The 144,179-nt window shown below is 36.5% G+C and overlaps 6 protein-coding genes and 1 long non-coding RNA gene across 17 annotated transcripts in view; 4 read left to right on the forward strand and 3 right to left on the reverse strand.

The window, feature by feature from the left end:
- LOC113095026 (uncharacterized) overlaps nt 1-2,726 on the forward strand; it is a 3,290-nt gene extending 564 nt beyond the window's left edge. Inside the window, exons 2-4 of the long non-coding RNA XR_003288256.1 lie at nt 818-858; nt 951-1,065; nt 2,423-2,726. This is a non-coding gene — a long non-coding RNA (uncharacterized LOC113095026). The remainder of the gene's footprint in view (nt 1-817; nt 859-950; nt 1,066-2,422) is intronic.
- Nucleotides 2,727-14,564: 11,838 nt separating this feature from the next.
- Nucleotides 14,565-36,906, reverse strand: sparcl1 (SPARC-like 1). Its single transcript, XM_026260578.1, has 12 exons — nt 36,562-36,906; nt 21,186-21,353; nt 20,294-20,349; nt 19,305-19,367; nt 17,939-18,856; nt 17,277-17,379; nt 16,847-16,968; nt 16,397-16,517; nt 15,936-16,072; nt 15,579-15,727; nt 14,794-14,942; nt 14,565-14,660 (listed from the first exon to the last, which is right to left on the reverse strand). The coding sequence occupies exons 3-12, from the start codon at nt 20,345-20,347 to the stop codon at nt 14,632-14,634; spliced, it is 1,845 nt and encodes a 614-aa protein (XP_026116363.1). The 5' UTR covers nt 20,348-20,349; nt 21,186-21,353; nt 36,562-36,906; the 3' UTR covers nt 14,565-14,631.
- On the forward strand, nt 23,693-27,172 carry scpp1 (secretory calcium-binding phosphoprotein 1). Of its 2 annotated transcripts, none has more exons than XM_026260581.1 (9): nt 23,693-24,117; nt 24,212-24,266; nt 24,370-24,417; nt 24,509-24,571; nt 24,832-24,858; nt 24,968-25,003; nt 25,122-25,154; nt 25,267-25,332; nt 25,415-27,172. In XM_026260581.1, the coding sequence occupies exons 2-9, from the start codon at nt 24,213-24,215 to the stop codon at nt 25,868-25,870; spliced, it is 783 nt and encodes a 260-aa protein (XP_026116366.1). In that variant the 5' UTR covers nt 23,693-24,117; nt 24,212; the 3' UTR covers nt 25,871-27,172. The 2 variants fall into 2 exon arrangements, with proteins under 2 accessions (XP_026116366.1, XP_026116365.1); XM_026260580.1 differs by having other exon boundaries at nt 23,695-24,117; nt 24,829-24,858; nt 25,415-27,171.
- On the forward strand, nt 27,712-32,226 carry tnip2 (TNFAIP3 interacting protein 2). The gene is made up of 6 exons (XM_026260579.1): nt 27,712-28,458; nt 28,927-29,220; nt 29,313-29,411; nt 29,600-29,878; nt 30,002-30,118; nt 31,161-32,226. The coding sequence occupies exons 1-6, from the start codon at nt 28,138-28,140 to the stop codon at nt 31,401-31,403; spliced, it is 1,353 nt and encodes a 450-aa protein (XP_026116364.1). The 5' UTR covers nt 27,712-28,137; the 3' UTR covers nt 31,404-32,226.
- Nucleotides 36,907-37,087: 181 nt separating the features above from the next.
- fam193a (family with sequence similarity 193 member A) lies at nt 37,088-61,254 on the reverse strand. Its single transcript, XM_026260577.1, has 23 exons — nt 60,931-61,254; nt 58,537-58,605; nt 58,001-58,240; nt 55,774-55,943; nt 54,616-54,783; nt 53,927-54,158; nt 53,618-53,742; nt 53,387-53,534; nt 53,236-53,310; nt 53,041-53,118; nt 52,819-52,937; nt 52,413-52,655; nt 51,177-51,309; nt 50,900-51,043; nt 49,928-50,188; nt 49,423-49,636; nt 47,901-48,113; nt 47,522-47,804; nt 47,168-47,354; nt 45,679-45,909; nt 38,305-39,145; nt 38,122-38,203; nt 37,088-38,036 (listed from the first exon to the last, which is right to left on the reverse strand). The coding sequence occupies exons 1-23, from the start codon at nt 61,072-61,074 to the stop codon at nt 37,943-37,945; spliced, it is 4,494 nt and encodes a 1,497-aa protein (XP_026116362.1). The 5' UTR covers nt 61,075-61,254; the 3' UTR covers nt 37,088-37,942.
- An 819-nt stretch (nt 61,255-62,073) lies between these two features.
- On the reverse strand, nt 62,074-114,650 carry dclk2a (doublecortin-like kinase 2a). Of its 10 annotated transcripts, none has more exons than XM_026260626.1 (19): nt 113,738-114,650; nt 108,520-108,860; nt 85,236-85,365; nt 81,219-81,326; nt 80,994-81,050; nt 78,084-78,178; nt 76,727-76,774; nt 74,926-75,010; nt 74,376-74,481; nt 74,063-74,120; nt 73,209-73,328; nt 72,073-72,219; nt 71,676-71,809; nt 71,481-71,558; nt 71,237-71,333; nt 69,969-70,055; nt 69,573-69,686; nt 65,278-65,290; nt 64,223-64,379 (listed from the first exon to the last, which is right to left on the reverse strand). In XM_026260626.1, the coding sequence occupies exons 1-19, from the start codon at nt 114,132-114,134 to the stop codon at nt 64,363-64,365; spliced, it is 2,232 nt and encodes a 743-aa protein (XP_026116411.1). In that variant the 5' UTR covers nt 114,135-114,650; the 3' UTR covers nt 64,223-64,362. The 10 variants fall into 10 exon arrangements, 8 of the variants coding, with proteins under 8 accessions (XP_026116406.1, XP_026116405.1, XP_026116404.1 ...); XR_003288254.1 differs by lacking the exon at nt 65,278-65,290 and adding an exon at nt 68,129-68,211 and having other exon boundaries at nt 64,243-64,379; nt 69,975-70,055; XR_003288253.1 differs by lacking the exon at nt 65,278-65,290 and adding an exon at nt 68,129-68,211 and having other exon boundaries at nt 64,243-64,379.
- On the forward strand, nt 92,616-96,474 carry LOC113095016 (uncharacterized). Its single transcript, XM_026260628.1, has 10 exons — nt 92,616-93,123; nt 93,355-93,589; nt 93,690-93,966; nt 94,094-94,271; nt 94,387-94,463; nt 94,558-94,738; nt 95,016-95,264; nt 95,380-95,551; nt 95,634-95,782; nt 95,916-96,474. Exons 1-10 carry the CDS (start codon nt 92,952-92,954, stop codon nt 96,083-96,085), a joined length of 1,860 nt encoding a protein of 619 aa, XP_026116413.1. The 5' UTR covers nt 92,616-92,951; the 3' UTR covers nt 96,086-96,474.
- Nucleotides 114,651-144,179: the final 29,529 nt, after the last annotated feature.

The following is a 144,179-nucleotide window of genomic DNA, read 5'->3' on the forward strand; positions in this document are numbered from 1 at the left end:
TAAGAACTCATAAATTTAACAGTTAGCTCAGTTAATGTTAAGTTCGAATATGTAGATGTTGCCAACTTTACCGAACTTCGACGCATAATGCAGTGTTTTTAATCAGTTTTGATATACATAATAGTAGGCGTCGTCTAAAAGCAAAAAAAAAAAAAAAAATCATATTTTTCGAGGCGAGATTGGATGAAAATTCTGAATTTAGAAACAGACTCATTAGGACCAGCGCTTAAAGTGACGCGCGATTTGAAACGTTATGTTCGTCTGCATTTCTCCCTCTTCAAGCACTGGTTATTACGCTTGTATAATGAAATTCACTTAACTACTTTAATTTGTCTGCATGTTTTACTCTTTTACTTCCAGATATAGTCTTATTGAGGGTCTGAAATATCGTTACAGTCAGTATTTAATCACTTTTTAATAAATTATTTCTGTTGGTTACCCTTTATATCTGTCTATCGGTTAAGCAAATATTTAAAATATTAAAAGTGTTTCAAAAAGCTGGTGAAACCATTGACCAGTTAAAATTGTGAATGAAAAAACAATGTCTGCAGTGTGTCATCTGAGAATTCATATAACCTTGTAATCTTGTAATCTACGCCTAGGGAAAAAAGTTTCACAACTTCTGTTTTAATCACCCTTCTATAATTAAAGACTGTTATAGCTTATAGGGATTATTGATAGACTCACTGATAGGGATGAACAGGTGGCGCAGATAAGGTTCAGAACCATAGATATAAAACATTTATCAATATATTTCTTTGTATTTTTGTAGATTTCCTTAAAATTTCACATTTACATGCTTTTTTTCTCCTTACAGATAAGTTCAGTGAGTGCTAAAACCATGGTCAACATGAAAGGGTGAGTTGCAAAATGCAAAGATGTTCACATATTACACTTGTAATAGTTGTGGTGTTTATGGTTTATGAACTTTATGTTTTCTGTTCACCCAGTCATAGTTAACGACCACATCACCATCTTCTGCAACGCTCTGATGTTTGCTTCATACAACTGCTTGAACATTTCATACCCAGGAAACCAAGGAGAAACGCAAGAGATTGTGCAAAGGTAAAAACACACACTCATACACTCACTCTCACACATATCACACTCACACGTGTGTTCTCACACACACTCACACTTTTTCAACACACACTGAATTACGCATCCTTACATACACTCACTCTAACACACACACTCTCACACACAGTCACACACGCACCCACACACAGTCACACATGCCTACTCACACACACAGACACTCACATACACGCAGTCACACACACACATCCTCACACTCACATACACATTCTCTCACATGCATTCTCACACACACACTCAATGTCACATATGCATCCTCACACTCTCACATATACACACGGTCACACACACATCCTCAAACTGACACACTCTCACATACACACACTCACAAATGCATCTTCACACTCGCACACTCACGTCCACATTTGCACACATGCATCCTCACACACACACACACACACACACACACTCACTCTCTCAAATGCATCCTCACACTTACATACTCTCAGATACACACACTCTCAGAAACGTTTCCTCACTCATACACACACTCTCACACGCATCATCACACACACAGTTACACAGTTTCACATACTCTAACAAATGCATCCTTACACTCACACACTCTCACACACGCATCCTCACACACACTCTCACACACATTCTAATACAAACATCCACACACTCTAACATAGACAGTTACACATGCAACCTCACACACATTCTCTCTCTCACACACACACACTCTCACACGCATCTTCACACACAGTTATACACTTTCACATATTCTTACAAATGCATCCTTACACTCACACACTCTCACACACGCATCCTCTCACACACACTTCCTTATACAAACATCCAAACATTCTCACATAGACAGTCACACACACTCTCACACACACTAACATACTCTCACACGCATCCCCACACAACCTTCTAGGGCTGCATAATTAATCACATGCGTTTTTCAGGCGTGTCTCGTCATTAAAGTCGGTCCTGTGATTAGTAGTAAATATCCATCACCTGTTTTCAAATTAAGCAACATTTAATAAACAGAGCTGTAGTTCACTGACAAGCTATGCAGTATCCTGTTCATAATCTAATGCGATTCATCTGCAAATGCATCTGACAACTGCATGTGGTTAATTGTGCAGCCCTACATGCATCCTCACACTCTCATCCTCACACAACACACTCCCTTACATTGTCACAACCTTCTTAGTCTGCCTCACACACAACTACCTCTCACATACTTCTTCACAACATCCACCACAAGCATGCCCTTTACAAGTTCTTATTGTTCTGCTTTTATTTTAAATATATTCACAGCATATGGTACAGTCCATGTTTTATTACTAAATATGTTTTTTTTACTCAACAGATTCCTTTTTAAGATGAACCCCGAGAAGGGATCGAAAGTGGAGAAGACCACATCGAGAAAGAAATCAGCAGTCAGTCCAAAGGTTCTTTCACTGATTAACAAGATTGCGGACTTTGAAAGGATGGAGTAAAACTTGGAGTGTCAGATCTTCCTACATTGCCTAGCAGAAATTCTTGACAGTGTCAAAGACTTAAAATACTTGCTGATTATTTGCTTTCATGGTTGATTTTTTTTTTTTTTAATGCATCATCTGTTGTCAAGATGAATTAATCTGTTCACAGGTGGTTCAGTTTTAAGGACAAATTAATTCTTATTTTTTATTTGTTTACCAATTTGCTATATTGTTGCAGTTTTGAACAATTCTTTTGTGTGTTGTTGCAGTTATTAAATATATATATATATATATACATATATATATATATATATATATATATATATATATATATATATATATATATATATATATATATATATATATTATATACTGTTGCAGTTATGAAAAAAAACTGAATTGTATGTGGTTGCAGTTGTGATCTAATTTAAACTTTTGGGCTTATTTTTTTATTGGAATATTGTTGCAGTTTAGCTATAATCTCTATACTGGTATATTGTTGCAGTTTTGTACAAAGAATATTAGTAAATTGCAGTCCTGAACAAACTATTTGTATATTCTTGCAGATTGGTCAATAAATTATTAAAACACATTTTTGCACTTACGGCTGATTATTTGAATTAAAGCAGTGTTCAAACTTTATGATAATTTAATGGTTTTTTTCTTATTAACTTTCCACAATATTTATGTAAAACATCTTATCAAACATTAAAAGCTGAAGAAAATACAGAAAATATGTAAAATTACAGCAAAAAACTGTATTTTTGAATTACGGAAAATTACTGTTACTTAATGTGCACGTTATTTAACGGTAATTTTCCGGCACCCCAGCTGCCGGAATTTTACCGTTTTTTTACGGGATTTTTTTTTACAGTGTATATGGCAAGCGTCCGTAGAGATCTTAGTGAGCACTGCTATTGTGCAAGATTGATAGGAACGAATTTCCTGCGAATTAAAAACATGTTGCTTTCAAATACACCTATGGTCCTGCTCCATGTTGTGCGATGCATTCAGCTTGTGGTTTGTAGCCAAATCAAGTGGCATCAGAGAGATAGAGAGAGAACATCAGACTCTAGAGACTCAATTAGATTCTGCATGTCAGATAGATTTCTCTGTGTCTCATCAAAGCACCATCACTAAATTGTGGCTATTTGTTTCCACGCCTACATGCACCACAAGTCTCCACATAATAAAGGCTACAGAAAGCTGCTGGTTTTCTGCTCGAGGTGTTTCAGGGGTTAGAAATAGGATTTTGCTTGGGGAATAAGTTATTGATTTCTCCTACTGGTCCAGAGAGGTTGGGCTGAGGGCAAGCAGCGATAAGGGTGAAAGTTAACAAGCACCCGAAAGTCTGCTGGAATGCTATAGCGCCTCTCAGCATTGGCTAGTTTCATCTAATGCACCATTACCGTTATGGATATCAAGATAAAGCTCAATGTTTGGCGCATTTATAATGTGCAAGCACAGAGCGTGAAAGAGAGGATGAGCTAAATGTACAGTGGGTTAGCGAGTTTGAAATTTCATGACCTGCACATCAGGGACATGAAGAAAACATACGATTTATATGTAAATTAACTATTTGAGCTTGAATACAAAATCATTTGCAAGATCTTAAGGAAAACGCATTTGGTCAGTGATCAATTATCTACAAACAGTGACTATTTTCGGACTAAAATGTGAGGCGTATGAGATCTTGCAGTATAATAGAACTAAAGGCTGCCCCAACTGACACTGAAGAGCACCTTATGACATGATTGCTTTTTAAACACTTGATGCAAGTGGTCTTAACGGCCCTCTTACACACTTCCTGTGTGCATGAATTTGCATTCTAATTATATATTAGTGTGTCAGGCTAATTACCTGAAGGATGATTAACTATATGGAGACAGCTGTCAAAGAATTTCCTGCTAATTTAATCACCCCATGTCACACGAGAGGTTCAAGTCTTTATTTCTTTAGTTGAGAACAAGAACCAGGGTCAAATCTAGCGCAAGGATTGTTTTCTTTAAAAAATACTTTTAATACTTTTTAACCTCAAATGCTTGTCTTGTGCCCAATGCGCATGCATGTCACACATAGTTAATTCTTCATCTGTGTATTTCGTCTGTGTAAACTACATCTCATTTCACCTCCTCCAACTTCAAAATCATCCGACATCGTTGTTCTACTTTTACTTTTTTAAAGAGCGTTTGACTTTCTTAGCACGGTCACTCTGTAAACACTAACGTGACTTTATAAGATGGGCATTTGTGGTTAAAACATATATAATTATTTTGCTTTTTTCAGAAAATGGCCAATCGGTTCACTAGATAAGGCCCTTATTCCTCAAATCACGTAGAGACCTTTGAAGCTAACTTCAGTTTGGTCCTTCGACCCGTTGGCCGCCACTGAAATCCACTATTTGGAGAATAATCCTGGAACGTTTTCTTCAAAAAACATAATTTCTTTTCAACTGAAGAAAGAAAGCCATGAACATGTTGGATGACAATTGGATGAGTAAATTACGAGGATTTTTTATTTTATTTTTAATCTGGAAGTGAACTATTCCTTTAAAATTCAGAATCAAACAATCTGCACAATCTAAAAACAATAACATTACAGGTTACTTTTTTCATTTACTCTAAGAAATGTGAACATTTTATGTCTTAACAACACATTTTATTTTTTGCAGACTGAATAAAAGAGGGTTTTTTCTAATGGGCACCCATGTTTCCTCCACCACACAACATCGAGTGTCAGACCAACTCTTCTGTTATCGAGGTCATCACAGTTACTCATTAAGAATGGAAGAGAGGGGACAGATTAAACGACTGCCTCAGACATGAAAGAAATGTTAATGTGCAAATCATTGTGAAGCCTGCTAAAACAAATAAAAAAGGAGAACCACATGAACATAAACTATTGCAATAAGCGGAGTAACTTTACCCTGTGGTTGTGTCTTTGTCCCTCCGGGGCTTGCTGTAAAAAGTGTGCAGCTTCAGGGAGAAAAACAAATTGCATTCAATATACACAGACTGTTTTGTTGACTGAACCGAACCCCATAAAAATCTCCATGGATAACAATCAGCATTTGCAATATGTTGTTTTGCATTTGCTGAAAAAAAAAAAAAAAAAAAAGCTGTATCAGATCTAAGCAAGACAACTGCTGGTCAGTGAGATACAGTCAGCTGGCTGGTTGCAATACCAGAATTGAGAACAAAACAACTGAACAAAAGAGAAAGGATGTACATCAGCAACTTGTTTTTGACGCATTGTCTCCTCATTATCCACAGAGTCACCACTGGCTACAAATCTCATTACAATCTAGTGACAATGTCAGAGACAAACTGTTTCCCACATCTGCCGTAGCACTGTTAACCAGGCATTAAATAAACGAAACACCAAAACACTCTATAAAAGCATGTTGGGAAATAAATTATTCTCGTCAAGACGCAACCTTTACGACACTCTGTGCTTCTAAAGTCGTGTCTATGCGTTTAGTATTGATTTTGCCACTGTGACATGGATCACTCATCGATCTCACCAAGCTGGCAAGAGGGACAGAGAGGAGTCTGTGTTAATAAAGACTCTGGTGTGACTCTCTTTAGAAAATTTACAGCAAACTAGAGGTTCCCAAGTCCACCTCAGTGGCTCTGCATTGGGCTCCTTGCAACAGCTATTAATTAGAGTTGCATGACACCATCTGAGCAGATGATAACAGGGAAATAACACAAAGGTATGCACATACTTTGTAAGTTTGCCACGTATTGTGATGCAAAACTACCCAGTACTGTGTTAACCTATCACAGAGTAATTGAATGTTTTTATAAATCGCCTCATTAGGATTATGAACAAGCTTTCTACGATCCACAGAAATCATTAAGGCCTCTGAACAGGCTATAAGTTATCCTCCTGCTAAATGAAATCCAATTAACATCTGTTTATCAGGCTGAATCAACAGCCATAAGTTTAGCTGCAATGACTGTGACAAACAATTAGCTCTAATTGCGATATATGCGGCAGGGAAGTACAGATTGTGTGAGCATCAGACAAAAAGCAATGATAACTCCATTACACTGATACCTAACTTAGTATGTAGCCTAAAGAGGAGTCTTTCAAAATGTTATCGAACATTTATAATCCACTTTTTGTAATAGAGAATTAACAACAATAGAGGTTTTCAAAGACATTCTTTGTTATTCTTTAGGGGAACATGTAAACATTATCCATGTGATCAATGAACCAGAAACTGGCTCTCCGGTGTGTCTAAGTAGCATTATTTCCACATCTGTGAAAAACCAAAATTCTGACTCCGGTGAGACGTTTGTAATCTTTTACTATCCTGAACCTTGGCTGATCCACAGTCTGATCGCAGGCAAGTAAACTTTCTCTAGATGTTATCCAGTTTTTATCCAAATCAAATACTGCTGTGAGGCTTCCATGCTTCCTTATTGCATACAGTAATTGGAGATATTGGATGTATGTTAGATGTGTAATGTATAATCTCCATTAGTTCTGAAATTAGAGACACATGATTTGACTGCATTAGCAATAAAAAGACTAAAATTAAAAGACAGATTATCATCAAATTGTCTCTTTGGCTTGACTTGGTTACAGTGTAGTTCCACATTACCTCAGTTTTCACAAGTTCAACTAACTAACAATTATACACACACACACACACACACACATATATATATATATAGTTTATATTATTTATATTTATATTTTAAATTAGCATTTACATTTTTTGTTTTATTTTAATTTTAGTATTTTTTTCACTCATTATATTAATTTACTTATACTTATTTGTATTTTAGTTTTATTTTATTTTGAGCCCAGGAAACATTTCTAATTTTCATTTAATGTTTTTCCATCTTCTAATATTTATATTGCACTATTTTACCTTCATTTCAATTAACAATTAGTTTTTAATAGGATTATTTACAAAAACAACACTGGATGTGATGACATTGTGAAACAAAAAGGGAAAAAAAAAATGCCCAAGTAAAAAAAAACAAAAAAAGAGCACATTAATACTTAGCATATTAAGATTATGTAACAGTTGTACATTAATTACACAGCATTTACTTATAGACACAGCACCTATCTTATCAGCCATGCTAACCTACAAAACGACTGTTTAATTTGAGATTAAGATGCACCTAAAGTAAGGTGAAGGTAAATTGGATGAACAGCTTTTAGTACAACGGCATTTGATTGAATTGAAATTTAATTCCATTAGAAGGACATTTCATCCCAACCTTGAACCTTGTGTGATGCAAAAAAAAAAAAAAAAAAAAAAAAAGAACAAAAAAAAAAAAAAATCAATTTACAAGCTGCGTGTAAGCCAGTTACATAGACCAACTGCAGTAGCCTTAGAAGTACAGCAAATCATATTCTCTTCCTTGGTAAAATTAAATGATGCTTCAAAAGGGTAGTAAGAATCAAGATGGTTTTGTTGAATGGTATTTTAGAGGAAAAATAAATACGCTCTTTGATTGCACTGATATAGTTACATGAATATTTATAAGTAATTTATTAATTTATAAGTCTTCTTTGCGGAGTAAAATTCATCTAAATATTCAGAGCTAGAAAGGGCAGGAAGGTTGTGAGCCTAATGTGAAATCAATAAACTTACAATCTCTGCCAAAACTAGGTATTGACCTGAGACGGGACTTCTAGTACTGGGGCTTTTCATCTTGGCTATAAATAATTCATAAAAAAAAAGAAAAGAAAAAAAGATACAAAGAAAGAAAAAAAGTATCAAGATTATATAAACGACCAACACAGACACGAAAAAAATAAATAAATAGATCAAAAGCACATTTACAATGTTTCACAAAATAACTATGATAATATGCAATAATGACACACAATTTTCCAAATGCATGCCGTGGTTTCCCATGACCTCTTGCCTCTGTAATTTAGAGCAGCGATCGCTAAATGGACAAGATGATACCAGGAAACTCTCACAAAGAGCCGCATGGGGGATCAAAGGGGATGGATGTTCAAGTCAGATGCTACTCCAGTCACATACACACTCATATGATTTCTAACTGCATTCCCTAGCAGCACATCTCACATGCACCTTCTTCCTATTCCATTAAAGTGTCAGAGAGCCACTGAAGTGTCACCTGTATACCATTAGCTGTTTCATCTAATTCCTACAATGCTCTGGGGCCACGGCCAAACAATTATGCCAGCACTAACATTGGTTTTTATAAGTCAGCGAGGATCATGTTTGAACATCCTCTCCTAAGAGAGTCATTTTTGTATTCGGATTCAAACATGCTTTCAAGAACCGGAGAAAGACCTGATAAAACCCCAGAGGGCCTCCAAACAGGCTTTCAAATCCATATTCAGAAATACTTGATAAAAGCACACACCGGCCCTTTGAAATGAATTCTTGCAGGATAAATAAATATATGGTATTTAACTAAACGTTAAATGTTTGAATATCCGTTATAAAGTCTCATCCTCCGAAAGATTCGAGGGAGAGTAGGCACTAAAACTAAATTGTGCTGATGTAATGCTGCCCTCTACTGGGGGAAACTAAAAACAAATCCAATAATAGTTCCTATGAAAGATGCTTCCATTTAATTTGTGTCTTTAATTCAATATTTCCAGTGCTTTATTTATATCTGTTCTCGTGGGGCTGTAAGCCAGCACAGTTTACAGTAACGCATCCAAGCCATAAATAAGCCTTCAAACTTCAAAGCACTCCTCAAATGATGTTCTATTTGAAGCCAAAACTTGAATACTTCATGTGCTCCATGAATCAATAAATATTTGCATTATCATTGCATATTTATTGAGACATGAATGTTTTGGACTGTCAAATACTCAGTGGATGTTTACTGTTGTACTAAATGTACTTAAAGATTTGAGTGTTTATATAGGCTATATACAGTATTGTTCAAAATAATAGCAGTACAATGTGACTAACCAGAATAATCAAGGTTTTTCGTATATTTTTTTATTGCTACGTGGCAAACAAGTTACCAGTAGGTTCAGTAGATTCTCAGAAAACAAATGAGACCCAGCATTCATGATATGCACGCTCTTAAGGCTGTGCAATTGGGCAATTAGTTGAATTAGTTGAAAGGGGTGTGTTCAAAAAAATAGCAGTGTGGCATTCAATCACTGAGTTCATCAATTTTGTGAAGAAACAGGTGTGAATCAGGTGGCCCCTTTTTAAGGATGAAGCCAACACTTGTTGAACATGCATTTGAAAGCTGAGGAAAATGGGTCGTTCAAGACATTGTTCAGAAGAACAGCGTACTTTGATTAAAAAGTTGATTAGAGAGGGGAAAACCTATAAAGAGGTGCAAAAAATGATAGGCTGTTCAGCTAAAATGATCTCCAATGCCTTAAAATGGAGAGCAAAACCAGAGAGACGTGGAAGAAAACGGAAGACAACCATCAAAATGGATAGAAGAATAACCAGAATGGCAAAGGCTCAGCCAATGATCACCTCCAGGATAATCAAAGACAGTCTGGAGTTACCTGTAAGTACTGTGACAGTTAGAAGACGTCTGTGTGAAGCTAATCTATTTTCAAGAATCCCCCGCAAAGTCCCTCTGTTAAAAAAAAGGCATGTGCAGAAGAGGTTACAATTTGCCAAAGAACACATCAACTGGCCTAAAGAGAAATGGAGGAACATTTTGTGGACTGATGAGAGTAAAATTGTTCTTTTTGGGTCCAAGGGCCACAAGCAGTTTGTGAGACGACCCCCAAACTCTGAATTCAAGCCACAGTACACAGTGAAGACAGTGAAGCATGGAGGTGCAAGCATCATGATATGGGCATGTTTCTCCTACTATGGTGTTGGGCCTATTTATCGCATACCAGGGATCATGGATCAGTTTGCATATGTTAAAATACTTGAAGAGGTCATGTTGCCCTATGCTGAAGAGGACATGCCCTTGAAATGGTTGTTTCAACAAGACAATGACCCAAAACACACTAGTAAACAGACAAAGTCTTGGTTCCAAACCAACAAAATTAATGTTATGGAGTGGCCAGCCCAATCTCCAGACCTTAATCCAATTGAGAACTTGTGGGGTGATATCAAAAATGCTGTTTCTGAAGCAAAACCAAGAAATGTGAATGAATTGTGGAATGTTGTTAAAGAATCATGGAGTGGAATAACAGCTGAGAGGTGCCACAAGTTGGTTGACTCCATGCCACACAGATGTCAAGCAGGTTTAAAAAAACTGTGGTCATACAGCTAAATATTAGTTTAGTGATTCACAGGATTGCTAAATCCCAGAAAAAAAAAATGTTTGTACAAAATAGTTTTGAGTTTGTACAGTCAAAGGTAGACACTGCTATTTTTTTGAACACACCCCTTTCAACTAATTGCCCAATTGCACAGCCTTAAGAGCGTGCATATCATGAATGCTGGGTCTTGTTTGTTTTCTGACTGAACCTACTGGTAACTTGTTTGCCACGTAGCAATAAAAAATATACTAAAAACCTTGATTATTCTGGTTAGTCACATTGTACTGCTATTATTTTGAACAATACTGTATAAACAGGAAATGAACAATGCATGGAAAAACAAACACTTTCTTGTTTAACATTAATAAAAAAAAATGGTAATTGTGAAGCGTGTGTTTACATCAAATGAAGGCATTCAGCTCATTCAGCAGTGTCTGAGTCAACTAGTTCTTTACTGAGATATAGTTTAGCTGCCTGTTTATCCACTGCAAACAAATAAAACATCACTCCTATATATATATATATATATATATATATATATATATATATATATATATATATAAAACAAACACCCAGTCACTGTGAACACACAAACTTTGAACTGACGTACGTATTTTGTAGATCAGTTAACGTTCTGACTATTTGTAACGTGTTAAAATAAACGTATAACCTGTAGTTAGTGTTATACATTAGTGAGGACTAATTTGACATTATAGCCAATCATTGATTCTTAAGAAGTAAGAAGGGGGGGGGGGGTGAAATCCTCGTTTTCACTCAATATCCTGTTAATCTTAGGTACCTATAGAGTAGTACTGCATCCTTCATAACTCCAAAAAGTCTTTATTTTTATTATATTTATAAGAGAAAGATAGTCTGTACCGATTTTTCCCGGAAAAACACGAGCGCCTAGAGGCGTGACGTGTGGGCGGAGCTAAAGAATCACGAGCGCCAGTAGTCTTTTGCGTTGAGAGTGTTTGGAAGCTGTGACACAGATCCAGAGGCTGAAATTTAACAAGAGCAGCATCAGCAAAGGCGGTATGCTATGTGGTATGTACTGAAACTGTATATATTTGTTAGGGGTTTTGGAAAATGACTAAGTTTTTTTTTTTTTTAAGCTGTACATGTGGAAAGTGCAGTTTGATGGCAACATCGCATGTTGTTTACTTGATGTGCTTACGCGCTGATAGCTAAGTTAACAACACAGAGATATTTGAAGCAGTTTTACTCACCGCATGTGGTTCCAACACACAATCGTGACCCTTTTCCGTTGGGACTGCATTATCCTTAAGAAATAAACGATGTGCAATCCGAAATGCAGGGAACAAACAAAAACACTTGCACAACTCCGTTGATGCTCTGTAAAAATAAACTCCATCCACTGGTCCCTTAATGCTGTTTCTCTTTTGGTAATCTGTGCAGGGTTGTCTTGCCCTGGCAACCAAAAACACACTCCTTTTGTGACATTTCGGGACGCTCTCGCTCTGATCAGGCTGTGCTCAGCCTCTCTCTGCTCTGCTATATAGAAGAGCACGCACTTAGGACCCATATAAGGAAATTCCGCTCCATCTAACGTCACACAGAGCCATACTCGAAAAAAACTTTCAGAAACTTGTGACAAACCGGAAGAGGTTTTTTTGGAACAGAAATACTCCTTCAAACGTACAACTTAATTTTTGAAACTTTGTCCATGTTTAGCATGGGAATCCAACTCTTTAACAGTGTAAAAAACTAAGTATGCATGAAATAGCATTTCACCCCCCCCCCCCCCTTTAAGAAATCATATTGATAAAACAGTGCTGTCAGTACCATGTAAAAATATGAATATAAGAGTTTAAATATTTGTTTCCATTATTTATAATTATTTTGTATTTTTGTTGTACAGAGGGACTAACATAAAAACAAACCTGCATACAAACAATATTCCTTCTTAAAAGTAGGACTATAAATGTGAAATGCTTAAATTAATTTGCCAGTATAACAATGGGTTATGTATATGCCTTACATTAGGATTACACATCAGTTTCTTCTAATTGGAAGAGTAGGTAGGCTACTTTAAAGACTGATGAAAAATCGATTTGAAGACTAAATGAAATGTATTGACCACTTTATGTCTCCAATCCTATGACTCATTAGTAAAACACAGTGTTCTCTTTCATCTATGCCTTTCCATAGCTTCCCTGTAAGCTTTTCACTCAATGTAAAATTTTATGATCTGCACAATACAACTTTTGACTGCACGCTTGCAGGATGCTCACAAACAGAAACGTCTAGGCTTATTTGTTCTGGAGAGATACAAGTCAACAGTATCGCTTGTGAAGTTTGTTGTTTGACTCCAGAATCCTTCTTGCACTTTATTTGTTCATCTATTTTTTTACTCTTTTACTGAAATCTTAGCACCAGGTGGTCTTATCTTATCAAACCTGACAGAGACCCAGAGTGTGCATGCTAAATCTGTAATCAAACTAAAATTATTCAGCTCTCTGAATCTGCCTGGTGTGGCATCCAGTGAAAAGCTGTTTTTGGGAGATACTGACACAGTATCAATACACAGAATATGGTAAGGAGAAAAGAAAATTGTTCACTGTTTTTTTTTTTTTTTTTTTTTGTAAATCAACAGGTTCTTGCACATATTTCCACTCGTCGTATGTGGGGTTGCAAGAGTCTCATTCAGCTTTAGATGCAAATTTCCAAATGTAGTACTTCTGGCACATGCAACTGATGATATAAGGTTATTTGAGGTCATTGTCCTCAAATGATAAACTGTTCAGTGCATGTGAGGCAGTCAGTCGAATCAGAGAAGATGACTGTGTGCAATGCCCCAACTACTCACACAAGTCACTTGGTCATTGAATTACACTGCACACTCAAGGAACACAGTTCTGACAGCAGTAAATTTAATTTAATTTAAAACCCTTCCTAAGGGTTTTTTTTTTTTTTTTAGACACATTTTTCCTTTGTTTTAATTACAGTGTCATGCCCCACACAGTTCTTTTTCAAACCCAGCAACTGTTGTCAGTGTGTGTAACAGCTTGCAAAGCTTATGACATAGGACATAAAACACGTCTTTGGAATAGATTCACACTGCACATTACATCATGTGACTCATGTTAGACGGTTTTAAATCAATATTTGAAAACACTTCTCTGTGGTTGCCCATAACTTTTGGGACATTGATCATTGAATGTTATTGTGTTTGTTTGAGTATTTTTTTAGACATGTAAAGCACTTTGGTCAACTGGTGTTGTTTTAAATGTGCTATATAAATAAATGTTGATTGATTGATTGATGTGATGCAAATCGAACTGGTACTTTAATAGAGGTGTTAGACATTTTCAGTCTTAAATTACATTATGATTTTTTTTTTAAGGTAGCCATCTTTAACATGGGCATATAAAATGGTTGGTGGATTTAATAATAATAATAAGAATAAATTCCTACTTCATTCAAGTCATTAATATAATTTGTAATAAATACGTTGGCTAATTATATGACAACAAGCACATAAGAATGCCTTTTTTCATAATCTGAAAACATTTTCAACATCTTTATAAAATGTATTTTATTTAGTTTACATCCACTATGTAAACCTTTCCCCTGGAATGCATACAATGCAACTGAATCTACATTTTTTTGTTGTTCATTTTTCAACTAAATTGGTAACTATAGTTCATTAGATTTTTTTTTTTTTTTTTTTTTTTATCCAATATGCTACACACATATGCTACACATCAAAAAAGGTTTTTAGACATACTTGTCCATCAAGATCTACACATACAAAACAGTACCATTTTACTGAACAGACCTCTAATGTTATACCTGTCATAGTTAATTAAAAAAAGACAACCTTTGCTTCTATTAGCTGAGAGATACTCGTTTAGGCATTTGCTCTTGCTCAGAACAGCAGATTGTCATCCATATCCTCTGTAGGGAAACATGAAGAAAAGGTTTGTTTTTAAAGTTTTTGATTTATTTAAAAACGTGCATAAATAATTCATTTAAAGTGAATGAATAATAAATTAAAATCACTATGAGCTGGCCTTCAAAATAGTCTTACCTTCCTTAATGCCAAAGCAGCTGCACCACTCTTTGAATGAGACCAATTTGTCCTTGTCAGCATCACACTTTTGGAAAAAGACTGAGGTGCAATGCTCCATTGGAACTAGGGGAACGCGCAGTGGAGCCAGCTCAGAGTGAGAAAGAAACCTGCAACGGCACAACGTCGGAAACACACACACACACACGAAATTTGTTTAAAAATGAATTAACATAAGGAAGAAAATCTTATGAGCATATTTCACATCCACTTCATTTGAAAGACCAACATTAGATTCTTTATAAATAAATCTAGAGTATTTATAAGTAAATCGTTCGTAGGCGGATTTCCCCCACACTGCAGCTTTAAAGCCTCTGTCTGACCACTGACGTTGTGGAGGATATTGGCACCAAGTGTCTTTTTCTGGAAATGTCCCTCAACCACATCCTCACGCCGGCTAAAAATATTACTGAACCTCCTGTATGAGTAAGTCAGAGTTAGAATAGTTTCTGCCTCAGACGTCTTGCCCACGAATTGCCCTTTCGTGACCAATCATACAGTATGCACATACTGTAGAGCTCTAAGCTGCAGAGAATTTCCCAAAATCGCATGTTCTCGTCTAATTGGGCAGCTTTAAGCACATTTCAGGAATCAGGGATCAGAGATATTTTTATCAGTCTTTTGGCTGGAAGACAAACATTAGAAGGACATCTGACTTCATTTACAGAGATATTTGGGATTTTTCTCCTTTCTGATAAACTAAAGAATATTGCAAGCAGGAGTTTGTTCAAACACACAGCCCTCACTTGTCTGAAGGATGCTGGTCCATCTGTGCAAACTGCCAGTGCACTGGATAGATGTACATGATGTAGTTCTTCTCAAAGTCCTGCTGAAGAATCTCAACGGGGTGATCGTCTGCATGAAGACGTCTCTCGCTCTCATAGATCTTCTGAACCTGTTAAGCAGAGCATTCGTCGATTCATTCAAGGGCTATTTTTTAAAGTAGTACATCAGCATTGTGTATTTTACTGTCAAAAGTTGCAGATCTGAATAGAATTTGTCTCCCGTTTATTGTTTTAAACATTCTAATTGCCTCTTTGGGAGACATGTGATATCTATATGAAAAACTGTCCCGATCTGTCCCGTATCTTTGATAGACGTACCCTGATACTTTGTTTAGCTGTGAGAAAGCCAGGAGACATGGATTCATGCTCATATAACTGCAAAAGCACGTTCTTCAGCCAATCTCGCATACGCAGAGGGAACTGCACCAGCTCCGACTCTGGACATGGAGGAATGACTACCAGACAAAACATGCAAAAGAAACATTAGGAGAAATAAAAACAGAGAAAAATTAAAGCATTTTAGATATACATAAAAAGTATGGAACTATGAAATATGTCATTTAATTGAAGAGGTAATATTGAATTTATTTAGAAGTGTCTGAATTGTTATTGAAGAATCCATCTGGGTAAATCTGAGAGCAGTTTCTGAGACATTGTTAAGAAATCTCCAGATACTCTACATACCAGTAAATCTTCGCATCTATATTTACACCAAAACTTTCACCAAATTTGGCCTCTCTTGTGCTAACAATTAAAATGAGCATATCAGTGTTTCTTACATTTGCAGGATCCAGTGTAATCCAGGTGAAGTCTGTGGCCTGTTTTGGTCCCCTCAAGGACACACTTGGTGGCAAAAAGCTGACAGGATGTGTCATACGTCGTATTGTCAGTTCCGCATACCTACAATGAAAATGTCCCAATGACAACAGCATATTACTAGCAAATGGTATTATTATACTTAGTTTTTTCAATCAGTATCTGTTAACTATATGTTTAATCTGTAATTTGTAACTATTCACTCTCAAAAGGTACAAAACTGTCACTGGGGCAGTTCCCTTTCAAAAGGTACCAATATGCAACTTTGAGGTACTATTATGTACAATTTAGGGGTAAACGGGTATGTACTTTCTAGCTTTTGTAACCTTTTTTTCTGAGAGTGTACGTTTGGAAGTTAAAGCAGTTTTACTATAATCAGCTGAATGCAATTTAAACATATTACTTATACGTACATGCTCAAAATCATTTTCACTGGGAGGACATTCTGACGGCTCCTGACACACACAGACTGGTTTGTTCTCATCATTCACTTTGCAAGTCTTTCCTCTTTTACAGCGAAAGTTCTCGCAGGGGTCTGGATAAAAAAAGACAGAATGTGTAAATATCTTGTCAAATACTGTATCCTCAAATTAAGCATCCACTGCTGCTTTAAAAGGCTCTCACAGAGACATCTAATAAAGGTTATATATAACAACTCGGTAAAAAAAAATGCCAGCATTCCTTTGCCTCTATTGGTTTGGATAGAGTGTAAAGCAGGGGCTAAGGCTCTCATTGACTTCTTAAGCCAGGGCGGTTTAACGGTCTATGTTAAAGAAAAACTCTGCTCAGCAGATTCCTAATAAGAAATCGGGGCTATGTAGACAATGTTGAAACAACAATCACCATCTGGCAACCCTTGTCCGCTGGGCCGATGGGTGGGTCGAATGTCAGGGTAAAGCTCCATAGCGGCCCTGATCTGTACAGGATTCATCCCGACCAAGCGAGACTGCAAAGAGGCACAACCAACACATTTCAACATTTCAAAGACTTTGCAGGGTATATACTAAAAATATGGGCCCTAATTCAAATACTTTAAACTAGCGCACCTGCTTAAACGATCCATGATCCAAGTATCTATTAACTACTAAGAATAAACTTAAATGAGATTCTTCTCATTTATTTGCTTTTGCTCACACTAACGGTTAGGTTTCGGGTTTTGTTTCATAATCATTTTACTTCAGAATTGCTGACTTTTGTTTTGAGCCACAATTAGCATAAAAAAGAGCAATAATATAGTTTGCACTGTGTGTAAATAGCCTACATATGGTGTTATAAGCAAGTAGTTAAACTGTTTGTGGTGGTTAGTGAATTTAGCCTCTACTTCTTGAACTAAGTACTAATAATCAATTTAAAATTCATTTAAAGTATTAATCTACTAAAAGCACATGCGTAGGCTATATACTGTACTAGCATGTATTGTGAAAAGCTTAGAGTCTGGTTGTGTGTTCATCTAGAAAATTCTCATCTCCTTCAAGATAACAATGTATGTGTGATGCATTTTGTACCCATTTCCCATTCTTCTTTCTGGTTTTAGGCTCTGTATTTTCAGTGGGCTCCTCCAGTTGTTCTGGGTCTTTCCTATGATTATGTTCTTCAGTTGCTTCCACTGCACTGGCTTGGTCACTCTGCATCTTCTCCAGCTGCTGGTTGCTTCGCTGCTTCTTGGGTTTGCTCTTCCCATGGCTGCTGCCTTTATTCTTCTGCTTTGTCTTCTTGCCACTAGACAGACTAGCATCCTCAGATTCAGTGCTGTGCTTCTCATCCTGTTGATCGCTCTTCTCTTGTTCATTGTCATTCTCGGAGTCTTGTAAAGGCTCATCTTGGGTTTGTTCTGCTGGCACGTCCTGTTCTTCTGCAATGTCCTCAGAGTCAGTGTTGGATTGCTGAGAATCATAGTCCACTGTGACTGTGGGAATCACATCTTCAGCTGTTTCCTTCGTCTCTTTGACCTCCTCCAGCTTGGTGGGTAGTGGCTCTGAAGCATCACGGTCAGCTGTATAGTCCAAATCAACTGGTATCTCTGACTCTGTACTGCTGTCGGTCTCATTTGCATCCTCTACCTTGTTCTCACCTTCTCTTTTTTCAGTTCCATCTTCATTCATCGTAGATTGTCCATCTTTCTTTCCCTCCTCCTCCGCCATCTCCTTCAGTTCTTTGTCTTTTTTTGAACGATCCTCATCTTCATCCTCCTCCTCAGGGACCTGTAGGAGCTGAGACAGTGCCTCCTCACTCAGGAGCAGAGGTGTATTCTTCTCACCTTCCTCTGAAACTTCAAGCTCTTCTGCCCCTGCTTGCTTCATCTCCACACGGCTCTCATTCTCCTCACTCTTGTCCTCATCCTCTGGGTCCTGTGTGCTGGACTCAAAAGGCAGAAATGTGGGCAGAACGGCATCGTTTCTGTCATGAAGCTTCACTGGCTTTTGCTTCAAAAAAGGAAAAAAGGAAAATAATAATTATTATTATTATTATTTTATGAATCATTTTTTGTTTTGTTTTTCAAAAGCCTACATTTAAGCAACATATAACTGACTGACAATTAAAGTAAAGTTTATATCCTGTATTAATTTATATATATATAAAAAAGAAAAGAAATATTTTGATTGAATTAGAGTTCTTTAACAAATCAATTGAGTGAATAATTCAATGACTCTCTCATATAGATGTCAGTTGCTTGTTTTTGAATGAATCAAAGTTTCTGAACAATCTTTTTAATATTCGCTGTATAACATAATAATAATATTTTTTTTCCATGTAAAATGTATAATTGTATATAATTTATACATAAAGTATAAAAGTATACGTAATTTTTTTATTTATTTTTTTTTTTTTTTTCAGAGGTCTACGAGTAAATGTAATCTTTTTAAGGATTACCTGCTCTTTTGGAGTTGGGTTGTGTTTGACATGCTGATTTTTCCCATGAGGTTTACTTTGTACCTGAAAAAAAGATGATATATAGATAGGTTGATGACAGACGGTCAGATGATAGAAAGATATTTCACCAGCTAGCAATAAGGACAGTTTACTACAGCGCTGACATTTTTTTCAGCATAGACTTTGCGCAGATATGGCACACATGCACACGTTATTCCACACCATGTTCACTGCTTTAATTACAGAACAAACTGTATTTACCCAGAAACAATCTTGTTTCAGCTGCACGACTCATATAAATTCATACCAACAAGAAATTACATTGCTGTTTATGTAATCCTTCCAACTCAATTATTTGAGATTATGTATGGCTAACCACTCTGTTGTCATTTCCTGGAGAAATGCTAATATTTTGCCAGTGAAGTATTGTCCTTCTATGTCCTGATAAGTAACCGGTGTTGAGAGTCCATTTGCATTACATTCTCCAAGCTGAACTGAAAAACATGCCTCGGTCTTATGATTTAAGCGAGGCATTTTGTCATTTTAAATCTACACAATTATCCTTTCATCATCCACTGTGGACTGTGGGATTGATTTACCGCCCAGCAGAACTCCATTTAAGAGTTAGTCTACTCCCATTCCGATCCCAAGAGTAAGGCAATGGGATAATATATAGCCGTGTTTGTGATTAGCTGTGTCAAACCCTCTCTGTTGGCCTGGATCATATATTACAACAGATTTCATTACAGCTTACAGGCTCCTGCTGATTTATCTGCACACTTGATAACATTTGATTGACTCTCTAAAAGCTCCTCGTCTCAAATTCGCAGCGTGCATATTCCTCATTGCGTGCGTTTTGAATGTTGTTCTTTCAAATATGTTCTTGGAAACTTCTTTTGGGTGGTGTCTGATTCCATTTGGTTCTTTGACCTTTGAAAATGACTGTGGGCTTATAGAAATATTGCAGAATATTTGTAGATTTGACTTACATAGGTAGCCAGTGCTGAGACCAACAGGCAGAAGAGAAACAGGTCTTTCTTCATCTCTAGATTAAAAGACAGAATCAATAATGATTTGTATGGATGTCAGCAGAGTCTTGTGTCCTATTTTAAAACTTCCTAAAAAACTGGAAAAAAGTTTTTCTTAAAAAAAAAATAAAAAAAAGTGACATGATGTCCCCATTCTCTATTCTTTCTATCTAAGAATTCGGCTGTTCTGCCCTCTGGGCCGTTCTCACACAGGGTTCAGAGTTTCTCCATCTGTATGCTGGACGTAGTCCTGCCATGACACCCCAGCATAAATCAGCCGCCTCAGTTGTCGTGGTAACAGGGCCCAGGAGATGAGCCCCACTCAAAAGTCACATTCAAAGTCCGGAGGGGCAAAGCAAACATCAGAAGCTACTAGACTGGAAAAAGAGTCGACTAAGTACACAAGCTTTTTGCTTCCTGCACAGAGACAATGTGCCTATTACTGGCCATGTTAATGTGGACAATGACTGGGGTGCAATGGCATGAAGATACTGCATGCCAAAAGATGATATAGAATCGTTCGTTATTAAATTTTTTGTTTTAAAAATCTTTTTTTGTTTTAAAAATGCAGTAAATTTATAACAATGACTTATATTTCACAGTGCATATTTTAATTCCTGAGGATTTATCATATAAAACTTTGTACTTTCAGAAAACAAACATAGAATAAACAAATTCAACTTGTGCTAGAAGAATCTCCAGCAATTAAAAACTGCAAATAAATGAAAATATACATTGCTATTAATACGCCAACATGATATGCATTTTTTTTTTTTTTTTTTTGCATTATCTTTTCTTTCATTTTATCTTAATTATTAACTATTATCACTATAAATTGAATTTTGGGACTTACCTGGGCTGCGATGTCGCTGATAAAAGGGGAGGAATTTCGAGTCACCGAGAGTCAGCGAGAGGCAGTCAGTCAAAGCACCTCTAACTCCTTTCTGCCTCCCCTTCAGCACTGTACATCAGATGCCCTTCATCTGCACCCGGACATTCACAGAGACACAACTAACGGAAGCTTCGGTGGGGGGGTGCATGGGGAGAAGAACAGAGCAATAGAGAGTCACTCCAAAGCACACCGTTACAATTTAACCTTACTCAAACATTACAAATCTATCTAATGTTTCCACTGTATTAGCATATTTAGATTCAAATTATTTAACAAACTAGTTAGGTTTTAAAATAAATAAATGAACTTTAATTAATTTACAGTATGTGGAAAACAAAGAGGTGATTTATTTTCTGGTGATTGGCAGATTTTCAGATCTTGAAGCTATACGAGTGGCCCAGTGTCAGGGAATTTTGACATTCAAAGCTAAAAAGGATATTAAATGCCACCTGTAGATGGCGCCCAGTGCTTTTGCAGACCTTCTAAAATATTTGCCAAACTGGCGGCCACCAGAGTATTTTATTAACTGTGCACCTATTTTAGTATCAGAATATCAATTTGTTTGGGTTTATTTAAATAAAACTTTAAACTCTAAGACTCTCTCTCTCTCTCATATATATATATATATATATATATATATATATATATATATATATATATATATATATATATATATATATATATATATATATATATATATACACATACATACACACACACACACACACACACACACACACACACGCTGCGATTCAAAAGTCTGGGATCATTACGTTTTTTTTTTTTTTTTTTTAAGTGGAGCTTCTTGGGCTCATCAAGGCTTTATTTATTTGATCAAAAATACAGGTGAAAAAACTTTAACATTGTGATATATTATTTACATTTATATTATTGATTTTCTGTTTTAATATACTTAAAATTTTAATTTATTATTATTATTATTATTTATTTATTTTAATTTTTTGGGGGGAAACTGAGATATATTTTTTTCTATATTCTTTAAAAAGTAAAAAAAAAAAAAAAAAAAAAAAAAAAATTAAAAACAGCCTTTAATTAAATTACAATATTTGATAATGAGTCTTTACTAGGGCATTTTATCGATTTAACACATTTGTGCTGAATAAAAGTATTCATAACATTCCAAAAAAAAAAAAAAAAAAAAAAAAAAAAAAAAAAAAAAAAAAAAAAAAAACAATATACTGACTTTTGAATGGTAGTGTATATTGTATATCAAGATTTCCATTTTGAACAAATGCTGTTTAAATATATCTCTGTGTGTGTGTGTGTGTGTGTGTGTGTGTGTATTCATAAAAGTATCCTGAAAAAAAGTATCACAGGTTCCAAAAAAAATGAAGCAACTGTTTCCAACACTGATAATAAATAGCATAATAGAATGATTTCTGAAGGATCATGTGACTCTGAAGATTGTAGAAATGATGCTGAAAATTTAGCTTCGATCACAGGAATGAATGACAATTTAAAGTATATTAAAATAGAAAATGTTATGTTAAAATCAAAAAATAAGATTTTTTTTTCTTTTTTGGATCAAATAAACACAGCCTTCACAAATCTTATCTAAAGTGTATATCTTTAGAATTTGCAACAAATAAACATCTTAAAACATTTAAAAGATAGGAGAACAACACTGTACCTTAGAAAACACCTTGGGATTTTTTACATTAGCAATATCAACATTAACTACTATTTAATGTTGTTATTATTATTATTATTATTATTATTATTTCTATTTCTTTATTTTGAGCGCTTGAATATTAGAGCTCTAGAATATTTGAATAATAATAATAATAACTACTGTCACTACTAGTAATAAAATATGTGTCTGTTTCTTTATTTTGAGCTTTTAAATATTAGAATATAATACAATAATAACAATTACTACTACTATTACTATATCAATGATGATAATAATATTATTTCTTTATTTCGAGCTCTTGAATATTAGACTCTTTAAAACTCATCTGTCTCACAGCCACCTTGTCGATATCCACCTTTTATCAAGAAATCTAATTATAACAGCAAGCAAATTCCACTCAAATTGCAAGAGATGAATATTCATTAGAGAACCACTATGCATTGTTTTACATTTCCTCAAAGCTATTATCAGTAAATATCTTGGTGCGCTGCTACATGTGGTTTTCGGGTACACTGCAATGATTAGGAGTATGATTGTGAGGAATGATTGTAAAATGGAAATATTCCACTCTTCACCAACACACACAGACTCAAAAGGAAAAAAAAGTAGCACTCCATATATGGAGCTCCAGGAAGTGGTGACCAAAAAAAAAAAAAAAACAGTGCAGGGACAAGTTTATATAGGAATATTTATAGGTTATAAGCAAGCTATCATAAAAGAAATAAGCCATTTGTGATTTTCAGCATTTTGTATCCATAATAAACACATAGAATTTAAGTAAGGTATATACAGTGATTGTCTATGGAACATAATAAAAAAAGGCCCGTTTTGGAATGCTCTCATTATGGACTTCCTGTCCCAGTGTGGGATTAGACAGTACTCTTACTCAGTATTTAGAGGCCACACACCCTATAGTTTAGCATCTTAAAATAGACACGTACAGGAGAGGAAGTTTTGTAGTGTGTGTCATTGCATTATGTAAACATTCTTACTGTGGCACTCTCATTTTCTTGTATATTCTAGCTCCAGTTATTGTGCCCCCACAGTAATCTGAGTGTTGGCGAGCAGGAAGTGATGCTGTTACCTTAATGGAGAGTCAGCCTGTTAAATAGCACTTTCTCTAGACATACCATTAAATTCAGTCTTTAGCTTTAGCTATAAACACTCTCTGGAAAGTACTCTCGTTCATTTACTCTTCTGCTTTCTTGGACTTTGCATTCGGACTACTAGAAGAGAAAGGTAAGATTTTCTTATTTTTAAGCAGAAATGTTTCAAGAAATGTTAAAACAATAAATTATTTATGGATGTTTATTCTTCGGATTTTATATTCCAGAATGAAACCTGTCATACTGATTCTCTGTCTGCTTGGAGCAGCCTCTGCTAATCCAGTGAGTGCTACTGTGAATAAACTTTTCATGTCCCTTTGTCTTGCCATACATTTCGAAGAGTGACAAGTTTTTTTTTTTTTTTTTTTTTTGCATTATCACACAGATCTTGCATAAAATGGCTATGGAGATGATTCAGCATGCATCCAACTCTGTAAGTGACGCTCAGTATATTTTAAAGAAACTTTGTGTTAATTTTTAAAAAATGTTTTAGGTAATGTCCTTTAATCTGTTATATTCCACAGTCGGAAAGCTCTTCAATATCTGAATCCTCCGACCAGAGTAATACCTCAGAAGCTTCAGATGAGGTGTGCTTCCAGTCAAATTCCACATCATATTATATATAATCCATGTCAAATTTCTACCAGAAAAAAAAAAAAAAAAAAAAAAAAATATATATATATATATATATATATATATATATATATATATATATATATATATATATATATATATATATATATATATATATAATTCATATATAGTACAGTATTAAGTATTTTTAAGTCTTTTTTTATAATTTACAAATAAAACATACATGCATTATTTATTTATTTATTTGCAGAAGTCTATGGAAACGGTCTCCGACAGCAATGTAAGTGTCAAAACTATTATGTCAACAAATCTAATGAGAAAATATTTCAATATATTTTGATGATGTTAAGAAAATGGGCTCACTTCACTTTCTCGGTTTTTCTTGACAGAGCTCAGAATCATCTGAATCAGACTCTAATGAACCGGTATAACTACTATTTTTTTACAAATGTAGAAAAATCACTAAACAGATCAATATTATTGCAAATGTCTTACCATGTTTGTTTACACACACACATATATTTTTTTTTGTTTTGTTTCAAGATCTCTAGTGAAAGCCATTCTGTGGAAAGTCTGGTAAGTTGCTTTGCCTTAATACAACCTGAAACTCATGCTCTAAAGCGCATTGACTGCAGAGAAACTGATATCCTGTTTACTTTCCCACGTTCTGTCATCTGTGCTTATCTAGATTGGAAAAAGTGAGACCGCACTGACATCAGATAACACTCAAAGCAGTAGAGAGAATACTCGTAGGGTAAGGAACATCCAATTTCACGCATCGTACAACAAACGTGTGGTTACACAGGAATAATGACCATCATAATGCATTCATACAGGGCTGGATCTACACCCTCAAATGGGTCAATAAGAACAACAATGCCATTGTGCAAGAGACCAGCCAGTCAGAAGAGAATGACATCAAATCCACCAGTGATGCACCAAAAACAAGTGACAGCAGTGAATCGAGTGAAAGCCAGGAAATGGTTGCTCTAAACAAAAAGGAAGAGGATAAAAGTGCAGACACAAGTGAAAGCACTGAAAACCGTTATACTGTTGATGGTACAGAGTATAGTACCAGCAACAGCAGCAGCAGTAGCAGCAGCAGCAGCAGTAGCAGTGAAAGCACTGAGTCCAAAAACAGTGCAGCCGACAGCGAAAGTCGCTCAACTGAGTGCCAGCCAGGAGCTAACACACAAGAATGTGACAGTGAGGAAGACTTTCTGGATATCGGTGATGATGGTGCAACTGACCCTTTTAATGGCATCCTAATGCCTGATGTCACTGAGCCCTAGCAGCAGTTTAAGACAACTATTATGACTCAATGCTCTGATATCTTACAAGTGGAAATCCCAGGAATATATCAAAATGGGAATGTTCTATTAAGAAAAATATTTAAAGGAGGTTGTGTAAGGAAATTTATATAATATTAAAATAAAGCATTAAACAAATGTTAATAATACTGTATTATACAGTCTGTTTTTAATTTAAGATTACACATTGTAGGCATAGTTTGATATTTTTATTCTTTTTTTTTTATATTTGCTTTTTATCACTGGATATCTCTGGAGCTGAAGTTGTGACAGTATTTTTATATAGATTTTGTAGCTGTTTATTTATACTGTTGGTATTAACCCTTTTCAAATAAATAAAGTAAAGAAAAAGTCAAGCATTGCATGAGTCCTGTATTTCCCAGGAATTCTTTAAGCTAAAAAGTTGCATATGCAAACACCATACATTCCTAAAATGAAAGGGTTGCCCTAATGCAATCCAAGAGTAATTACCAACTTCATTACCTGTAATTTTACAGGTTTACTTCATACCTTTGCACAAGCATGCCTCAACAATAAATGAGTTGTGTAACATCAAGATATGAAAGAGCACTTTGGAATATTGCAACTATTGTGTGTGTGTTTGATTGACTTATTCACAAGTTATATATCTATCTGTCAAATGCATGTCATTGCTGTTTTAATACCACAAGATGGTGGCAAACTTGTGGGGTTTCCCTTAGGCAGAACATCATGAACTCAAACAAACATTACATGCTGAGCGGGACTTTCTACCGTTTCATCTGTGCTGCTTTTGGCAGAGGGATAAAGATTCCTTACTCTAAGAATGGGGGTTTAGACATTGTAAGTTTGTTAATTGCTGTATAATTAAAATGACTGTTTTATGGTTCAGTCTTCAGATAACAGACTAAGCACCACTGGTTTTCATTGTCTAGACAACTGAAGTGTGATCCAAGATAATGGCAGGTATCATCCATTTGGACATGAAGGGGTAAAAACTTAAATAATGGGTATTTTAGAGACTGCAATATATTGTGTGTAAGAATTTGCCAGATTTCCCAGTTTAAAAAGACAAAATAAAATTGGCAGATGCTATTTTTCTCAGAGTTTACGGTTAGCTGCTCAGCTGCCAATGTATTATACGTTACCATCAAATTAAACAATTTTGTATAATCTCAATATGAATGCAGCACTCATTTCACACCACATCATTGTCAAATTGTTTTGGGGTGACCAAGCAATACTTAGGCTAAAATAGTATAATCTCTCTCTCTCCGAGTGTGTGTGTGTGTTTACATCGTAGGCCAAGAAATGTTCATAAATTGTAGGCTAAATAAAAGGACAGAAAAGATTCATCATTTACACCCATTCCAAACCTGACATTTTTAAGAATGTCGGTAACCAAGCTGTTTCAGTTCAATTTACTTTCATTGTAGGACAAAACATTCAATGGAAGTCAAAGGGAACTGAAAGTGTTTGGTAGGCAGCACATTCTTCCAAATATCTTCTTTTGTGTTCTGCAGAAGGAAGAAGGCAAAGTTTGGAAAGAAAAACATTCTTCATATGTTGGTGGACTATCCCTTTAAAAAAAAACGTCAAAAAATGTTTTACTTCCCCTACTTTCATCAGATTCATACCTTAGCTTCGTAACTTCATTAAAAATCTGTATTTCTGAAAGCCACCTTTACCAGAGAGCCAATTTCAACGCACTCTTCGTAGGGGACTTTATGTGTTGAAGTCCCGTTTTACTCAGTCCGTGAGCGACCCGACAAACTAGAACGTTATAATGAGAGAAACAGCGTAACGTTACTCTTAACCGCGTCGCGTAGGCTGCTAAATACAGGTCGCGCGCAATGTTCGTGCACACGCAGCAGGCGGCGTCAAGCTGAACTGTGATCTTCCTAAACCTGATAACAAACCGAGGAGCGCGGCAATTGTCTCTAAAATGTGTAAAATCTAAATTAAACCACACACGTCTCGACCATTAACTCTTTTGATGACAAAAAGGGGGCTGTAACCGAACTATTTTTTGACGTTTAATGTGAAGTACGAGAAAAAAATATACCCAATTTGAGATGGGGAAGTCCCCGCAAGGAAATCCCCTCTTCATAAGATAATTTCGAAATTGAGTGAGGCTCTCACAGGCTGAAGCTTTCTGCCTTTGGTCTACAGCAGACGCATGTAGTAAGCCTATGACACTCAAACCTGTGCAATATATGGGAAAATCGAACTTTATGTATTGGTTTTAACGCGCGAGCGGATTGTTCAGAATGGATGAGATAAAGAGAGAGAACGACGCACTGAGGGCGAAGTTGCGCAGCTGCTCTACACTCAACACATTTTACCACGAAACACAACAAGAAATTGCTCGTTTAAATCAATTGGTCACCTCCAAAGACGGAATAATTGCCGATTTGAAGGCAAGACTGGGGAAGTATGATAAAACAGTGGTCATAGAGGGAGAGGAGCCCTATATTGTAGGGCCGTCGAAATCTCTCATCGAGAGTTTGTGTAAGGAAATTTGCAAATTAAAGCAAAACCTCAAGGAGTCAGAGGCAGACGCCGCCCAGAGATTGGAAACCAGTAAAACAGTAAGTTAAAACACTTTTTTTTTTCATTTGTCTTCCTGCTCTCCTATGTAATCATCTACAATATGTCAAGTTGATTATTTTTCCCTGTACATCTCGCCATCTAAAGCACTGTAAAGTAAACACCTTAGTAAAATCCTAGAATTCCTTAATCAAGAAAGAAATAAGATAAGAATAATAATGATAAAAGAGCTTTTTCCAGCCTACAATGATTTGGTGGTCCTAACTGATGGTCTGCCAGTCTTACAAATTTAAAAAAGTACCCGAAACCCTTTTAAAATGTACCAGCCTGATTTAAGTGAAGTCATTTAAGTGGTATTTTTCAGTTTATGATTATACATTTGTTCAGTAACACATGAATACTATCTATGCATCTATGCATTAGATATGGTGAGACAAGTGAATTTCTTGTTCCGTTCACCTGTCAGGAAATGGGCTTGAAAAAGTCTTCTGACTGTTTGCATGTTCCAGGAGATCCGGAGGTTGCAAGAAAAGTTGAAGGAGAAGGACCAAGAGCTGGAGACCATCAGGGAAAGGCCTGACCAGGAGAAAGAAAGGGAGATCCAGCGACTGCGCTCCAACTTGGCCGAAAGCGATCGGACACAGGCCACCAGGGCCGTCCTTTGCAACTCTCTAGCTGAAGAAGCCGAGCAGTTGAGGGCACAGCTTGGGGCCACCGTGCATGTGTGCCAGGAGCTTTTGGGACGGCTGGAGAAAGAGAAGAGCAAGACAGCCATGACGGATCAGAGAACTCAAGCAAATGAGGTGTGTTCGGGGAAACTATCAGCATTCTACAACATCTGGACCACCTTTAAAACACTTTATTCAATAACTATATTTGACTTTGCTTTTTGTAGCTTCATCAGCCGAAAGAATCCCCTGAAGTTCCCCATCTGAATGTCATCATCAGCAAGTTAGAAGAGGAGAACGACCAGCTTAAAAAGAGAGTTGCATATGTAAGGCTCACATGATGGAACTGTTATTTGATCATCACCCACTGACATTTGTTTTTACCAGTTTCATTTGCAGAAAATGTCACTCACTACCTTTTATGGAAAGACATAACAACGTAAAATATTCTTGGAAAATGTCGTGTCATTTTTGTCTGTTCACATCATAAATACATGCCTTTGTTCCATCTCAGGTGGAAAGTTTAAACTCAAAGTGGCAGAAGTATGACTCCAGTAGAGAGGAGTACGTGAGGGGTTTGTGTCAGAAGTTGAAAGAGTCAAACGGTCTGGCATCCGCAGGTCCGACCCTGACCCAAACTCCGGCGGCGGGCAGCGTGGCTTTGTTCCAGCAGGAGATTGCGCGGCTCAATGGCCTCCTGCAGGACAAGATGATGGAGTGCGAGAGACTCGGCAGAGAGAGGGATGACAGTAAAAGAAGAGACCAGGAGCGCATTCAGATGCTTGAGCAGCAGGTCTTTATTATTCTTTTGAATTCCTCTTAAACAGGAAGTCATGGTATTTTTGTTACAACAAAGGTGAGAAGTAGTTTTGTTTGGCGTGCTGCCCATAAACTAAAAGACTTTGTTCTCCTGTAGGTTTTGGCCTATATTGAAGACTTCAAATCAGAGCGGGCAGATAGAGAAAGGGCTCAGGGTAAAATCCTGGACCTTCAAGATGAAGTTGGGCGACTTCAACTGCAAATACGCACACAGGCAAGTCTAAAAAAAAAATAATAATAAATAAATAAAAGCCTTATTTAAAGAATGAAAATCTTGAAAAGATAATTTGCTTTTTTTTATGGCAAGGTTAGATTAGGTTGTAAAATGCCATGTGGTGGAACTCCCCAAAAACGTAATATTTACCAAAAAAAAAAAAAAAAAAAAAAAGTATATATTATATTACGTAATTTTTTTAACAATTACAAATTATTTTATTATTGTCATTTACTACAAATTAACCAACATGATAGACGAAAAAAGTATTAAAAAATACATTATTAGTATTAAATAATATTACATGGTTTTATATATATAGTTATAAAATATTATGGATTGTTTTAAGTCACAATGAAACTGAATTAGCAACAGATCTTTTCTTCAGTTTCTTGATGTACATCTGAGAGCAGTGGATTAACAAAAACACACACACACACACACACACACATATATATATATATATATATATATATATATATAGGGAGAAAGAGAGCGAGGGTGGGTACAACAGGTTTTTTTTTTTTTTTTTGGATTTTGAGATGTGGGCGTTGCATTGAAAAATTAATTTGAGCATGCAGTTGAACATGGATGGGCAGGGTTTAAGTGGTCTAAATTATTCGAGAAGTCTGGAAAATATCACCAAAGAGAAATCTGTCATGACAACATTTTGATTACAACATAATGGGGTCAAAAAAAAGAAAGAAAGAAATAAAGAAAAATACATGAATGATTTGTGACACAATAACATACTTACAAAACAGATTTTGATTAAATGCTGGATTTTTCCCTCCCTTTCTTAATCAAACTGGAAGAAGAGACAACCCGCATTTCTACATGATTTAACCCATAAAAGTAGTTTTGGTGGTATAATTTAATATATTTAGGTAGATTCAGCTATATCAAATTAGACTTTTGACTTAAAACCAGAGCATTTATGATTTTTAACAAGTCACCACTTGTTTTCAGTGCAACCCGACCAGCATGAGACTTTAAAATCCAATTCACTTTAAATAACATGCATTATTTCTCCATCACTCAGAGCGTCCAAGATGCCTCATCCTCACGGCGACTTCACATGGGCCTAAAAAAAGTTCCCCACCGACAGAAGGACACTGCCGAACCACGGAGAAACAGTCCCCCAGAAACAAGCTCAAAAAGGACTATCAGTAACACGGCACCGCAGGGAGCCGCTGAACTGCAGTGCCCTCGCTGTCTCACCACGTATGACGACGAGCACGCGACCGAATACCTAAACCACTGGGACGAGTGTGCCAAGCTGTGAGTCTCTCACCTCACTGACTTTTCACAGGGCACAGAAAGCACTGAGGACAGAATCACTACAAGCTTTCAGACTATGGGATGTTTGACAGGGTGTTGATGAAGGCAGGGGCACGTTTAAACAAGATGGAGTCGAAGGCAGAGCTTTTTTTCTGGGGGGTTTAGGCTTGGCTTTATGATTGTGGGCTTGGTTGATGTTTAGAAGGTCGCTTGTGGCATAGGACTCAAGATATGACTTTGGGTTGGTCATTCCCAGTTTAAAGGCTTACTCACATGGCTGTCATTGAACCCAGATGGTTTGGTTATGAAAAGTTATTCAATCTCAAGCATTTGTGGTTTATAAGTCACTGGGTTTTGTCACTTGTTTGGTATTATGGTTTTCAGCATGGTACATTTTGTCTAAGAGCTTCAATCAATTTTTTTGCTTAATACTGTATTGCAGATCTGTGTATAATTCAGATGGATCGTAAAATTGGTATCATATACCTCACCAATGTGTATTCTCTTTATCAGATGGTTTGCACTTTTTGCTATTTTAATTATTGCCAAATACAGATGATAAAAGAACATAACCTTTTATATTTAATACATAAGCTTCTTTATTATTAGACTGTCGAGTATCATTCATGCTGTTTTTGTTATGGTGCTATTTGTAAAGATTATTGATCTATTTTTATATTTCATTTTTCGTCTAATTGTATGTGTATTGTTATTATCAGCCTTGGGCTTACATTTTCAATCAGAGATGATTATTTGTACCAGAATATACAGAGCAGCACAGCGCACACTATTAATAATCTTTTGATAATCGACTTTCTGATTCATATATATATATATATATATATATATATATATATATATATATATATATATATATATATATATATATATATCAAACTTTAGTTTCCGATTTTTAAATGTCATTACATTCTCAGAGTTTTAAGGCACCTTTTGACTGTGAGGTACTTGCCATTCGATCCCCCTCTGCAGTTGAAAACATTCTAGTTTTAAGTAAGAAAGGAAGTTCCCTACATCCTGGTAAATTGAGACCTGAAATTAGCACGTCTCAGATGTTGCCGATGACAAAATGGCCTCCTATTGCTGCACATCTGAACACTTTACTGGGGGTTTTAAGGCACTAACAGCAAAAAAATATCAAGTGACAAGAAGGAGATATCACAGAGATGCCAAACTAAGACAGAGAAACGTGATAACTATAGGAGGATTTATTTTTATAATAAAGTATTTGCTTAAGGACCCTTCTTGAAACTGTGTAATCTTGTTTGTGTCTGTAAGTGCTTCCACCATCAAAGGTAATTTTTAGTAAGATATGGGAAACCAGACACTGAGAGAGTTGTGATAATGCTGGCGAGATCATGAGGCACAGTGTGTCATAAAGCATTACACTCAAGTCCAATGGGATTTGGAAGTGTGTGAGTGTGTGCACAAGTAGTGGAAAGCCCCTTCCCAAGCACAACTGAATGGGCAGACTATAACTGCAGCAAATTCTCAGCTGTCCCGAGGCCTGGAAGTGAATAGAAGAGAAACAGGCGACTGTCGGGTAGAGGGATATAGCGGGACTGGCTATTTAAAGGGGAGGAGGCTATGTGACCAAACAAGGCTAGTGTCTGTAACTGAAACTACATGCTAAACATTATATAGCTTACAAATGATGTACAAAGCTAAATTGCTGCTTTAGTTTTTAAATAAAGGCCAATAACACATTATCCAGGCCATTATGAAAAGGTTTTGAGAGATATCAGGTCATGAATTTAGTTAATTTCATGGAGGGCTGTAGGGTGGATGTATTTTTTGTAGGCAAAAAGCTACAAATGAGTTAGCATTTTAGCATCTCTGGTTCTACCAGTCTGAAGTCAATGGGTTATAACACAAGCATGATATATATATATATATATATATATATATATATATATATATATATATTTTTTTTTTTTTCACATTTATTCTATGACAAAAAATACCTCTCTCTTTTACCTCTCTTAAACAAGGTGGTTGCTAACAACATTTATAAAACAAGGATCACTAAAGTGATTTCTGAAGAGTGATTCTGGGAATTGAAGTGTCAACTCAAAGAATAATTTGGTTCCTAAATATCTCCCTAGAAATGTTTGTGTTATACTGTATCTGGGAAACTGGTCATAAGTACAGGCCCGTATTCAGATTACATACGAGATCACAGTCCCCTGAGTCAATAAACCCTTGATGAGCTCAGACGCACGACCCTATCTAGCTGCCACGGGGGTAGGAGGGAAAACTCCGGCAGGAGTTTCATGCTCTCTACTTAAGTCAAGTCACCACTCTCGAAATGACGTCGCTCAAGCGCAAGCACACACTTTGGTAGATGCTCGTGGCCGTAGCGTGTCATTTTTCTACCTGCAGGAGTCATTTGTTTTGAAGTCATAGAGAAGATCGTGTTTGCTGTGAAGAACGTAACTGGAGATGCGAAAAGCTGAAGTGATGGATGTGTGGGCCCCGCTGTAGTTTTGTTCTTTTAAAAAAAAAAAACTTTTCCTTGGAGAAGTGAAAGGTTGGTTGGGAGGGATTCCCCACATACAAACTTCATGCACACCTACAATATTGTGAGACGCACACATCTACTGCAGAAAAGCACACACACACACACACACACACACACACACACACACACACCAAAATCCACCTTCAGAAAGTGGAAATAATTAGGTCACACGATCACATGACTTTTACAGTATAACTATTCGCAGAAAAACCAAATGTCACTTACACAATTAGCTCCACAAATGATATTTAAAAATTCAACACCACCACCACCACAAAAAAACTAAACAAACAAAAAAAAAACACCTGAGGTAGCCTATCATGGTGGATCTTGTTTACCCATTATTATCCTTGACTTTACCCGCCGCGTTGTTCAGAGAGGGAAAATTTTTATAAAATGCCATGCCAAAACGGATAAATATGGCCTTTAATCTTTTAGAGCTGGGTATTCCCAAGCATTGGCTAACTTCAGTGCTTATTTGGAAAAGCAGCACCTTATTAAACATAGATTGTTGTTGTTACCGCCTGTGTTAAGAGTTATCATGGCCTGTTGTGTTATTTTTTTTTTTTTTGATAAGAGCGATCAGCGCTTAGACAGAACACCATTGTCAATTCCAGTATGTGGAACGATGGGGGTTTTCCCTCTTTTGAGTTTCTCCCCAGCTCTGGGCCATCCTCAATGAAAAGATCTTCACCAGTGATTACAAACTACACTATCTCATCTCCGATCTTTGATTTCTCTCTAATAAGCCCAGCTCTTACTTTCTTTACGACCCTGTTATTGTCCAAGTCCTGCTCTGGAAGACTGACTGTAGACGACTAGGCTCCACACGTATTCCACAGTTACAAATGTGGATGTGTATGCCAAGTCAATTTATCTTGCACTCTACTGATAATACCCAAATGTCATATGCAAAAGACTTTTTTTTTTCCCTTTTTTTAGTATGGGAGACCAGATTCTTTATTTTTTAATTTGATTATTATTTATTTATTTATTTTTATGTACCGATACATCTTCATTCTCAAACAACTATTTCAAACTTCATGTTGAAAGTACAAATTGAATCTGGCCCCGAACTAGAAATGTCTTAGTAAAACAGATTTTACATAAATGAAGTAACTCCAGCATTGCATCATGGGTGACTAAAACTGGGCAGACTTACAAAAGCACTACCAGGAGATTCACAAAATCTCCCATTGTTCATTCTCCGATTTTCCAGGCAAACACGTGGTCAGTTTTCAATTATATAAATACATATAGCTAATTAAGTGATTTATTTTTTGTTTTGTTGAAACAAAAAACTAGTCTTCCACTAGTTTTAAAATGCTTATATTTTTTACATTTCACATTTGTTTGATCAAAAGTACAATAAAAACAGCAATAGTGTAAAATATCATTGCAGTTTAAAACAACCGTTTTCTATATTAATATATTTTAAAATGTAATTTATTTCTGTGATGGCAAAACTAGATTTTCAGCATCATTAGTGTCACATGATGCTTCAGAAATCATTCTAACATGGTGATTTGCTGCTCAAGAAATATTTTTTATCATCACTGTTTAACATGACTTGACACATGTAGCTTGATATATTCCTGGAAACTGTGATACTTTATGCTTGCCATTTAGAATCGCACAGCAGTGTAAAAATATGCTTAAATATGTTCTATCAATTATTGAAAGGAGATCATCTCTTCCTGAACAAGACAAGTAATAGTTCATCGAACCTGTTATACACGGTTTCTTTGTTACAAGCTAAAAAGGAGGTAGGCGTTCCACCACAGCAGGAAGGAAGAAAAAAAAAAAGCCCTACATAAAACAAAGTTTGATGATGACGGATAGTGACAAAAGTTCCCTTTCTGTGGGAGTCATAAGTTTAGAAATAGTCTGTCAAGTGGTTTCAAAGATTAAAATATGCCCTCCCTCCTATTTTAAAACAGGATTCTAAAAACTTTTTTGAAGAATGAGGTAATCTCACTTTTTGTTGCAATTTGGAAGTGAAAGCCAAAATCACGTACATACCTCTAAATTCTATGACCTTATACACAAAGACAGATCTAACTTCTGACCCATCTCTAATAATGGCAAGAAGAAAACACAGTTTTTATTTAAAAAATGACTGATATTATTATTATTAATATTATTAATAAGGATTATGGCAGTCTTTTAAAAAAAGGGGTCGCAAAAATGATTCCAACAAAGTTTGGCTCAAATTAACCATATCTTGCCTAAATTCCCAAAATAAGATGAGGAGTCAGACAGGGAAAGCAGACCTCAAAATTATTGATAGGAAAGCAAAAAATTAAAATTATATTATATTATATATATATATTATTTTTCCTTATAAATAATGTGAACCGGAGAAATACGCACTGAAACAAAAGGAACATTAAGTCTATTTTTGTTTTTATGCTAAAATCACAAGTAGTTTTGGCCTGTTTTTTTTTTTTTTTTTTTTTTTTTATCAACTTGACAAGCTGAAATTATTTAAAAATATAAACTGAAATATCACCTTTATCTCATTATGCATTCATTAGGGCACGCTTACCTGAAATAAGTAGTGTCAATTGATAAAATCTGAAATACTTTTATTTTAAGGTTTCTACTGTCAACTTGCACTTACCTCTCAGCAGCAACAATAATACTGCATACTGCTTCCAATGATGCTCACTGTTTGGATTGGAAAGAATGCTTTCCCTGACTTGTACCTGCCACACCCTGGTAATAAAGTCACAGGAAAGAAAACCAAGCAAAATAAACCTGACTTCACCTCACATTTTGAGCAAAGTTTCAAGAATGTTTGCATAACTATTATTACTATTATCACTGTTATGATTGCTGAAGTAAGCAGATGCAGTCAGTGTAAAACTTTAAACACCGAGTGAAAAGGGTTGTGGTGTTTCACATGCATCCGTTCTTACCAGAACGACGGGGACGGACCCGTTTGCAAGGTGCCAAGTCATGCAAATTAGGGGTGTTAGGTTGCTCCTTTCATGTTGATCTGCAGTCAGTGTTGTATTTCCCCTTGATTGGATAAGGTTAGGAATTTTATAAGTGTTATGAGATGGAGTCAAACGAAAAAAACAAAACAAAAACAAACTGACACATAGAAATGTCCTGCCACTCTACTGTATTCCATCTTTCAAAAAGAAAGACAAGATTTTAATATTACTTAACAATATGTTAAAAAGTAGCCAGTCCGGCTTCAGTGTTAATACAATATACACTCTATAACAGATTGATAGAGTGAGTATTGTTCTTTTCGATTCAATTCTGAAAGTATTCTGATACAAGCTTGGTACAAGTTGGAAAAAGAAAAACAAAAAATGGTAACTTGAACACAGTTGTTACACTGAACATTTTTAAATGAAAAAAACCATGTGAACATTGTCAAGTATTAGCCGCTCTCCCAATAAAGGGAGAGATTGGGGGCAATGACGTGAAGCTGACCAGTCCGATTCTCTTGACAACCAGTTGTGAGGAAGTGCAGTGCTAGGTGCAAAGGTGAGCAAAGCCACAGCTGATCTGAATAAAGGGATCTTTTTTTTCATATTCACCTTTTTTTTTCTTGAATCATGTCTTTTGCAATGCCTTCATCTTAATTTACATAAAGCCAGAGAAAACCCAGAATATGGCACAGACCTAAGGGAAACGGCCCACTCACTGACAAAAAGCACACATGCTTTTTTTAAAGAAGAAAGGGAAACCAAAATAATAGGGATAAACTTATAGAGTAGCATTTTGTGGTTGTTTTTTTGACTTTGCTCTTTTTTTTTTTTTGTCTCCAGAAGTACTGCAGGAATACAAGCCCACTTTGGGTTCTTTGAGGAACCCACAGCAACAAGGACAAGGCAAGGCGGCATGGATAATGTAGACCGGAGGAGCAGGTGAAGCATTAGCAGCACTGGGGTCAGCAGTCAGTCTGTAGAAAGATGGGAGAGAGAGAGAAGAAACTGGAGGAACGCTTATCGATTCCTGCCATTGTCTTTTGAAAGGAAAACCCATTAGTGGGCAGCAAACGTGGCCTTCTTCAAGCTAAAGTTTGACCAGTTGATGGACAACCTCTGCCTTGTTTGTCGTGCGGAGTCCAAGCAGAACCTGCAAAAAGGGTGAAAAATGAATTTGTTAGTGAACAAAAAGGTCATGGATTCCAGAGAAAAGCTTTACCAATACCAAACGGTACCTTTTGAAATATTCCACCTCACGTTCGGTCTCGTCCATGTCTACACTGTCCAAATCAATGTCTTTGGGCAGAAATACATCATCTGTTGGACAACAAGAGAGTTCTGACTTGATTTTCCAGTCAAAAGTGAACAAATCTTTTTATCCTTCATCTTCAGACAATTTGGCAATTCACAACACTCACCTATTGAGTTATTAGTCTTGTCTGCTTTTTTCTTCTTATTCTTCTTGGCTTTACTTTTGGGCTGAAGGGACTCGTTGTTTGGGACTTTGCCGTTCTGCTGAGGAGGGTCTAAAGCTGGAGACTCAATAACAGGAGAGTTCCTCTCGTCTTTCACTCCATTCTGTGGCTTTTTCCCATTTGTCCTCTCGTCCCTCTTGATCTCGGTCACTGACTCGTCTGAAGCTTTCTGCTTGGCTTTGGTGTCAGTTTGAGGGCTGGCTGCGTTCCCGGGTTTTGGAGGCTCTGGAGCTTTGGAGGTCTCAGCTGGCCTCTTTGTGGCCTCACCGTTGGGTTTGGAGCCATTTGCTTGCTGTTTGAGTTTGACCTTGGTATGGGAGGACTCTGGGTGGGAGGAGGTGCCATTCTGGAGGGCAGGAGAATCTGAAGGTCTCTCACTAAAAGTATTTGGACTTGGTTGTTGCAATGGGCCATTCTTCCCACCGGTGGGGGATTCAGGTTCTAGACGAGGCTCCTTAGGACTGAGACGAATGAGATTGTGCAGTAGCTGTGTTTTGCCGTTCTGCATGTTCTTTTCTAAAACACTCTGTGCTGTCTGCTGAAGAGGCTTAGGGTTGTTGGTTGTTGGAACGAGAGAAGGATTTTCAGACTTGGTTAACTCCTTGACTTTATTGTCTTTCTTTTTCTTCTTAGATGCCCGCAACTGCTGCATTTCCTGCAAACGGAGCAGCTCTTGCTTAAGTGCCGCCTCCTCCTCCTCCTGCTGCCGCCTCTGTTCCTTCAGAAGTTGCTGTTGTACTTCCAGTTCCCGAGCCTCTGCCTCTAGACGAGCTTTCTCCTCCAGCTGCACCCAAACAAAACCTGAGACAGTTAATTCCATGATACCCCAAATTAACAGTTGGATTCCATGACTAGGTTATTTTAATACAGATTTAATACAGCTGTACGATCCATCGAGAGCACTAAAGTCTGCTGACCACTTACTTTTGGTAGGTCTTACTTTTTCAAGACTGAAATGCAGGGGTGACCGGGCTTTTGCTGTTGCAGCCCCAAAGCTTTGGAATAACTTGCCTATAAATGTTAGGCTGGCCCATACACTTGCTGTTTTTAAATCCAGTCTTAAAACTTACAGTCTTGTTCAAAATAATAGCAGTACAATGTGACTAACCAGAATAATCAAGGTTTTTAGTATATTTTTTATTGCTACGTGGCAAACAAGTTACCAGTAGGTTCAGTAGATTGTCAGTAAACAAACAAGACCCAGCATTCATGATATGCACGCTCTTAAGGCTGTGCAATTGGGCAATTAGTTGAAAGGGGTGTGTTCAAAAAAATAGCAGTGTCTACCTTTGACTGTACAAACTCAAAACTATTTTGTACAAACATTTTTTTTTTCTGGGATTTAGCAATCCTGTGAATCACTAAACTAATATTTAGTTGTATGACCACAGTTTTTTAAAACTGCTTGACATCTGTGTGGCATGGAGTCAACCAACTTGTGGCACCTCTCAGCTGTTATTCCACTCCATGATTCTTTAACAACATTCCACAATTCATTCACATTTCTTGGTTTTGCTTCAGAAACAGCATTTTTGATATCACCCCACAAGTTCTCAATTGGATTAAGGTCTGGAGATTGGGCTGGCCACTCCATAACATTAATTTTGTTGGTTTGGAACCAAGACTTTGCCCGTTTACTAGTGTGTTTTGGGTCATTGTCTTGTTGAAACAACCATTTCAAGGGCATGTCCTCTTCAGCATAGGGCAACATGACCTCTTCAAGTATTTTAACATATGCAAACTGATCCATGATCCCTGGTATGCGATAAATAGGCCCAACACCATAGTAGGAGAAACATGCCCATATCATGATGCTTGCACCTCCATGCTTCACTGTCTTCACTGTGTACTGTGGCTTGAATTCAGAGTTTGGGGGTCGTCCCACAAACTGCCTGTGGCCCTTGGACCCAAAAAGAACAATTTTACTCTCATCAGTCCACAAAATGTTCCTCCATTTCTCTTTAGGCCAATTGATGTGTTCTTTGGCAAATTGTAACCTCTTCTGCACATGCCTTTTTTTTTAACAGAGGGACTTTGCGGGGGATTCTTGAAAATAGATTAGCTTCACACAGACGTCTTCTAACTGTCACGGTACTTACAGGTAACTCCAGACTGTCTTTGATCATCCTGGAGGTGATCATTGGCTGAGCCTTTGCCATTCTGGTTATTCTTCTATCCATTTTGATGGTTGTCTTCCGTTTTCTTCCACGTCTCTCTGGTTTTGCTCTCCATTTTAAGCCATTGGAGATCATTTTAGCTGAACAGCCTATCATTTTTTGCACCTCTTTATAGGTTTTCCCCTCTCTAATCAACTTTTTAATCAAAGTACGCTGTTCTTCTGAACAATGTCTTGAACGACCCATTTTCCTCAGCTTTCAAATGCATGTTCAACAAGTGTTGGCTTCATCCTTAAATAGGGGCCACCTGTTTCACACCTGTTTCTTCACAAAATTGCTGACCTCAGTTATTGAATGCCACACTGCTATTTTTTTGAACACACCCCTTTCAACTAATTCAACTAATTGCCCAATTGCACAGCCTTAAGAGCGTGCATATCATGAATGCTGGGTCTCATTTGTTTTCTGACAATCTACTGAACCTACTGGTAACTTGTTTGCCACGTAGCAATAAAAAAATATACGAAAAACCTTGATTATTCTGGTTAGTCACATTGTACTGCTATTATTTTGAACAAGACTGTATTTTTACACTTGGGCATTTAACTCCGTTTGAGAGCTGTTTTTATGTATTTAATGGTAATGTTATTGTTTGTTATTTTTGTTATTAATTGTTTTACTTTGATTATGCTTGTGCAGCACTTTGGAAAATAATTGTTTTTTATTTTTAAAAAGTGCTCTATAAATAAACTTTGAATTTACCTATTTACCTATTTTAACAAATATCATGCATTACTCATACATATATGTGACCCTGGACCACAAAACCAGTCATAAAGGTCAATTTTTTTAAATTGAGATTTTATGCATCATCTGAAAACTGAATAACTGAACTTTTCATTGATGTATGGCTTGTTAGTATAGTACAATATTTGGCTGACTATTTGAAAATCTGTAATCTGACGGTGTGATTAAGCTTTTTGGGTAATTTTACAAACTGAACAAATTTTGATAAAAATATTGGACCTATTGTTTCAATTTTTTCCCAAAATATTAATAAGTACTGTTGAAGTAAAAAAAAAAAAAAAAAAAAATAATAATAATAATAATAATAATATATATATATATATATATATATATATATATATATATATATATATATATATATATATATATATATATATATATATATATATTAGGGCTGGCAAGTTAACGTGTTATTATCATGTTATCGCATAAATTAATGAACGCAGACAATTATTTAATAGCACATTAATGCAATTATTATTATTATTATTTTGAAAGTCCGATGCTCGCTGACTCTGAATAGCTACACATACAGACAAACCATGGGTCACAGGAGGGGTGGGATGTTGTTCAGTACTGGTATGGGATGGGCATCATCACGTGTCTCAACCAATGAGAGCATTTGGGGTGGGCCTAACACCGTATCTACACCAGACATGAGCAGCACAACAAAATACTAATATAATCCATGATGTGGTCTACACTTGATGCAGCGTGACACAATGAATAGTTGTGTTTGAGTGCCTCAATTGTCCTCAGTGTGAAAAGATGTCACAAAATCATACAGTCACTGCTGGAAAGGGTTCAAATATGCAAAGATGCTGGAAAACTGAAGAATCTGCAGGACCTTAAAGATTTTCCTGAAGAACAGTTCTCAGTTTAACTGTTCAGAACCAACAAGGGACTCATGCACAACCATCACAAAACAGAAAGACAGTCGTGGATCATCCAGGTAGCCACGCACCGTATTAAGAACTAAGGGTTCCCAAACTTTTGAGTGGGGGTATTTTAATAACTTCAGCATTTTTTTGTTTTTATCTTGTGTACTAAATGTATACAATATCTTACTCAGGACAGTACTAAAAAAATAAATAACCCCCCCCCCCCCTCCACCTTTGCTTTCACCAATCATGAAATGTTTCTTGTGTGACACGTTGGTAATGAGACACCTTTTTAAAGGCCATCAGTTGGGGCTGAACCAGCTAATATTAATTTCCACTGACTAGGGGCAGGATTACTTTCTAATTACTGATAAATGAATAAATAAATGAACAAAAACTATTTTTAAAATTTGACCTCATAAACATTAGATTCCTCACACCCAAAGCAGTTATTGTAAATGAAATGATCACAGATAATAGTTTTGATTTACTCTGCTTGACTGAAACCTGGCTAAAACCAAATCATTATATTGGTCTAAATGAGTCTACTCCACCAAACTACTGTTATAGGCATGAGCCCCGTCAGACTGGTCGTGGCGGAGGTGTTGCAACAATATAAAGTTATATTCTCAATGTCTCAGAAAACAGGATACAGGTTTAACTAATTCGAAATACATCTGCTTAATGTTACACTGTCATATATGCAAAAGAAATCTAATGTATCTCTTGCTCTGGCTTCGGTGTATAGACCACCAGGGCCATATACAGAATTCCTAAAATAATTTGCTAATTTCCTCTCAGACCTTTTGGTTACAGTTGATAAAGCACTAATTTTCAGAGATTTTAATATTCACGTTGATAATACATGATGCAATGATGCATTAGGACTTGCGTTTACTGACCTAATAAACTCTTTTGGAGTCAAACAAAATGTCACCAGGCCCACACATTGTTTTAATCATACACTAGATTTAATTATATCTCATGGAATCGATCTTACAGATATAGATATCGTACCTTAAAGTGATGTTACTGACCAGTGATGTAACTGTTTCCTTGTATCATACATGCTGCGTATCACTGATATTAACGATATGGCTCAGCATTACCATCTAGGCGGAAATATTGTTCCAGCCACCAAAGAAAGATTAGCAAATAACCCGCCTGATTTATCTCAACTGCTATACCCAAAAAATACATGATCTAGACGAAATGACTGGCAACATGGACACTATTTTCACTAATACATTAGAAGCTGTTGCCCCCATCAAATTGAAAAAGGTTAGACAAAAACATACTGTGCCACAGTATAACAGTAATACTCACTCTCTCAAGAAAGAAACTCAAAGTCTTGAGCACAAATGGAGAAAAACTAACTTGAAAGTTTAAAAAAAAAATGCATGGAAAAACAGTCTGTCCAGCTATAGACAGGCTCTAAAAACTGCCAGGGCCAAGCATATCCACAAACTCATTGAGAATAACCAAAACAATTCAAGGTTTTTATTTAGCACAGTGGGTAGATTTACAAATAACCAGACGCCACCTGATTCAAATATTCCATCAATGTTTAATAGTAATGACTTTCAATTTCTTCACTGATAAAATAGATAACATCAGAAATACAATAACAAATGTAGATTCTACAATATCTGTTACTAATGTTAATAATAATGTTTCATCCATCGCACCCAAAGATGCACTGCAGCGCTTTACAACTATAGGACAGGAAGAGCTAAATAAACTTGTCACTGCATCTAAACCAACAACATGTTTATTAGATACTGTACTCCCACTAAATTACTGAAAGAGTTGTTACCTGTAGCAGAAGAACCGCTTCTCAATATTGTTAACTTGTCTTTAGGTCATGTCCCAAAACCATTCAAGCTGGCGGTTATTAAGCGTCTTATTAAGATACCACAACTAGATCCTAGTGAACTGGCAAATTATAGGCCCATTTCAAATCTTCCATTTATGTCAAACTTTTTTGAGAAAGTCGTGTCTGCTCAATTGTGCTCCTTCTTAAAAAAAAATAAAAAGATCTGTATGAAGATTTTAGACATACTCGTAGATCGATTACAAAACTACAGGTATTCAAGGGTAAGCTCTAAGGCGGTTTAAATCCTACCTGTCCGATCACTACCACTTTGTTTATTTAAATGGGGAGTCATCTCATTTATCATCAGTAAAATATGGAATACCACAAGGATCTGTCCTAGGTCATCTGCTATTTTCAATATACATGATGCCCCTTGCTAATATTATTAGAAAATACGGGATTAGTTTCCACTGTTATGCTGATGATACTCAACTATTTATCTCATTGAGACCAGATTAAACTTCTAAATTATCGAAGCTAACAGAGTGTGTTAAAAATGTAGAAGATTGGATGACAAATAATTTTCTCCTAATAAATTTGGATAAGATAAAAAAAGCTAGTTCATGCATTTATGACCTCTAGACTGGACTATTGTAACGCACTTCTAGGTGGTTGTCCTGCATCTTCAATATACAAGCTCATATAATAATTGCTGTTAATAGTGTTCGTTGCCTGGTTGACTATGTCTTGTATACATTTTTCAGAAAATTTCTGCCACAATGCACATAAACAGTCACCACTGATAATCGACTACTAAATATTGTAGAAACTTAATTTTCTGTAAAGATGCTTTGCAATGATTTGTATCGTAAAAAGTGCTACACAAATAAACTTGAACTGATACATTTCAGATGGTGTTTTGGCTTTCCATGCCTTTGTGCACTTCCCTTTATTCATGTGTTCAATACTTTTTCCCTGTGTCATTCGACTTTATGACACATACCGTATTTTCCGCACTATAAGGCGCACTTAAAAGCCTTTAATTTTCTCAAAAAAACGACAGTGCGCCTTATGATCCAAAACGCCTTATATATGGATCAAGGCGGTCTGTCAAAATGTTGACATTCCCTTTAGCATATCTCCATCTAGTGGATGCATAGTGCAAACCCAGTCAAACGTATGACTGCAGTGTCTTCTATTCTATGCGCCTTATAATCCGGTGCGCCCTATATATGAAAATAGTTCTAAAAAAGGCCATTCACTGAAGGTGCACCTTATAATCCGGTGCGCCTTATAGTGCGGAAAATACGGTAACAATTTCTGAAGTTATTTGTTTTCTTTGCATTTACGGATTACTTGGTTACCGACATCTGGTGAAAATGTTTATGTCAACAGCACAGAAAAATGGTGACAAGTTCAATACTTATTTTACCCGCAGGGAGTGTGTGTGTGTGTGTGTGTATGTGTGTATATATATATATATATATATATATATATATATATATATATATATATATATATATTATTATTATTATTATATATATATTATTTTTAAGAAATACAAATTTAATGTTATGCAAAACAACTTAAGGTTTTCTTTTCTAAGACTATGACTAGGTAATGAAGTAAAAGTTTTATGATGATTAGATTTAGACAAAAAAAAAAAAAAAAATTCCTGTTTACAAAATGAGTTTACCTTCTTCTGTTTGTGACGGGCACGTTTGGCTGCTTTGGAGCTAGTGGCTGGTTTGTTGTCTGCGCTGTTGATGAACTGTAACAGGTCCTCTACCTTGCGATGGTCCTCCACCCCATCCCGCTCCAGCAGCAAATCTTCTTTTTTAGGCTGTTCCTCCTTCCGTTTGGTCAGCCTGAGTCGCAACTTCTCCCGCATCTCTGCATAGTTCCTACTGGTGGGTGCGGCAGGTGGCTATTCAGCGCAAACAACATGAGTCTGATTAGCTTATTTATTCATGACGCCTTCAACAATAAACAGTTAACATGAACTGAATCCAAAAATATTTTTTTAATGGTTTGATATACATAAGCAGTGAAGCATGCAAAACTGATATGGTGCAGGAAATAAGCACATGCACTGATCCATCAATGACACAGTGGGTACAGCACACACTGATTGGAAGCTCTGATACCTCAAAGTGCCTGACTCTATAATTGAAAGTGAGGGAAGGAAAGTGTCAGCTTGAAGAGATTTTACCATACCGGTAGATATACAGTTACATGGATTACATCAGTGAGCAAGACTGCTTTGTGTTAATGGTAAAGTGACAGGAAAAAGTATTTTCCAACACAAATAAGCCTGTCAATAATGGTATTGATGATAACCAATAAATGAGAAATACATTTATTACTTTACTATTTTCTCTAAAAAAATACTATAAAAATAAATAAAACACTAAAAACCAAATCGTATAGTTATAAATTAAGTGAAAAAAGTGAAGTGACGTGACATACAGCCAAGTATGGTGACCCATACTCAGAATTTGTGTTCTGCATTTTAACCCATCCATAGTGCACACACACACACAGCTGTAAACACACACACACACATTGTGAACACACACTCGGAGCAGTGGGCAGTGATTTTTGCTGCAGCGCCCGGGGAGCAGTTTGGGGTTCAGTGCCTTGCTCAAGGGCACCTAAGTCGTGGTATTGCCAGTGTGAGACTCGAACCCACAACCTTAGGGTTAGGAGTCAAACTCTCTTACCACTAGGCCACAACTTCCCCATTAAATTAAATTAAATGATAACTTGAAGTGAGTGTTAAATGACTGCAAAGGTAAATTGCATTTGACATATATATGCAATTGGACAGACACTGAAAGATTTATAATAAATAAATAAATAAAATCAGTTGCCAGCCAAAATGGTAATAACTTATGTCAGACAACAATCAACTGAGATGCATTATATATTATATAAGTATATTATTATTCTTATTTTAAGTATGTGATTTCCCCCAAAAAAAATAGCCATGGCTTACTGATAATTTAATATAAAGAACATTTTTTGTATCTATCATATGGAGTTAAATTCCTTTTATGCGAGTCATATAACATATTTATTCATTTACACAAAGATGTAAAACTTTGGTCACACAGCCCCATCCTAAAACGTTAAGGGTTTTAATTGAGCATTTAGGTGAAAGCCAAGTGAGAGTGTTTCCGTACCCCTCCATGACCGAAGAATTCACAGTAGCAGCAGTCACAGTACTTTCCTTCTTTCTGATTGGTTGAGGTGGATGTGGAGGAGCTGTGCTCCGAGCTGCTGTCCTCATCTTGGCTCTCCTCTCCTTCATATGGCTGGTGCTCATAGCCTCTGTTCCCTTCACAGCGATGACCCTCACAGTCTGGATCACTGACAATAACATCCTGACTTTGAGTAAATGGGACTCAATTCCAGAACATATTCTGGTGATTTTATTATAAACTATTGAAGAGAGAAGCTTGTCTATGTGTTTTAAATGCTCGCACAGCAAAATCATCACACAGAGAACTTAGAAATGATATAGATGGGGGACTGACCTGCATACGCTATTTGGACCACTGACTAAACCATCAATCGAGGCAGCTTGCTGCTCACCAGATGACAAGCACAGACCCTGATGGACGTCCATGAAGCTTGGAGTCTGAGTTACAGTCTTTGGAAAGGACTGGGTGCCTATACTGGGTAGGTGTGTGTTGGGGGAAGAAGGATGTGAGGATCCATTGAGAGGAGGGAGAGACGTGAGACTAGTGGGACTATTCCTAGGAGCAACAGGAGTCGGATGTCTATGGTCCTCTTTACCTAAATTATGGAAAACTTCATCTAAAAACAAAGAAATGGATGAAAGAAATAAGCACAGGAAAGCGAAAAATTCAATCTAAACAGTGGGTCATTTAGAAATGTGGAAGTGATTATTACTCGACTGGACAGTGGTGGCGGTACTGGAGACGGAGGAGGTGGCCATCACCACTTCACTCGCCTCCATGAAGGCATCTTGGTAGTTGAAGAGACATTTTTTCTTGGCGCCGTTCTTCTTCTCTTTGCCATCCGGGGCAGGGTGGGGATTGACATTGGGATCCAAACTGGAGGAGAGAAGGGGCACGTCGGGAAGGGGAGGGCCCAGCATGTCGCCTTTGATAAGGAGAAGGGTTTCAGGGTCAGAGAGATACTGAAAACAATAAAAGCCACAAGACACATTCTGTTTGGTCCTTTAGTGACTATTTAAAAGTGTATAAAATGTGTAACACGTGTAAAGAGCCGAACTGAACAAGTAATTGTTTTTTCTGCAATGACGTCACCTAGTTTTGGACAGAAACGGCTCGTCTGAGGTGTGGTGCTAGAAATGTGCGTTTTGACTCATTTGCAAATTTTGATCTCTTTCCAACAGTTTCTCAACCACCAGCCCTGCGGTCTCGGGGAAACCCATTAATTATGGGCCAGAGAGAGCACAAACAACCGCTTAATGAGTATAAACATAACACACCTCTTCTGTGGAGGACATTTTGCTAATGATGGCCAGGTGACTAAACGTCTGTGGTTGCTAATATCACTTTGGTCAAAAACAGCTCAGCCAAAAAGAATTTTGAGTAAACAGAAGATGGACTACGTGCAAACATAAGGTTTTAGGTTTATTTCTCAGTTACAGTATTTTAGTCAAGTATCTGAACACTATCTAAAGTCCTGACCCTGTATGAACATTGTGCTTTTCCAAATGATTTGATCTGACAACTAATTTCCTTTAAAGCCACACGTAACTGGCCAGGTCCAAGCCCTTATTTTAGCACCCTGTATGACTGACAGGTGAGTAGGTTGCTCTTTGTGGTTGTCTGGGACACACTAGTGCTTGAACTACTAAAGGGGATCTAGTCGAATGCTGCTTTAAACACTAAAACACACATTTTCCAAACAGTGAATTGTTGTAAGAATGCCATAAAAGAAAAAAAAGAAAAGTTGTTGATTCCTCAAAGAACCTTTTAATTAATAGCTATTAAAAGAACCACTTCATAGCATTTAGATGCTCATTTTTAAAGTCTGCAACCAACATTCCAGTCAGATGTACTTCCGACATGATGTACACATTTTCAGCTGAATGTACAACAGTGGAGAAGAAAATGATTTATTGTGACATGAATCCAAATGAAACAGCTTTCAAAATGAGAAAAAAAAAATTAGGATGAGGCATGATTTTGTCCTTCGGAAATGGATTATATTGTTGTTGTCTGCTAACTGCTGTGATCTCATGTGAAGAGAGGGAAGGATTATTGGTTACTTTGAGGGTGATGGGAAGTTAATGATTTTAATTAAGGATTAAAAGGGCAATAAAAAAAAAAGAAAAAAACACCTGAGTAACTCTTAAGACTAGAGGTTCAAAATGTACTTTAGTCCAAATGGAAGTGCAGTTTTATCCACTTTGAAGTGTTAATTGAATTGGACAACTGACCAGGTAGGGGCTCCTGGAGCAGCACAGAGGGGTTCCAGTTCTTCATCATGTGCGTGTCCCAGATGTTCTCTAGTTTGAGCGAGGGACATGGCAAAGAGCCGTTCCAGTCCCCCGCTGTGTTGAAGCAGCTCTGATAGACGTGCTCCGGTAGGGTGGGGCTGAACACTTGCTGCTTTCCGCCTGTGTGACTGGACGTAGGGGTGGGAGGGAGAGTCTGGAGAAGATGATGTCAAGAGAGTAGTGATCATTATATGATAAATGCATTTAGAAATTATTTTTAAAAATCTAATGTGAAACTTATGGTGACATTGTATCCTTGCTTGATAAGCAGTCAATGTTGAGTAAAGGGACATGCCCAGTAAGAACTGAAATGTTTCACCTGTGCCTTTTTTAGGATTTTTGGTACAAGACACCCCCCTTGTGGCTGGAAAAATAACAGCAAATTCACCCACGCAGCTTTCAAAAGGAAGGCTGGGAGTTTCCTGTGCATGTGAGTGCTTCTAACCTTGCTGTGTGTGAGCGGAGGGGTGGAGTAGAGAGTGGGCAGCAGTGGTCTGGGCAGGTGGGAGAGGTTGTGTAAGGGTAGATGGCCGTGGATGTGGGGGTAGAGGTGGAGGGCGGGGTGGCCAGCCGTCTTCTCTGAGAAGAACTGGTGACCCCCTGCATGCAGCCTGCTGGTAGGCAGACAAGTGGAGTTCAGGCCAGAGGTGTCCCCACTGCCCTGACTGCACACATGACACTCGCATGGATGTTGTACCTGATCCAGCTAAAAAGGAAACAAATATTTATTTCGCCAGAGGCCATATTTGCTACTCAACTTCATATATATATATATATATATATATATATATATATATATATATATATATATATATATATATATATATATATATATATATTCATACATACATACATATATACATATATATATATACATATATGTGTGTGTAACAGCTCAAGTGGATTAAGAGTGGTTATAAATTTAAAAGGCTTTTGACGCAATTTTGTACCCTACCATAAACATAAACTACTTAAGAACAGCAATGCTGAATAGAGGTTGAATAATCACGCTATGTGTGCATTCCTAAAAAAATCCTACAACTCAAAAAAATTACATCTACATCATCACTTTTAATATGCCACAAAACTGTAATAGATTCTGAAAAGCTTTAAAGATTACAGTATCTGGGGTTATATATCTATCTATCTATAGACACAATATTTGAACATAAATGTAAAATAAAATTAAAATAGAGTAGAAGGTTTAGAACTGTTTATCATTACTTTTAAATACATTTTAAATTTATATTAAAATATTATATTTTGCAACCCCTTGGTGGTCATAGATTGTAAAAGCATGAACCTTTGAGTATATATATATATATATATATATATATATATATATATATATATATATATATATATATATATATATATATATATATCAGTTCCAGTAACATCTTTTCTTCAGCTCTACCTGTGTATGAGGGTATGACGGAGGCGGACAGTCATTTTTCCCTCCAGAGAGTGACTTCTTGTGGCCTGGAGGCTTCCCACCACTCTCCCTCTCCTCCTCATCACCTTCAGAAGAACTGCTACTGCTGCTGCTCCCCCGTGAGGACTAGGAGAATGAGAGAGGAGAGCTTATTGCAAACTTACTTTCTAAATTCAAATGTCAAATTTTTCCAGTTGGCAAATATTTATTGTATTCTGTAGGCGGCACCAACACTGTCAGATGATCAGCTGCCACCTACTTTATCTTTAAGGGTCAAGCTCTCTTCTCCTCCACTGAGCTGAGTGTGAATGCCATTAATGCTGGCCCCCACCATGGAGTCTTCGTACCCACTGAGAGGGTAGATGGCCGACAGTGGAGACACTTCATCATCGCTGGTGCAGAGAAAGGAAAGTAAAAGAAACCTAATGATCAGCCGTTGGGAGTTGTGATGTAATAAAAACTGATGACACTGTATTATTGAAAACAGAAACTGAGTGAGCTTAGCAGGAAAGTACATTATGAAGTCATGAATACAGTAATGACTATAATAATTGAAACTCGCCTGATCTTACCCTTATCTGATTTTGCAAAACTATCCGAAGGAGACATATTACCAGTACTACACAATACAAAAAAAATAAAAATTCCTAGCCTACATTTCAGCATTATCCACGTAAAAACCCTTGACAGCTCATAAAATAATCATAAAATGCAGCCATAAAACAAGCAGAGGGAACAACACACTTTTTGTTAAAATGACTGCATTTAGCATTTATATAAACTACAGTGCAGACATTTTTCAAATACATTAAAATGAACACATATTCAAATATAAATATTTATTAAACCTCTCATATTCCATGATAAAGGTCAAGAAGATTGATTGAAAAAGGATCCTTTACTTGAAAGGTATTCTATTGTTTGATCTACGCACCCAAAACTAAAGTTGAGCCAAGTGATTTATATTTTTATTCATATAATAATTGATCACCATTACACGTTGGGTGTTTGTGTGTGTATACAAAGCATTTTTTCCTTGAATGTGGTGAGAAAAAAAAAAATATTTCCTCATAGAACTTAACACAGAAACGGTCTGAACAATGTAGTCTGGTTCCCAAAAAGTGACTCTCATCAGCTGGTTCCTTTAATGAATCATTCAAATCAAGAGTTACTAGTTTAAATAAGTCCTCCAGTGAATGAGCTCACCAAATCGGTCAGAGGAGTTACTAAATCCACATTTGACTCACTTACTAAACTTCACGTTGGCATTACCGTCAGCGATGTATACTTCAGGATCATGAACATTTTCAGTATCATTACGGACTGATTGTTTACATAGCTACGTATAGTTAAAGATACAGATTTGCAGAATACTTTATGTAATACATTTTATTTCCAGTTGGTAAACATCTATAGGGCTTTCATCGAAATGAAGTGTTCAAGTAACCAGACTGATTTCATGTTAAGGAGAAAGCACAAAACAGTTTGAACTCACAATGTGGTGGTGCCATCGTGTGGCAGGATGAGGCGTGGGTGCTGATGGATGGTGATGGGGGAGCCCGGGGTGGAGCCGGACCCTGAGCTGCCCGATGACATGCTGGGGGGATGGACCTCTGACAGGTAGTCCCGCGGAGGCTCTGCCTGCAGGGGCAGCTTCAGATGCAGATCCTCTCCCATAGGAGCATCCATGATGCCACAGGTCAGGATGTGAGACAGGCTGCAGTCATCACAGGTGCATCTGGAGGTAGATGCATTAACTCAGTAAGTACACAGTCTACAAACATACAACGGTGTAGGGTAAGGATACCGAAAGGTTGGAATTTGTATCGTTTTAATGGAAGACCTGCCAATGAAACGTCTTCCATATACACAGATTATTACTGAATGAAACTGATAAGCACCTCCGTCTGTAGTTGCAGTTGGGACAGTCGGGGATACTCAGTCTGGACGAAAGCATCTGTTTCACTGTGTCTGTGAACTTACTGTCACCACCCAGAGACTTTTTACTGTTCGGTAGGTACTGCAATCACAATATTAAAACAATAGTTGTGGTTTGTATACACAGCTGCTTTTAGAAAAACACACACACATATATATTATATACACATATAAGAAAATATTACCTGCTCTTCAAAAAATCTTTTCTGTTTGAAGATCTCCGCATCTTCTTTGAGCATCCGCTGCTTGGTTCTTAAAGACATCTTATTAAAAAAGGAGAAACTCATTTACCTCCACTCAATCAACTGCTTTGTTTGCATAATGCAAAATCGTGTATGAAGATCAATAATGAATAATGAATGACTTGTGCTGCAACTTACATTTCTATTAATTAAAGACTTGTGTGGTTCGGTCCTTTGATTTGTGAGATTCTGACCTTCGACCTTGAAAAGCAACTGGAAACAGGCGAAACTGGTATCAGATGCCAGACCACGCAAGGCTACATTCATATTACCAGCCATCAAAATATACCTGCTCATCGACATAGTCATCAATCCTCTTCTCACACTCCAGCCATTCGAGAGCCACTGCACTCATCTCTTGATCGAGCTGGTGGTATCTCTCCAGCAGTGTACGGTACATATCCTCACTGTAAGAATCATGGGATGTTGTGCCCTGCCTATTTATCAAAACAAAATAATGGCATCTATACATGCAGAGGAGTGCTATAACAAGTTTGAACTAGTTCAACAAAGACCATACCTGAGCTGGGCCACTAAGGCAGGTAGACTGTTGTGCAGGATGGGTTCAGAGAACACCAGGTTCTCAAAAAGGTGCTTATTGTGGAGCTCCCATGTCACTTGAAACTTCTGCAAATGTTCGTTCTCCTGAAAAGGAAGAGCAGTGCTAGTAGTAGTCCATACTGATGGTGGTGCTTATTAATTTCATTATTCATAATCACACAGGCAAGTGTCTGAAAGCAGGATCAACCAAGCACTCTGCAGAAAGAGTGGTATTGTTAAATGTTAAGCACTAGTATGCATGTCATATGCATGGGTTGCAACAACACACCAGGGTGAGCAGGAAGCTGCTGATGGTGCGGGCCGCCTGGCAGAACGCACTGTACTCCTCTAGCAGCAGTGAGATGAACTGGTGGGCCTGTGGAGGCCCCTGAGACGCCGCGCCGGGGGCCTTTGAGCCTGTGGACAGGTGCTTGAGTAGCCGCACTTTCATCTCTAAGACGTATTCCCTTGCCTGCTGTTCCAGACGCTGGTACAACTGGTAGGGGTCTTTCTCACAAAGCCTGAATAAAAAGAACGGGAGGTGAGCCTTTGGGGAGACAAATGAGAGATTCCAAATGTTGTCCAGTGAAATTATCATCACACAGGGTTAGCAGATCAACAAGACTGCAGTGCTTATTGTCATTTTCAATAAAAGCCTGCAATACAGCACTTAAAAACTTAAAACTTATATTTCAAATAAATCTTTTCTAGTTTATTATGTTTTAAAATATCAATTATTGCTGGATTTACAGCAGTCAATGCATCATCTACAGTGTCAAGTGATCCTTCAGAAATAACTCTAATTTAATATACATTATTAGTGTTGAAAACAATTATTTATTATTATTATTGTGGAAACTATGATGCATTTTTTTCAGGATTACATTATTAATGTATTTCCTGCCATTTTTGATACATTTACCGTTTCAGTAAAAGTATCTTTTTCTTTAAAAAAATGTGGTCAGAACCAATCAGCACCTGTCAACCAGTTCCTTCATGCTCTCTCTGTCCCGGTCAAGAGGCTGATCCTGATCATCAGCCAGCGGAGTCCCAGTCTGCCGGTAAATGCACCGGACCAGGTATCTGACCTCAGACCAGTGATTCTGCAGTTGTTGTGACTCCCGCTCTGACTCAGCCGTGATCTCCCTAACCGAAGACACCACAATCAAAGCATTGTAGATGAAGAAATAAACAATTAAGTCCCGGGCTTGAAACTGTGAGCATTTCATTAGCATTTCTGACTAAAACAGATGTGGTGAACTGGAAAATGGTGCGAGTGAGCGAGTGAAATGCACTTTCGCTAGAGGGCGCTGATGGAGGCAGAAATGCTGTCTTTACCCGGGTAACCCTGAAAACTAAGCAGCTGCGCTACTTTCCTAACTGTTCAAATAATGTTTCACAGTCAATTCGATTTTTATATTTGCCTTAATCTTCACAATAGAGACAGAGTGCATTTAGGCCATGCCCACCATGGGGAAAAACGATCCATCGCTCTCCACTTACTCTGCTGCGGAAAGCTGCCTCCTTGTCTTTTCTAACTCTTAAAAAAACAGAGCAATGCCTAAAAGATGCTAAGGGACATAGTGAACAGCAAACAAGCTAACTATGTTTTTATAAGCTGCTGACCCCCCAAAATAGACAAAAAGTTGTAGATGTTGGGGTAATTCACGTTGAGCAGTTCAGTTGGATCATCTCTAAAACAAAAGGAAGGTTAGGAAAAGGGGCACTGACATAGACCAATAAAATTTAGTTTCTTAATATACCCTCTCCTCTCACATTCACATAGGGTGGTGAAAAATCCTTTGACATGGTTTTGGGGTCGACAGCTTGTTTACTGTACGACCTCGTCACATAGCAGCTTTTGGGCATTGCTCTGTTTTATGTTATGAGTCAGAAACGACAAGGAGGCAGCTTCCTGCAATAGAAAGTCATTGGAGAGTGATGGAAATTGGTGCTTTTAAGTGTCTCTTTATATCCCCTTATTAAGCTAAAACATATAATTTGTAAAAAATAATAATAATAATTGCATTGCGCTCCTAAATTTTTCAACTTAGGAGCACATGTTCTCCTTGGGAAAAACGTAAGCATCAAGCCCGGCTGAAGTCCAACATCAGACATGATTGATACAGGACTCACCTCCGCTCATAACAGGCCTCACAGCTACACACTGTGTCTGCAGTGAGGGGAGCGCTGAGATCTGGAGCAGGCAGCGTAGGACCACCGACTGTCAGTCTCCCTCCGGCTCCCAAGGGCTCCTGGGACAAACCGCCATTACCCACTGGCATGTGCAATAAAAAGTCCTGATTCTGGTGAAGAACAAGAAAAGATTTATGCAACACCAATTCTTTTTTCAGGCCACTCCCAAAAACTCTCTGAACCACTGCTGCTACTTATTCTGAAATTCAAATTTGGATTGGATATGGTTGACATGGGAAAATAAAAACTTATTTTATGTTTTATTTAATTTTTTATCAAATGACGTTTCCACCTTGAGTGTTCTCTTAACTAAAATCTACAGCAACTCCCTAAACATGCTTTTCAAAATTGCTTTTGGAAGAAAGAGACCTTTAGTGACAAGAACATTAAATAATAAAACCAGTTTAGTGTGCGTGTCAACCTGAAAAGTACATGTTATCAGATGAAAACACAATTTAGACATCACATTTAGAGATGCATGAAAATGTAAAAATGAAAATGTAAAATTTCTGATTCTATCAAAAAAAGTAAAAAAAATCCATATAATTTGAAAAACAATCAAATGGTAAAAATTCCCCATATATCTCATACACGTTTGAATTAGGAACAGATTTGCAGTTCAAAAAGTCAAAACAAGTCATATGAAAGAGGCAAAGCAAGCATCAACCAGCACACACTCGAAAACTGTGGGCTGCAGTCCCCGGTGGGCCACAGAGGTATTGCGAGGTGCCAAAGCTAAATAAAATAAAACATATATAAAATGTTTTTTCTTACGGAATCATTATGAGACATATCAAACCTTTTTATTATTATAACAAGATGAAATACACTGCTTATATCAAACTGTATTCAGGTAATTATTTAAAAGAAGATTTCAGCCAAAGTCCACAAACATCTGCCTATTCCAAAATGCACAGATGGATGCATATTTTCAATGCAATGTGGGGTGGAGTATGACAGTGCATCAGCCTCAACAAGTGGACCTGATTGCATAACAAATAAATGCATTTCTGCTCAGGTTGCACCTGTCCTCTGAATACCCTGACCTCTAACAAGGTAATTATATTTCTCTCCTAATCCGATCTCCTTAAATTGACATCCATACAGCTAGACATCAAATCATTCAGGGGTCATCCACACAGAATACGTTTTTGCAGTCAACTGCACTGCATATAAAGATTAAGAATGAAATCTTTGACTATTGATTTCACATCTTTTGCAGTGTCTTGCACATCCATTTTTAGAATACCACGTAAGCAGTAGTTCGACTTTAGAGAGGGGGAAACTCTTCAGTTTGAATGCACCTGTTGTAAGATCATCTAAATGTTGTTCAACACAGGTACGGATTTAAATGCAATCCATTTGTGATCTGGATGTCTATGTAGCTTTTGTTACAGATTTTGATGCAATGTAACACAATATTTTGAACTTAGATGCAATTAAGTTGCAAAGAGAATATAGCTAATCATTTTACCTTCACAGGAAATGGTTTGAATATGTTTTATGGACGTGTGCATAATGCTGATGGAACCATTGTGAATAAATGATGTAATTTTGTGCAAAGATGCAAATCAGGGGCCAAGAAGCTTTGTCTGAGTTTTGGGGGTCTTATGCCTCCGCTCTGCATCTAAAATGTCTAAAAATATACTTATCAAATGTCAACAGGAAAAAAAACACATCTATCTGCCTCTGTAATCAATCTGCAGTTAGAATGAATCTACTACAGATCTCTCTGCAAACCAATGTGATAGGGAGAATTGTTGTACCCATGTACATTTTCTTTATCTTGCCCTGGAAGTCACCTTAGACTTACACAGACTCTAAATGGCTCCAAATTCATTTATAATCACACGTTCAAATTTAAAACAAAATGTGGTTTACTAGTGTGATCTCAACATGGCAACCCCCAAGAGGCAACCATATCCATGTAAAATCATACCGCTATTATTTGGCTAATGATATGACTGAATTTGTTGCATTAGGCATAAACCAAGTGAAAAAATACTGAGAGCACCAACAATTCCTTTAAACATTGAACACTCCTCTGACTCAGCTGAAAATCAAAGTTAATTACAAGAATCCAGAATCATTATTTCTCCACTTATGTTTTTTTGTTTACTAAATGCAGAGGAAAAACACGAAAGTGTTGAAGGAAGACAAAACATACCAACAGAGACTGGTCGAGAGGGGGCTGACGATCATCGTTCTCCACGGTGCGTTTGCAGTCGGAGCAGACGTACAAAGGCAACTGAAGGGCGCTGGAAGATTTGGGCGTCTGGGCTGTGCCATTCAGACTGGGTCCTCCCAGGTCCTGGGAGACGCTGTCCTTGCGCTCACTGCGACACAGCAGGCAACGGTCACCTGTGGTGTAGGGGGCCCTCTGGTTCCCCCCGAAAGTGAACGGAGTCTGAGTAAAAGACAGCGAAACAAATCAACTGTGAGAAAGCAGCTTTCACTTCAGCAAGAAACATCAAACGCCCATAACGGAAAACTCTCACATTGCACTAATGGCCATCCGCTACAGGAGATCAATGGATCAACACTCTAGAAGACACATAGTGCTTGAAAACGCTTCAAAACGGTAACCTTAAACTTAAGGTGGAGCAGACTTTCAGGAAATCACAGCTCACACACCACACAGAGGAAATGCAAATACGGCAGAGCCCTGTAGAAGTGTTGCATAGGGAGAAATTTGCCTGTTACCTGAAGGACTCCTGAGAAGTCAGCGTTTACTGGCCCTTCTGAAAACTGTGGAGCGCCATTGACTGGGACCTTAAGAAAAAGATGGCCATAAATCAACTCTCCAAAGTCTCAAGGTTATAAACTTATTACAATAATGTAATTACACACTGTTGTTTACGACATCAGCTCGAAGCTAAAAGAGAGCCGCCTAAATGCACTACTCACAAGAAAAAAAAAAAAAAACTTGCAGCAGAGTTAAATCAGTTCACCCCGAATGAACTCCTGATATTAGTAGAACACCTATTTTTATTTAATAATTCTGTGAAGACAACATATGAAGACAGTATTCCTTCCAAATGTACTTCATCTTTCCAGTGTCCTCTAAGCAGATATTTTCAACTTATGGGTCACAACCCAAAATATTGCTTTTTATTGATCTTCATTATAAAATCTGGATCCTGAAGAAAAAAAAAAAATAGGAAAACCACAGTGTATTTCCTTTCCTGTTTTCCCAGCCACAATTAATATGATAATTTTGTAATTTAGCATAGCAGTCAATACAAAGCAGCTATTAAGATAATCCTAAACTTGCTAATAAAAAAAGAAGGAATTAAATAATTTGTAATTTGCAGAAGCTTAAAAAAGTGACAGCTGTTATATGTGACTGTCACTGTGAACTACAAAGGAATTCAGCTTTTTTTTTCTTTTAGACTGAGTAAAACTGATACACGTTATTAACACAGGTCTGAATAGCCAGCAGGTTATCAGCTATTCAATAAATCAATATTTGTGAGAATAAAGACAGTTATGGCCATGATATCAACACGTCTAATTGCTTTATAGCTAACGTGTGAATTTTTTACATGCTAAAATGCTTCTCTCTATCTCAGATTAATAAGCAGAGTCATTTAAGCCAATTTTTGACAGCTTATTCAAACACTGCTAGGTTGTCTTAAGTGGACCGAAAAATACATTGACTTAGCCAACAGCTAATATGTGTAAAACCAATGGCAGAGGAAAGAAGTGTTTAGGAAATGACAACATGAAAAACCCATTTCGGCTTTAATCATAACTGATAGTGGTATCAAGAAAAGGTAAATGTGATTTCTTTAACAACACACAAAAAAAATCCACAATTCCAAGCTCTGTACAGTAGATTACACACAGCTTCTCCTAAATGGACCAGTTAAATTTTGGCCGGTCTTATTCAAGACAAAAATAAACATTGCAATACATAATACACATGACTCATGTCATGAACATGTCTAACTGTCTGTATGATTTCTGACTAATGTCATCTTTACAACATTTTGCCCTCAAGTCTCTGAAATCGCATTATCCAAAACCCATGCAAGCAAGAGAGACGTAATTCAGTCCAGGGATGAAATGCTCTCTTTCGCTTGCTTGTGTCAACACAGACTGATACTCTTGTTAAGCTACAGATGTGGTTTCCTTGGTAACAGAGGCATACCACCAGAAAGAATAAGTCTCTGATAAAGCCCTGGACACTGTGCTGTGAGTGACCTATTCATTCCCTGACAATTCTTACAGCTGGACACCATCAACACACAACTGGAGCGAGAGGAAAGCAGCTGACAGACTGAGGTAAGAATATACGTCTATTAACACATTATTAAATAACATTACATCATACTGCATTTATGTCCTAGACAACAACTTTGCACAAGACTCAATTCAAAACCAGTGACAAACGTAATAAAGGGTCTGTTGACATTTAACGTTGAATATTTTCAAGCACTTCCGGTATGCTCCTACTTGACACTGGAGTTCAGTAGGCCAATTATTAAGTCAAATTTATTGAATAACAAAGTAAATAAACTTTTACATTTTAATAAGTTGGACATTGTTAAATAAATATGTATAAATTAAATGCGTGAAGTGAAAACTTTGAACACTGTGGGCTTTAGAATTAGGTCTGTCTATTTACGTGGTAACATTAGTGGATCGCGGTTGATAAACACTGACATTTTTTAGCCTACAGACCGCGTTTATACCTCTTTTTATGTTGGAAGGTTAACAAAGTAGTATATTTACTGAAATACTCATGTAAACACACCAGCTGACACTGAACAGAGCTTGACAAGTTAACGGTTAGCTTCACATCACTCCGAGCAACACAAATCACTCAAATCTTCCATATATATCGCATATAACCGCTTTAAATACGCTTTACACACGTCTTTATCATTTTCCTGCCATGTTTCTGTGACCAGATCAGGAACTGTTTCAGATTAAAGCTCTAGATCAGTAAAGCTCAGCCCAAGTGTCAGTAAATGTGAGATCTGCTACAGGAGCTCTCCTAGGCCTGCAATATCATGGAATCGAAACTAAACTACACCGCATTCAAGCTCTGATGCCCCATCAACCGCCTCGCATGCCCCAGGGGCCGCTCACCTCTCCGTTGAGGCTCGGGATGGTGCTAGGGTCTCCGTGTGTGCTGCCGCTGGAGGGTGTTGGCGGAGCTCCGGCCTTCCCTGCGCCCCCGCCCCGCTTATTCTTCCTGCGCTTCGCTCCGCGTTTAGCGTCTGTAGGACTCATTTCTACCCCACGAAATACACAGACAGCGCTCCGTTTACAAACAGGGGGATCTTGGGTGCGATGCCAGGCTCTGGCGCTGCGAATGTGGCTCAAACTGATCTGTTTTTGAGAGATATAATCTAAGAGCCTGCCGACTTTCTTACAGCATAGCAGACTTCAAATTCCAATATGGCCGACTCAACAGGAATTGGCCAATGGCGTTTACTCCATGACGCAATAGCGTATGATGCTCTTGGGGCTTATGGGAAATTGAGTTTTAAAGGGACTCAATCATATAATCTTTATAACTCCTTGGTTGTAGGTTGTGTCAATAGACTGTATGGTTGTGTCTGTGTATTACAGCCGGTCTCAGTAATAATTTTAGTCATTAGTTGGCGATGATTAGGCTAACTATTCTTATTTTTTTTGTCTAACTACTAAAAAGTTAAAATAAATAAACAAATAACATTAAAAACAATTACATAAAATACAATAAATTGGTGGACCCCTTCTCACACTAAAATGAAAAGTAGGTGGGATATGTGACCAGAATTGTCAATATGGACCAGCTTTAGATATATCTTGCAGCAAATTAATTTCATCCTTTTATGCAATACAATTTATTGCAGTACTACTGCTGTTTAAAAATGCTGTTCTAGTTGTACTTTTTATTGCCATGTTGCAGAATAATTTTTTTTTTTTTTTTTTTTTTTGCACGAGGTAGCTATGTGTGAAGGGAGGCTTGAATCTTAATCAATGTAAAATATATCGACTCATAATATGAAAAAAGGCAAACAAATAAGATAATATAATTAGTAAAGACCGCACTTTAAAATAAATAAATAAAATAGTTGCGGTTAAATTTTTAATCTCTTAATTCGATGTTGTGTGGCCCTTCAACCCGCAGATGGCGATGTTGCATTGCTGCTGATTTTTCGCTGGACTACAGGAGCCAAAACTTAACTTGGATTGGTTTTTTGTGATCTGATCATATACCACAATAAGGACAAGACGAGGATAAACAACAGCAAGATAATTTTATTGCATTACTTTTATTATGTGATGATACAGAACACTAATGGAAAATGACATCTATTAAACATAAAATCTATCTTTCCAGAAATAAAACGGAATATTGCCATATTTCTCAAAACCTCCAATGCATGTCAAAAAAAAAGCAGTGCATCGTGTCACATACCTTAATTAACAAGCTAGATCACTCCCTTCAGGCTTACCGTTCTGAAAAATCAGTGTAATGTTGAGCAAAGAGATAACAAGTACAGAAGTAGTACATGGAACAATAGATGACAAATCCAAGACTTGAGATAGTAATCTAATATTGCTGCAACAGAGGAATTAAAATATCGTGCACTTAATGACTCCGGATTGAAAATGTCTAACTATTCTAAAATACAATTTCACATTTTGTCTAATCTGTACAAATAAATTAGCAAACGAACAAAACTATAAACAATCCCTACAGATTTCTTGCTTTGCTGGCTCATATGAAGGCAACTCTAAACTACTGCAAAATGACCCCAGAAACACAGCAGTGCTAGTCACTCTTAAGAAAACACACCCCCACAAATGCGAATCGCTTTCTTGTTTCTTCAGCAGAGTCAAAAAGTCAAGCAGTCTATTTTCAAACACAATCTTGAAAATGTATTTGAAGTTTCAGCAGGGCAAGTTTCTTGCCAGTTTCAAAGTCTTTTTCCGGTAGCATGTTTAGATCCACCCTAAAAAGTGTTTCACTATTCATAACCAAGACATGAGTTGAACACAGTAAATAAAAAAGCAGAGCGGATCTTTCATATCCAAAGCACCTATATACAAACAATCACACATTAAGTTTTCAAACCCACCCTGGGTGCTGGACTCAGAAGCCAAACTGGAAGAAGAAAGCAGGGATACAAGCAGACGGCCACTATACAGACAGTACTGAACGTTTGTTAAAGGCTGGATTACACTAAATGACTTTTAAAAACAGAATTGATTTTAAAACAGCTTCATTATCTTACTGACTTCGTAAATAGTTACAGAGAAAAACCAGACCGCATATATTAAAAGACTGAGGATCACACAGGGTTGCCATGTCCACCGTTTTCCAGCAGAATTGCTGTTGCTGTGGGAATGGTTCACCCAAAAATGAAAATCAATTTGATGCAAAACATGTATGAATTTCCTTCTTCTGCTGAACATAAAAGAAGATATTCTGAATAATGTGGCTAACAAAATTCTGTATACTATGGAATTCAGTAGGGACCAGAAACTCTTTGGCTACCCACATTCTTCAAAATATCTCCCTTTGTGGGAACAACTTGAGGGTGAGCAAATGATAACAGAATTTTCATTTTATGGTGAATTGTACATTTAAAGGTTTGATATATTTTATATATTTTTGGTTCGACATATACATATATATATAAAATTCTGAAATGCTTCTATTGAAATATTTTATAACCTGTTCTAGATGTTACATTTACGTTAAGGGGGAGCTAGTAGGTAGCCTTTTAACTCAATTATGAAAACAGACTTTTATTGTGACTTCTAAGATGAAATTGTGTATAACGCATAACTGTGACTGTAAAATATGTATTTTAGGGATTTTTTTTTTTAATCATATTTGGGATAGGGTTATTGGACTAGTTTTGAGCTAGTTTTTGATTAGTCACTGGTTTAGTTTTGTTGACCTGGCAACCCTGCTTTTAAGTCTTTCCGGACACAACAAATGTCCTCAGAGACTACACATCACTGCAAGGAGACACAGATTTAAACAGCACGTGTGTCCTAAATATTAATGTTTGGTATTCTCTTAACTAGTAGAATCAGAATCTGTAAATAAAAAAGCAGTAGTCTGTGCTCATCATACACAATTTTCTATGAAACCTTTCTTCGGACGACGTACTCGTCCAGACTGTACAAATTGGGGCAAGAGTAGTGTAGTGTATTCCAGACTTTTAGCTAGCATGATTTTTGTATTTATGCATTTATATTTGATATTGTCTCCTTATTGTTTCCCTTAAGTAGTATTATTCTTCCTTTGGCAGGCCCTTACTGGCCTCAGCCTCAGCACTGCATTCTGGGAAGTGGGGAGGAGGGGCAGAGTGAGGAGAGGGCAGAGGTGCTGATGGTGCATTGGGGGTTGTTGAGGCTAAAGGCTCAACGGGAGTAGCACTCCTAGAGTCCTCCAGTTGGACAGATGAGCGTCCCTTGTGGGAGCGTCGTCTCTCTGGGTGGGTGGAGGAAGGGCTCTTTCCTGGAGGAGGGGGGCTGCGGTCCTGACGCCGGCGAGAAAGCTGGATGGTTTCCTTATCTAGAGCTGTGTTCTACAGGAGAGACGCAATATGTTAATGTTCGAATGAGGTGCACCCACCCAAAAATGGAGAGGAAATTGAAAACAATTCAGTGGGGAAAGAGTAAGTGAGATGAAGTTATGATCTGGGAGGTCAAGAGAGAGATCAGTTTAATCTTAAAGGCACATTGTAAACCCCGCCCATGTCAGACAATTGAACATGACCGAATTTCAGAATTAAGTGTTATGCTGATAACTTATCCAGATTTTACATTTTAAACTAAAATATTATATGGATTTAATCTCAAGTCTTATAAATAGTCTTGATCTTTAGTATAGAGATGTTAATGATGACAGCCTCCATATAAAAGACTGGATTTATGATTAAAAAATAAAAAATACAAATGTTCTCAATCTTCTATTTATTTAATAAAACACACAAAAAAAGAAAAAAAAAATACACAAATCAATATCATCTTTTGTGTTCTTCAGAAAAGAGGCAGGCACATGAACAACATGAGGGTGAGTAAATGAAGTACATTTTACAAGTAAGTAAATTTAGTGTGTCCCTTTAAGCAATAAAGCAAACTGTTCTGTGTTTTCCCCATAGCTGTAAGAAGAAACATGTTCAAACTAAGACAGTATGCATGACCTGGTTTCACTGAAAAGTCAGTACTATTGATCACATCACAGGTGGGAGAAGACCACCGCAGTAAAAGAGACTGGAAAGTGGCAGAGAGTGATAAACACCACTGAAGTTCATAACAGAATTAAAGCGAGTCAAGAATTCTCTAAGATGACAACTTGCCATGTCTTGTAGGCGAAAAGGATCATCTTCAGTGATGTTACTGTCACTTTCTCCCAGTAAAAGAGTGTATGTGTGAGGAGACAGGCGGGGAGGGAGGAGCATAGCAGTTAGTGTTAGTACATACCATTGCCTTGGAGCTAGTCAAAGGATAGCAATGCCATGGGGAGAGCAGAAGCAGAGGACAGAGACTAGTCTTACTCACAGAGCACATACAGCACAAATTCATACACAACACTAACATAACCTCTAACACTTCAGCTGTGAGACAGCTCACAAGGACTACTTCAGAAACACTCAGTTTGCCTGATTAAAGCAAAATACAGCCACTTAAAGGGACAGCTCACTCAGAAATGAACATTCGGACGTTATTCACCCCCATATGCTTCCAAACACACATGATGCTATTTTTGTCCTGTCAAAAAAAAAAAAGCTGTCAAGTTCCAGAAAGGACAATAAGCACTATAAAAATATATTAATATGTGCTTATTACTGCACTTCGATACAATTTTTAACTATTTGTAGTTTACTGGAGTATTTTAATTTTATTTCACTACATTTCAAATCATAATAATGTTTTCATTTGTCTACGTTTTAAAAAAATGTCATTCCTCGTTGCATTTTGAACTGGAGAAATTGTTATGCACTACCAGATGTAGCAGTGTTCCATCTTTATTTGACCCTTTAACTCTAGCAATCTCTATTCTAATTCTATTCTTAAAAAACACTTGCACTCTATATTCATTTACTAACTGCTTGTTTTCTTAAATCTTTTCTAATCTTTTAGTATTATATTTGTTTTCTTTTTATTAATTATACAATTAACAAAAGAAAAAGATGCCTCTAACATCAGCTTGCTTGATACTTTTTCTATTCTATCTGTTTTTTTTTATTTATTATATAATTTAAAAAACAACCTTGTGGCGTATACTGCTAACTGAGGCTTGTTATAGCACTTCTATATCATTGCTCTTTTGTTGATTTTGATTGCTTCCAATGTCCTCATTTGTAAGTCGCTTTGGATAAAATCATCTGCTAAATGATTAAATTTAAATGTAAGTATACATTAAAAATGTATTTCTTCTTATCAAAGTTACAAAAGTGATTTAGTCAAGACCAGGGAAGATTTTCTCTCTTTTGTTGTTTGATTAACATGAATGACAGACAGCAGGAATGTTAGACTGCTGTCACTTTAAGAGCTGCCTGTGTCCAATATACTGTTACACGTGTTTTCATTCTCAGATGTTTACTTTCACTTAACCTAAATTACTGTGTTTACGAGGATACTTGCAAAGACAGCATTTTGACACATACAAGTGTGTGTATTTAACCATTCAAGGCCTAGAAGCCCTCCATTCAATACTCCTGCACTCTATGATCACTGTCTTCACGTGTGCACGCCTCAGAGTTTCAGACAGAGCGCACGCAAATAGCTAAATTTATTCCCTTTCTATGCTAATTGCATTTTAACAACTTAAAGTCACTCGGTTTTAAACTGCAATGCTTAAAAACACATGCAAATTGTACATTTTCATGACCACGAGCGCAGCAATGTGAGCATTTAACCGCGACAGAGAGACGATAATCTCTACCAGTTGACACATTTTGGTTAATCGGTTAATTATTTGTGCATTACCATCTGAACGGAGTTTAAAAACTACATAATGTTAAACTAACCAGATTAATGCCTCAGCAGTTTCAAATAATATAAAAAGTCGTATTTGCGTAGTTCCTCTCAACACATTTAGCAAAATGTGACATCTGTTTTTATATTGTATATTTAGATTTGGCAACACGCAATAATTTTTTCTAACTTTTATAAACTATCTGGTATATTTTCTTATTTTTGCACAAATAAATTATCAGTAATTTTAAGAAGTATTCGTGTATTATGTAGATTTAGCAGAAAGATAGAGTACATAAAATTGCTAATAAAAAAAAAAAATTATCAGTCTGTACTTTTAATACTTAAGTACTTTACTTTTGTACTTTTAGCCATGTAAAATTCAAAAGGAGTCCTTAATACTTTTACTTTCACTTCTGCCTGGAACATACCAAATTTTCCATAATATTTTTTTTGATAAAACCTGACAGATCATTGTTGGAATTACATGAGGGTGAATAATTGGCAAAAGCATCATATTGGGTTAAGCTATTCCTTTCATTGGTACATTCCTCAGCTGTGGACAAAATCAGTTATAAAAAAAGAAAGTAAAAAAAAAAAAAAAATAGGGTGTGTTTGTACCCTATTAATACATCTAAATATACTAGCTATTAAAAAAGAAAATAAAACATTTCATTGAAAGGAAAAACAAGTAAATCATCATTTTATCTATAAAAAAGAAAAGGAAAAAAATCTAAATAACTAAATAAAACCTTTCAGTGAACTATTTAATCCAAGGCAATTTGTGTACATAATTATGCATCTCTCTCTCCGGGTCATTAGATTTATTAATTTAAATTATTAAATTACAATACTGCCAGAAGATGGCAGAGTTTCATATTCTCAGTCCTTTGAAATTTGTTTGAGGATGCTGGCAGCTGTCATGAAATAGACTGTCTCTAGATTAGGTAACAGAGAGAGAGAGAGAGAAGCCATTGGATTGCAGTGTTAATTTTACAAGCAGTCAGTATTGCATGCACGCCAATACAAACCTTTCAGCTAGAGCCCAGAAAGAAACAATATACAGCAATAATGTGCAAAGAAGCCATATGGCACAGAATATAAGCCATTTAAAGAGCCACCATGAACATGGAGTGGAATGAGAAGATGGAAAGACAAAAAGTGGACCAGATCATGGTTGGAACATGAGGTATGTTATGATTGTTGTCTAGAATTAGATGCAAGACCAGCAAATGCTAAAAAAAAAAAAAGGGGGGAGGGAAAAAGAGGCATCAAAGTGCAGAGACTGCTAGAGTTTAGTGAAGTCAAAGAAATCAAGCTCATTAAAAAGAGGTTTAGGTTTGGAGTCATATACCCCATATCCAGTGGTGGACATCACTTTGGGTCTTGGGAGAGCAAGGAAGGGGTGTAGATACAGCCCTGCCCTTACAGATCAAACTGTCAAACGAGATTCACATCAGAACACGTTTAGCCAGAGTCTCTGCTGCTGCTTTTTTCCCAAGCAGAAAAGTGAACAAAAAACTGACCTTTTATTTAATGTTTCAAAAGCTCAGGGTTTTTACAATGTATTTTAAATGAAAATGATGCCATAAACAAATGTTTCCTATACAATGAAGGTCCACTAATATGATACTTATTCATTTTATATACGCCCCAAACAATGAATGACATTCAGTATTCTTGACCATGGCAATCCAGACAAGATGAAGACCAGTGACAACACTGAAAACACCACATTAGCAGAGACAAACACCTTAATGACAGTGAAAAGAACTGAGACACAAGTCTGGCAGTGAGGGGTTTATGGTGCAGTGAACTGGGATGGGAATTTAATAAGACATGAAGGTGGAAATGGCTGAAAATGCTTCACTCATGTCTGCCTCTGAGCTCATAAAGAACATTCTGCCAAGAAATAAAGGGATTATTATAAGTCCTTCAGCGATTTTCAAGCACTATGAAGAGCAATACTGACCACACTTTTGCTTGGTCCTGTATTTAACATATCTTTTCTAATATATGTATCCAAATCAGCACATTAGAATGATTTCTAAACGATCGTGTGACATTGTAGTAATTGCTACTGAAAATTCAGTTTTGCATTTTAAAATACATCCATCAATTTATTTTAAATAGTGAAAATTTATCTGTAATTATGTTACTGTTATTGCTGTATTTTTAAACAAGTAATTGCAGCCTTAAAAGATATGACATAAAAAAATACAACAATCGACAAAATCTAATGACTTACAGTCATTGAATGTGAGCATAAAAACCAGCACACTCAAATATATACAAAAACATAAGTCTTTGGTTAGCTCTCATGGATTATGGGTAATGTAGTTTTTATACATAAATTTGGCTATTAAACACAAATATTTAAAGAGATTTTCAAAAGCTGAATCACATTAATCATGGTATGTCTGAAAGGTTTATACATTATGGAGATATAGAGAAAGTGAATGGGCAGTTTTCTAAAGTCATGTCCAAATTCATATCTCTGGCATATTTTGTCCTGCGCTTGCTTACAATGCAATAATCTCTAATATTTCCTGAGATTTAGCAGTTATGTAAGTCATGAGCTCAGAGGGAGACAAACTGATTGATTTGATGCCGGTGTCCACAGTGGCTATAAATTCAGTAACGGCTATGCTTCGGAATTATTTGTAATCCAAATGACTAAACATTAGGGGCCGAGAGGATGAGATTGGTTATTTCTTTAAGCGTAGCATATTAACAGACGACAGCAGCTGCAGTGATGATGTGCAGACTGTTTCTCATGTGTGAGTGTGTGTGCTCACCACAATCACAGAGACTCCAGGGGAAGTGTTGCTCTGCTTCTGCACAGAGTTAAAGTGCTTTTTGAGTTTACCTGCCACCTCCATCTTCATATTGTTTTCCATTGCAGCATCCTCCTGTTGGTTACAGAAGTGGATTAGGACAGGCCAATCTAATGGTGAGCAATATTACTGTTCTCCAGAGCATTCAGACGAAATTGTGGGTTTCAGTTTGAAAAATAATCGAAACCACCACAAATAATGTTTCATGAGTAAGTGTGCGGGCGAATCCCTTGTGGCCAATCAGGTTACTTTACATGCAATAAATACATTAGGTGTATTATATTTTTTTAATTGAAATCTGACACTGTAATTTAGCACAAGTCACACATACATGAAGCACTAAACCGTTTCACACACATTTACCGTGACCCAGGGGTGAGACAGCACATCCTCCGCTGTGTATCTGGCCTCCACATTCACCTGCAGCATGTGACCAATCAACTCCTGTAACAAAACCATCATCATATTTTCAGTAAACAGTCTTCAAGACAGTTTTCTACATTTTTAGCATTAAAACAGAAAAGGTACCAAATGTGTTTGTGCTTAAAGCTAAGGAATTATGGTAGGTTTCAGAAAAGGGCTTTTAGTTTGTAATTTAGCTTGTAAGACATTAGTCTAAGTGAGACATTTAGTCTCAATTTTGATAGAATTTTGATAGAAATTATGACACATGGGGCTTATTTAAGACCAGACAGACTGATTTCCAGTAAAAAAAAAAAGACCATTAAGATGCTCTAAAAAAGGTCCTGTGCTTGTCCACATTTGCATGCACAGCAAAAATTCTGTCATCCGTTGCAGAGAAAGATGTTAGAAACCCAGCACGCAAAACAGTTCTAAAACTGGATGGGGTGAATGTGAGAGGAGGAGGATTTGAATGAGATGATATAATGATGTGAGTAGGATGAAACCGAGTAGGGTGCAGTCAGAATTGAGAACAGCATAAAGAATGAAGGATGTCGAGATAAATAAGTGAAGGTGAGACAGTGAGTTCTGAAGCATGCTAAAGGAATAGCTCTGGCCAAAAATCAACATTTCCTGCAAATTTACTTACGCCTCAGGTCATTCAAGATATATATGAGTTTGATTCTTCATCCGAACATATTTGGAGAATTTTAGCATTACATCAGTTGCTGATGCTCGGCAGTGAATGGGTGCCGTCAGAATGAGAGTTCAAACAGCTGATAAAAACATTATAATAATCCACAAGTAATACGCACTCCAGTCCATCAATGAATGTCTTGCGAAATGAAAAAAACTGCATGTTTGTAAGAAACAGCTCTGGAGAAAGCAATATCATGAATAGAGGACTTGCATTTTAGCTGAAAGCTATGCATTGAGTATAAAAACAATTATGGATTTATTACAAACATATTTGTCGATCATTCTGAAGTTTGTATCAACTCATTCTGACGGCACCCATTTACAGCAGACGATCCATTGGTGAGTAAGTGATGTCATGCTAAATTACTCCAAATCTGTTCCGATAAAGAAACAAACTCATCTACATCTTGAATGGCCAGTGGGTCAGTACATTTCTAGCAAATTCGACATTTTAAGAAAACCTTAAGTTCCTTTTAGTGTTTTACTCCTTGAAATATTGTCATGATGTGTTTGTCTGTACTCACTTTAGCAGAATCTGTGATATTGTCCCAGAAGGGTGATGGGAAATCTAAACGCCCCACCAGGATCTGATCAAATAGGTCCTCCTGGAGGTTATTCTCACTACAAAAACAAATGGCAAGCACAAAGACAATTAAAACAACTGCTGAGTACAGTATATACAAAACATCAGCAACATGAACAACATGAGACTAAACATTAGACGGTAGTTTATTAACATGAAAGACTGAGCAGGTATTATAGTGGTACCTGCGGAACGGTGGGAAGCCACATAGGAGGATGTAGGTAATTACTCCAGCTGCCCAGATGTCCACTTTTAGCCCGTATCTGAGGTGACACAGTTAATAACATTCAGCCCCCAGCATTTTAAAGGTTATCAAACAGCTACTCATGCCTCCATAGCAATATGACTTCAGAAAAACAACGATAATCAGCGATTCTTACCCTGACTCTGCTATGATTTCTGGGGCAACATAAGTGGGCGTTCCACAAACAGTGTACAGTGGGCCTTCAACCACTGTGGCCAAGCCAAAATCACCCAACTTTAAGGACTTTGTGCCATTAGGATACTCACACACCTACAACACAAATAACAAAAGGCAAAAGGATTCTTTTAATCCATTTACATTCTTTCCTTCTGGACATACCGTAAGTCATTTTTATATGTACAAAGTGCAAAGTTGTTTAGTTTGTTGAAATACACCGTTTTGTATTTCTGCACTGCTGTGTATGTGTTGTATTTTTCAGATTTATTGTCACTGTGCAAGGTGTGGAGGTGTGTATACCTGTATTTTGCATATTTAATGTCTCTTTTGAGGGTTGTCTGTGTATATGTGCATACCAGCAGATTCTCAGGTTTGATGTCTCGATGGACGATACACATCCGGTGCAGATATCTGAGGGCTGCCGCCAGGTTGAATACCATTACACTAGCATCTCGTTCAGTGTATTTTGTTGAGGAGGTGATTGAATCAAACAGATCGCCACCCTGAAACACACAGATGTCAATACAAACAACTAAACATCTCTATCTCTGTATTTTGCATAAAACAGACTTTAACCTAGAGGTAACAAACATGTTTCTGCCTTTATATGGGGCCAAGAGTATAATATTGAATGCAGCTATTTAGTGCAATGTAGCTGACAACAATACACAGCATTTACAATGCATTTAACTTTCCTATAAATTCAGGGTGCATCTGAGTTATATATTATATTATATTATATTATATTATATTATATTATATTATATTATATTATATTATATTATATTATATTATATTATATTATATTATATTATATTATATTATTTATTTATTTAGCTTCATTTTCTTTTTTTACATGCACTACAGGTCAAAAGTATAAATGTTACAAAAGATCTATATCAAGTAAATGATATTTAAAAAATAATGTTATATTTGATATTGAGTTTTACCATCAAAGGAATAAATTCCATTATAATATATATATACTAAAAATAATAATAATAGTAATAATAATAATAATAATAATAATATTATATATATATATATATATATATATATATATATATATATATATATATATATATATATATATATATATATATATATATATATATAATATATATATATATACTGTTATATATATATATATATATATATTAAAATTAAGTTATTTTAAACTGTTTTCATATTTAGAAAATTTATTTTTTATTGTATTTTTGATTAAATGCAGCTTTGGTAAGCATTATTTTTTTTATTTAATTTTACAGATTACACATTTATGAAAGGTAGTGTCTGAAATATATATATAAAAAAATTGAAATAATTAAACAAATGTTGCTGTCAGTGTAAATTGATGAATAATGCACAATAAGACCAGAATTAATTATCAAGTAAATATAGCATCATTTTTTTTATGTTGTCTTTAGTGTAGTGTGGTGAGAAGTGTGCAATGTTGAGAGATGTATAAACTGTGGTGACTAACAAACAGTACCTTCACAAGTTCCATGACTAGATAGAGCTCGGTGGGCGTATCCACCTCCTCAATCAGCATGATGATATTAGGATGCTTAACACGCCTCAACACTGCCACTTCACTCTCGATCAGGTGCTCCTGTGTGTTCAAAGCATGTGTCACAACAAATTCCCAACCGTTAAAGCAACTCTCAGCAGTCTTTTGTCTTCAGCTGCCAAGGCATAAATCTGCATGAATTCCTGAGGTTTGCTCTTGCAGGAAACCAGGCAAACAGGAAACCAACTTCCTCGGTTAAAGCGCAAGCTAAAATTAGATTATGAGACATTGGCCAAAAACTCTAATATGTTATGCTGTTTACATATCATTCATACAGTGCATGGCCAAAAGTATGTGAACACCCCTTCTAAAAAACTGGTCTTGCTGTTCCAGTAATTCTAGTGAAAATGATTCAAATTTTAGCAGCATACAATGACATTACAACTTTGTTGCAACAGTTTGAGAAGACAATTTAACCATTCCAATAAAAGGATTTAAACCTCTAGGATAAATTGGGTCTCATCTGTAGACCTTTTCTCTCATGACTTGCAAAAACTGCAGCATGCTGGATAAATGGCAATCCATAAAATATCTAATCAGCCACATTTCAGACCACTGAGGCATAAATAATTTGCATTGCAACTTTACAGCTAGTGCTCATAACGCATAAGCAGCTATAACTGCATTGTCATAAGGATAAAATATATGTATTACCAATAAAAAAACAAATGATAAATGTTTCATGGACGGTAAGGACTATTTATGCATGGTGTTTTCTCAGTTCATGCTCTCCATTGGCTAGCTGGTGTTGCAAAAATCTGTTAAATCCAACTCACTTTGCCTCTGCATTTGATTTTATCAATGATCTTCAGTGCAAACTCCTTTCCAGTGGATCTATGGAAAGAGACAGAACAACAGATGGAGGTTAATTATGGTTTGTTTTGAGTGCATTTAATGTGGATGTCCTTTGAGAGCACAAGAAATCTTCCTTTGAACATTTAGCCTATAACTACTGTAGAGGTAGACAGTATTCTTTATGCATTTTAATCAGTGATCATGACAATAACAAGCTTAGAATGGAAAACAAACAAACTGCATCACAATTTAACTGATCCAAAGAGCCATTTTATCTTTTTCTTATTTTCTTACCGTTCGACACACTCCTTTACCACGGCAAAGTTCCCATCACCTATAACTTTGCCAATTTTGTACTTGTCCATAATTGTGGAAGCAGCTAGGTTCCTGTTTCCATTAACTAAAGGGAACAAACCAATGCATTTAAACACATCAGACTGAAAGAATATGATTTTCATACCACATGATCAAAACTAAGGTGAAAACAATGAGGCAGGGGAATGTTTCGTAAAATCCCCAAATAACAAATTAGCCCCAACATCCGCAGCCAACAGTTTAAATTTGGTTAGTGCACTATGCAGAAAATTGCTGAAGGTCATTCTGACTCATGCGCTGCTGAGCAGGGACATTTGCTCATACACTGCCACCACAGTGTGTGAAAGTGTGGGAGAGTGTGGAGTGGAGCGCCTGAGCAAATGTGGCACAGAGTGGCATGTGTCAGCACTTTCAGTGCCAAATCTTGTCATACCCCTGAAATGCCCTTTGGGGACTTCTGGGCTTGAAACACAGTAAGATCCAAGGTGAGTGAGTGCATGACAGTGATTCACTTCAGGTGGATGTTTACCTTCAGGGCTTACACTGTTGTTGAGTTGTTGGGGAGTCTCTGAGGAGCCATTCACATTGGTTGCAGAGGAGTGATGTGCAGGAATCTGCAAACAGAGACAAAATAAGTCACAAGACCTAAAACATTTAGAACTCCTTAAAAGCACTATTTATGTGTTTTATTTACATACTAAAGTGATAGGGCTGGGCGATATAACAACAACAAAAAAGTATGATATTTATTCCGTTGATATGAAATGTATTAAGTGAGGGATTTTTTTCCCTAATCAGATGAACCATTAAATCAACCAAACATCAAATGTAACCCAGTATAAGTGTTTTAAGTAGTAAGTAAAAGTATTCAAGACAGGGTCTTAACCATAATAGACATTATTTAGATTTATAGTTCATCAATATAGGTTTTTTGAATGACAAATTCTTAAACATTTACATGTGTCAACTTTGCCATCCAAGGAATAAAAAAACATTTTTAAATATAAATTTTATATATATATATATATATATATATATATATATATATATATATATACATACATACATACACACACACACACACACACACACTTTCAAAAACATTAAAAAAAATTACTGTCCCTAAACAATTGTGTAGTTTTACTAAACATAAACCTCCAGTGAACATTTTCTGAGTGATTTTAAGTATTATTTTGATTAAGTAATTTAGATGAATTTCATAAAAGGTCATAAAACAAGCTGCATTTTTGTTGAATGTGCTTTAAATATGAATATTCATTATTGGTAAAAAAAAAAAAAAAATTAAATAAATTAAATAAATAATAAATAAATAATTCACATGTACTACCTTCCTGATACACAAATCCATATTCCTGGCAAGTAAACACATGCTATTATAAGCATTAAAAGATAAAATATCAAACAGTAAAATACATTTTGGAAAAGTATGCATTATTACCTTATTTCACTCATTTCATTACATAACGACTAACAGAATATATCACTTTTTATGAGTGTAAATGTTTCTGTGTCTTTTACTGCATATACAAAAGATTAACATTTCACAGATATTAAAATGTCTTTACAGTCAACACGATGCGTGATACAAGGATTGCAAAACAAGCCAATGTCCAAATAAAAAAAAAAAAAAATCGCATTGTGATATTTATAACCAAATCATCACAAATAATGGATGCTTATTATATTGCCCAGCCCTGGTAAAAACAAAAGCAATGCGAACTGGTTATACCGTAGCAGCTATGCGATTATACTAAACCTTCACATAAAGCATAAAATGTATAATCAATAATACACTGCCATCTGACACTGAGCGTCATCCTTAGTGAAATAAATGGTTGATGAGGAGACAAGAAAAGAGCTCTCCGGAAGACAAACTGCGTGTGACTGACACAAAAATATTAGACCCAGTCTTAAAAGATTTTAAATGGTCTGGCAATCAGTATGGTTAAAAAGCCTGCATGTTATCTTTATACAGCAGCCAAATAAGAATTAAACTGAAGTGACAGTGACATGTGACTACGTAAGCCAATGGAAACAAATACTGGCAGCATCCTGGTTAAAGCTGATTTAATAGAGGCCACAGGATTCCTCTAAGCATACGAGTACCAGTTGGGTATTACAAGCTTTTTTGAAGGATTCAAATACTCCAATGGATTGTGAGTTAAAATATACGGCCAAATAGTATGCTGTTAAAATGACTGAATCGATCATACAATCATTTATGTAAGATTCCCAACTGAAAACTTGTATACCCAGAAGGAACTGCAGCTCATTTGAATGGCGCTACAGAAGGCAGAGTTTCATAATACCTGTACAGAGAGACGGAGGGGGACTCCCATCCGCTTGTTGCAACTAAACTAAAGGCAAGTGGGAAGATATTTATGTAACCACAACGTTGTCGCATTTGGTCTAAAATTAGCTTGAAATCTCAGGAACAATGTGCAACGAACCAGCCTGACAAGCAACTTTCCATCAAACCACTCACCCAGCTATATCTCCAGTACAATAAATGGTAGAATACTATGAATAATTTGTACAATCACAAGTATCTGAAAATAGCATATTTCTCAATTTGCAGACATTGGTTTTATATAGCTTGTTTTTTAATACACTTTTCACTAAAATTGAACTTTCACATCTCAGAGACCATATTAGAGTTCCTTAGGGAAAAAAAAAAAAAAAATTAAATAAATAAGGCAATTTATAACAAACTGTACAAGATATTAAATTAATATGCTTAAAATTTGCAAAATAAATTAATATTTATCCATTTCAATTCCAAATGTTTGAATGCTTTAAAACGCCATGTGGAAGAATTCTCCTTTTAATTTGTTTTGTAAAGAAAAAGAAAATTGAGATCCCATTTGAGATTTCCCTATAAGTAGTTGACTAAGGGAGTATGTGCCAATATCTACCACTAATCCCTCTCTAAAAACGAATCAAATTGTCTCCTTGTCATTCAAATTCTCCTTGTGCTTTCAAGAAGCTTTAAAGATAGCGCACCCGTACGAGAAGAAGCTTACTGTGGGCCGGACAGGTCAGTTAAGCAGATTAACAGCAGGAGTTCTCGAGGCTACGATCATAATTGACTTTGACCTTTGGTTTAATTACAGATCTGCAGTCAGATCTCAGCAAGATCTCAATGCCCAGACTCACAATGCTTCTAAGAATAGGAGTGATTAGGCCTATCAGAGCGGATATTCTGTTACAAGTGCTGATGAAGACTTCAATGTCCTTAGAAGATCATGTTGAAACCATCCTGATGCTAAACCCCCACTATACAGACAGCTACTGAACACTCTCTAATGTTGTATGGTGTGGAGACTCTAATAAGGAAAATCAGGGGCAAGTTACATTTTTTAAATTGTTTTTAAATTGTTTAGCACACAGTATAGGAAAAAGTGACGTTATAAAGTGTCATCACTGTACCCTGAAGAAATTTAGGGGCGTTACAAATGCAGCTTCAATTTGTTGTGAGGGTATAATTGATGTAGCTTCACTAAACTCTTTTAATCCGGATTGAAGCGTTATGATGCTGTCATCATCCAGAAGCCTGATCTTATTTTTGACTTGATGAAGAAATAATCTATTCTAAAACTCGCCGTGTTTTGGCAGTAAACTGATTAGCAGCACAGTGGAAGCCTGTTGCCATGCCGACGGGTTTACCTTGAAGTTGCGCATGCTGCGGGGGCTGGTCGGGGACGAACTGGAGGATTTGGCGGATCTGGGGGTAGTGATTTGGCTGTTCGGGACTCCATTAACTGAGGAGTGTGACAGGAAGAGGGAGGGAGACAGAGAACAGAGAAAACACAATGTCACACAGTGTTACTTCTGACACTGCTTATTTTATGCTTAGATATTAGATATTGTCTTAGATATTAGTAACGGTGTTATCTGTAAGATGATATTGCCTGCATAATATCAGCTGATCAAAATTTTCATTTACATCATCAAATTTCACTAATTCATTTTCAACCAACCTGTATGACTTACTTTCTTCCGCAGACAACAAAAAGGCAAAAAAAAAAAAAAAGCTTGTTTCCAAATGGCGAGCCTATTTGACTTCCCAGTTATCTAAAATCATATTGTTCCCATTCATTGCAACTGTAAAATATTTTTTGTGCAATTTAAATGTGTGATTACAGTCATAAGCTGTGTTGGGGGTACATATTACAAGTAATGCTAGTTATGTAATCAGATTACTTTTTAATCCACCATTTATTCACTGACACCATTAATGTCCCCATGCTGAGAGAAAGTGGGAGTGAGGTGTAGAGGCAGAGGTGTTTCGTCCAGCCTGAGGCTTATTAATTTCACTTTTGGCGTGAAAGGTCCTTTACAGTTGGCAGTTGTTATATATATATATATATATATATATATATATATATATATATAAAAAAGCAAGCATAGCCCAGATGACAAAAAAAAATAAAATAAAAAAAAAATATATATATATATGGAAAAGGAACATAAAGCATTACATTCCATAAAAAGTAACTAAATAATGCAATTAGTTAAATTTTTTATTGATTAACACAATAATGTAATGCAATACTTTTAAAAGTAACTGCTCATAAGTGAATTTAAATTAAGTTTGAAAGTTATAGGGGAGGGGAATGACAACTAAAATTCTTATTTTCCTCAGACAAAGCTATTATATGACTTCAGAAGACTTTTGCAGTGCATGAGTCATATGAACTACATTTACGGACATTTAAAGAATCTTTTTTTTTTGCAAATTGACAACACATGGTCACCATTAACTTACACTGTTCAGACTAAAACAGTGGAAACATTATGTGTCCTAAAATAAATAAAAAAAAATCACACAGCTTAAAAATTATATAAATGATAACAGAATTATAATTTTTGGGTGAACTATGCTTTTTATGCAGAACAATGCATCTTTTTTTCTACTTATATAACACGTAAATTATAAAAGTCTTCATCATGTTAATGTACTTATTCTCAACCAACGGGGCCGGGGTCCACTAAGGGGCATCATAATGATTTAAAATTGCTTAAAATTAGTCAAGCTTTTATAAAGGTTTTGCATTTTTATAACCTTATTATGTAAATCACAAATAACTGAACAAATAATTCAAATTCACGGGTTAAAAAGAACCACGAAACGTATGGAATCCAGAAATGTATAAAAATTTACATTTTAATTAGAATTATTTTAGTTGCTAATTTTAATATATGGACTCCCATAGTCTTCACAGCTGATATACCAGAGGAAACTTACCAGCCTAGTCACAAAGTTTGACAACCACTGTGTTAGTGCACACAGTTCACATGTACATTTGTCAGACATACTTACATTCCTTTAGGTATATAGAGAAAATGAAGTGCTGGCTCAATGACAGGAAAAAAATAAACTTGTGTGAAGAAAAAAAAAAAATATGACCAGAACTACCAGAAATGTGTACAGCTACATATGTATGAGCAGCATAAGTCTCCTTGGCTCAGAATAAGTCTCTTAACATGCAAACACAGCAAGTCTTCATGTGCACCACTCACCTGCAGCCAAATCCACAAAGGCTAAATCATAGAATTGACAAGATCATTGTAAAGGCCACGTTAAAATAATGTTATAAAAACAATTAAAACACGGTTTAATATATCATTTCACCCAGATACAGTGCATCCTAAGTGCGTCAGAATCCGCAGGGAGCAGGGATTTGTAGAAAAGCTGCTCTTGGCATTTCCAGCTGAGTTTGTCGATGGGTGCATGAGCAGATTTCTCTCCAGGCATGCAAGAGAACCCTTAGTTCACGGGCACAGGAATTTAGGGTGTACTGCATTAGCCCTTCTAAGCAGAAAGCAGATGATGATGCCTGCATTTAGTGTACACATCCAATTTGGTATGTCTGATAGATTAGAGTATATGCATGCCAGGGTTCGGGGGAAAGTGGCCAGCGAGGGAGTTTTAAATAGCTCTCTAGACTAGCTGATGGATTTGGAAGGCCGTGAAGGAGAGCTGTTATCGTGATTGAATGCTGCACCGAAGGGTTAGAGGTCATGTACAGCTCATTCCATAGATGAATGTCCTTTAGGTCATTCAAAATCATGTGTGGAAATTCTTCAAGGATGTCATAGGGCTGTCAGATTCTCTAGTTGTCAGCTCATAGGTTAGTCTTGGTTATGGTAAAGAAAATGTGATTGAAAAGAAAATGAACACATGGCAGCCCACTTTTTACTTATTTAGCTTGACAGAGGCACTGTGAAGATGTGGTCACATTAGAGAAATTTTGCTGACAAAAAAGATCTATTGACTATTATCAGTAGACTTTCAAAGCAAGCTACGGCTGTCAATGTGGTGAAACCATCGCGCAAAAAAATTCAGATTGCAAAGGGATTTGCTGAACAAGGGTTAAATGTGACCACACCTTTACTCAGTTCACTTTTGAAGAGGTTAGCCAATCATAACTAAAGTGATTTACCTTTAGAAGTCTTTAAGGTACGATAGCTATACTTTAGCTTTAATTCTAAGGGTCAAAGAGAAAATGAAAATGGTCTTGTAAAACTAAATTATGACCATTTTTGGTTTAATAAACCTTGAGAAATACTTACTTGGTGATTTGACTGGAGATTGGCTGTTTGCTGAGAATTGTCCTGCTGTTCTTCTCACTAAAGTAGGAAGGAAAGCAATTTAACAAGGAATAGAACCGAAAAAAATGACAGGAAGAAACATGTGAACATCAGTGATTGACTGCTGCTGTTAAGAAATGTTACATTTTTAAACAATCGTTCATTTGGTAACAGGATTGTGCTAGTGGTGGTGCAGTGTATCCTCACCAGATCCAGGGGATTTGCTGCGGCGTGTGGATCCTGGACTTTTACTACCAGAGTATCTCACAGGGGGAGCAGAACGAGAAGAATAGGAGGACTTGAGGACCTGACATTCTGGACACAGAGACAAAATAAATGAGCAAAGAATGTATATGCTTGTCTTATAATGTCTCCTGATGCCTCATTTGCAAACATTCCCAAAGACACAAGAAAAAATAGGAGAACTTGCTTTTTCCACCCATTCCAAATAATAATCTCTTTGGTTGACTTATTATACTTTACATTTCAAAGGTTCTGGGATTTTTCTAAATGTTTTTGAAATAAATCTCTTACACTCACCAATTAATTTGGTGAAAAATACAGTAAACTAATATGGTGAAAATGTTATGGTTTTCAAAATTTACTTATTCCTGTGATATCAAAGCTAAATGTTCAGCATCATAACTTCAGCCTTCAGTGTCACATGATCCTTGAGAAATCACTCTAATATGCTGATTTACTGCTCAAGAAACATTTCTTATTATCATTAATGCTGAAAAATGCTTTAAACATCAACACATGTATTCATGTTTATTTATTTATTTTTTAGTAACAATAAAAGTATTGCAATGTTGCCAGACATAAGATAATCATTGTACTGCATGATAATTATCGTACTTGTATAATAATTTTGACCTCTGTACGATGTCCGATGAAAAACTTCCCATAATTTACAATAATTTCAGAATTTTGTGGGAAAAGGATAAACAGCTATAACAAATTTGTATATTCTGCAAGACTGACTCGTGTACAATCATTTTCTTCCAAATACGATCATTTTGAGCTTCTGGTATGACACTTGGACATTAACAATCTGGCAACACTGAAGAAAACATTATGTTTAATTCTACGGGGCAAAGAGAAAGTGGAAATGATGTAGTAACTAGTGCAAAAAACCTTGACTAATGTTATGATACATCTTCAGGAAATAAAATCAGGTCAGTAAATGTCTTTACTGTCACTTTTGATCAATTTAAGGTGTCCTTGGTAAAATAACTGTATTAATTTCTTTCAAAAATACTACTGACCCCAAACATTTGAATGTAAATATATACATTTAGTCATTTAAGCATGTGCCACCATTATTGACTCTGAAAACGGACACACAGACAGGACAGACAGGAACATACATGGATACACATACCAAAGCATGCTTGTATCAGGGCTAATACAGATGCCTCTTGCTAAATGAGTGGTATCTGCTGACATACTTGTTCCAAATTCACATGTGCCAAGAGTGTGAAGCGATCCACAGAGGCGTAATCAAATTTTCTACTCAAGGCCTATGAAAGCAGAGGGTGCAGAACTTTAGTAATGAATGACTCATACAGCAGCTACTGGGCCCGATCTGTCCTGTCGATTACACAGCACTCGCTAATGACGCCGAGCAGTGATAAATTAGCTGATGAGTACCAGATCGTGGAGTGATGAAGACAGAACAAGCTGAATGACATTATTAAAATGCCATTACTGCCCAGCTAATCTGTTTCTTGGAGCTTAATTTAAGCATTTAACAGCAGAATCTAAAGGAGAGAACGTGTAATGAGTTCTTTAGTTCCAAAAGGTTTAGATTTGTGGTGGGCTTGCGTTTTAAGGACACTCCACTTCTGCTGCAGAAAGAAATGGTTGAGCAGTAAATACTGTCAGACACAAACTTACCGTTTCATTATATTTTTGGAAAAGTCCTACTTAACCTAAGTGGGGCAGCGAAGAAGAACTAGGACAAAATGGCAAGCAGATGAACTAAATTCACACAGCTATGAATCAAGATGTGTGTGTGTGTGTGGTAAATTCTACTGAAACTGGAGGCATTTCAACAAAACAGGATGAAAATTATAGGCATTTTGGATTTTGTTTGAAATTCACAGCTGCAGATTGTCTTCACTTCCACATCTGCATTATCATGTTCACTAGCACACAAACACAGTCTACACAATGAACAATGGTGAGGAACTGCTCATAACAAGGTCACTTCCTCTGACGGTTGTGTTCATTCTGGAAAAAGAATCAATTTTTGCAGCCCAGTGAATGAATGTGAATGAATGAGTCCATCATTGAAAAGATACTATTAAAATACTATCACTTATTTTTATGAAGGTGACAACTGTGTGGTGTTTTTTGTGCAGATAAAAAGATATTGGTAAGTTTATATTAAAGCTGATGATAATTTTAACTAGCATTTACTTTTAATATCAATGCTAGAAACATTTTGCTGCGATTTGTTTTTAATGGAAACTGTAACATTGTAACATTGTAAATGTCTTTACTTTCACTTTTGATCAAATTAATGCATCCTTGCTGAACAAAAGTATTAATTTCATTACAAAAAAACTGACCCCAAACATTTAGTAGTGTATGTTAATCATAATGCAAACAGTTACAAACCCGATTCCAATCCGATTCCAAGTACAGTTGGGACACTGTACAAATTGTGAATGAAAACAGAATGCAAGGATGTGGAAGTTTCAAATTTCAATATTTTATTCAGAATACAACATAGATGACAATTCAATGTTTAATCTGAGAAAATGTACAATTTTAAGGGGGAAATAAGTTGATTTTAAGTTTCATGGCATCAACACATCTCAAAAGAGTTGGGACAAGGCAATGTTTACCACTGTTTACCACAGGAGACAAGTTGCTCAAGTTTAGGAATAGTAATTTTGTCCCATTCTTGTCTAACACAGGCTTCTAGTTGCTCAACTGTCTTAGGTCTTCTTTGTCACATCTTCTTCTTTATGATGCAGCAAATGTTTTCTGTGGGCGAAAGATCTGGACTGCAGGCTGGCTATTTCAGTACCCAGATCCTTCTTCTACGCAGCCATGATGTTATAATTGAAACAGTATGTGGTCTGGCATTGTCATGTTGGAAAATGTAAGGTCTGCCCTGAAAGAGACAACGTCTGGATGGGAAAATATGTTGTTCTAGAACTTGGATATACCATTCAGCATTGATGGTGCCTTTCCAGATGTGTAAGCTGCCCATGCCACACGCACTCATGCAACCCCATACAATCAGAGATGCAGACTTCTGAACTGAGCCCTGATGACAACTTGGGCTGTCCTTGTCCTCTTTAGTCCAGATGACATGGCGTTCCAGTTTTCCAAAAAGAACTTCAAATTTTGATTCATCTGACCACAGAACAGTTTTCCACTTTGCCACAGTCCATTTTAAATGTAGCTCAAGATTGTTCCAGATTCTCTTAATCTTTGGATGATATTATGTTCTGTAGATGATGACATCTTCAAACTCTTTGCAATTTTTCTCTGAGAAACTCCTTTCTGATACTGCTCCACTATTTTTCACCACAACATTTGAGGAATTGGTGATCCTCTCCCCATCTTGACTTCTGAGAGACACTGCCACTCTGAGAGGCTCTTTTTATTCCCAATCAATAAGTTGCCAATTGACCTAATAAGTTGCAAATGGGTCCTCCAACTTTTCCTTATATGTACATTTAATTTTTTTGGCCTCTTATTGCTACCTGTCCCAACTTTTTTGGAATGTGTAGCTCTCATGAAATCCAAAATGAGCCAATATTTGGCATGACATTTTAAAATGTCTCACTTTCAACATTTGATATGTTGTTTATATTCTATTGTGAATAAAATATAAGTTTATGAGATTTGTAAATTATTCCATTCCTTTTTTACTCACAATCTGAACAGTGTCCCAACTTTTTTGGAATAGGTTTTGTACAATTAGATTAATGCTTATTTTTATTATGAATAGAATTACTTTTATTAGCCAAAGCAGATGATGATACACTGATGTTTCACTAATTTATATAACCAATACAATAATAGAAAATGGACAAATAAACATAAAAATGGTATCATTTGTTTCAAATGCATTAACAGCCACATATCTGTATCCATGAATTGTGTGTTCCTAGATGTGTAGTGAAGGGATACATATATATTATAAGAGTTTAGTATGAGAGACATTGGGTTGAAATGAAGTTAGTGTTTAGCTGAGCCTACCGGTTATAAAGGCTGTGGAAGCCTTACCACTGTGATCCAACACAAAATCGTCCTGCGCGTAACGGTACTTTTCAGGCCCGCACGCGATGAACACGTCATCGTCCCCGAAAAAATCTTGCAAACATGTTATCTGGACAGAGAGAGGAAGGGGTGGGGGAAGAAAAAAAGAGAGAAACACTGTTTGAGAAATGAATGGAAGTAACCATGTGGCTGATGAAAGGATAAAGCGTTTAGTAGTCCACAATACTGCCCTGCAGAAAATCTAGACCAGGAGTTTGAAATAACAATAGCTGGACTCAGACTGTTTGCATTTATATTTTCACAAATGGATATAAACATAATAACATCTAAACATAACTGAAAGTGCTACACTCTCATTCATAGCTAAAACCACGGTTGTAGAATTGTATCAATGAGATATTGTACTTTCAGCAAACTGATGTGGGTGCAGATTCCATGTCGGCCTACCAATAGCATAAAACACACTTGAATTTTAAAACTGAGTCAAATAACCTTGAATACAGCAAGAAAATGGAAAACGTAAAAAAGGATGGATTTAAGTTGTATTTCAACTGAATGAAGAAAAATACCTGGGAAGGCCAAACATGGTCTTTTAGATGCCGATGCACGGAAATAAATTTTTTACTGAAACCAAAAATAAAGTTTACATTTTGCTGAAAACCAAAAATAAAGTTTATTTAAAGGGATAGTTCATCGAAAAATTACAATTATGTCATTAATTACTTACCATCATGTTGTTCAAAACCTGTATGACCTTTGTTCATCTTCGAAACCCAAATTAGGATATTATTTATAAAATCAGAGAGCTCTCTGACCCTACCATAGACAGAAATGATCCTTACATGATCAAGGTCCACAAATGTAGTAAAGACATTGTTACAATAATTCATGTGACAGTGGTTCAACCGTAATTTTACAAAGCTACGAGAATACATTTTGTTCTGTGTGCAAAGAAAATAAAAATTATGTATTTTTTACAACAATTTGTCTCCTTCACATCACCCTGGCACCATTTTGGAAGGTATCACATATGTAAACAACGTACACAACATATGCATGTGGATATGTTGTTTGCACTTTGATCTAAACATAAACAACATATCCGAGTACATATGTTGTTTTGTATATGATACTCTCCAAAATAATGACAGGGTGATGCGGAGCAGACAAAATGTTGAATTAAGTTGTTTAAGTTGATTATTTTAAGGATCTCCTTGCTACATTTCTGAGCCTAAATCATGTAAGGATCCTTTCTGTCTATGGGAGGGTCAGAGAGCTTTCCGTGTCACGATCATCAGCTGGAGTGCCCATGAACTCCTATAGAGGGCCCTCCACTCAGGACTCTGGCATGTTGTATTTCCATTTCCAACTCCATTCCCCAGAATCCCATGCTTAGGTCTAATCACCACCAGGTGTTCCCCATTACCACTACCCTATATAAAATGTGTTTGGACTCTCATTAAGTGTGAAGTCTTGTTCTAGCCTAGTCTGTCAATTCCGAGCATTTCTCCTTGTGTTTGTTCCTCCCGTGTCTGACTTTGGATTGTTTATACCGACTTTGATTTTCTGCTGCCTGCCCCGACCTCTACTTGTTTCTGTTGCTTATTTTGGATATCCCCTGACATACCTGACGCTGTTCTCTGATCTCTGCCTCTTTGACCACTTTTGAAAATAAAGTACTGCATCTCAGACTCCTTGTTACAGAAGACTTCGCCAAACCAGGATCCAGCAGTTTTATTTAGCACCAGATCAGGTATGGAGCCATCTAAAAGTTCATTCGACCCCGTAAGTGTGCTTTGCTCCATTTTTCAAGATGGCCAACCCAATGAACTTTATGTGGAGGAATTCCTTCGGTATAGCCACCTCATGCCTGGAGATGAGGATTGGTAAAGGACTGTTTCTGGAGTGGTCTTAATAAAAGCTTAAATTTACCAGAGGAAGACCCTAGCTGGACCCTGGAACAGTTTATTGACTTTGTTTTGCAGTTTTGTGGCTCTCCCTTTACAGTTGAGGAGGTCACTTCTCAGAGTGTCCAGCTCCTTTCCGTTCTGTGGTCCCTGTACCTGAGCTTCATCACAATATGGCCGCCAACCCAGCGCCTCTGCACAAGATGGCCGCCAGTCCAGCGTCACTGCATAAGATGGCCGCCAACCCAGAGCCATTGCCAGTGGTGGCTCCAGACAATTTTGATTGGGGGGGGATCCTTGTCATTTCAAGAGGGGGTCTCATGAAAAGCAACAAAAAATACAGTGGACATGGCTAACAACAAAAACAACATAGCATATCAACTACTTTGTTTTTGCGAACGAATCATTCAATTTAACCGGTTCTTCTTGAACCAGTTCACCGAATCGAACTGAATCGTTTGAAACGGTTTGCATCTCCAATAAGCATTAATCCACAAATGTCTTAAGCTGTTAACTTTTTTTAACGTGGCTGACACTCCCTCTGAGTTCAAACAAACCAATATCCCAGAGTAATTTATTTACTCACACAGTACACTGACTGAACTGCTGTGAAGAGAGAACTGAAGATGAACACCGAGCCGAGCCAGATAACGAATGAAAGATTGACTCGTTCATGAGTCAAGGACCGGTTGCATCGGTTTTCAGATCTTCAGTAGTGATGGGAAGCTCGGTTCTTTTCGGCGAACCAGTTCTTTCAGACAGTTCGATTCAATAAACCAGTTGAAAAAAAAAAAAAACGGTTCCCCGGTTCTTTTGCGCTCGACGTAATGTCATTGGCGATGATTGCCCTTCATTCAAAATTAGCACAGAATCAGTCCAGAATCAATCATCAAAAGAACCAGTTCTGTTCAGATGCGTTGTGTGTTAGTCTGCTTCACACTGAATCACGCATGCGCAGTATCATCAGCTCCTCGGTTCTCGAATCGGATGCCACCGACAGACACAGTTCTCTGTTCAGTGTACGAATAATGTCAAATTAATTATTATTGTTGTGCGTAGTTTGAAGAGAAACATTTTTTAATCTTTATTCCGGATATATATATATATATATATATATATATATATATATATATATATATATATATATATATATATATATATATATATATATATATATATATATATATATATATATATATATATATATATATATATATATATATTATTATCATTATTTTTTTTAATAAGGAAGTGGGTGGGGTGGATCAAGTGGGGGGTCAAGGCATTTTTTGGCAGGGTCTTGAGATCCCCCAAAACTCCCCCTGGCGCTGCCAGTGGCCATTGCACAAGATGGCAGCCACCGTTGAAAACAGAATACAGAAAAGCAACATTTTGAGACTATATGCAAAACACATCCACATCCACTCGCAACCACAGTGGGCAAAAAATTATGTTCTGATTTCTGCCCACTCCTCCTCTCATGGAGGTGGGCAGCAAGAAACAGATGGTTCCAATGTGGAGCTCCATCAAACACACACATACACACACACACACACTTCTACATGGAACTGAGTGAAAGAGAAGACAGATGGAGAGGAACACAGCCCCCTTTTCCCCTTCATGAGTCTGATACTGTACAGAAAAAGACACAAAAGGCCAAGAGAGAAATGCTCAGAAATTAACAAGATCACTCTTTTACTTTATTAACATGATTCTGATGATAATGAGCTATTCAACAGTCTCTAATGGTAATGACGACTCTAAATATCCTCACTGAACACATAAAAAGACATCACAACACAACAACCCACTCAAACATTTCAGCCTCTTTGAGCCACTGTTTAGCTTCCTTAGCAAATTCAACTTTATTAGTATAATAATTTAAAAATCCCATTTTAAGCACAATTTTAAAGCAACCCCTTAAAGCAGTTCTCTCTGAATCACATCCGATTATGTACTGTAAGGAATCCACATGGCCAGTCAGTGGGATGGGTCTTAAGCAGTATTCCCATCAATCAGCAGATCAGAGGAGCATATGGGCCCAGTTGTTGGCCCAAGCAAAGTAACAGACTAAAGCCACACTGGGAGACTATTAAACATGCCTGAAATGTTTTAGCTGATATCTTGGAACTGTAAAATGAAGTAGTCTGGAATGGAGTCAAAAGTGTTTTGGTAAACTGACTGGTGGTAACACAAAATACCTAGCAATATCATTTGTTACTGATGTAGATCTTTCATCAGGCATTTTTATTTATTTAAAATTCATTAGAACTAAAAAAAATATTTAAAGAGAAAAAAGTCTTATCCTTAATTCATGGGATCTAAACTTCAAAGATCTTTTGTTAAATGATCCTTTGTACAGTAGTTGCCCTTGTTATGCATATAATTCAGAGTTTAACTGCACTATTAGTACGATCATGGTAGTTTCTTGTAAAACTATGACCCTCATTGCCATGGCTAGCCAATATAGTTTCTAAAATAACAAAAATAAAAAAATACTTGCAATTTTATATAAATCTGATTTGCCTGTTTCTGAAATCACCACACCTGTTATGTCTTCATTTGAGTGCACTGTGATGAAAATGTATGGCAATACTTCTGTATTTCTCATACTTATTTATCAACCGAACTGAAAAACTGAATTTTTAACCTCTGCTTCTCTAATGTCTACCAAGGAGTGTGTCATAACGTAAATCAAGAAAATTGATTCCTGATTCTTCTATTCTTGATATTGTGTTATCTTTGAAAGAATTAGTTGTTTCTCTCACTAGTTATCCCCATGGTACACTAAGGAATTCTGGGCTCTTAAAGTTGAGGGAAGGAAGACTGAGCGCTTATACAAGAAATCTGGTCTTACTGACCCTAAATTGATGTTTGATGAGCAGCAGTTGAAGTATCATCTCGCCCTTAATTACTAGAGAGGCGTACTACTCGCATATGATTAATGAAGGTGTTGATAATCCAAGAAAGCTGTTTAAAACAATTAACAGGTTTCTGAAGCCTCATAATCAAATCATTAATCCCTTTGTTGAGCTGTGTAACAAATTCCAAGTATTTTACAGAGAAAGTTCAAGATTTGTACAATTCCATGCTTGCTGGTTCTATACTGCTGACCAATGAATTTCATCCTACAAATGTATCATCTAATGTTTACATTTTTACGATTGTTAAAGGGTACACAACATACACAGTTTCACCTAATCTCATGTTAATCTTGAGTAACTATAGAGTAGTCCTGCATCCTTCATATCTCCAAAAAAGTATTTAGTTTTATTCTCTCTGGAAAAAGCAGAGCTCCTGGAGGAGTGCCATGGGCGGAGCTATAATACTGATGTTTCGTGTTGTTTCCATTAACATATATTCACTTATGTGCTGATTTCAAACAAAAGAAAGAAAACTGATGCAGTTATACTTAAATGAATGGGGTCTTTTATCAAAGGAACCGCTCCATGTTTTAATAGCAAACAATGTGTAAATCCAGCATTGACCTGGGCCTTGTTTATAAAACATTCGTCGCTCAAATGACCAGAACACACAAACGCACTTGCGACACTCCGCTGCTGCCCCGGAAAAACAAACTGGAAGCATTGTTCGTGTAACGCTGGGTACTTTGAGAAGCCGAACACGGTAAACTTTCCCTATCATCCAAGAACACACTTATTTGGAGACATTCACAAACAAATCCTATGCATCGCTGGCGACGATTTCCTGATGAAGTGCGTTGATGTGCGCGAATGGCTCTCCTCTTGTCAACGTGTGCGCGGGCACGCTTTTCCGAGAGAAATGCTCATATAAGGAGTTCCACCATCTTCTACGCCATTAGATCCACGATATAAAAAAAAAAACAGCCGAAACTTGTCCCAACACGGAAGTAAGATTTTCAGCCCAGAAATTCTCTTTCATTCGTCCAAATTACTTTTTTTAACTTTGGCAATGTTTAGCATGAGAATCCATCTCTTTAACACTGTGAACAACTCTGAATGCACAAAACACCATTGTAGCCCCCATTTAATTCAAAAGATATTTTGAAATTAGTAATATTCTTGTGCCCCTCTATTAGTGTAATCATTAATAACTCTCTATCTACTGGAAAGGTTTCTTCAGCCCTCAAGCTAGCTGCCATTACACCAGTTCTTTAAAAAGTCTGGTTCTAATGTTGAGGATTTGTCAAATTACAGGCCTATTGCTCATCTTCCATTTTTAGATAAGGTTCTTGAACGAGTTGTTGCTGGCCAGTTACAGCCAATGCCTGTCCATAAACAATATCTTAGAACCTTTTCAATCCATATTTAGATCAAGTTATAGCACTGAGACGTGTGAATCTGAACCAACATTAGTACCCCAGGCTGTCCTGCAGGGGTCTGTGCTTTGGCCTGTCTCGTTTAGTATTTATATGTTGCCTTTGGCTCAGATCATTCGTAAGTTTGGGTTAGGGTTTCATTTTTATGCCGATGATACTCAGATGTATGTCAGCACGCACCCTAATCCAAATGATCTTGCAGTTTCAACACTTACTGATTGCTTGGGTGAGATAAAAGCCTGGAAGCACATTCATTTTCTTAAGTTCAAATGAGTCAAAAACAGAACTTTTATGTGTCAGCATGCCAACGGCTTTACATAAATGAAAAAGTTCTAATGTGATTACTGATTGTGACTTTGCCACCCCGTCCACCCAAGTATGTAATCTTCGCATTATTTTTGACCCTCAACTATTGTTTGATGAACATATCAAAATAGCATTTTCCACCTAAGAAATATTGTGAGACACCATTTTTCTCTATCATTACCTGATGCAGAATGGCTTATCCTTGCCTTTATCACATGAAGGCTTTATTACTGTAATGTACTTTACGTTTGGTCTCCCTGATAAGTCCATTAAGAGATTACCAATATATTCAGAAATCAGCTGCCCGGGTACTAATGTAGCCTATACAACTGCTTGTCAACATATCACTCCGGTATTGCATAACTTGTATTGGGTTCCTATTCAAGTGCATATTGATTTTAAAATTCTGATTTTAAAGGGCACCTATTATGCAAAATTCACTTTTACATGGTGTTTGACCATACATGTGTGTTGGCAGTGTGTGAGCAAAACCACCCTAGAATGATAAAAATCCACCTAGTGTTTTTTTTACAATCTCAATAATTCATGAGCACTGTCTCAAAACGCCCTGTTCTAAGACTGCTCTCACTGTGACGTAGAATTGAGCTAAGCCCCACCGACGTGGTTTGATTGACAATCTGGTTTTGGCATAGAGCCCGCCCTCCGTGATCTGTACACCATCCTCCATTGTTTCAACGACAGCCGGTAATGTCTCCTAAGAAACATAAGTGTTCTGTTGTGGGATGTAATAATGAACATAGTAGTTTTCACTTACTTCCGACATCAGAGCCACTGAAAACGCAGTGGATGGATTTTATTTATGAAGGAAAGGCGCCACTCAAAATTCCAAAATACGTTTATGTTTGCGCGAATCATTTTTTGACTGACTGTTTTGAGAACGAGGGTCAATTCAAAGCAGGTCTTGCTTCAAAGTTAATCCTCAAGTCTGGATCGTTGCCTACTGTTCGCGATGCAACGTCACCTTCAGAAGAAGTAAGTGTATTTCATGTTTTTTTAGAAAATAGTCATTTCAGTCGATGTCAGCCAGTTCAATAACAAATGCGTCTAAAGTTGTTGTCGTCGTCGTAGAAAATCTGACTGTGTATATAATGTAAACCTTGTTTGTAAAGTGTGTATCCACACGTATATAATTTTTTTAATATATTGTATTAAAAACCGTGTATGTTTTCTGTAAAGACAAGACATCAAAATTGCTATGTTTATACAAAGGCCAGCACATCGACACGAAGCTGTAGAACGAGGGATATTGGCGTGCAGACAGAAACATCAAAGCTATGCAGTGTTGGTACACAACTGTCAATGAGGACGCTTCAAACACACCACAGGAGTGTCTGTATGTTTATGTTTTTAACTATATTTATATTATATAGTATACAATATAATATTATATAATTGTATTAGCTAATTGTATTTTTATATGCACATTTCTAAATTCATTTTCTGTAAAGTTGCTTTAAAACAATGTATTGTGAAAAGTACTATACAAATAAATTTGAATTGAATTGAATAGCCACGATAGAGAAAGTGAATCTTTGCTGAAACTTTGCTGAATTATATATTCCAGGTGTCCAGACAGAGACAACATTGTCAAGTTTTGATGTTAGCACAAAATTAGTTTCTCATACAGCTGTTGCGTCTTCCACGCCCCTCAAGACTTCATCAAAAAGACCTTGTCTGGACCTTGAGGAAGATGAAGATATCCTGCAGGAATGCTCTTCAATACTAACATCACAAGAGACTGATGTCACATTTAATCCTGCAGAGGCAGACACATCAATAACAGAGCCAAAAGACTTGTCGTAAGTTTATATTATATTTTAGAATAATGTTTGTTTTAATTATAGCATATCTAATTTTTCTGTAGTGCTTATGTAAATTAATGTTTTTTTTTTTTTTCAGAGCTCAAGAATCCAGCCCTATTCAAAACATTTGTAAATATATTGTCTATGAGACCTGCATCATGGAACTGTTTGATGTGTGCCCGGTATGTCATAGAAGCTGTCATATAAGATCACAAAGGATTGGAACATTTCTACGTGTTGAACAACTCTGCCACCATTGTCAGTTCTCACGGAAATGGAACAGTCAGCCGATTTTGGGCAGTACTCCAGCTGGAAACCTTCACCTTTCTGCTGCTGTGTATCTCAGTGGTGCTTCATTTTTCACAATTGAAAAGGTATTTGTAAATGAAATAATCAATAGCTTTGCAGTTACATGAGACTAAAAATGTGTAATGTAAAAAAAAAATATGTTTATTCATTTATTAATTTACTGCTTACCAACTCTTCTCTATGTGTTGTCAGTTATTTGCAGCTATGAAGTTACATCTTTTCAAGTACGACACCTTTCGTCGTCATGCACGAATGTGCATTGAGCCTGCTATTGTTTACAAATGGAGAAACTGGCAGGATGAGATGCTACAGCTGTTGGCTCAAAGGGAAAAGGTCATTGTTGGAGGAGATATGAGGGCTGACTCACCAGGTACATTGTGGGACAAATTTACATTGTTTTTTTATAAAGAAAAAAATATATAGAATTTTATCTTATAGACAGGGCACATTGTGTAATAAGAGATTATGTATTTTTGTTTTTAAAGGGCACTCTGCCAAATATGGCAGTTACACAATGATGGACCTGGAGACAAACACCGTTGTTGATGTACAACTCGTCCAGGTAAATGAGCAGAAACCTTTGATTCAATGTCCTGGAAAACTTGAATATTTTATTTTAAACGCAAAAAAATAATTATATTTTAATAAATTTTCAGAGTAATGAAGTGGGAGGAAGTTACCACATGGAAAAGGAAGGTTTGAAGAGAGGTCTTGACTTTTTGGATGCTCATGGAGTGACTCTGGACTGCATTGTGACTGACCGACATCCGCAAATACAAAAATTCCTCAGGGAACGCAATGTCAACCAATTCTATGATGTCTGGCACATAGAGAAAGGTAAATAACCTTACTACCATCATATCATTTTCTAAATTTTTACAGACTAATAATTGCGCTGAAACTGTTTTAGCGGATCATTATGTGTTAGCGGATTATTTATATATATACTGTGTGTGTGTGTGTGTGTGTGTATATATATATATATATATATATATATATATATATATATATATATATATATATATATATAAAACACCACCATTACATTATATGTAATGACACATTGCTCTACTTATTGTGTGTTGTCATGTTTGTATTTAATTGAAATCTCCAGGAATTTCAAAGCAGCTGGAAAAAGTGTGCAAGCTAAAGGGTTGTGAGAAAATACGTAAATGGTTGCATAGTATAAAAAACCACATCTATTGGACTGCTGCATCATCAAGCAGTGGACCTGAAAGAGTGGCTAAATGGATGTCTATGCTAAACCACATGCAAAATAAGCACACACATGAAGACAGCAATTTTCCAGCATGTCTACATGGAACAAGGAGAAGTCGAGACACAAAAAAGTGGCTAGCTGCTGGTATGTAGGCTAAAGAAGCAATAGTTACTTTTAAAAAATGTATACAGATCATATAGCTTGCCTTTTTTTATTTAAAATTACATATCATACTGTAGTAACACTTCCAATAATTTAGGAACACTGCCATATCTCAAGTTGGAGAAAGTTCTCTCCAACAAGAGAATTGTGAAGGATGTTGCCAAGCTAAGTCCACACTATCAGACTTCTTCTATCGAGGTTTTCCACAGTGTAATACTACGGTTTACACCAAAAAATGTGGTTTTTCCATTTCTGGGAATGTTGTGCAGGTAATGTTATTGTTGTAAAAATAAATTTACTTTTACATACACTGTAGACATTGAATGTTGAAAATGTATTTATTGCTTACAGACTATACCTGGCTGCACTACATTACAATGAGAATGCCGGGCGTCCTCAAGCCACGACAGCAGCTGGTCGACCGGTGTTCAAAGTGACCTTTCCAAAGGCCAAGAAGGGAGAATACCGGGTCAGAGAAGTAAAGACACAAGCAACATTCAGTATGTATAAAATGAGTTTACTTAACAAATTTACTACAAATGTACATATCTTTTTTTGCATAATTTCTTACAAGCTATTAGAAAACTCAATATTTGACTAATTTAAAATAAAATAAAATGTTATATTGCACAGAATATGTGGATGACCTGCTGGACCTCATATTTGATAAAGTCTTTGTGGATCCTGCACCATATGTGGATGATGTTTTGAGGATACCAATACCACCAGCATTGTGCGCAGAGTATGACCGGCCAGAGAAGGAGGAGGCCATCTCTAGTAGGGTATCTCGGTTTAATCAATAGGTGGTCGAAAACCTACATAACTACCCTGGGCATCAGGAAACTCTCTTCGAATCCTCAGGACCACACAGGATGGAATCACAACTCGAACTTTTCGTCCAAGGAAACCCCAGCACCAGCTCACAAAACTCCGATAAGCTAAAAATCTGTAACGACTAAGGCACACACACACATAGCCACGTTCTCAAAACAGGGTTCAAGGATTTTTCTGTGTTTTTTTTCTTTCAAATATCTATCATTTGTTGTCTGGAGTTGAAATATTTGATATTTAATTGATCATGGTTCAATTTTTTTTGGAGGAATGTCCTTTTATTAAAATTATTTAATTTCTAAACTTATTTGTACAGTTCAGTGTCTTTATACATAATGTAAATAAAAAAATGTATATGCAAGTTGTTGTGAAATTATTTAAAGCTATAATATGTTTTGTTTTCACTATAATTTCCTTATAACCCGGGAAAATATTAGACTAAAAATTAATTCATCAAAAATTCATAAAAACATTTGTAATATTTAGAAGAAATTGACATTTTTTCTTAAATGTGCTAATCATTAACACTCACTGTTGTACTCCACGAAGTCGCAGGGGACCATAGTCAGCCCTGTAAATGTTAAAAGCGTTTTGTAACGAAAACACATTTAAACAAACTGGATCCATTCCGGGATGGTCTACCATACATGATGGAGTGACTTGAAGTTGTTGCATCCGTCTTGTAACCTTTGATACAACAAATAGCGTATGACAGTTTTATGTCACTTATTATTTTTTGCAACAATTACAAATGTAAATAAATTAATACCTGTTCTATCTCCCTGCAGCATATATTTTCTGGTTCTGTAGCCATCTTCTCACATTTGCCACATAAACACCTGTACGACAAGTAATGTCAACATGACGCAATTGTTCCCTCGCATCAATATAATTTCGTTTGTACTTAGCAAACGTTATCACAGTATTTGTGTTTGTAGTTTAAAAAAATTGCGCGAACGTTATCACAGTGCGTGTTGCACATCCATAATTGCAAAGGGGACGCGATTAAAATATAAGTACATAAATGTATCAAACAACCATTCAGAGACGTCCTGCTCCATTCTCAATTGTGTTTCTTCTGCCGGAGTCTCTTCATCATCTGGGTCTGATTCTGGTTCAAACATATACGGCTGAATGCCATACAAAACAGCGGGTCTCCCACTCTCAGCCATTCTGCTTCTACCGATACCGATCGCTCATTGTAATAGGTGTGCCAGTTACGCCCTCATCCAAAGGCAGGGCGGGGATATGCAGCTCATTTATATTTAAGGTGGTACACACCAAAACAGCTCTTTTTAAAACAGGCCCCAAAAATGACATTTTCAAATGGTTATAATAAATTAACTGTGGGGTATTTTGTGCTGAAACTTCACAAATACATTCTGGGGACACCCAAGACCATTATTATATCTTGTAAAAAGGGGCATAATAGGTGCCCTTTAATTTATAAAGCTATTCACGGGAATGCCCATACCTATTTATCCAGTTTAGTTGTCCCTTATACTCCCACTTGCTCTGCTGGGTTGTGTATCCTTCAACAGCCAGCATATTAATTAAAAACAGCTTTCTCTGTCTCAGCTCCACAATTGTGGAATGCTCTACCAGCAGGAATTAAGAGATTCTCCAACTCTTTTAGGAAATATTTAAAGATTCATCATTCTATACTGTTGTGCTTCTTGAAGCTCTTTGAATTAAGAAAAGTGCATGATTAATAAAAATGCATTATTATTATTATTAATTTGTCAGGGGCCTTGTGCTGTTTATCAGTTGATAGAGTGGCAGAAGTGCTTATGTACTATGGTTGGCAGATGTGTAGCAACAGCACCTAATATAGTGGTTAAGGGGATGTCTCCCTCATTTCCCCGATTGGTCCCACTAGGAACATCCCGTTGGCTCCAGATGGCAAGTAAATGTCTGGTGTTCATGAATACTAAATTGTACAAAAAGAGGCATTCTGCATGTGCAAAAATTGTCACTACATGTTGCCAACTTTTAGTATTTTAAGCATCTGCTAGGATGGTTTCCGGGTTGTTATGATAGTTGTCAGCTCTATAACGTGACTTTAGTTATAATCAACATTACAAATTTCTAAACAAGTCTCTTAATTATTTTAAGTTTCTTACAAGGTGTTCATTAAGACTTGTGTTATTAAGCTCCTCTAAGGCTTAAAGTACAGGCCTGTGCTTAGAGAGACCCGACAGGGTGCTAAGACTAATAACAGCCCTGCTTTATTTGGCTGACAATAATGAAGGGTGTAAGAGCAGCATTGCTCTACATTGTGTCAAGACCGAAAGAAAGAAAGGATTAAGAAATAGAAAGCATATAAATGGGATGAGGGGATGAGTTTTATGCTCAAAACAGAGACACACTATGGTCCTGCTGATTGGGCTCTTATTTGACCAGAGATCCACAGCAGAGTACATGAAGGTCAACAATGCAAGATCAGAGTATTAGCCAAGCAGACTTGAAGGGGAAGAAACAGAACAGCACATATAGCTCAAGCAACGATTACTCAGAGGCTTTGAATGAGCTGGACCCTTCCAGGCTTAGAGGAGTTTGTCAGCAATTAGCTACTAACTAATAAAGCAGAGGAAAGGGAAGTCAAGGAAAACGGTTTTCCTCACACCAGCCATAAATAAAGGATGCCATTAAAGGCAGTGTTGACAAATGACCCTTTCACCGAACAAAATCAGTTACAATTGTGTGTTGAGCAGCTGATACGTTTAAAGTCATACATAAAGAGGCGCTTCTGCTGCCATGTCCAGTGGGTTCGAAATTAAAGAAATAAAGTAAATTTTGTGAGTGTGCTCATCATCAGTTTCATAAGTCTTCAATACTGTACAAATAGTACGTCAGGAAGAGGCACAGAATAGGCCATATTAATAATGTTTGTTTTACATAGCCTACAATACAATTGTTATCCTCACGTACCATTCAAAATTCTCTAAAAGACTTCATGTCTCTTAGTTCATTTCTCTTGGTTCATGTCAAATTAATTTTGATAAGTCGCACCTGACTATAAGTCGCAGGACCAGCCAAACTATGAAAAAAGTACGACTCATAATCCGGAAAATACGGATTAGCCCCGATTTCCCCTTCCCAAGAATCGGAGCAAACATCTTGTCGAGCACCTCGATCTGTCCCGATGTTCGGTGCGGATTATCTGGTAATGTGCAGCGTTCACCGATCGAATCTCGAACCGCCCGATCTGCTCGTACACAAATCAGGGCAGCCCCGATTATTATCAAACATGTTTGATATTTAGGATTTAAATTGGGATGTTGATGGCAATATGATTTCGTCAGTACTTTCACAGCCAATGTGCAAAACTTTCTTTACTATTACTGATGTGCGGCTTCGTTGGATAGTGGAGATAGAGGAAACTGTTTCTTGACATTTTGTAGTAACACAACTGTCTGTATAATATGGCAAAACTCATCACAACTGCAAGGAGAAAGAGAAGCGCTGGAGTGAAATCACCTCAGTATGAATGCACCAAATCTTGTAGTGTGTGCATGTTTAATATTTGAGGGAAGACAATCTGAAAAGATTCTCCTCGTGTGAGCTGCAACCAGATTTCAAAATCGGTTATGATTTTAAAACTCCTGTAGTGTGAGCCAGGCTTAAGTCGGCATATTAGAATGATTTTTGAAGGATCATGTGACACTGACTGAAGACTGGAGTAATCGCTGCTGAAAATCCAACTTTGCATCACAGAAATAAAATACATGTTAAAATATTTAAATAGAAAACAGTTGTATTATTATTATTATTATTATTATTATTATTATTATTATTATTATTATTATGCCTATCAAGTTAGCATTTATTTTAACAAAAATACAGAAAAAAAGGAAAATTGAAATATTTTTACATTTTAAAATTGACATTTTTGTTCAAATAAATGCATAATAATAATAATAATAATAATAATAATGATAATATTAATAAAAACATTTATAAATCCAACAGGCACCAAATCTTTGAATCGTACTGAATAATCAAATATTGAATAATATTAATAAAGTTCATTTAGATGTTACCACATAAAGGTTACCCAGCAAAAAAAAATTGTTACAGTGGAGATATGAAAGTAAAATGAAGGCAGTCTCAGAAGACAGTCATGAAAAGTCTAATTGATGAGGACAAGGCGGGGAACAGGACATCAGCTTTCATTTATCACTGCGAAGAGATGAGCTGTCAAACCCCAGTAGCATCAGAACCAGGCTCCCCACGCTAAACCTGCTGTGTGGGACTCAAAGGGCTTATCTGCTCTACAATATTTATAAGATTAGAAGCATTAATAAACAACAGTCTGTTTCTGAGATGCAGGAGTCCTAAAACAGTTCATTTTGGCTAACAACAATTTGTATTTTATTTTATTTATTGATTTAGAATACTTTTTTTTTTTTTTTTACTGGTCCTAGTTTCTTAAAAGCAAGATTATATTTGGTGCTTTGCATTATTTATTTTCCAGTGACAGGAATTAGTGAATTTTTAAGAAAAAAACTAAAAAAAAATTATCTTTGACATCAGACAAAAATGTATTTGCCAAAAAAATTAAAATCTAGAATAAATTGAAAATAGACAGCATGAAAAATAAAATTCATGACCTATTTTGAAAACAACAAAAGCAGCCTATACCCATGTAGATTTAAACATGAAAAAACATTTTATGATTAGTTGCCAGTATACTTTTAATCGTATACTTTCCATATGCTGGTCTACATGCAATAACCAACTTGTCAATAACAATTTCTCAGCATTCATGAAGAACATTAATCAATTGTTAATATACTCTGTTTTCTGAGACAAAGCAAAGCACCACCAGCTTTATTATTTTCAAACAGCCTTTTTTTGAGGTTCAACCAGTTGAAGTTTCTTAAAAACAGCATCATATTAGGTGCTTTGGATCATTAAAAAAAAAAAAAAACCTTGGGGGGACAGGAATTCGTGAGTAAGTAGGAATGTGTTAAAATGAAAAATGACAACAAACAGGAAACTGATACAGGTGAACAATGGGGCACGTGGAAATCCTTGTCTGCGCCCATCAGACTCACTTGATAAAGACTCCAGACTGTGCAGACAAAAACAAAAGAGGGCACTGAGATCAAACAGTGACCCCGGCTGGCTCCACTGACATGTTTCTGGTCGTGTGCCAGCCCTGTGTCTCCTAGCGATGCCTGCTGGGTCTGGCGGATCTGTCAGACAAGCCACAGACACTAGACACTTTCTATTCTGCCCACAACTTACATGAAGCATCCATACAGATTTTTGTTATATTAATGACACATATGCAGATGGTGGTTTGTGTTGATTGGAAAACAGGGAATGATTGTTATCCAGATTCATGCTACTTTGTGTCTGACCTCAATTAGTCTTTTAATCCTGATCTGCCCTTAAAACAAGTGAAGCAAATAATGTGTATGTCCTCGTGTGCCTCAGAGCCACTTAAGGACGCCTCACATTTTTATATCACAAGAAAGCAACTAACCTACACTTGTTTTGACTAACAATTCATTTAATTTGAAATAGCTGATTTCATTATCCCTGCTCTGACTGTGAGGTAAAACTAATATGAGTGATTGACAGGACAAAGAGATTATGTTAGACATCTCAATAAACCCTAGCGGACAGACTGTAAAGTACTGAAACAAAGTGTCCTATTTCCTGCTGTGCGTTGATGATCTAATGTGATTTAAAAGACCTGAAGAGATGTGGTCTGACGTCTGTTGTCTCTGCTATCAGATATCAGTTTCTTGTTCACATTATTCTGTCATGCAAACATAAAATGCTGTAAGGCTTTTAGTATGCTAATGTACTCCAGGCCCATGTGTCAATCACCAACCCCCACTGTCCATCACTCCCCCAAATACACAGCACCTATTTCAGACACTAAAACACTCTTATTTGCACTCTTCCTCCATCTGTGTATCCCTCTGTCAGTGCTGGACATGGCTATGGTTAGGGGTGGACGGTATGCTCAAAATTCTATTTCACGGTATGACGGATATAGTTATATGTAGTTATTCTGAAAAAACCCTGATAGATAGATAGATAGATAGACAGATAGATTTTTAGACTCTTATTAGAGTACATTTATCTTCTGTTCATGTCTGCAGCTTTGCTAATCATATCCCTTTTCAAGTATATGCTGAGATTACTGGATTGGGTACAAAACATGTGTTTGGCACATAGCAAAACATTCATATTTCTCATTCCTAAGCAGATTTCAGAAAGATTAAGGTCTTAAGATCTATGCGGAGGTTTCACCAAATGTGCATATGACTTGGGAAAGCCAACAGAGCTCTAATCTTGGGTTTTAAAAATGACTTTTAAAGTGACTTCAATGAGGAAGAGGTGGCGGCAGCAGGGTGCATGTGGGTTAGCGATGATAACTTAAGTGCCTGACCCCTCTTCCCAGCCTCTCACACGCTACCTCCCCTCAACAGTCTCCCTGGAGACAGACTTGTCCTCATGCAGATTTATAAAACCATTATGGAGGGTCTATTACCATGTCATTGGTTGCCATTATCAGCTAATCACAAAGCACGCAGCCGGGGGAAGACGTAATGCGTCTAACATCTAGGCTAATACATCAAAAACTGGTCAGTTTTATTTACTTATTACTAATTTGGCAACCCTAATGTAAACTCATGCCAAAGAAAGTGCAGCTTCTTTCTCTCCATCTGCTTCTGTGGTGTAAAACCAAGCAAAGCTCTTTGGGGGGGAAAAAGAAAGGGAAAAGAGTGATTGGCATTCATGGAGTTGGATGTTAAGAAGCGTATCTGACTGAGAGAGTCTTGTGTTGGCTAGTACAGATCCGCTAGCCCCCCTAAATGTGGCCCACACCTGCCAGCTGCACTTTAAATCCTCCAGCCGTTAGGTTCAATTACTACAGCAGATCTGGATGGAGTCTCAGTGGGGTGTCTTTGCCTCAGCATCCCCACCCCCACCTGCCGGGAATTAGGCTCGGAATGCTCGGAAGCAGATGGCATCCAGTGGCTATCATGTTAACATGCATGTTACCCCTAAATATTCATAATTTAGCCTGTGATGGGGGACTTTCTTTGATTTCAAGGCAATGGATAATTCTCAGGCTCAGATGGTTTTTGATTCTGACTAGAGCAAGGCTGTGGTTTTGTCTTATAATAAGTCATAGAAAGGCTTTTAAACAATTATATTGATAGTTACACTTTTCCTGGGTTCATATAAGTTTTGGAAAGTTTATTTTTTATTTTTTTTGAACAGTGAATGTAGTTTATGTTATCCGGGGAAGCCACAGATTTTCGCAAATGTGTTTGTTTGTTCATGTCATTTCGGCGAAAAATGTTTTATAAACAAGGCCCATTTCAACGCTGGATTTGCACATCGTTTAATACTGACAGATGGAGCAGTCCTAGAGATAAAAGAACTCAGTCACTCAGGAGTAAAACTGCATCAAATGTTGGTGTTTTGTTTTGTTTTGTTTTGTTGGCAATTGGCACGCAAGCGATAGGCTGAGACTGGACATATATGGTTTAATTTAACTGTTTTCTACAAATGAAGTCTACTCTGGTTAAAAGTTCAACCTCCTTTAGCTCCACCCACAACATGCCTCCAAGAGTTCGGCTGTTTTCGGAGAGAATCGTAAAGCTACATCTTCCTTTTGTAAATATGATAAAACTAAAGACGGAGATAAAATGGAGATGGAGATATAAACTGTGTGTTCTGCCCCCTTTAAAGAATCCTGAAAATAATGTATAATGGATCCACAAAAATATTAAGCAACACAACTGTGTTTTCAACATGGATAATAATAAGAAGAAATGTTTGAGCAACAAATCAGCATATTAGGATGATTTCTGAAGGATCATGTGAGACTGAAGACAGGAGTAATCAATGCCTACTGAAAATTTAGCGTTGCTATTGAAGTAATAACAGTTATTTTAAATTGTAATAAAATTTTGTAATATGTTTTGGTCAAAATATTCTTACAGACTCCAAACCTTAAAAGGTAGCATAAATACATAAATATATACAGCGCATAAACAAATAAATCCCAGCTAATATTACCCTGCCCAATATGGGTTCTTGGGCTTCAGTTCTCTTTACGCCACACTAGCACACATATCTTCAGAAACAGACTAGTTACACCATATAATCTGGAGCAGGGGATGTCCTTTTCATCTAGTGTGTTCGCAGCTGTGAATTGAGGACATGCCACCTCTAGCTCTTCACATTCACAGTCATATTGAGGGCATACCAACTGTAATCAGATATGACATGCAATGATGCCCTGCTTGACCCAACCAAAAGGCTCTCAAGTAAACACAGTTCCAAAACAAATTAAGCCTACTGTGCATCTACAGACATATATACTGTATACAGTTATACAAGCACACACAAACACACTCATCCCATGAAAGCAATAAGATGAGTATTGAGTGTTTGAGTAAGCAGCTTAAATGTAAGACAAGTTTCATCTAAGTCAGTATGATGGATTTGCACTGCATTTTGATTTAGTTGGGTGTTTCTTGGAACCTTGTTACTGGTGTCTACAAATATAAAGTGCCAATCTGAACGCTTGAATGTTTTTCTTCTCATGCCATTTCTCATTCCTCAGTTGTAAAGAGATTTATCAAAGAGGTTAATCTTACTTAGGCTAAGAAAAGACACAGTGACAGTACAGCAGCACTGATCTATGCACAAATGCCTCATTATATGATTGCTGAGGTGAGTACACAGGATAAACTGTATAGAGATAAAAAGGACCAATTTATGTACAGTAGAGCATATTCTATAAATATAATACGCTTTGGGGTCCCATGACTACTTTTAAACCATTAGAGGTGCAAATGAGATCTAGTAGGCATGTAAAAGTACAATACAAATGCTACTAAAAATGACCTGGAACTAAAAGCTGCTACTTTTAAACCATTAGATAAAAATACAACAACACACACACACACATACATGTATATATATATATATATTTTTTTTTTTTTTTTTTTTTTTAACCTTGACTTCATATTGTGATCTAAATGTAAAAAAAAATAAAAAATCCCATTTGCTGTTGTTACGATTCATAAAATGTCTCTTCAATAAAAGGGATATTCCTAAAATGTTTAAAAGACATGGGTATCACTGCAGTGCTATCCCATCATACATTTTTAATGCTTATCATTGACAAACCATTTGTGTGTGTGCCAGAAGCTACTCCCACTGAGCCACTAACAGACATTAGGATTCCTTGTGCTGCAGGGTAGATGACATGCTCTTCCCAATCATAGACAGCACTAAAGCCCACATTTATAAGTGGTATTCTGCCATTGGCTGCTCAATCTCAGATACATAAAGTCAATGAATAATGTAGAGCACTTTTCCTAAACATCCATTTGATAGGTTGAGTCTGTCTAACATATGGTTCAATTTAAATGTTTTCTACAAATGAATAACATATGGTTCAATTTAAATGTTTTCTACAAATGAAGTCTACTTAGGTTAAAAGTCCAACCTTTTCTAAGTTATAATAATAACAATCATTAAAGGGGGGGGGTGAAATGCTCGTTTTCACTCAATATCCTGTTAATCTTGAGTACCTATAGAGTAGTACTGCATCCTTCATAACTCAAAAAAGTCTTTAGTTTTATTATATTCATAACAGAAAGATAGTCTGTACCAATTTTTCCCGGAAAAACACGACCGGCTGGATGCGTGACGTGTAGGCGGAGCTAAAGAATCACGAGCGCCAGTAGGCTTTTGCGTTGAGAGCATGTGGAAGCTGTGACATTATCTTGAGGGAAAAACCATCATCCAAAACAAACCATGGCTTACAGTCAGATTCAGCCGTTTATTTATGATCCAGAATCAGATCCCGAGGCTGAAACTGAACGAGAGCAGCAGCAGCAACGACTGGGGCTCGAACCCGGGTCTCCGGCATGGGAGGCAGACGCACTAACAAGGAGGCAGAGATATTTGCAAGGAGGCTCTCAGTGCTCTGCTATACGGGAGCGCGCGCTCTTCCGGCAAACGTGCCCTCAGGACCCATATAAGGACATTCCGCTCCATCTAACATCACACAGAGCCATACTCTGAAAAAAACTTTCAGAAACTTGTGACAAACCGGAAGGAGTATTTTGGGAACAAAAATACTCCTTCAAACGTACAACTTAATTTTTGAAACTTTGTCCATGTTTAGCATGGGAATCCAACTCTTTAACAGTGTAAAAAACTCAGTATGCATGAAATAGCATTTCACCCCCCCCCCCCCCCCCCTTTAAAAGTTCAATGGGAATTAGTTGCAGAGCTGTGGTGCTAACCAGAGTTTTGGCATTGTTATATATGTGGAGGTGAGAGTGCAACCAGACCTAAATGCAGGTATTATGTAAGATTATAAGAGTGGAAGGTCTTATTCAGAACAAGTGAAAATATAGATGTGAATGTCTTTTGCATAGAAATAATAACTGAGACCGGATGTGACTAAGAGTATGTAAATACTGAAACAAAAAGGGCCGAAAACAGAGCACTGCGGGACCTCCATGAGGGTTCTGTCGGTTAGTTTGCATGGTCTCAAAATGACTATTTCTTCCAACAATATCACACACCCAAATAACAGAGGACGAGGTGAGTGACTTATTTCAGCCACTTTGTCAGATAAATCCAGCCTGAGACATTTCCATAATAATTCTACATTCATCTTTGTCAGGCATTTCTTGGAGGGAGTTTAGCATAATTAAGACAGATCAAGCCGGGACAGACTTCAAATATGCGAATACGCTCTCTCACTATATTCCAAAGAGATTCACGGTGGTCAAGAGGCAGCCAGGAGCTTTCTATATACAATTCACCACTGATGTGCCGAATCCATGACAACATCATCAAGACACATCAGCTATCCACAACCCACCAGGTGTGCTTTTTGGATGAGAACAGAAGGGGATAATTCCCCTGCCCCCATAAGATTTCTGCATGAAAATCCTTCAAAATTTATTTTTGTTCCACATAAACAATGAGTATTCTACATTTGCTGAAAATCAACATTTAGATTTTTAGGAAACAAAAGATATAGTGTCTCAAATGATTAAAAGACTAGTAAACTAATACAGAGGAGCACACAGACTAGAGAGGGTAATATTTGAATAGTCCTGAATACTGTCTCTGCTGGAAAGACCATGGCTGAATGCTCAGTGTCCCTGCCATTACCATAATACAAAGGTCAATTGTGCTTTCTGCCAGTACTGTCTCTTCCGGTCTATTTTCTTTCAGATACTACTGTTAATAACCAAAGAATTTTGATTACTTCTTATTAATAAGTATTTCATTACTAAGATAAAATATCAATGAATGATGTAAAGCTGCAACAGAATCCAACACATTTATTTACTTGACTCTTTGTTTTACTTAGAATGAACTGCAGATTGGTTTAACCACATAAATGAAATGAGAATGACTTGTTTTAGTGTCCTAATAACCACAGAGGTGACTAAAGACATGCCCCATCTGGAAATCCCGTCTGGACTGGTTAAAGCAGATTCAGAATTAAAGAGGGTTCAGGTGGTAATTACCAGCTCCTGATGTATAATTCTGCACTATCTATACGACAACAGCTCAGATCATTATTTGAGAGTCCCTTGAGGGTAGCATCACTGAAGCGTTCACATTTTTTAAAGGTGATAAAACACAAAGTGTGGCCTCGTTTTTTCCAGGACAATGCTCTATTGGAGCATCCAAGAAGAAGGAGAAATGCAGTGAGAATAGGAAGATACAAACTTCACCTCTTCTTCACCTCACAAGTTAGGAAGTTATAGACTTAACTTGCTTAAACTTAGGGCTGCTAAAAAGGACTGGTAAATGTTGACTTCTAGAATAGAATACAAACCCAACTAATCAGCTGATATATATAATTCATATGTCTGCAAATTTCTTATGAATTTATGAAAATCATCTCCAGAGATGACATTTAAAAAAAAAAAACCCATATTTATTGTATGAGCAGGTCATGAAAATATCAAATTTATACTAAAATTACCTAAATGTCAAAAACTAAAAATCATGGCAAAAAACATGCATGCTTGAGGCAAATGTGTTCCTATGAGGAACTGAAATTTTGAATCTTGCTATGCACTTGTGTCTATGCAACCATACATCTAATATAAAAATGCAGTGTGTAGAGTTTGTAGAGCCTTTGGCATAGGAATAAAAAGTTATAGCTGTTCAACGTAAAGACGTAGTAATGATATTATGCCAAATAATAGGCCTATGCTGGTTTCCTATGGTTTCCAGACCCAGAGCATAAATCACTCACACAGCATTTAGATTAATGACCTTATTGAAACCATAGGGGCCATTTCAACCCCCTTTGGGCTTTAGCTAATATCCTTATTTAAATAATTTTATTAAATGACTTTTTAGATCTATCACTTACTTGTTTGCCCTCCAGAGTATAGAGTCTTTTCACAGCGCCAGAATCCAGTTTAATAGCATCAGTGATGTCCGTGAGCACCTGCTCAAAGGAGTGAGCCGTCTTCTTATTCAAGAGGATCCGGACAGCTTTACGGGGTTTGACACCACCCCTGATGACCGTCACCAGCTTGGGTTTGATGAAGTCTTTGCTCTCTCGTTCTCTCAGCTCGTTCTTTGATGTGGTAAGGGATGGCAGCGAGCGGGATGTGCCCGTCTTCACGTTGACTGACCAGTTGGGATTGACATTCTTAGTGTACTCCACTTTACGGAATGGTTCATTGGAAGCACACACATAGCTTTCACCTGCCGAGAGAAGAATAAGATGAATGGAATGGTTTTGTTCAAAATGCTTCAAAATGCAGATATAGGTCTTCAGTTATGAATGAATGAAAGTACTTTACTGAAATCCTAAATTATTCATTTAATTCCAAATGCATTTTTGACATCATGTTTTGGAGGTGATTTTAGATATTTATGAAGTAGACATTTAAATAATGTGATGAATACGGCCTATTTTTACTTGATTAAATATTGATTCAAAAGTTTTTAAATATAACATTAATTCTACTAAATCTTATATGAAAGATTTTTTTGCAGTTAAACAAAATCAAACAGGTAATTGTGAGCTGAAGTTTAAAATAACAATTAAGGTCAAAAAGTAACATACAATTGCAGTTTGATACAGTTTTGGAATATAAAACCACCATTATAATAAAGACAATTTTGCAATTATGAGAAAGTTGCAACTGGGATATATTAAGTTTATGTCAAATAAAAGTGAGAAATAAAGTCGTATCTTGAGATATAGAGCCATATTTAAATTCCTATAAATATAAAATTGCTATTTTGTGATATAGCAATTCTGAAATGTAAAGTTGCTATAATTTATCAACATATATATTTCACACTAAGGTTGATACATGCTTCTATGCACCTCAGCATCTCATAAAAAATTAAATATAATAATATACTGCCATCATAAATGTATAAGACAACGGGAGACTGCAAAGGGTTGGGTTGAATAAAACACTCGTAACCTATCCGTGACCCCAGCTCTGCCTCTCAACACTTTTCAGCTGTGGTTTTGGACAAAGTCCAAGGCAAAGTATTTTAAACATACTCCCATTCCCATAGCTATACTTCACAAACCAAAAGGCCATATAAATGAATACCACATGTAATTTTATTTCCCAAGAAACATTGCATAAATTCTTTCATTATGGAGTTGATTATGAAATGTTAACATAACTAAACATCAACTTGTGTGATATTTAACATGCGTTAAATACTTAAAACCCATGAAAGTGTGTGCGGCAGCATAAAGGCCATGCTTGTTGTTAATGTGTGATGGTGGCACATCTTGGCACTACAGCAGAGGCAGCTGGTCTGAAAATAGAGCTTTGTCATCCTAAGGAGTGCAGTGCTGTCAGGACAAAAGATACGCTAGTGTCTCAAAAGAGGACAAACAACCCTTGAAACCAAACATCCCCTCCTGCTTCCTCCCTACCTTAGAGAAAACATGTCTGAATGTCATATTTACAACAGTTATGCCTTCTGATGAATAAACAGGAAAAATATTTGTGACCCTGGACCACAAAACTTAGGTCAAAGGGGTATATTTGTAGCAATAGCCAAAAACAAATTGTATGGGTCAAAATTATTGATTTTTCTTTTATGAAGAGAAGTGACATTCAGCCAAGTATGGTGACCCATACTCAGAATTTGTGCTCTGCATTTAACCCATCCGAAATGCACACACACAGAGCAGTGAACACACACACACACACACACACACACACTGTGAGCACACACCCGGAGCAGTGGGCAGCCATTTATGCTGCGGCGCCCGGGGAGCAGTTGGGGGTTCGATGCCTTGCTCAAGGGCACCTAAGTCGTGGTATTGAAGGTGGAGAGAGAACTGTACATGCACGATATTTTTTATTTATTTCCTACTGTAAATATATCAAAACTTAATTTTTGATTAGTAATATGCATCGCTAAGAAATTAATTTGGACAATTTTAAAGGTGATTTTCTCAATATTTATATTTTTTTGCACACAGATTCCAGATTTTCAAATAGTTGTATCTCGGCCAAATATTGTCCTATACTAACAAACCATACATCACTTCTGAAAAACTTACCCTTACAACTGGTTTTGTGGTGCAGGGTCACATAATGTTTGCTGAGCGGTGTAAGTTTTGTGGTGGTAAAGTGATTCTCATGTTTAGGTCAAGGGGTCAAGATGACATCAAGAGTTGAAAATGAGTCTTGAAGAATGTAGAACATATGCACAAAAATGTTTGAAGTGCTTCTCTTCAAGTTCAGAGCTGCATTTCTGCAGAGCAATTGTAATAACAAAAAATATATTCAAATACCTCACTTTGAACAAGTACTGACCCCTGATCTGTCCATTTTTACAGATCCAATTCAGTTATAAACAGTGAAATAAACGCCTTAAAGGAACACTCCACTTTTTTTGGAAATAGGCTCAATCTCCAACTCCCCCAGATTTAATAAATTGAGTTTTACCATTTTTGAATCCATTCAGCCGATCTCTGGCGGTAGCACTTTTAGCATAGCTTAGCATACATCATTGAATCCTATTAGACCAGTAGCATCTCGCTCAAAAATGACCGAAGAGTTTTGATATTTTTCCTATTTAAAAATGGGACTCTTGTGTAGTTCTGTAGTTCCGCTGATCTTAGTACACAATATAACTACAGAAGAGCCAAGTCTTAAATAGGAAAAATATCGAAACTCTTTGGACATTTTGGAGCGAGATGCTACTGGTCTAATAGGATTCAATGATGAATGCTAAGCTATGCTAAAAGTGCTATCCCCAGACCCAGAGATCAGCTGAATGGATTCAAAAACTGTAAAACTCAATTTATTAACTCTGGGGGAGTTGGAGAATGAGCCCATTTACAAAAAAAAAAAGTGGAGTGTTCCTTTAATGACACTTACATTTGAGGTTTATAACCTCGCATAGAAACACAAGAGTCCAGAACAAACATAGGATGAATTTTTGAGCATATACAAAAATATATATTACGTAAACCCTATCTACTCAGAAAACACATATCATAAATTAAGTATATCAAGAATATCATCTGAATCTGAACAGCAAAGTCCACATCCTAAAATTATATATTTCTCATCTTAGTAGCTAAGACAGGCACTGAGTACAGATGACTCACCTAGTGTGACTGAAGTGTTTGTTTATTCACACGAGAGTACGAAAAGATGTGTGATATAACCATGGCCTGTGAGCTTTGGCACATTTATAATATTTCAGGTTTAATGTGCAATCCAAATTAAAACAATGAGCCAAAATGAAGACCTAACAAAACCCAAAACACCAAGCGACAGAAACTTCATGCATGCAGCTATTTTAAAAACATTTTCAGATTGATAAAAAAACCATTAATAGTCATAAATCATTAAGATTATGGCCAATGTTTAGTTCCACCACTGACCCAGAACTACAACCATTCATCCACAGCATAAACATCATTTTTCTGGCCACCATCATAAAATCTCAATTTTACTCAGTTTGCCTCAGAAATAGAAGGGAGGGAGAGGTTCCCAAGAGACTGGGCTTTATTAAGCTGAGAAATTAAAAGGCTAATTAATCAAGTAGACTACAGATGGGGTCACCATTACTGACAGCTATTTGACATAACGTGTTGGAAAACAGAAATATAGTAATACTGATGTCATTCACATGGGACTCAGGTGTGGACTGGAACAACCACTGGGGTTATGAACCCTCCATCACCCTCTCATAACCAGTCCTGCCTTGATGTCCAGATGGGACCCCGATGTGCCTATCATTCAACAAAGTGTGGTGGGCCAGCACAATAAGCAGTATTATCCATTGCTGGCGATCTTTAGCAAATAGCATTCGTAGCTTTGATCATGTGCGTGTAAGACCTTACACAGATTTGTAACACAAAAGTGAACTAAGCCAACCCTCAGTCAGCGTGAAGAGACGCTGAGCTCGGCACTTCAAATGCAAAGCACTTGTACAATTGTCAGTGAGCAAACACAGAGCCACATTCTACGTCACAATCTCACATGCTGGACCAAGGCATTTGTGTTTACAATAACATGAATTATTTAATTATGCAATGGATTCTGCATTCAGTTTATTGTTGAAATACCACAGAGCAATAACAACAAGGTCTGTATAATTGGTTGGTTTTTATGACAGTCAAGTCTAAATCTTGGATTCACACATATAAAAAAAACCTATCCTAAGGAAACATTATTAAGAATATACTCATACTCATTTATTGTGGATGAGTATTGGCTTTGAATGACCAAGGGCAATCAAATAAATAATTAACTCCCCAAAAATGGCAAAATTGCGTGATTGTTTACTCACTCTTGTGTTGTTCCAAATGGCTTTCCCTTCTATGGAACACAGAATGTATTTTGAGGATATTAATGATTTATGTTTCTGCCCATATACTGAAATTCAGCTTGGTCCACTGGGCCTACATTATATTGACAAAAACAGTTAAAAACATATTAGTTTCCTTTCTGCTGATGGATTGACAAGAGGGTGAGCAAATGGTTAAACATTTGTTATTTTTGAGTGAGCTATCACTTTAAAATCCTGTTTCCTGTCTATTTTCAAGTTCAGTAAGGAAAGAAATGGGCCTTAGTAATGACTGTAGCCTTAAGTGACTTGAGACTATGTCTTAATATACTATTTTATCAGCTGCTAGTAAATGAAGTAAAGTACAGTAAACATATGTTAATTACTGCTATCCTGTTTATCATGCAGGGCTTGCAATGTTTAAAGTTAACAAATAGCTACAGTGAGAAGACACTATTCATATTACCTTTACTGGTACATATTATTAATTGATTGATTGAGATGTAAATAAATGAATAAATAGACGTCTTTGCAATATACAGCATGCCAATAAAGTATTGGAAAGTGCAGTGTGAATTGAAAATCCAGTGTTTATGTGTTTGAGAGACTTGATTGAAAAAAAAAAGTTATCTGCACTGACTTGCCATGTTGCAACATTGCAAACAATGCATCCTTACAATCACTAAATTATGAGAATAGCAGTGATGCTTTACTGGATGTCACATGGGGGAAAGAATTTGAAGTGCCTGTTATGTCTATTTAGACTTCGGCACCTGTACAGTCTTCAACCTCACCTTCTAGTAACTCATCCAGGCTGGTGATCTTCTTCCCCCCTTCCATGGCATAGATGTTCCGGACTCCCTGCGGTAAATTGACACTGTCCGAGAGGGAGCGGGTGAGCTCCATCAGCAGCGCGTCGAAGGATCTGAAGCGCTCACTGGACACCGCGTACACCAAGCCCTTGAAGTACTTATCACCGTTCCGATAGAAGCGAACTTTTTTCGCTTTCCTCTCGGAGGTGAGCGACTGCAGTGTGCGCGTGCGGTAGAAACTACAGTGCGCACTGTGAGCGGGACTAGGCACGAGCCCGTTACCCCGCGAGCCGGAATGAGAAGCGCCACTGCCCCGCGTGGACCGGTGACTCTTCTCGCGCTCCTCGAAATGCTCCCACTCGATGCTTCTGCTGGACATGTTTATTTCCTTTAAGTCAAAGCGCGGATCCTTGAATAAATTAGCTTGTTTTGTGTTGTTGTTTCTGCCGGTTGTTCTTGTTATTTTTCCTTCTAAGGACTTTCAACCGATTATGTGCATTGTCTGTAGGGAATCAGTCAAACAAAATACCAAAACCCGTTTTCTTCAACTTTTTATACAGCTAAATAAAGGAGTTGGTAAAATATATATTACGAGTGAGAACAAAAAAAGGTTGTGAAAGTCCCAGTAGTCAACAAAATCCAAGAGCTGTAGAATTCAAGGAGAGACGCTATTGTTGAGGTGAGCGCCGGTCATGATGAGATGAGACGCGCAGAGCTGTAGCTATGTGCGCATGCTGGACACGCGTGACCGTCCGCGGTTCTCTTCATCCCTCCACTGACACTCAATCAGGCCAACAACACTCGCCACACACCTACATAAACGCCACGGAGGAGAGGACAAGAGCTGCTCCTCCTCAGGGTCCTAAAACGCCAATATCTCACCAAACGCAGTGTTTTTGTGTGACCCACTAGGGGGCCTCAACCTTCAAAGGGGTCAAAATAACTTAAAGGGATAGTTCACGACAAAAATGGAAAAATACAGGTTATTTGTAACACCCTAGATGTAAGTGACTTTTTTCTTCTGTAGAAGAGTAAAGATTTTTAGCTGAAACCATGGTCCTTCCTGATGTTATAAACTGCAATTCCATATCTTTCCATCACCCTGTTTTTATGCGCACTTTGAGATGTCGCATCAGAAACTAATGATGGAAACGGCAAATGCCAAATAAAAATTCCTTAATTTGGAAAAAAAAATGTACGCTCGCTTGCCGAGTAAATTCCTCATGCGCATCGAAAAGTCATGTGACTTTGCATTATTATGGGTTGGCAAAACCTGACTAACCACAGCACCTGAAATGTTGTTATGGTCATTTTGACTAGACGAATACATCAGTTCATGATCAGCGATTGTGAAGTGATCAGTCTGGGTAAGAAACTGAACATTAACATTATTACCTGAAATCAGCCTCACCCAAAGCACCCAATAATGATGTAAAATGGGGATGCTTAATGTCTAAAGCCATATAAAGTGAATAAACTTAACTCATTTTTACATATATGAGACACAGACACCATTTTGCTGCTTCATTCAAGTAAATATTCATATTTTAGAGTTTGCACAACCTTAAGTATACATAAATACTCACAAGATTACAGTAGACTACAGCACTTTGTTAATACACAGGGCAGAATCTTTTAGGCAGTTTGTCTTTGTTCTAAATATCAAGCAGTTTCACAAGAACAGCAGTTTCTCTTGCTCTTTAGTATTCTTGCAGTCACAACACTGAAACTGCTGACTGTAATATCAAGACACAGATTAAGCAAAATATCTAATATTTCAGTGGTGTGTAGGCCTCCTGAGACACTTTGAGGGCAAACACTGACATGGCAGTTATTTTATGAATTAAAGGAATAATGAAAACTGCAGGAAATCCTGAAGACAATAACTGTTGCAGGGCAGAAAGAATCCCTTTCTCAAAAATGACAGAGAGGGAGGGAGAGAGGAGATTCTCCTCACTGCAGAGAAACTCCTGCCTTAGGTCTTACATAATCACTGCAGGGGCGCAGGAAGATGTTTTAGGTTGGGGTGCTGTACGCTTGGGTATAGAGGCTAGTGAAAATAGCTGTATTCTTTAGTGATATCATATGCCATTTACAAGTGCAAATAGCATATTTTTTTTAGCGATAGATGCTATGATGCTGCAGTATCTTTTGTGATACTATTTACACTAAGCACAAATAGCTATAGATTATATTTATACTATGTTAAAATAACAGGATGTTCTGCTAATTACATATTGTCTATACCTCAGCATTGTAATACATTATAAAACAGTATGAAATAATAACTTACTGAGTGTAAATTTGAATTCAAATTATTAAATGATGATGCCACCTATGGGACAAAATAAATACTTTTCAACTTTTGGATTATTTCCATCATTTTTATTAAAATGAAATGCTTTTCTGATGTGATTTGAAAACGGAGAAAAACAGTACGACTAAAGGCAGATTCGAACCCGGGGCGATCACGTCAGAAGTATACAGCACATGTTCTCTCATATACGCCACCTGAATCAAAGAACCATCACACGTTGGTGGATGAAACTGGCGACTCTGCCAACAAAGCGACCTATCTGCACTTAGTGTAAACAGACACTCCGATTTTTTTATTTATTTTATTTTTTTCCTAACAAATAAACAGTTGCCCACAGAAAAAAAAAGTAGCTGTAGCACCGTCAGCACCCCCACTTCCTGCGCATATGATACTGGAAACATTGTAAGAGTGGATCAACATATACATTAAATTAAATAAAATATATTTGTTTTACTCTTTAATATACATTTATGCTGTTTAATTTGACTAATATTAATTTATAAAAGAGTAAAAGGAACAGTTGGGGCCCTATCTTGCACCCAGCGCAATTGACTTTGTACACCGACGCATGTGTCATTCCTATTTTGCACCTGCGCAAAGCGCGCTTTTCCCTCCACAGAAGCACGTCGCTAAACTAGTGAATGAACTTGCGCTCCCTGGGCGGTTCAGCGCAAAAAAGGAGGCGTGTTCCGGCGCAAACAATCCCTGGTGCTATTTTGCTGTTCCATTAAACAATTGCGCCACTGACCAGAAAAAACCTAGTCTAAAGTCAGTGGCGCGTTGCGCTTTGTTTCTTATGCTATTTTAAGAGCGCATGCTTGACCATAATGTATAGCGTGCACAACGCGCATACACTTTGCTCATGTAATCTACACAGATGCAACAGTTATTTTTGCAAATCATAAATTGTTACACTTAAAAAAATATTAACACATGAGATGACGGAAATCATTGTGGTGTGCCACGAAGATGTGAAAAAATAGGCATAAATCTAGCTTACAAATTATTCAGGCTAATTGTAGTAATTAAGGATCAGACCTGTTTGAGGTCATATATGTATATAAGGACATCTGACAAATTGGTTTGTCCGTCAAGAACCAGGAAAAAAAAATCGATGAAACAATTGTGGCTATTTCCTCCCACACCTGTTTAACCGACGCTATTTTGGGTGGGTTTCTCCCATCCCCATACAACACAACTTCTCTGTCTTTCACTGCTCTTACAAGAACATCAGTCTCCTCGGCTGTGAACCGCTCCTGGCGTGCGCCTGGTAAATACGCCATAATAATAGCAATCCATAATGGAACTTGCGCACCTGCTTTTAAAGGGAATGTTGGATGACGCTCTGATTGGTTTATTTCACGTTACGCCCAAACCACACCTATGAATAATGAAGCTACTTCAGACCAACCCATTTTAGATTTGCGCCGGGCGCAAGAGCCATTTATTCCGCCGGGAAAATAGCAACAGCGCCGAGACCCGCCCATAAAGTTACTTGCGCTTTGCGCTTTGACACTTGCGTTTCAGATCGTTAAAATAGGGCCCTTGAAGTTATTAGTTAAATGCTTATTTTCATCTTTAGAACTAGATATCCAATCCTTTCGACAATGACAATACTCAAGGTAAATACAGCTTCTGATTTATTTAAATCATTTCAAGAATAAACAGCAACTCAGTACTCATCCTAGAAAATTGGTATCCCTCGTGAAAAAGAAAAGAAAAAGAAATTTTCTGTAACATTTCTACAAAAAAATGAAAGATTATAACTGAATACTTTTGCCTAACTTTTGTATGGACACGCAGGTGCTTTATGTGTTCCTCTGGAAATAAGAAAAGCTATACCAATAATTTGTTGGGAGCTATTTTATTAAGTTGGAGTAAGTGGATTTGTCAAAGTTTGCAAGGATGGTAAGATAAAATCCGTGAAAAATGTTTGAAATATTCATGCCATTTGTTCTTTACATAGTTTTCCATGAACACTAGTGTGGTAGCCCAATACTATTCCAAATAAACCTGCCCCTAAATATCTTGTCTTAGACGGGAGATGACTGCATAGCTGTGGAGTTGCATTAAATATCTGTCATCAGAGCCTGCCATCTAGTGGATGAATAATGTATGCGCAGGAGGATAACGGTTCTGAAATGGGGAATCTGGACCGTCACAAATGCATACATAACACATTTTATGTACTGTACCAAATTTAGAAATAATTTTTCTATCCATTCCACTTGTACAGTATTAAGTTATATAAACTCAAGGTCTGAGGAAAATTACAGTCTTATAGCCTAAAGTTTAAGGACCAATTAACTTCCTCCTCCTTAATCCAGGTATGCACCATTCCAAAACAACTGATCGTAGACCACCAAACAGGTCAAGCTTCAGTCACTAGCAGCTGTTCAGTCAAGTGGGTGGGCGTCTGGGGGGTGAAAGCATTTCCCATGACCAAGACTGCACACATTCCATTAGAAGTGGGATGATGTATGTGAAAAGTAGCAGATATATCATTGCTTTGTAGGTGGGTATTTCTTTAAGATCACTTATATTAAGATGCACTTATATTTTCCCTTGTTTTTTTTTTTTATTTTATTTTTTTTTTATTTATTTAATAATGTGCAACATGATTATTAGCCTATTAATAACTTTTTAAGGACATCATGAACATTTAAAACAAAAGCGCAATTTTCTCTGCATCTCAGCTTTTGGTTTGACGCTGCAAACAAGCAAATAAATAAATACCAATTATTTCACTTAGCTAACTCTAAGTTTATAACTATATAAGTAAAATATATACGTTCTTTATATGAAATGATAATATATATCTTTACTATATAGTAAATGCACAAATATGAAAAAAATATATATTTACACATCACATGTCATATTTAATTTCATGATTTTTACTGACTCTGCTGCAATAAAGTACAATCATTTTATTACAGGCAAACTCTGTGATAATGAACAAAATTATTAGTGAAATTACGCTGTTAGCAAATTACACAATTTATCTAAACAGTTGGTAAAAACATTTTCAACTAAATATTGACATGGTTTATTTTTCTACTTTTTTTTTTCATCAAAGGTGATTTGTTTTGTTGTCATTCATTTTTGATGACGGAAGTTCATAGATGGCATGAAAAAGGTAGAAGACTGCTCTCACAGACACAGTGAGACTATAGTCATTCACACCTGCAATTCCACTATTTACCACATTGTGATGCCCTTATATACAACTTGACAAAGTGAAGGTTTCAGGGTAGCTACATTTATTTGATGTGAATTCATTTTGAATAGAAGTATTCATCACTGGTTAATAAAAATGTCAGTCTGTCAGTGGCAAATCTTCTGAATGAGTCTTAGTTCCTGTTGAGATGATCCGAGCCATGAAAACACACAAGCGCGTGCACACACGTTTGTATGTTTGTTTCTGTGAATTGTGAGGATTATGATAGACTTCTGTAAGTGTTATACTGACCAAACAATATTTACCCTCCCCTAACCCAACCCTAATCTAAACCTACCCCTTATAGAAAACCTGTTTGCATTGTTATACTTTCGGCTAAACATAATTGATATATATATATATAATATATATATATTTTTATCATTTATTTCTTTTTCCTTGTGAGGACCCCACAATGTCAACATTTTAGGTTGTATTGTTCTTATGGGATATTTGGTCCCCACAATGTGGCATAAACACACACTTTTTTTTTCTTGTTTACTCTTTTGCTATCTAAATGGGGACATTACATCACATTATAGACTTATTGTTTTTATAAACAGAGAGTTATAGATATTATAAACTAATCCAACCCCTACCACCCCTAAACCTTACCCTACCCCTTACAGAAAACGTTCTGCATTTGTAGTTAGACACTCTTTACAGGGACTCTCCACAGGCGTAATGGTTTTTATACTGTACAAACTGTATTTGTATTGCCATACACCAACCCTACCCTTACAGTAAACTACTGGCAATTTTTGAATTTCATAAAACACATTTTTTTATGCCTTTTGTTTTACTAGGACAAAGGAATGTGTCCTCATAAACCATGTTTACATTGTAGTACAGATGTCATTATACACATTTATACACTCACTTATCATTGGACTATTCATTAGACTGAGGTGGCCTTGGAGTTGTGTAAATGATGCACCAGGACAGCAGAGAGCTCTTTATTACAAATGAACATCTTGGCTGATGGCATACTTTAGCAGCAAGAGGGTAAAATATCTGGCTGTTAAATATGCCATAAATCTGTCAGCCAGCGCATTTGTTAGCGAGCGGCGTCTGTCTCATCTGTAGCCAAAAGTGATCCAAGGTTACACACATCAGGACGAGCTCACTGGGCAGCCCATCTGATCATATAACTCACACCAAAAACTCTCCCTCGAGAAATAACATCACGTCTGCTGTGGCCATGAGGCTGGGACACATATGGTAGTTGTTCAAGCAGATGAGAACATGTTTGCATTAATAATATGTTTACTAGACATGAAAAGGAAGGGTAGCCTATGTGAGACCGTCAAGTCTCACAGGAAGTACAAAAAAAATGACAGTAAGGATACAGTACATCACATGAAATAACAATGACAAAATAATACATTTAAAGCATTTATTATTATCATCTTAGGGTTGATTTCAACATTTAGGCTACTTATGCATTATCAAAATCAAAAGGTGTAGGCCTTCCTGTTAAACAGTATTTACCAGAACTGAGCTAACATTAACTAACACTAAACAGATGTGTTGTATGAATTATCAACGATTAATAACAAAGAATAATAAATACTGTAACAAATGTATTGCAAATTATTGAGTTAGCTGACATGTAGTTGCATTGATACGTAAGAGAATATCTAAAGTTGACTATCAAAATAAAGTGTAGCCTAACCAAGAGGTTTTATCATGATTTACTCAACTTTCTTTGTATGAGAATTTGTTTTCTTTGAAACATAAAATAAGATTTGTTTCAATTGTTTTAGTTTATAAAATGAAAGTCAAATAGGGTTAAAAAAAAATATATATAATATCAATAATATAATTTGTCTGTGTAATGACAAATGCTGAACTGTCCCTTTAATACATCCTTGTGAAAACTATGATGTAAAATCACGATTAATCAACGACAAGTCACAGCCCGCCCAACACATTGCCCTGCTCTTCTTAACAATTTCCCACTTGGCACGGTCAAATTTGCATTGCTTCAGCATGAGTCAAGTTCACTGACGGATAGTTTCACAGTGAATATAAAGCGCTCTTTGTGGGATAGCACTATCTGGTCAGTTCGCTGCTGTGTAACGTTTTGAAAGCGTCACGGCCCATGTGTCGACCACTGCTTGACCAAATAGCAATGCCTTTGTTGTTATTGTTGCAACATAACTTTTAGCGCAGAAAGTCGACATGATTCATGTCGCATCACACTTGAGGCGCAAAGACCATGATGACTGACAAATGGCCATTAACATATCTGTCGTGTGATAGCATTTAGAATAGCAGATTCAGTCCGTTTTAACTTTCAAATGTTATAACATTTCATAGCAAACTTTTTAGTTTTATAATCTGCCCCTGAAATCTCCTACGTCACCGGTCAATAGATGGAACTGTTGCTCAGGCTTTCGTTTTTAGTCTTCAGGGATCCTTCCAACTCTTGGCCTGGTTCAAATTATAAGGATTCTCAATTTATCAAAACTGTCTGTGCTAGACACCCCTGACGCTGCATCAATGAAACTTAAACAGGACTGTCGCTCTCTCAGACTATTTTAGGCAAACCCTTGCATTAATTAAAACGTCACTGCTCTCTCGGTCATACCAGTGTATTTGAATGTACAACTACTGTATATAGAATGCCAGATTTTTTGAATGCCTACACTCCAAAAAGAACATTCATATAGTCTACGTAATGAAAAGTGACCTCTACTTATATAAACAACTTCAATCTCATCAGCTGAAAACTGTATCAGATAGCGTGCCCATATTCATGACCAGATTTTCAGCTGATTCAGTGTGATAGAAGCATTTGAAACGGGCTGGAGCTGAACAGAACTGCTCAGATGTTCCTCCGTCTCACCGAGACAATGGTTCCTCTGGTTGCTAGGAAACCTGCACCTCAATCTCCTTAGCTGGTTTCCAACCTTCCTTGAGGTGCCTCTTACGATCAATCACCTCGCTGCACGAAAACGGGCTTCAAATTAGGGAGAAATATGTACGGCCACTTAATCACTTCGAGCATAATGTTATTCTGTGGACAGAGTGTGAAATATCCAAAACCACTTCATGTGTCTGATATTAGAATACGCTTCTGGCGAGGCATTAATTAATGCCTCTCAAATCTCTGGTTGTGTCTTTCACTCATTTCCTTTCGTCTTCTCTCTCCTGCCATCCATCTGTTGCTCATTTCCATTTCTTCTGGTTCAGTTCTGGACAGAAACAAGCCCTCCTCTGTGCTGCAAGCAACAATAATTTATAATTGTTATTTATTCATTAATTGATGTGGTATGAGTTCAATTATAACAAAATATCATATGTAAGGTTAGAGACAAAACATGGCCTCTAGAATCAACAATATAACTTAAATAATACAACTTGTATATGTTTTTGGTTAAATGCCATTCAAATTTTTCCTTTCTCTTTAAAGTGTTACAATCTCAAGATATCCTTTATTGAAGTCAAGACTGCCACGCCCCCTAAAAACGACTCATTCAAACACGCCCCCACATGTCTGCGTCACTATGTGGAAATATTTGCATAATGCTGCCCAAATGGTCATGCAAAGAAAGAAGGTGTGTTTCAGTAACCGTAGTTAGTGTTGAAGCAGCCATGTCAGGGAGATACTCTGTGTATCTAAGCGAAAGCAAAAGCACATTATTTGGCTTTCCACAGGTAGATGCATTTAGGAATCTGTAAGATTACTTAGAACAGTAATGCATTTTATGGATGACCGTTTTGTGAACCTAAGAGAGGAGGCCATTCTGACTTTGCTATGACAATCTGGCACTTCTGAAAAAGCTACTTTAGTATGTTTTGTTATTAGTTCAAGTATTTACTATTGACTGTTCAAATGCAGAGTTTTGCATGTTGCGTGTGTCTCTGTGTGTGTGTGCGTGCGTGTGAGTGTGTGTGTGTGTGATAGAGAGTGTGTGTGTGTGTGTGTGTGTGAGAGAGAGAGAGAGTGAGAGAGAGAGAGATGGAGTCAGTTGTCTTAACCGTCTTGTGGTGCCGTGCTTGTTGTGTTCGGCCAATCACAATGCACTGGGTCAGTTGGCCAATCAGAGAAGACTGTGCTTGTCGGAAGGAGGGACTTTGTAGAAAACAATGCTTTTGAGAAAGGCGGGGCATAGAGGTCCTACAATAATGTACAGTATTTGGAAAATAACATGTTTTTTAACATTAAAGAATGTCAACACATTTGTTACAACAAATACGCAAAATAATGATCTTTAAAACATCATATGAGCCCTTTAAAAAAAATGGCTTGAAATCAAGGACATCACCCTGAAACATTTTTAGTTTAATCTAAAATATAATATTATAAGGGACGTGACAAACAGCCAAGTATGGTGACCCATACTCAGAATTCTTGCTCTTCTTTTGACCCATCCAAAGTGCACACACACAGCAGTGAACACACACACACACACACTGAGCAGTTGACAGCCATGTATGCTGCGGCACCCGGGGAGCAGTCAGGGGTTCGGTGCCTTGCTCAAGGGCACCTCAGTAGTGGTATTGAGGGTGGAGAAAGCACTTTACATGACTCCCCCATCTACAATTGTACTAATCTGATTCTCAAACTCGCAACCTTTGGATTGTGAGTCCGAATCTCTAACCATTAGGCCAAGACTTCCTTCTTTTTTGTCAGCATGTAATTGTTTTTTTTTTTTTTTTTTTTTTTTTGCACCCCTGGATTCCACATCTTCAAATAGTTGTATTTCAGCCAAATATTTTCCTATCATAACAAAACCATACATCAATGGAAAGCTTATTCATTTAGATGATGTATAAATCTCAGTTTTGCCCTTATGACTAATTTTGTGGTCCAAGGTCACATATAAAGTTCTGTATAAAAAAATAATTAGACACTTTCTGCAGTTTCTGGAGCCAAAATTCACATCAGTGACCTATTTATAAAGGTTTTTTTTGTTTTTGTTTGGATAAGGCCAGGATAGATCTTTCTATCCAAAATTTAAATTGCTACAGTATGTGTGGTGCAAATCTAACAAACAGCATTTTAATAAACAGCATGCCTACAGAGAGGCCGCTGTTCAGCTAGGACTGAATTTTATTCATATTAAAATTCTACTGAATTTTAACTAAAACAGAAACTCACTTACCCAAATAAGCTTAGGCATGTTAGTTGTTTATATAAACTTGATAGTGACATTAGATTGGCAAAGTTGTAGCAACTTGGAATTGTTGCCAAAATGACTATATATATGCATTAAGTAAAAAAAAATTAAAAAAAAGAAAGAAAGAAAAAGAAAAAGATACAAAAATAACACGTAAAAAAGCTGGACCAGAAGGCAAAAGAGTTTCTGTTCTCTACTAGTATTTCCAGACTTGAGGTGAGTCAGCACTTGGTGGTCAGCAGAAGGTTTGTCTTTGATGAGAACATGATGGCCGTGCCAGAGCCTGTCCATGGCAGCACATCTGCTCTCATAAAATGTTTTGATAGCCTTAATAAGCGGGCGGCACTATGTGCTGCGTTTTACCATGATTAAATCCAATCAGTCCACATGCTGTAAATGGTCTCTTCTGACTTTACCACAACCCCTGTTGTCAATAACAACTGTCACATGGACACTGTACATAAGTGTCATCAGAGGATCATAATATAACAATTCTATAGGCTTTTACCTTGTTAAAAAAAATAACAGTCAGTTCAGTGTCTGAAATAAAATGTTCTGGTTTAGTAACATAAATTTGGTACTTAATAAAAATGTATATATTACTGTAATTAGATTTCTAGTAATTGTAATTATTCTCTAAAAAGATTGACATGATGGGATGACAGAATCTAAAAACACTTAAAACTGGGTGTTTCCCCTCTGTTTTGTTTCCGTTTTCGTTCAGTGATTTTTATTTTCTCCCGTTTGTTCCCCATGGACCCTCTGACCCCTTCTCCTGTCCGGAATATCTCCTCCTCCTGCTGGAGCAGGGGGAACGATCACTCAAGGGCCATACCAGTCTGTTTCTGGATATTGTCATCTTACTAGCTACCCAGATGACGCAATCATCACATTCTATAACGACAGCCTGAACCCCTTGAACATTTGAGTTAAAGATAAATATGACCATATGGGTGAGAATAATAAGTGCCACTGGGAGATAAAATAACATGAAAGTAATTATTCTCGTTATGGATTTCCAACAGAGGTGGCAGTAATTGAGGTCACAGTTTCACAACTATAACTGATTTTATTATGACCTGGGGTCTTGTTCATAGTTGTGAAAGTTTGGATCCACATTAAGAGTTTCTATATATACTATTGTATAATAATATAAAAAGTCTTCTTAGGCCACAATCAGAGCTATCTTCATAAAATGCAATCAGTCACATTCCACCATAAGGCTAGCATTATAAAAAAGTTCTGTGAGAGTTTGCTTTTTATTATTGAGTATAGCTAAAAAATATTATACCTGTTTTCCAAATTGCAATCATGAGTGTTTATTTCACCTCAGCTTTTGAAATGATCGCAGCTTGATATATAATGTGAGATTTACAGGCAGGATAATCTAGATAGATGTTCCAAACAAACACATGAATAAATGAACTATTTATGGGTACATTATCACATTATATTTAAAAGTGTTTGTCATAAATATATAAACATTCAAGCACATATATATAATGCATCTTATTTGTTAATCTGACTAAGCTAAATTCCCTGTAACTACAACTTCATCAATAAACTTGTTTCTGAAAGATGTGTGAAATCCTCCTCTGATCAGCACACGTGTGAGGTAGCGAAATCATTCTGAACAAACTCCTTCTGTCTCCTTTTAAGGTGACTGGACAAATATCAGGTCTGTAGCTTTTGACTGGACTCCTTTGAGTGGCCTGTGTGTATCTGCAGCTTTGGCTGTCATAGTGAGTGATCGTTACTGAACTGCCCTAATTGTTTAATTAGGTTGGGGCGGATGAGATGTGACAGCTGCAGGGTGATTCATGTTTACGAGTTTCTCGCTGCCATGATGGCCTGTCGGTGGGTGCAAAGAGTGATGAGGCCTTTGGCAGGCGAGCTGGCATCTGTCGTCCATGTCATGGGTAATTGAGGGGAGGCCTTCCAAACAATGCCAGCACCACTACACCTTAATATTTGTCTCTTTTCCTTTATCCATCTTTCAATTTCTCCCAGACACGATACTTTAAACGTACCTGACTGAAATCTGTCAGGTGCACATGCTTTTACCTAGTCTTTATCTCATTTCTTTGCTGCATGAACACCTGGTTGCTAAAGTTCTCATTTATTCACCTTTGGTTTCATTATTCTATGAGTCTGTCAGTGCTTATAGCTCCTTTGATTTTCATCCTCGATAACAAATATCTTGTTATATTTATATATATATTGTGAGGAAATACAATGACACAATGCAATCTCTAGCTCCTTACCCTAAACCTACCCATCAGAACTAAGTGCCTCACTCAAACCCTTACTCTAAGCCTACCCATTATAACCTGATCCTTAAAACCAAGTCTTGACCCTCAAACAGGACTTTAAAGGGGATTCAGAAAGTTAGGATCAGACAAGACTGTCCTCACTCTGGTGGTCTAAAACTCAAACCGTCCCTTAAAAAAAGTTTGCTACAGGTGCACACACACACACACACATATACAATATATATATATATATATATATATATATATATATATATATATATATATATATATATATATATATATATATATATATATATATATATATACTGTGTTTGTGTGTGTGTGAAGGGATGTGTGTGCACATATACATATATAGAATAGAACATATAGGAATTAGTCCTCAGATTTCAAATATATATGAAAAATATATGTGATTTGCATTTTCTGCAAAATGTCTGCTATTTCATAATATTTAGCTTTATACTTGATGCAAAATGATCATTTAGGCTTATATTCTAAGATATATAAATTCTGTGAATGATACCTTTAAGTTAAAGACTACTTCTATAAATATGACCATGTGGGTGAGAATAATAAGTGCCACTGGGAGATAATATAACCTGAAAGTAATCCTTCGCGTTATGGATTTCCAACAGAGGTGGCAGTAATTGAGGTCACAGTTTCACAACTATAACTGTTATTATTATGATCTGGGGTCTTGTTCATAGTTGTGAAAGTTTGGTTTCCACATTAAGAGTTTCTATATATAGGCTACTATGTATAATAACATAATAAAAGTGTTCTTAGGCCACAATCATAAGTATCTTTATAAAATGCAATCAATCACATTCCACCATAAAGCCGGTATGCAATATAACAAGTGTGAAAATTTTCTGTGAGAGTTTGCTTTTTATTATTGAGTGCCTAGAAAATATCATACCCGTTTTGAAAAATTCCAATCATGAGTGTTTATTCCACTGCAGGTTTGTCGAGAAAGACTAAGAAAACGGAAACAACCCACTTTGTATCAATCGATAAAACAAACTTGGAAGTGTGAGCAATGATGCTCTGACATGAAGTTTTCATTCCACTCTTTTGCCATAAATCTTTTGTTATTGGTTCAATGATGTTGTGTTTAATTGATGAAACACTTGAACTCCAGGGACTATCTTGCTTTTGAGGCTGGAAACAAAGCTCACAGCAATTACAAAGTTAAACCAAATATATTGACCTTGGTGAGAGATGATTCAGCATTACTGTTGTTTCCTTGTTCACACCACTATTACCTATAAAAGAGAACTCAAAACAGTAGGATGGGAGAAGGGTCATGAGCAGGGAGTCTAACAATAGAATGGTCTCTCTGGATCATACTGGAAAAACACTTGAAACACTTGAATTGATCGCAGTATGATATATAGTATGAGATTTACAGACTGGACTGTATATTACTGCTATAATAGCTGTGGGCTAAAGCAGCCAAACCTGCACTAAATCACTCAACTCACTGCCATCAACCACACATCATCCACTATATGTATACCTTATACTTCTCGCATGTCTCACTAATAAGGAAAAATCCTGAAAACATATACTGACAAGAAAAAGAAATCAAGAGATCAAGTTCAGGTGAAGTTCAGTAATTCTTATAGATTATCAAATAATGTTTTATGAAATGGAATAGACACCTTAGGTTGCAAAATGACACCCTTAACTGTAGATAAACTGTGCATAAATGTAAAATTGGAAAGCTGAAAAACTGAAATAGTATTTTCTCATAAAATGTATTCCAATATTCTTTGTTTTATTAAATAATATATTTAAGAATTAGCGATTAATTATATTGTAATTATGTGTTACTTTCTGTTTCTTTACAATTAAATGTGAAATTTATGGGTGAAAATTGTTAACTAGCATTTTTTTTTTCAGCGCGTCCATCCACATTCATTAAAAATTGAAGGAAAATATGTTATTACACTTGACTTGATGGTTACACCACATTACCAATTTTTTAAAGTGCATGATCGTATCTAATGTTTAATAACATTTGTAAGCATTTTAAATTACATGAACTAATGATTTGTTATTCCCTTATATTTATATATACATTCATAGTAAACATTTAGAAGCACAGTAAGTATCTCATATTTGTAGCTATTTAAATCTATAATAACTGTTAAACATGAGATAATGTTTCTTAATCATTCATTAATGAAAGGTATTATAAAGTGTTTTTAGAGTAATTCATTTTAAAACTAAGAACATTTTGAAAGCTTTCCTCGTCCAAATGTACTGACCTACAGAACTTGGCATTTGCGTTTTAAAATAGATATAGAAACAGTATTTTTCTTTATGAAGGACACTCTTTTTAATGTTCTATTGACTGTTTAATGTGCATTTACCTTAGTAACACTACATGATGTTTGAAAAGTCTCACTAAGCGTAACCGTTTAAGAAAATAATGAGGGAAAAATTCTGACTGTTTTAATTAGTGGCTCCGATAAGCAGTAACTTATTTCGATCTGCCGTAACAAAGAGATGGACTCATCAGACCTCCTCAATCCCCCATGATCTCCACTAATTAAAAGCTCATAATAGGTCAAACAAAGCATGTTTAATCGGAGTAAGGTCAGACATGCTGTAAGGCACTAACCGCTATCCACTCCATTACTGGCGGCTACTGGATGGAAGCCAGCTTCAAGAGCCAACTGTTCTTCTTCAGTCCTTTACATAGAGATGGAATGTGGAAATTATACTCATTTCAGAGTGCCATAGGTATTATATTTATATATACATTTTAATTATAATAAATCAAGTAGATAGAAAATAAAAAATAATAGGCTAGTGTTAGAAAGCATTTTTTAAATAAATAAAGAGAAAACAAGTTGAAAGAATAGAAAAAGAAGATACAAAGAAAATATGTGCGCGTGAATACATACAATGTATTTTAATATATTGATGAAATGTATTATTCTGTATATTTTCAATGTACATTAAATAATTTAATATACTGATTGTTCATATTTATTAAATCTCTAGGCATGGTCTTGGCGCTACTAGTTAAATACATTATCATGTAATAAATTTTGGTGAATATACACAGTCTGTACTACAAATCTTTTCACCTTTTTCTTTAACGCGGAAGTAAGCCTATGGGTGAAACTTCCAGTTCATTAACCACTATAGGTTAATAACGAGGAGAATAACAACGTGCAGTAAATGGTAAAACGGTTTGCACTACAAACCAGTGTGCTCATAATCAAGATAATACATTAAAATAATATGATAAAACACATCAACTTTCAATATCAAGCAGCAAAATTTTGTTCAGCTAAAATAGCTGGACGGAGTGGACGCAGGTGAGACCGGAAACCAAACCCATAGAATTTACAAATGGCCACACTCATTTTTACAACAAGAAAAAGGTGGATAATGAGGAATAAACTGAAATACTTTTTGTTCTTTTGCTAGTCCATTAGGTATACGATATATACTTATCTATACTTATCTATAGGTCTTCCTGACTTTAGCTAATCAGGTAGCCCCTTTTCTTTTTAATCATGTAGTATCATAAAAAAAATATCCAGTTCTGTCACTAATGTGGCCCCTTGCCCTGTCTTTCCATAAGCAATGGCAGGAAATCATATTTTCCATCAGGAAGAAAAAATGCCTGCCAAGGGTCAGAATTGTCTGGAGTATTGCCTAAAACAGCACCAGACAAACCAGAATAACCTTTTAATGCCCAAATGTCCATCTGGTTGCATCCTACACTGAACTGCTAAGACCTCTTCGGGTTAAATTTGGCAGTTTAGTCACTTAGTCACCATTTCCAAGAATCATTACAATATATTGTAAATGCAGTTAATAAAAAGTGCTATTATAATTTACATTCTCAACATTGGGAGAAAGCTTTGCTCTGTAGATGAACATTTCCTGTTAACCGACCTTTAATTGGGTTCAGCAGAGCCTCGACAGCTTTAAGCTGCTTCCAAATGTCACGTGACTACTGTGTGTACACACTGTCCAGGCATCCTTCGACAACAACAACAGGGTTATTAATCTCTTTCCTGTGAGGCTCCTAATCCTGTCATTTATCTCAGGTGCTAGGCAGTGCAAGGTCAGTGACCTCTGCTGGACTTGTACTATACAGCCAACTGACCCACATTTTAGGAACAATAGAGTGTGTGGCTAAGCAGATGTAGAACAGGAAAGATGGACAGACACATCTGCATTTTGATGCAGATTGTGTAAATACAGTGATACATTGCTAATGTGCAGAGGTTGCCATGAGAAGCCATTGAAAACCAGTCAGTATCTGGTCTGGTGTGAACACCATTTGCCTCAGGCACTGCAACACATCTCCTTCACATAGAGTTGATCAGGTTGTTGATTGTGGCCTGTGGAATGTTGGTCCACTCCTCTTCAATGGCTGTGGGAAGTTGCTGGATATTGGCAGGAACTGGAACACGCTGTCCTATATGCCGATCCAGAGCATCCCTAACATGCTCAATGGGTGACATGTCTGGTGATTATGCTGGCCAAGCAAGAACTGGAGTATTTTCAGCTTCTATACATTGTGTACAGATCCTTGTAACATGGGGCTGTGCATTATCATGCTGCAACATGAGGTGATGGTCATGAATGAATGGGCCTCTGGATCTCATCACGGTATCTCTGTTTCATTCAAAATGCCATCAATAAAATGCACATGTGTTAGTTGTCTATACCATAACCCCACCGCCACCATGGGCCAGTCGATCCACAATGTTGACATCAGCAAAACGCATACCCATATGACGCCATACATGCTGTCCGCCATCTGACCTGTACAGTGAAAACCGGGATTCATTCGTGAAGAGAACACCTCTCCAAAGTGCCAGACGCCATCGAATGTGAGCATTTGCGCACTCAAGTCGGTTACGATGACAAACTGCAGTCAGGTCGAGACCCTGATGAGGACGACGAGCATGCAGATTAGCTTCCCTGTTTCTGACAGTTTGTGCAGACATTCTTTGGTTATGCATTGATTGTTGCAGCAGCTGTCCGGGTGGCTGGTCTCAGATGATCTTAGAGGTGAAGATGCTGGATGTGGAGGGCCTGGGCTGGTGTGGTTACACGTAGTCTGCGGTTGTGAGGCTGGTTGGATGTACTGCCAAATTCTCTGAAATGCCTTTGGTAGAGAAATGAACATTCAATTAACGAGCAACAGATCTGGTGGGCATTCCTGGAGTCAGTATGCCAATTGCACACTCCCTCAAAACTTGCGATATCTGTGGCATTGTGCACTGTGTTTATTGTGGCCAGCCTAAGGCACACCTGTGAAATAATCATGCTGTCTAATCAGCATATTGGTATGCCACACCTGTGAGGTGGATGGATTGTCTCGGCAAAGGAGAAGTGCTCACTAACACAGATTTAGACAGATTTGTGAACAATGTTTGAAATATATATATATATTGTCAGATTTTTTAACATACATAAAATCCCCATATTAAAATGTCTATTTGTACATATGTTAATAATAAGATGGCATTACTGTTTGTAGCAACCTTATGTCAAGAATATCTCATAATTTATATATTTATTTATAACTATTGAAACATCAACTATAAAAAAATGTACTTTTGTGTATTTTTTTTAATATGTCTATATTTTTGTATTTACTTATAACAGCAATATGTAGTGATGGGATTTAGGATGGACACACATGTACATGAAATGTCTAAAAATGTACTAAATGGACATAAATTTACATATTTGTATAGGCTATATATGAAATTGTCAACATTTCTGACTTTTGAAAAAAAATATTTTGCATTTGGGATGTAAATTAATTCTAAATAGACTTACATTAAATTAAATATTGCATCAGTCCTCACACTGACTGCTTACCATTTGAAATGATTATTAAATGGAATGATCATAGAGACATATTTTGTGACAATAAACCTTTCTTCCCCCACACATTTTTAATTTGGTGTAATAGCAGGATCTCTCAGTCCTTACAAAGACATAAACAAAACAAAACATATGTTTTTGCAATTAAATGTACAGAGACTGGCACAACACTTGCTTGCAAAGTACAAACACAGGCACAAGATTACATACTTTATGTACAAAAGCATTACTAGATTGGGCAAAGAAAAATTATCCTTCTGAAAGAAATTGTACTCTTGTAAACACTGACTTATAAGAAGTGAAAGAAAATATGACAGCTTCACATTTCACAGTCTAAGAAAATCTGGCTGCTGTGAATAAATCCGCAATAAAACAATCACTCATATATCAACATTAATTTACCGTGACCGTTGCTTTGTGTGCTGCACTAAAACAATCCAAAAGATTCTGTGATCCAATGAGGCATGGATGAAAGACTGATGATTGACTCATTTGAAGTCATCTGTTTTCCTTTGTAAGAAGTGGTTTGTTGCCATTTGGGAATAGAAAAGTTGAGGCACTTTATTTGGGTTTCCAAGTGATTCATGAAATTCCCCCTTTAGATGTCACTTACAATGATGTTACTTTTGAGTGTCATAATAATGATTCAAAATAATAATTTTCTAGTAAATTAACAGCTTGTTCCATTTGTTTTGACACACTTAAAAAAAAAAAGAAAAAAAGTAGTACACTGCAGATCTCAAACCGAGACCTGTTTAGGTTGCTTTATTGTTAAAGTTTGCATTGCCACAAAAATCACAGCATCCCAAGGTGCCAGATCCTCAGACTTTCATCCTCATAGTCAACAGTGATTTTATAACTCATCTACCAAAATAGTAAAAACAAGAAGAAACCCTCCCACGCCTCTTTAAGCCTATTATACAGTTTCACAGTCTCATTAACCTTGCTGCTGCTCGATACTCTTACATCTGTTGCTGTGTCTGCAACAGACATAATACATTGCTCATTCTCTGAGAGGCATTTTTAAAGGAAAAAATGCTTAAGATTACAGGGTGACCATTCAGGATACATGCAGTCCTAGTGGTATTACTCCATCCAGAACGGTTCTTACTGTTTTTGTAGTTTAAGGAATCTACTGTATGTACATTTTGTTACATAAGAGATGCCTCTGATCGAGAGATGCATATGTGTGTTAAAGAGTATAATTATTGTTTACTAAAGCTGAAGTCCTTTTTTGTAACTCATGGTAGCAGCACAGTAACAGCTTTGTAAATGTTTCTGCGAGTGTATCCAGCGGTAAAGAAAGAGACAGAAAAAACAACTGCAAACTGACCTTTTACGTAGACGGGCCACTTTACCCCATCATATTACAGTATTATTGTTTAAGACTAAAATGGACTGTTGCCATGGTCTCCCATGAGCCACCGTGGAGTCAGTTGGTGGGTGGATGGTATTTCCTTGTTCCTGAAATAGCTGCTTAATTGTTTAAACTGATAACTGGCGACCTGGCACTGTGCCAAGAGCATGCCTCTCGGGTGCCCACCTGGGACGTGCGGACGGCACAAACAGTCTACACCGCTGGGAGCGAACGAGTACATCAGCTAAAATGGCACATCTCCCATTCTGCCATTCACTGGGCAGCACGTGCTAATTGCCTTCTTCTCAGTCAGGTTGTGAGCTCATTTTAAATGGAATTAAAGCTAATAAGGGGTTCAAATTAGGGGGGTTTGTGCCGGTGGGATATAATTCTTCATTTGAGCTCTTAGAAAAGCAGATAATGGTGATGGTGAAAGGTTGGTTTTGGACTTGCGCTTTAAAAGTGACTGAATTGTCTTTAGACAGAATCTGGACTCTTGCAGAAGGGAATCAAAAGGATTTATGGGTAGAATAAGGTGCAAATTAGTCACTGGTGCATTGAATTGTGAATTAGGATGAAATAGACACAAAGTGATTTTACGTGCTTATTGTGACTCTTACCTTTGGAGAAGGAGAAACCAGAGTTTTCTGAGTAAATACTTTAAAGGGCAGACAGGGGCAAAGAAATAAGACTGGAAGAAATATCTTTTGTTTCACGCTAATTAAAAGATGCTCTTGATAACATCTGAACTCTAAAATACTTTTCATTAAAAACAACTTAATGTGCATGTAATGCAACCTGAGAATATGCTGGAAGGTTTGTACTGTACAAGTAAAAACCAACAGAAAAGTCCTTTAAAAGTAAGAGTTTGTGTGTGTGTGTGTGTGTGTTCTGTTCACCAAGGCTGCATTTATTTATAAAAAAAAATGCAGTAATACAGTAATATAGTGAAATATTACAAATTAAAATAACAGTTTTTTTTGTTTTTTTTTTGAATGGATTTTATTTATTCCTGTGATGGCAAAGCAGAATTTGAAGCATAATTACTCTGGTCTTCAGTGTCACATGATCTTTCAGAAATCATTCTAATATGCTAATATGTTTTGCTGCTCAAGAAATATTTCTTATTATTATCAATGTTGAAAAAGTTCTTGCTGCTTAAGATGTTTATACACTTTATGAGTAGAAAACTTCAAGAGACCAGCAAAAAAAAAAAAAAAAAAAAAAAAAAAAAATATTGCATAGGCTATACAGCAACATTTTACATTTACTTTAAATTAATTTAATTAAGTATATAAGTATATTTAGGTCAAAGTTGACTTGCAACAGAATTTCACTGCAGCATACTGCTATCTTAAAAATGCTGGAGAGCATTAAAAAATTAATAATTATACAAAATTACTTTTTATTAACAATACATTTTTATGTTTTTCTAGGGCTGTCAAATAGATCAATCACGATTAATTGCATCCAAAATAAGTTTGTGTTAAGTGTGTATTGTGTATATATATATATATATATATATATATATATAATATAAGTCAAGTTTAAATATATATTCATGAAAATAAACATACACACGTATTTGGGTACATTTATGTACACATATAAATATGCACAGTACACACAAGCATTATGTAAATACAAACTTATATTTTTGATGCGATTAATCAATTTGACAGCCCTCATCATCTCATCTCATCTGAATTACATTTTCCACTGAACTTCTGACAATGCATTCTGGGATTGCAGGGAAACACAGGCAGCATATTTAAACAGATTATATCACTTGGAACAGCCTTTGCATCAGGAGAGCATATATCTGTATCGTACCTTTTAAACGACTTAACATATGTTAAAAACAACATCGTAGCCTGTCAGTCTCAATTTGGTACAAAACAGTAACAAATGTTCAAGCAAACCCATCACGTCATGTGGAGGGGGTTAACTGTGATCCTAAATCTCCGGTACCAGAGCACCTCTTGATGAAGCACATCACTCAGATGACCTCTCCACTGCTGTCACTGCGGCCCACTGGCCCATGAAGGATGTGTCACCACAAACAACAAATTGTGATTTAATGCTTTTAATTTCCAATTCTCTGCTCTCCAGTCAATGGCTTTAGTCCCTCTTGTCTCACACACAAAAGTTTATAAAGGGATTGCTGCAGGAAATGAGAGCAGGTTTTTTTGTTTTTTGGTTGAGCATGTGCTGGGGGATTTAAAAGACAAACATCGATGGCTGGTCCAGTGAAACAGCTGTGTTATTGGCTGATGTTGAGGCAAAACCCTGTTAGGTTGAACTAAGGGGTCAAGGCTGGTTATCATGCTGGTGGATGCTGTAACTATGTCACCAAATAAAACTGAGTTTCAACTTATGAAAGCAGTTATGTGGTCCAATGAGAAAGATGTCAGATTTTCAACTTTTTTTTCTGGGCACCAGCTGTTCAACTGCCATTGAAATTAATGTGAATATTAAATTGCACCTTTAAAGCATTGTGGACCTACTTAAGATAGAGTACAAAATGTATCTTGGTGTGCAAATAAAAAACATTAAATATTCATGTTGCTATTATGGGTATAAATGTATCAAGGCACAACAAATAGTTTATTTATCATATATCATGATTAATACAAGCTTAAGGAAAACTCTCTCTAATGTTTCTGAATAATCCCAGTATTTTGAGGTCACAAAGATTTATATATATATATATATATATATATATATATATATATATATATATATATATATATATATATATATATATATATATATTAATATATATATATATATATATATATATATATATATATATATATATATATATATATATATATATATATATATATTTATATATATATATATATATATATATATATATATATATATATACATATATATATATTATATATATATAGTTTTTGAAAAAGTATTTTATTTATACCAGTGGTGTATTTATTTAATAGAAAATTATGAAAAAAATACCCCAAAACACCAGTAATACTGGTATAATATCAAATGTAATTTATTTCTGTGATGGAAACCTGAATTTTAAGCAGTCATTACCCCAGTCTTCAGAGTCACGTTCCTTCAGAAATCATTTTAATATGCCGATTTGCTGCTCAAGAAACATTTCTTTTTATTATCAGTGTTGAAAACAATTGTGCTGCTTAATATTTTTGTGGAAACCATCCTTTTTGGAAAATCACTTCTAATCAGATTAATGTGTCCTTGCGGAATAACATTAAATAGAATAGAATAGACATATTTTACAGACTACAAACATCTGAATGATAGTGTACATGAAAAGAATCACAATAGTACTGTATAGAGATAAATGATATATCATGATATATCATAAATGATATATAGATATTTAATTAACTAGCCAATACTGGAAACTATTTTTGAGTGGGTAATACTTTGCTTATTAACATTGTAAAATAAATAAGAAAACCGTTACACATGCATTTTGTTTACAAGGGATTTACCTCGAAATCAAGGGGATAAAAAAAGCATGCAGTAACAGAGGAATTCATTTGTGCTACCAAATATAATAGTATTTGTATAATAGTATGTTAATATTGCTTGCAGATAACAAAGAAAAAGCTCCAGCTTATGATGGTATATTAAAGGAAAATGTAAAACTCATAAAAAGTTCAGCAAAAAGTTTGGTTTTTCTATAACTTGTGCACACTGTAGTGGAGTGAGAACTGTGTTGGTGAGAGAAGCCTGCTTTCTGGAGGCCTCATATCGAACAGAAGGCACCGTCTCACACTCCAGGCCATTCACACAAGCTCTTTACAGTGAGGAGTGAAATATTAACAGCTCTCCCCCTCTGTAAGTAATCTAACTCTGCTGCTGGGCCACAAGGTAAGGTTCAGGGTGCGTCTGGAGAGACTGCTGTGCTGATAAACCTCATTTGCATATTTAAAGAAGAAACCTCATTTCATCTCAAATTCATATTTATAAGGGCACGGTTTACCCTTGTGTCTAATATATATATAATGATATATAAAATGATTTAAGCCTCCATATGTGTCTTGTAATCTGGCTAGCATGAATCTTTCCACATTCTTCCAGATTTACGGGTCATGCCAACTTAATTAATTCACTGCTCAGAAATGGGGGAGAAAAAGGGAAAAGGAAAAGAGATGTTAAAAACTGTGCATGCTTGCCAGACAAACTTACACCTTGGCCACATAACACGATATCTTCAATCAAACAGAGTCCCAGATCCTACTCCATAGACAGACAAGGATTGCAGCCAAGACTGCCACTATCCCAGATGGAGACTACTGTTGAATAATGAGTAAAGAAAAGCTAGGCTTCAGATTGCTGTTTTCAAAATTTAAGTATAAGTCACTGATTAGCACAGCTCATCTCTAATGTAATACACATAGAATTATACCTGAATTACAAATAGGAAAAAAAAAATAGAAACTTGTGCATTCATTGGATATCAAAGCGCAAAGAGCATAGAAAGTTTAAATAGTGAGGGAATCCATCCAACTGAAACAATTTTCACTCAGAAATTATGTCACAATTAAATCACAAAATGAAACATGACATTTTGAAGCAAAAAGACTGAAATACTATTTGCTTACTTCATTTTTTTTCCCAGCATACATCACTCTTAAAAACTAAAGGTGCTTCACGATGAAGAACCTTTTTTGTCTAAATGGTTCCATGAAGAACCTTTAACATCAAAAGAACCTTTCTGTTTCGCAAAAGGTTCTTTGTGGCGAAAGAAGGTTCTTCAAATTATGAAAAGGTAAGAGATACCTGGTTCTTTAAAGAACCTTTGACTGAATGGTTCTTTGTGGAACCAAAAATGGTTCTTTTATGGCATCGCTGTGAAGAACCTTACAAGCACCTTTATTTTTAAGAGTGTATGTGTGGATTTGCTTCGTCAGACATGAATAAGTGAATGATTACAAATTATTAAAAACTGAATAAATCCCAAGTAGCATTATTTATAGCAAGATCACTGAAAAACGTGCTGTGGAAACAGTTGGACATCTACAAAAGAGTAACGGCAGGACAACGAAAAGTGGAAAAGCAAGGAGAGTGTCTAGCTTTGTGCTAGAGCTGCATGCATTTCCTGATGAAAATGAAAATGGTTTAAAACATGTCTGCACCGGCGGCAAGGCTCTGGGAGAGTCTGGGATGTCCTAGATTTACCCAATCTGACCTAGAATGGGCGTCCTCGTCTGCTCCTAGTGCATGCTTTCTGTGCAGATTGTTGTTTGTCTAGCCATCAAGCAGATCAAATCTGAATCTGTGTTCATTTAAGTGTATTATATCCCATTGTTTCTTTTCAGCGATCTCACAGTGTCCTTAGAAAACAAGCTTTTTGCTCTAGAAAAGAAAAGTGAGTGCTTTGCTTCAAAACTCAAACTCAAACTTATTTCTTCCTCACTCAAACTTTACTCTTAATGTTCTGTTGTGATGAACAATTCTATATTCTCTGGTCTCAGAGACTCCAACATAAAAAATAAAAAATAAAGTTCCAATAACTTTATTCCCATTTTATACCCAAGGCTTGTGAGACCCCAAACATAATGTTATTTCATTCACAGTTAAAGAAAAAATACATTTAACTGGCACCCTAAATAGGTGTTTTTTATTTATTTATTTATTTATTGTTGATCATGTTTTTTGTCACAAGTTTCAAACAAGCCATTCTCATGGAAAACAGGTATAATAACTTCTCACAAAGCCTTTTACCTCATCTGAAACGGCCTTGTGGGCTGGATAAGATTCTGACGAGTCTGGTGTCACCCACTTTGACACATTGAATGGCATGTTATGCAATGCTGGCTGCTAATTGCAAGTGACACTTTAGAAAATGTTTCCCGTGAAATGATTCACTCGTCAGCTTTAAATGTTTGGCAGACTGTCTTTGTAATCCATATCGAATGTTAAAACGAAAAGTCTTTCTAACTGTTCAGCACAGTTGCTGTGTGGATTGGTAGAAATCTATCTTGGTCTTTTATCTGTTTAAAATGATGTACCACTTCATACTGGAAATGCTTGATTCAATCTCAATAGGTAAGATTTGTTCAGATGTGCTTTAACATCTATTTACTTCACAGATTACCAATTTTTCAGCATCATGGTTTTAAAAAATATTAATAACGATCCAAGATGGTGTGTCATCAAAGGCAGCATAAGCAGTGAATACAGGAACCTGCGTTCACATCTTTGTGCCAAGAGATCTGGCTGACAAGGTCTTAAATGGTTCTAAATCCTGACGCTGTGACCATTGCTTTACTAATTGCTTTGACATGTAGTCTTTGTTTAATAAGAACTAAATCCAGGGGCAAATCATGTCTGCGTGTCGAGAATGGGAAGATCTTCTTTTTTTAATGTCTAAAATAAGCAGTTTATCTCCTGGAAAGACATCAAAGAGTCACTTGCTCTTATTATGTGCAACGGAATAAAGATGAAAAGAAATAGCTTTCCCATAGAGATCTTTCTGGTTTTATATGGAACGAGCAGTTTGTTGTTATGTCTTGCTGTTTGCAAATGAGAATTGTGATGCAATGATGCAAACATACTCTGTGCCATTTAATTATAATGCCTCCTCTCTCATTTATTATTATTAATATTTCTTTTTTTGGGATATAAAGTGGGATCTTTTCCACTTTAGAACTCACTTGTTATGGAAGCTGATATTATTTTTAAAAAGCAATTTTTAAAGAGCAACATACAGAAACCGATAATTCCTATGGCCTTTAGAAACACACTTATAGAAATGCAGCATAAACAGTCAATGCCACACTACACTCGTTGTGTTTGTTCTGTGAGTTGACAGATAAGCCAGGTAACTCTGACACTGAAAGCAGACGGTGCTGCCAACCAAATAACACACTGATTAATTAAAGCTACTCATCAGTGCCTAAGGAACATTATGTCTCAGTTGGCACAAAGACAACTTAAAGACAACCAAACAACTTATTGGAAAATTGCAGGTTTCTGCCTCTCCAGCTAAACACTGGTCTGCACAAATGATTAATCTATATGACATCTTGCAAAATAAAATAAAATAAAATAAAAACCTCCTACATGTCTTGTTAGATGACAAACCAGTTAGACAATCAAACATTGTCAAAAACAATTAGGTTTGATGTCTGATTCACTCTGTACACTTCAGAAAACATCATGTCAGGTAAGGAGCTCAAAGACAGCACATGCAGAAGAAAAATGCGGTGTCATATTCCATCTGTGGTTTCATTTTTTAACTGATGAGCTAAGGCTCATATTTTCCAGTACTATAATAATTTGGGGGGGCTTTGAAAAGTGAAAGGATGCATCACAAACCTGATTAGCATTGCTTATGAATATTACCGAAGTGATGTAACTTTGACTTGTAACTGATTTGCTGAAAAGCAGGTAAGCTGCACTGGCCACATTAGGGTTAATGCTTTTTAATTGATATGAGGCTTCTGTTGAGTCTGAAAGTGGTTATTTAAAAAGATAGTTTGAAAAAAATTATTATATATATATATATATATATATATATATATATATATATATATATATATATATATATATATATATATATATATATATATATATATATATATATATATATATATCCAAACAAATATCTTAAAATATAACAAAGAAATATCTTAACAAACAAACTTACCCCCCACCCCCCAGTCATAATGCTTAAACTACCAGTTAAAAGTTTTTGAACAGTAAGATTCTTCTGCTCACAAGCCTGCATTTATTTGCTTCAAAGTACAGCAAAAATTTAATATTGCTAAATATTTTAAATATTTAAAATAACTGCTTTCTATTTGAGTATATTTTGAAATTTAATTTATTCCTGTGTTTTCAAAGCTGAATTTTCAGCATCATTACTCCAGTCTTATGTGTCACATGATCCTTCCGTAATCATTCCAGTATAATTTGTTGTTCAATAAACATTTATTATTTATTATTAACATTTATTATTATTATCATTATTATTATTACCATCATCATCATCATCATCATCATCATCATCATCATCATCATCATCACCATGATCATCAATATGTAAAACAGTTGAGTATGCTGTTTTCATGATTCTTTAATGAATAGAAAGATTCAAAGATCAACATTTATCTAAAAAAAAAAATCATCTTTTTTTGTTTTGTTTTGGTGGGGGAATTCATTATAGAAATAATAATATAATAATAATATAAAAATAATAATAATATGTTTCTTGAGCAGCAAATTAGAATATTAGAATGATTTCTGAAGCATCGTGTGACTGGAGTAATGATGCTAAAAATTCAGCTTTGAAATCACAGCAATACATTACATTTTAAAATATATTCAAATAGAAAGCAGTTATTTTAAATAGTAAAACTATTTATAAATTGTACTGTTTTTGCTGTACTTTGGATCAAATAAATGAAGGCTTGGTGACGAGACTTCTTTAAAAAACACAAAATCTTTACTGGTAGTGTATGTCTATACTAACAATGGCTTTGTAACGTTACAGTATTTTACTCCCAATCCTGTACTGTATGGCATTCAGTGAGATGAACTTCATATCAGATGAATGATGATTATCAATTTAACCGAGAGAGAGAGAGAGAGGCAGACAGAAGTAGATACATAGAAAGATGCAAAGGTAGGCAAACACTACATAGAGAGGCAGTCACACCAACAAAGAGAGTGATAGAACAAGAGCAGAACGAAAAGAGACTGCTTTAATCCCCCCCCTCTCTCTCTCTCTCTCTCTCTCTCCCTCTCTCTCTCTCTCTCTCTCTCCCTCTCTCTCTCTCTTCTGCTTTAACATTACATCACCCTCTCACTGACCCACTTTGTCTCCCAGTCTGCACACCACTGGCGGGCTCTGCCTGGTTCAGCTGGGGTCAATAGCCCACTAAAGCCGCCCACACTAATCGTGTTAGTTTTAAAGGTGTGTTTGGATGAGCTCGCCACTGTGTGGGTGGATATCTGTTAGTGTCTGTGCTGTTGTGCTAGATGAATGAGAGCATCACGAAAGGAAAGTTACACACATGGATGTTTGTGTGGGTACCTCTGGCAGTGCCGATGCACCATAACATCTGCATTCCCAAATGTGCAGGAAAAAACCCCAAGTGATAAATTAGCGGAGTCCGTGCTAAATAAACTTCTAAATAATCTTCATTGTGACCGCATTTCATTTAATGGCGAGAACAACAACAAGCTAACAAAATTCTCATCATAATACTAGAAGAATTTGATTCCCAAGAAATGCATGAATTAATAAAACGTATACTGTATCTTGAACGCATTTATGCAATATAAGTTGGTTTAGTTAAAAGCAAAATGCGTAAACGTAGAATACCAAGCCAAAATGTCCATAATAAAGCAAAATCACACTTAATGGTGATATAAGGAGCAATAAGCTTTTCTAATAGTCCAGTCTTTCCTAATAGTCCAGTGCAGAAACATATGCACATGTCTTGATGATCGCTTGTTTTCATACGGCGTGTTTTTTGTCATTCGAATGAAATGCTACCCTGGCATCTGGAAATGGCGAGGTTGTACAGAATGTGTGCTAGGAGACACGCAGCATATTAATTCATAATCTATTTGACACAATTTCGTCAAACATCACATTATTCTGTGATAAAAGGCAGACGCTGTAATGTGCTGATATAGAGTCAGGCCGTCGCTCACATTGAGTGTTCCTACTGAATATGCATCAGAGCCGTAATGGGATAAACACATTATTCAATACAAGTGGCTGCATGGTGTACTTGGGGTTCTTTATTTAAGCACGTAAACTGCGTGCGTGTTCACAAACATATTCCTTTTCACTTGTTTATAGGCTTGGGCACTTCCTTTTTCTTCTTACCTGTGACCTTTGATGGCAAAGAGACAATTATGCTTTGCGTGCATGAGTGTGTTAAAGTGATACTGAAAGTCTGCCGTTGGCCTTGCCTCGAGCCTCTAAATAATGAGAATAAATGTTAGTGTTCAAAGATGGTGTGGTATCTGGTAAGCAAGTGGAGGTCAGATATGTGGGAGAAGAGAGACAAAAACAGAGAGTGAAGACTGTGGTTGGTATTAGCATGCTAGATTCTGTAGTTCTGTCTTGTTTTCAGTCCTTTATTTTGTGTTGTTTAAAAAACAATGCACAAAATAATGCCTGGCTGTGTTTGACAAATAATTTTTTAAAGTATAAATATAGAAATTGCAAATTCTTGGAACATCACAATTATAATTTATGATACCCAATTTGATATTAAAGTCAGATTA

The sequence above is a fragment of the Carassius auratus genome, unplaced genomic scaffold (genome assembly GCF_003368295.1).
Source record: "Carassius auratus strain Wakin unplaced genomic scaffold, ASM336829v1 scaf_tig00215565, whole genome shotgun sequence".
Classification (NCBI taxonomy): domain Eukaryota; kingdom Metazoa; phylum Chordata; class Actinopteri; order Cypriniformes; family Cyprinidae; genus Carassius; species Carassius auratus.

What these genes read in the sequence shown, in the direction of transcription:
- scpp1 (XM_026260580.1), top strand. Translation starts at nt 24,213, where the DNA reads ATGAAACCTGTCATACTGATTCTCTGTCTGCTTGGAGCAGCCTCTGCT. An exon ending in TTCAGCATGCATCCAACTCT is followed by an intron (nt 24,418 to 24,508) that starts GTAAGTGACGCT and finishes TATATTCCACAG; the next exon opens with TCGGAAAGCTCTTCAATATC. An exon ending in GCCATTCTGTGGAAAGTCTG is followed by an intron (nt 25,155 to 25,266) that starts GTAAGTTGCTTT and finishes GTGCTTATCTAG; the next exon opens with ATTGGAAAAAGTGAGACCGC.
- fam193a (XM_026260577.1), bottom strand. Translation starts at nt 61,074, where the DNA reads ATGAGTCCTACAGACGCTAAACGCGGAGCGAAGCGCAGGAAGAATAAG. An exon ending in CTCTCGACCAGTCTCTGTTG is followed by an intron (nt 55,944 to 58,000) that starts GTATGTTTTGTC and finishes GTTCTTCACCAG; the next exon opens with AATCAGGACTTTTTATTGCA. An exon ending in CTCCGCTCACACACAGCAAG is followed by an intron (nt 49,637 to 49,927) that starts GTTAGAAGCACT and finishes CATCTTCTCCAG; the next exon opens with ACTCTCCCTCCCACCCCTAC.
- tnip2 (XM_026260579.1), top strand. Translation starts at nt 28,138, where the DNA reads ATGGATGAGATAAAGAGAGAGAACGACGCACTGAGGGCGAAGTTGCGC. An exon ending in GATTGGAAACCAGTAAAACA is followed by an intron (nt 28,459 to 28,926) that starts GTAAGTTAAAAC and finishes TGCATGTTCCAG; the next exon opens with GAGATCCGGAGGTTGCAAGA. An exon ending in TTAAAAAGAGAGTTGCATAT is followed by an intron (nt 29,412 to 29,599) that starts GTAAGGCTCACA and finishes GTTCCATCTCAG; the next exon opens with GTGGAAAGTTTAAACTCAAA.
- sparcl1 (XM_026260578.1), bottom strand. Translation starts at nt 20,347, where the DNA reads ATGAAGAAAGACCTGTTTCTCTTCTGCCTGTTGGTCTCAGCACTGGCT. An exon ending in GAAAGAAGAATGGGAAATGG is followed by an intron (nt 17,380 to 17,938) that starts GTACAAAATGCA and finishes GCCTCTTTGCAG; the next exon opens with TCTCGCTTGGTCGGGATGAA. An exon ending in GACCAGCATCCTTCAGACAA is followed by an intron (nt 14,943 to 15,578) that starts GTGAGGGCTGTG and finishes GTGCCGTTGCAG; the next exon opens with GTTTCTTTCTCACTCTGAGC.
- dclk2a (XM_026260619.1), bottom strand. Translation starts at nt 114,134, where the DNA reads ATGTCCAGCAGAAGCATCGAGTGGGAGCATTTCGAGGAGCGCGAGAAG. An exon ending in ATCTCCAGTCAAATCACCAA is followed by an intron (nt 78,179 to 80,993) that starts GTAAGTATTTCT and finishes CACACTCCTCAG; the next exon opens with TTAATGGAGTCCCGAACAGC. An exon ending in GGCTTCCCACCGTTCCGCAG is followed by an intron (nt 71,334 to 71,480) that starts GTACCACTATAA and finishes TTGTTTTTGTAG; the next exon opens with TGAGAATAACCTCCAGGAGG.
- LOC113095016 (XM_026260628.1), top strand. Translation starts at nt 92,952, where the DNA reads ATGTTTTCTGTAAAGACAAGACATCAAAATTGCTATGTTTATACAAAG. An exon ending in ACAGAGCCAAAAGACTTGTC is followed by an intron (nt 93,590 to 93,689) that starts GTAAGTTTATAT and finishes TTTTTTTTTCAG; the next exon opens with AGCTCAAGAATCCAGCCCTA. An exon ending in TATGAGGGCTGACTCACCAG is followed by an intron (nt 94,272 to 94,386) that starts GTACATTGTGGG and finishes TTGTTTTTAAAG; the next exon opens with GGCACTCTGCCAAATATGGC.